Consider the following 131,167-nt stretch of genomic DNA (forward strand, 5'->3'; position numbering starts at 1 on the left):
GCAGCTCCAAACCTGCTGAACATCCCGCTGTCAGGGCGCCGACGATGGTCTCTGACTCCTGGTCAGGCAGAGCATAGGCCTCGGGCCATTTTGTGAAATAGTCCATGGCCGTGAGCACCCAGCGGTTTCCACTGTCTGTGGTGGGAAACGGCCCAACTACATCCACTGCCACCCTCTCCATGGGAGCCCCCACTGGGAACTGTTGGAGCTGAGCATGAGAGCGGCCTAGGGGGCCCTTTCTCGCTGTGCAGTTGTCACAGCGGGAGCAAAAGTCTTCCACATCCCTCTTGTGCTGCCCCCAGGAAAAGCCCTGACGGAGGCGGCGCAGTGTTTTTGTGACCCCAAAGTGTCCAGTCCCCACCCCCCCATGAGTACTCTGGAGCACATCCTCCCGCAATGCTTTTGGGACCACCACCTACCACCTCTCCTCTCCCGTAGCTGACTCCTTCCATGCCCGCTGTAGCACACCATCAGCCAGCCGCAGTCGCTCAAACTTTGACCACAACCCTTTGGTCGCGAGTGAGAGCGCTGTCACCTCTTCCCATGGTGGCCTCACCTGCGCCTCTACCCACTGTAGCACTGGCTGTAGGTCTGTGTCCACTCCCTGCTGCTGCCCCCATTCAGCCACGTCGATAGTCTGCAGCTCACAGCAGGCAGGCCCGCTCGCCCGACACACTGTGGCACAGACGCCCTCCTCTGCACACAGCTCTCTCTCCCGTCCCTCTCTCCGCTCACAGTGGTGGCAGCCGTCAGCAGTACAGGGCCGACGGGACATGGCGTCGGCGTTGGAGTAGCTTGCCCCTGCCCTGTGCACCACTGTGAAGTCATACGGCTGAAGCTCCTCCAACCAGCGTGCCACCTACCCCTCTGGCTCTCTGAAAGATATGAGCCACTGGAGTGCAGAGTTGTCAGTCCTTACAGTAAAGGGCAGGCCACCCAGGTAGTACTTGAAGTGTTTGACGGAAGCCACAACAGCCAAGAGCTCCCACCGGGTGACACAGTAGCGACGCTCATATTTGTCAAATGTTTTGCTGAAGTACGCCACCACTCTCTCCCCCTCTGGCCCCACCTGGGCCAGCCACCACCCATGCCCACATTGCTAGCGTCTGTGTCCAGGATAAAGGGCAAGGTGAGGTCAGGGGTGGCGAGCACGGGGGCCTCGATCAGTGCACGTTTGAGGGTGTTGAAGGCCTCCTCACACTCCACTGTCCAAGTGAAAGCCTTGTCCTTCGGCAGCAGGCGGTTCAGTCACCTTGTCAGTCACCTTGTTCTAGAGCGATTTACACGGTTATCAAAACGTCACACCAGAGTAAGCCTACACTAAACACAGCCCTTATGCGTTTCTAAAATCCGCTATAGGAAAAATGAATGGTGGAAAAACGATTAGAACCATTTCCTTGTTTGACCTCTAGGTTTTATGGGTATTATGACGTATACTATGGTATTCTATCGAGATGGCCTAAGTGGCGCTGCCTGTGCTCTCTCAGACGCCATAATAGGACAGATACAATGATGTGATCAGTGTTGGGGAGTAGTGAACTACATCTAATTCAATGAGTAATTTAACTACATTTTGCAGTAGCTTGGTGGCAGTTGAACTCAATTCAAATCTTGGTAGTGCTGTCAGTAGTTAATTACTTTTTTGCCCTGCAGCGGTGTAGCTAGCTAATGGAACTACACACAATGTTTTTTGCTAAAATAAAATATGGGTGAAATAGGCAAGAATGTCCTTTCTTTTTCAGCATCAGACCTGCCTAATTTTTACTTGAAACATAGTTTTTGTGGATAATAGGCTAAATTACACATTCTGCTAACATCTGACTCCAGAGTTATCTGACCTTGCAATTTGTAGCCTATAACATTTCAGATTTAGATTCGATAATTTATCACAAAGTAGTTTGGATGTGGTGAACTACTTTTTCAAATAAACTTTAATTAAGTAAACTATATGTTTCCCAAGGGCTTTAGTGTAGCTTAACTTTTCCATTGTGAAGGTATTGGTAGTTTGGTAAACTATATTTTCAGAGTAGCTTCCCCAACACTAGATGTGATGTCTATCTAAATCTATGAGAGGAACACACAATGGTAGCGAACATAACACTGTAACGGTCCTGACCTGTTTTATGTTGTTTTTGTATGTGTTTTTGGTCAGGGCGTGTGTTTTGGGTGGGCAGTCTATGTTTTGTATTTCTAGGTTGGTTTTTGTGTTCGGCCTGGTATGATTCTCAATTAGAGACAGGTGTGTATCGTTTGTCTCTAATTGAGAGTCATACTAAGGCAGCCAGGGTTTCACTGGGGTTTTGTGGGTGTTTGTTCCTGTGTCCACACATGGACGGTTGAAGGTTAGTCACGTTTGTTGTTTTGTAGTTTTGTAGTGTCTTGTTTGCTGTTTTCATTAAAAGATGGCTTATTTCCCTCAATCCGCATCTTGGTCCTATCCATGCTCCTCCTCGTTTGAGGAGGAGAACAACATTGACTGCCTTTACAAACACACCCACTTCAAACACTTCAAGTTCAGCCCTCTAATCAACTCCATCAGTTTTTGATGACGCTGATATTGTCACACCCAGATCAGTTTCACCTGTCTTTGTGCTTGTCTCCACCCCGCCCCCCCCCCATGTGTCTCCTACCTTCCCCATTATCCCCTATGTATGTATACCTGTGTTCTCTGTTTGTCTGTTGCCAGTTCAAATAAAATAAAATTGTATTTGCCGCATGCGCCGAATACAACAAGCCATTAACCAACAGCGCAGTTAAGAAAATACCCCCCAAAAAGTAAGAGATAAGAATAACAAATAATTAAAGAGCAGCAGTAAAATAACAATAGCGGGGCTATATACTGTACAAGGGGTACCGGTACAGAGTCAATGTGCGGGGTCACCGATGTCGAGGTAATTGAGGTAATATGTGTATGTAGGTAGAGTTATTAAAGTGACAATGCATAGGTAATAACAGAGAGTAGCAGCAAAGTAGAAGAGGGGGGGCAATGCAAATAGTCTGGGTAGCCATTTGATTAGATGTTCAGGAGTCTTATGGCTTGGGGGTAGAAGCTGTTTAGAAGCCTCTTGGACCTAGACTTGGCACTCCAGTACCACTTGCTGTGTGGTGGCAGAGAGAACAGTCTATGGCTAGGGTGGCTGGAGTCTTTGACAATTTTTAGGGCCTTCCTCTGACACCACCTGCTATAGAGGTCCTGGATGGCAGGAAGCTTGGCCCCGGTGATGTACTGCACCGTACGCACTACCCTCTGTAGTGCCTTGAAGTCGGAGGCCGAGCAGTTGCCATACCAGGCAGTGATGCAACCCATGAGAATGCTCTCGATGGTGCAGCTGTAAATCTTTTGAGGATCTTAGGACCCATGCCAAATCTTTTCAGTCTTCTGAGGGGGAATAGGTTTTGTCGTGCCCTCTTCGCGACTGTCTTGGTGTGCTTGGACCATGTTGGTTTGTTGGTGATGTGGACGCCAAGGAACTTGAAGCTCTCAACCTGCTCCACTACAGCCCCGTCGATCAGAATGGGGGCGTGCTCGATCCTCTTTTCCTGTAGTCCACAATCATCTCCTTGTCCTTGACTTGATCATGTTGAGGGAGAGGTTGTTGTTGCACCACACGGTCAGGTCTCTGACCTCCTCCCTATAGGCTGTCTCATCGTTGTCAGTGATCAGGCCTACCACTGTTGTGTCATCGGCAAACTTAATGATGGTGTTAGAGTCGTGCCTGGCCGTGCAGTCATGAGTGAACAGGAGGGGACTGAGCACACACCCCTGAGGGTCCCCCTTGTTGAGGATCAGCGTGGCGGGTGTGTTGTTACCTACCCTTACCACCTGGGGGCAGCCCGTCAGGAAGTTCAGGATCCAGTTTCAAAGGGAGGTGTTTAGTCCCAGGGTCCTTAGCTTAGTGATGAGCTTTGAAGGCACTATGGTGTTGAACGCTGAGCTGTAGTCAATGAATAGCATTCTCACATAGGTGTTCCTTTTGTCCAGGTGTGAAAAGGCAGTGTGGAGTGCAATAGAAATTGCATCATCTGTGGATCTGTTGGGGCAGTATGCAAATTGGAGTGGGTCTAGGGTTTCTATGATAATGGTGTTGATGTTAGCCATGACCAGCCTTTCAAAGCATTTCTTGGCTACAGACGTGAGTGCTATGGGGCAAATGTCATTTAGGCAGGTTACCTTGTGTTCTTGGGCACAGGGACTATGGTGGTCTGCTTGAAACATGTTGGTATTGCAGACTCAGACAGGGAAAGGTTGAAAATGTCAGTGAAGACACTTGCCACTTGGTCAGTGCATGCTCAGAGTACACGTCCTGGTAATCCATCTGGCACTGCGACCTTGTGAATGTTGATCTGTTTAAAGGTCTAACTCACATCGGCTGTGGAAAGCGTGATCACACAGTCGTCTGGAACAGTTGATGCGCTCATGCATGTTTCAGTGTTATTTTCCTCAAAGTGAGCGTAGAAGTTTTTTAGCTCGTCTGGTAGGCTCGTGTCACTGGGCAGCTGTCGGCTGTGCAACCCTTTGTAGTCTGTAACAGTTTGCAAGCCCTGCCACATCCAACCAGCGTCAGAGCCGGTGTAGTACAATTCGATCATAGTCCTGTATTGACGCTTTGCCTGTCGGATGGTTTGTCTGAGGGCATAGCGGGATTTCTTATCAGCTTCCGGGTTAGAGTCCTGCTCCTTGAAAGCAGCAGCTCTACCCTTTAGCTCAGTGCGAATGTTACCTGTAATCCATGGCTTCTGGTTGGGGTATGTACGTACAGTCACTGTGGGGACGACATCATCGATGCACTTATTGATGAAGCCAGTGACTGATGTGGTGTACTCCTCAATGCCAATCGAAGAATCCCGGAACATATTCTAGTCTGCAAAACAGTCCTGTAGTTTAGGATCTGCTTCATCTGACCACTTTTTTATAGACCGAGTCACTGGTGCTTTCTGATTTTTATTTTTGTTGTGTAAGCAGGAATCAGGAGGATAGAATTATGGTCAGATTTGCCAAATGGAGCGCGAGGGAGAACTTTGTACGCTTCTCTGTGTGTGGAGTGATGGTGGTCTAGTTTTTTTCCCCTCTGGTTGCACATTTACCATGCTGATAGAAATTGGGTAAAAACTGATTTAAGTTTCTCTGCATTAAAGGCCCCGGCCACTAGGAGTGCCACCCCCTAGTATTTTGTCAGGTCTTACTAGCGTGCTTTCCATGTCTTCCTGCTTTCTCAAGTTTCTGTTTCCTAGTTTCCCCGATTACGAATCTCTGCCTGCCCTGACCCCGAGCCTGCCTGCCGTTCTGTACTTTACTGACTCTGCACTGGATTATGGACCTCTGCCTGCCCTTGACCTGTCTTTTGCCTGCCCCCTGTTTGGGTCAATAAACATTTGTGATTCTAGCTGTCTGCATCTGGGTCTTATCCTGACTTCTGATAGATATAATATAATGGAATTTTGGCAAAGTTGGGAATCCCCTGAAAGAAACAGATAAGAAGGCTTTTGTAGCCACTCCCTTAATGTAGCACTCCAGTCTCCTTTTAACCTCATTTATCACTTGATTTACTTAACAAAAGGCACATCTTAATAGGTGGTCCAGGTATGTCATGACATAGCACAAGTTCTCTATTGTTCAAGCAGAGGGAAAGCAGATGACATCGCGGATTCTCATCAGACCAACTCCTTGAAGTTTGCAGTTGTGTCTAAAAAAAACAACATTTTGCTCAAAAAGTATTTTTTTACACTTCAATGTGTGTATTTTAGTGAATTTATACTTAGGATATTGCTTTTCAACAGTAAAAGTTCAAAAATCACTGGAAGACGTCTTTAATTGTACAGTGGCTTGCAAAAGTATTTACCCCCTTGGCATTATTCCTATTTTGTTGCCTTACAACCTGGAATTAAAATAGATTTTTGGGGGGGTTGTATCATTTGATTTACACAACATGCCTACCACTTTGAAGATGCAACATTTTTAATTTTTTGGGGTGAAACACACAAGAAATAAGACAAAAAAACGGAAAACTTGAGCGTGCATAACTATTCACCACCCAAAATAAAAACTTTGTAGAGACATCTTTTGCAGCAATTACAGCTGCAAGTCTCTTGGGGTATGTCTCTATAAGCTTGGCACATCTAGCCACTGGGACTCTTGCCCATTCTTCAAGGCGAAACTGCTCCAGCTCCTTCAAGTTGGATGGGTTCTGCTGGTGTACAACAATATTTAAGTCATACCACAGATTCTCAATTGGATTGAGATCTGGGCATTGACTAGGCCATTCCAAGACATTTAAATGTTTCCCGTTAAACCACTCAAGTGTTGCCTTAGCCGTATGCTTAGGGTCATCGTCCTGCTGGAAGGTGAACCTCTGTCCCAGTCTCAAATCTCTTGAAGAGTAAAACAGGTTTCCCTCAAGAATTTCCCTGTATTTAGCACCATCCATCATTCCTTCAATTCTGACCAGTTTCCCATCCCTGCCAATGAAAAACATCGCCACAGCATGATGCTGCCACCACCATGCTTCACTGTGGGCATGGTGTTCTCAGGGTGATGATAGGTGGTGGGTTTGTGCCAGACATAGCGTTTTCCTTGATAGACAAAAAGCTCAATTTTAGTCTCATCTGACCAGAGTACCTTCTTCCATATGTTTGGGGAGTCTCCCACATGCCTTTTGACGAACACCAAATGTGTTTGCTTATTCTTTTCTTTAAGCAATGGCTTTTTTCACCCCACTCTTCTGTAAAGCCCAACTCCGTGGAGTGTACGGCTTAAAGTGGTCCTATGGACAGATACTCCAATCTCCGCTGTGGAGCTTTGCAGCTCCTTCAGTGTTATCTTTGGTCTCTTTGTTGCCTCTGTGTTTGTTGTGGTGCCATATTCTTTCCATTTTTCTAAAAATATCAAATCAAATAAATTTATATAGCCCTTCTTACAGGAGCTGATATATCAAAGTGCTGTACAGACATCCAGCCTAAAACCCCAAACAGCAAGCAATGCAGGTGTAGAAGCAGATTGGCTAGGAGAAACTCCCTAGAAAGGCCAGAACCTAGGAAGAAACCTAGAGAGGAACCAGGTTATGAGGGGTGGCCAGTCCTCTTCTGGCTGTGCCGGTTTGAGATTATAACAGAAAATGGCCAAGATGTTCATAAATGACCAGCATGGTCAAATAATAATAATCACAGTAGTTGTCGAGGGTGCAACAAGTCAGCACCTCAGGAGTAAATGTCAGTTGGCTTTTCATAGCCGATCATTGTCCCTGACCTAATAATGGATTTAATGGTGCTCCGTGGGATGTGCAAAGTTTCAGATTTTTTTTATAACCCAACCCTGATCTGTACCTCTCCACAACTTTGTCCCTGACCTGTTTGGAGAGCTCCTTGGCCTTCATGGTGCCGCTTGCTTGGTGGTGCCCCTTGCTTAGTGGTGTTGCAGACTCTGGGGCCTTTCAGAACAGGTGTATATCTACTGAGATCATGTGACAGATCATGTGACACGTAAATAAAGTCCACCTGTGTGCAATCTAACTAATTATGTGACTTCTGAAGGTAATTGGTTGCACCAGATCTTATTTAGGGACTTCATAGCAAAGGAGGTGAATACATATGCATGCACCACTTTCAGTTTTTTATAATTTTTTGAAACAAGTTATTGTTTTCATTTCACTTCACCAATTTCGACTATTTTGTGTATGTCCATTACATGAAATCCAAATTAAAATCCATTTAAATGACAGGTTGTAATGCAACAAAATAGGAAAAATGCCAAGGGGGGTGAATACTTTTGCAAGGCACTGTAATTGCTACCACCTCGGATCTGAACACTGAGGCACAGTACCAGTCGAAAGTTTGGACACCTACTCATTCAAGGGTCTTTCTTTATTTTTACTATTTTCTACATTGTAGAATAATAGTGAATACTTCAAAACTATGAAAAAACACATATGGAATCATGTAGTAACCAAAAAAGTGTTAAACAAATAAAAAAATATTTTATATTTGACATTCTTCAAAGTATCCACCCTTTGCCTTGATGACAGCTTTGCACACTCTTGGCATTCTCTTAACCAGCTTCATGAGGTAGTCACCTGGAATGCATTTCAATTAACAGGTGTGCCTTGTTAAAAATTAATTTGTGGAATTTCTTTACTTCTTAATCCGTTTGAGCCGATCAGTTGTGTTGTGACCAGGTAGGGTTGGTATACAGAAGATAGCCCTATTTGGTAAAATACCATATCCATATTATGGCAAGAACAGCTCAAATAAGCAAAGAGAAATAACAGTCCATCATTATTTTAAGACAAGAAGGTCATTCAACACGGAACATTTCAAGAACTTTGAAAGTTTCTTCAAGTGCAGTCGCAAAAACCATCAAGCGCTATGATGAAACTGGTTGTCATGAGGACCGCCACAGGAAAGGCAGAGGATACACTCATTAGAGTTAACTGCACCTCAGATTGCAGCCCAAATAAATGCTTCACAGAGTTCAAGTAACAGACACATCTTAACATCAACTGTTCATAGTGGACTGCGTGAATCAGTCCTTCATGGTTGAAATGCTGCAAAGAAACCACTGGTTCCAACTGCAGAGCAGGTGAAGACGAAGAGTAGATGTAGGTGAACGGATCATCTCCGCATGTGTGGTTCCCACCGTGAAGCATAGAGGAGTAGGTGGTGTGGGGGTGCTTTGCTGGTGACACTGTCTGTGATAAATGTTTTATCCAAGGCACACTTAACCAGCATGGCTACCACAACATTCTGCAGCAATACGCCATCCCATCTGGTTTGCACTTAGTGGGACTATCATTTGCACTTAGTGGGACTATCATATCAGTTTTTCAACAGGGCAATGACCCAAAACACACCTCCAGGCTGTTTAAGGGCTATTTAACCAAGAAGGAGAGTGATGGAGTGCTGCATCAGATGACCTGGCCTGCACAATCACCCAACCTCAACCCAATTGAGATGTTTTGGGATAAGTTGGGCTGCAGAGGGAAGGAAAAGCAGCCACCAATTAATTGCTCAGCATATGTGGGAACTCCTTCAAGACTGTTGGAAAAGTATTCCTCATGAAGCTGGTTGAGAGAATGCCAAGAGTGTGCACAGCTGTCATCAAGGCAAAGGGTGGCTACTTTGAAGAATGTCAAATATAAAATATGTTTTTATTTGTTTAACTTCTTATGGCTGCAAGGGGCAGTATTGAGTAGCCTGATAAAATGTGTCCATTTCAAACGGCCTCGTACTCAATTCTTGCTCGTACAATATGCATATTATTATTACTATTGGATAGCAAACACTCTCTAGTTTCTAAAACCGTTTGAATTATTTCTCTGAGTGAAACAGAACTCATTCTGCAGCACTTTTCCTGACCCGGAAGTTCAAAGTCTGAAATCGATGCTCTCTTCCTCTTCCTGCCTATAAATGGGCACAAGAGCTATTAGTAAACATGCACATCATACACCTTCGTCTGGGTGTCAAGAAGGCTGTGAGAGAAGAAATTAGGTGATTATCTCGATCTGGGATGGAATAAATCCTCTTGGAATGACATGTACCCCATTTCCGGTACTCTGAAGAACGCGATTTGGAAAGTGGAAAGGTTGCCTTTTGTTTTGCTGACGTTATAGGCGACTATTATTTCCGGCTTTGATTTTATTTGATACATGTCACCATATCATCGTAAAGTATGTTTTTTTCAATATAGTTTCATCAGATTATTGACATTTTTTCGTGAGTTTTGCCGTGTTCCGTTCTCTTCCGTTTGTTTACATGGAGAGATCCATGCAACCCGGCTAGCGCGCTTGTTAAATGGAGAGAGAAAGTTGCCATTCTGAATCCAAACAACGACTCATCTGGACAAAGGACACCTTGTTCAACATTCTGATGAAAGATCAGCAAAAGTAAGACCCATTTTAAGATGTTGTTTCATATATCTGTCGTAGTCGCCGGCGCCCAAGTGTTTCTGGCTATTGTGCTAAGCTAATATAACGCTACATTTTGTTTTCGCTGTAAAACACTTAATAAATCGGAAATATTGTCTGGCATCACAAGATGCCTGTCTTTCATTTGCTGTACACTATGTATTTTTCACAAATGTTTTATGATGAGTAATTAGGTATTTGACGTTGGTGTCTGTAAATATTATGGCTGCTTTCGGTGCAATTTCTGAATGTAGCTGCAATGTAAACTATGATTTATACCTGAAATATGCACATTTTTCGAAAAAAACATATGCTATACAATAAATATGTTATCAGACTGTCATCTGATGAGGTTGTTTCTTGGTTAGTGGCTATTTATATCTTTATTTGGCCGAATTTGTGATAGCTACTGATGGAGTCAAAAACTGATGGAGTAATAAAAGTGGAGTCTTTTGCTAACGTGGTTAGCTAATAGATTTACATATTTTGTCTTCCCTGTAAAACATTTTAAAAATCGGACATGTTGGCTGGATTCACGAGATGTGTACCTTTCATATGCTGTATTGGACTTGTTAATGTGTGAAAGTTAAATATTTAAAAAATATATATTTTGAATTTCGCGCCCTGCACTTGAAGTGGCTGTTGTCATAAATGTACCGACGTCGGGCTTGCACGCCAAACAGGTTAACACTTTTTTGGTTACTACATGATTCCATATGTGTTATTTCACAGTTTTGATCTCTTCACTATTATTCTACGATGTAGAAAATAGTAATAATAAAGAAAAACCCTTGCATGAGTAGTTGTGTCCAGGGAGCTGACAGAAGCACAAGGGTGTGTTAAAGATCAACTCTATTAGATTGAAAAACTGCTGAAATGTATAGGCAAAATGTTGTATGATCAATTTATGATTGGTTTCAAGTGCATAACATTACTATCCTGTGCATAGGAATTACGTTTATGTACCATCAATAAATACTTTTGCCTAAGTCTTGTGAGCACTGTCAATAGTCACCAGGTTTAATTGAATTTGCAATAGCTGGACTCGCTAGTTTTTAATCAATACTATTGATTGATAACATCGCAATACATCTAGGCTAAACATGCATTATCTTCTATTCCCTGATGAATCTGAATAACCATATACAGTCGTATGAAAAAGTTTGGTCACCCCTATGAGGCTGCATAATAATTTACTCTGTCGTCACAGAAATTGATCACAGTGGCATGCCATTCATTTTCTAATAAAAGCTGAGTACTGGGGTATTGTCCAGACAAAGATTTTTAGTGTAGCAATATTAAGTTGTATGAAATTAAATCAGATGTGAAAAATAGGCTATGCAAAAATGTGGGCACCCTTGTCATTCTGTTGATTTGAATACCTGTAACTACTTAGCACTGATTAATTGGAACACACAATTGGTTTGGTGAGCTCATTAAGCCTTGAACTTCATAGACAAGTGCATCCAATCATGAGAAAAAGGTATTTAAGGTGGCCAATTGCAAGTTGTTGTTCTCTTTGACTCTCCTCTAGAGCAGGGGTGTCAAAGTCAAATGGACGGAGGGCCAAATAAAAAATTTAGCTACAAGCCGAGGGCCGGACTGTTCGAATGTTCATTGAAAAATTTTTAAATGACGCATATAGTCTAGTGAACCTAATTGAACCTACTGAAAACCTAACAAATATATTCCAATATGATCAGATAAATAAAGCAATATTTTCTTATGGCTCTGTCAGTAATCTTTAATTTTCAACAGACACAAAAGACAAATTTCCTTTATATAAAAATCCCCATAACATGAACATTAAATGAAAGAAACCGGTATTCAAGGCACCATCAGTAGCCTATATTTTCTATTTTAGCAAAAGTGGGCTAAATTTACTTCAAAGAAAAAAACAATAATAGCAATTTTCTATCATCCACTCAACTGAAATATTTTTAAAATATAATTGGATTGAAATACAATAAAATAAAGTGCAAAAATCTATTAATCAAAAACAACACTTTGTTTAAGGAGAAGTAACATGCAGTGAAAACAAATATTAAACTTTAACTTTTAAACTTGAACTGAGTAAAAACTCTAAATATGTGATTGCACAGTAATGTTCACTTGTTTGAGGTTGAGGGTGATACTTGGTGGTGTCCCATCTTTTCCACAAGTTCATCAATGTTCGGGGTAAGGCTCTGAGCTGAGGAAATCCTCAGAATTGAGTGGAGGTGTTTAGCAGTAAGTCGACTTCTGTGTGATGTTTTGTTCAGGTTCATCAAAGAAAACAGTTGTTCACACAGGTATGTGCTGCCAAACATAGACAACGTTTGAGCAGCCTGGATGCGCAGCTGGGGCATTGTGTCGGGGAGGAAACGGGCGAACTCCGCAGCACCCACTGCCGCATATTTTGCCCTCAGTGCATCATTGCATTGGAGGTCAATCAACTCCATTTGGAGGTTTGGTGGTGAGCTTTCCACGTCAACAGCAAATGGGTTACCGAGCAGTTCCAACCTGCTTTTTTGTGCTTCAAAGTCAGCAAATCGGCGTCGAAAGTCAGCGGCAAGCATACCTATTTTATCAGCCAACTGTGCGCTCGGGAACGCACTGGTAGAGAGCTTCTCTTTCATGGTCTGGCAGCTGGGAAAGTGGCTCAAATTTTCTTTCCGCATCTGCGTCTCCCACAGAGTCAGTTTGGTTTTAAATGCCTTCACTGTACTGTACATATCAGAGATGACATGATCCCGACCCTGCAGCTGCAAGTTCATTGCATTCAGATGACTCGTAATGTCACACAGAAAAGCCATTTCACACAGAAACATTTAGTCTCGGAGTTGTGTTGTGTCTTTCCCTTTGCTGTCCAAGAACAGACAAATCTCCTCACGAAGCTCGAAACATCTTTGAAGCACCTTTCCCTGGCTTAGCCATCGCACCTCTGTGTGATAAGGCAAATCACCATGCTCCGTTTCTAACTCCGTCAGAAATGCCTTGAACTGGCGGTGATTCAAACCTTTGGCTCTGATAAAGTTAACTGTGCGCGTGATGATGCTCATTACATGCTCCATTTTCAAGGCTTTACCGCACAACGCTTCCTGGTGTATGATACAATGATAAGCTGTCAGCTCACCTGTCGCGTTTTCCTCTTGCATCTTTTCCCGTATCTTCGCCACCAGTCCGCTCCTGTGTCCACACATCGCAGGTGCTCCGTCGGTTGTCAAACCCACGAGTTTTTCCCAAGGCAGCTCCATCTCATTTACACATCTTGACACCTCTTCATACAAATCATGCCCCGTAGTTGTGCCATGCATAGGACGTAAAGCCAAAAACTCCTCTGTCACGCTTAGGCTGGAGTCCACTCCGCGGATGAAAATTGACAACTGGGCAATGTCAGAAATGTCGGTGCTCTCATCCACAGCCAAGGAATATGCAATGAAATCTTTTCCCTTTTTCACAAGCTGCTCTTTTAGATTGATGGACAACTGGTCTACTCTCTCGGCAATGGTGTTTCTGCTCAGACTCACATTTAAAAAGAGTTGCCTTTTTTCTGGGCAAACTTCGTCACAAACTTTAATCATGCAGTTTTTGATGAAATCCCCCTCCGTAAATGGCCGGGCTGATTTAGCGATCTCTTCTGCCAAAATAAAACTGGCCTTGACAGCAGCCTGGCCTTGTGATTTGGCTTTTTTGAACAGAGCCTGTCGAGATTTGAGGCCTCGTTTTAATTCCTCTGCCTTTTGTAGCCTTTGTTCCATGTCCATATTCTTGTTTTTGTCCGCGTGTTTCGTTTCATAATGTCGTCTCAGATTATACTCTTTCAGTACCGCCACACTTTCTCCACACAGAAGACACACAGGTTTTCCAGCTACCTCCGTGAACATATACTCCGACTCCCACCTTGTTTGAAACCCCCGGTTCTCAGTGTCCACCTTCCGTTTTGCCATTTTTGATGGGTATCTGAAAGTTAATTTTACTGTGATGCTGACGACTGCTGTGCCAATAAATATTGAAATGAAGCAGCCTACTGCTCGGTGCGTCACCGTTGCATTGTGGGAAATGTAGTATTGGTGCGTGTAAAAGATCTGCGGGCTGCCGGCTTGCTGCGGTCTGCGGGCCGGTTCTAATAATAAATCAAGATCATCCCAGGGGCCGTAAAAAACCTTCTCGCGGGCCGGATGTGGCCCGCGGGCCTTGACTCTGACATATGTGCTCTAGAGAGTGGCAACATAGGGTCCTTAAAACAACTCTCAAATGACCTGAAAACAAAGATTGTTCAACATTATGGTTTAGAGGAAGGCTACAAAAAGCTATCGCAGAGATTTAAGCTGTCAGTGTCCACTATGCGAAACATAGTGAGTAAATGGAAGACCACAGGCACAGTTCTTGTTAAGGCCAGAAGTGGCAGGCCAAGTAAAATATCGGAGAGGCAAAGGCGAAGGATGGTGAGAACGGTCAAAAACAGCCCACAGACCACCTCCAAAGACCTACAACATCATCTTGCTGCAGATGGTGTCACTGTGCATCGTTCAACAATTCAGCGCACTTTGCACAAGGAGAAGCTGTATGGGAGAGTGATACGGAAGAAGCCTTTTCTGCACACACGCCACAAACAGAGTCGCTTGAGGTATGCAAACGCACATTTGGACAAGCCAGCTTCATTTTGGAATAAGGTGCTGTGGACTGATGAAACAAAGATTGAGTTATTTGGTCATAACAAGGGACGTTATGCATGGTGGCAAAAGAACACAGCGTTCCAAGAAAAACACTTGCTACCCACAGTAAAATTTGGTGGGGGTTCCATCATGCTGTGGGGCTGTGTGGCCAGTGCCGGTACTGGGAATCTTGTTAAAGTTGAGGGTCGCATGTGTAACGGATGTGAAATGGCTAGCTAGTTAGCGGGTACGCGCTAGTAGCATTTCAATCAGTTACGTCACTTGCTCTGAGACTTAAGTAGTGTTGCCCCTTGCTCTGTAAGGGCCGTGGCCTTTGTGGAGCGATGGGTAACAACGCTTCGTGGGTGTCAGTTGCTGAGGTGTGCAGAAGGTCCCTGGTTTGCGCCCGGGTCGGGGCGAGGGGACGACGTAACGTTTATACTGTTACACATGGAGTCCACTCAATATCAGCAGATTCTTGGGAATAATGTTGAAGAATCAGTCACAAAGTTGAAGTTACGCGGCGCTGGATATTTCAACAAGACAACGACCCAAAACACTGCTCAAAATCTACCCGGGCATTTATGCAGAGGAACAAGTACAATGTTCTGGAATGGCCATCCCAGTCCCCAGACCTGAATATCATTGAGAATCTGTGGGATGATTTGAAGCGGCTGTCCATGCTCGGCAACCATCAAACCTAACTGAACTGGAGATGTTTTGTAAGGAGGAATGGTCCAAAATACCTTCATCCAGACACTCATTAGAGGCTATGGGAAGCGTCTAGAGGCTGTTATTTTAGCAAAAGGAGGCTCTACTAAATATTGATGTGATTTTTCTATTGGGGTGCCCAAATGTATGCACCTGTCTAATTTTGTTTTGATGCATATTGCACATTTTCTGTTAATCCAATAAACCTAATTTCACTAGTGAAATATTACTGTGTCCATCAGTTATTTGATAGATCAAAATGAAATTGCTGATCCAAACACCCAATTATTTATAAATGGAAATCATGGAAATTTTCAGGGGTGCCCAAACTTTTTCATATGACTGTAGTATCACTTTACAGTGCCTTCAGAAATTATTCACACCCCTTGACATTTCCACATTTTGTTGTGTTGCAGACTGAATTTAAAAATGATTAAATGTAGATTATTTTTGTCACTGGCTTACGCAGAAAAACCCATGTCAAAGTGAAATTATGTTTTTTCGAAAATGTTTAAAATGAATTAAAAAATGATCAATAAATATTCAACACCTTTGTTATGGCAAGCCTAAATAAATTCAGGAGTAAAACATTTCTTAACAAATTGCATATTAAATTGCATGGACTCATTCTGTGTTCAATAATAGTGGTTAACATGATTTTTGAATTACTACCTCATCTCTGTACCCTTCACATACAATTATTTGTAAGGTCCCTCAAGTAGTGAATTTCAAGCACAGACTCAACCACAAAGACCAGGGAAGTTGTTCAGTGCCTCGCAAAGAAGTGCACCTACTGGTAGATGTGTAAAATATAGAAAAAGCAGATGCTGAATATCTCTTTGTTATTTATTTGGCTTTGGGTGGTGTATCAATACATCCAGTCACTACAAAGATACAGGTGTCCTTCCAAACTCATTTGCCGCAGAGGGATTTCACCTTCAGCCTCATGGGGATTTTAAAACAGTTACAGAGTTTAATGGTTGTTATAGGAGAAAACTGAGGATGATCAACAACATTGTAGTTACTCCACAGTACTAACCTAATTGACGGAGTGAAAAGAAGGAAACCTGTAAAGTATAAATAAATATATAGTGCTGGAAAAAGTACCCAATTGTCATACTTGAGTAAGTAAAGATAACTTGATAGAAAATGACTCAAGTAAAAGTGAAAGTCACCCAGTAAAATACTACTTGAGTAAAAGTCTAAAAATGTTTGGTTTTAAATATACTTCAGTATCAAAAGTAAATGTAATTGTTAAAATATATATATAACTATCAAAAGTAAATGTATAAATCATTTCAAATTCCTTATATTAAACAAACTAGACAGTATTATTTTCTTGTTATTTGAATTTACGGATAGCAGGGGCATATTCCAACACTCAGGCATAATTTACAAACAAAGCATTTGTGTTCAGGAAGGAAACTGCTCAGGGATTTCACCATGAGGCCAATGGTGACTTTAAAAGAGTTACAGAGTTGAATGGATGTGATAGGAGAAAACTGAGGATGGATCAACAACATTGTAGTTACTCCACAATACTAACCTAATTGACAGAGTGAAAAGAAGGAAGCCTGTACAGAATACAAATATCCCTTAACATGCATCCTGTTTGCAACAAGGCATCATGTTATGGGTTTGCTTGTAACTGGGGAGTTTTTCATGATAAAAAAGAAACGGAATGGCACTAAGCACAGGCAAAATCCTAGAGGAAAACCTTGCTTTCCACTACACACTGGGAGATTAATTCACCTTTCAGCAGGACAATAACCTAAAACATAAGGCCAAATATACTCTGGAGCTGCTTACCAAGAAGACAGTGAATGTTCCTGAGTGGCCGAGATACAGTTTTGACTTCAATCTGCTTGAAAATCTATGGCAAGACCTGAAAATGGTTGTCTAGCAATAATCAACAACCAATTTGACAGAGCTTGTAGAATTTTGAAATGAATAATAGGCAAATGTTGCACAATTTAGTTGTGGAAAGCTCTTAGAGACCCAGAAAGACTTATAGCTGTAATCACTGCCAAACGTGCTTCTACAAAGTATTGACTCAGGGGTGTGAATACTGATTTAAATAAGATATTTCTGTATTTCATGTCTAAAAACATGTTTCTCCTTCATCATTATGGGGTATTGTGTGTAAATGGGTGTGAAAAAAGTTATATTTAATCTACACTGCTCAAAAAAATAAAGGGAACACTTAAACAACACAATGTAACTCCAAGTCAATCACACTTCTGTGAAATCAAACTGTCCACTTAGGAAGCAACACTGATTGACAATAAATTTCACATGCTGTTGTGCAAATGGAATAGACAAAAGGTGGAAATTATAGGAAATTAGCAAGGCACCCCCAATAAAGGAGTGATTCTGCAGGTGGTGACCACAGACCACTTCTCAGTTCCTATGCTTCCTGGCTGATGTTTTGGTCACTTTTGAATGCTGGCGGTGCTCTCACTCTAGTGGTAGCATGAGACGGAGTCAACAACCCACACAGGTGGCTCAGGTAGTGCAGCTCATCCAGGATGGCACATCAATGCGAGCTGTGGCAAGAAGGTTTGCTGTGTCTGTCAGCGTAGTGTCCAGAACATGGAGGGGCTACCAGGAGACAGGCCAGTACATAAGGAGACGTGGAGGAGGCCGTAGGAGGGCAACAACCCAGCAGCAGGAACGCTACCTCCGCCTTTGAGCAGGAGGAGCACTGCCAGAGCCCTGCAAAATGACCTCCAGCAGGCCACAAATGTGCATGTGTCTGCTCAAACGGTCAGAAACAGACTCCATGAGGGTGGTATGAGGGCCCGACGTCCACAGGTGGGGGTTGTGCTTACAGCCCAACACCGTGCAGGACGTTTGGCATTTGCCAGAGAACACCAAGATTGGCAAATTCGCCACTGGCGCCCTGTGCTCTTCACAGATGAAAGCAGGTTCACACGCACATGTGACAGACGTGACAGAGTCTGGAGATGCCGGGGAGAACGTTCTGCTGCCTGCAACATCCTCCAGCATGACCGGTTTGGCAGTGGGTCAGTCATGGTGTGGGGTGGCATTTCTTTGTGGGGCCGCACAGCCCTCCATGTGCTCGCCAGAGGTAGCCTGACTGCCATTAGGTACCGAGATGAGATCCTCAGAGCCCTTATGAGACCATATGCTGACACATGCACATTTGTGGCCTGCTGGAGGTCATTTTGCAGGGCTCTGGCAGTGCTCCTCCTGCTCAAAGGCGGAGGTAGCGGTCCTGCTGCTGGGTTGTTGCCCTCCTACGGCCTCCTCCACGTCTCCTGATGTACTGGCCTGTCTCCTGGTAGCGCCTCCATGCTCTGGACACTACGCTGACAGACACAGCAAACCTTCTTGCCACAGCTCGCATTGATGTGCCATCCTGGACTAGCTGCACTACCTGAGCCACTTGTGTGGGTTGTAGACTCCGTCTCATGCTACCACTAGAGTGAGAGCACCGCCAGCATTCAAAAGTGACCAAAACATCAGCCAGGAAGCATAGGAACTGAGAAGTGGTCTGTGGTCACCACCTGCAGAATCACTCCTTTTTGGGGGGTGTCTTGCTAATTGCCTATAATTTCCACCTTTTGTCTATTCCATTTGCACAACAGCATGTGAAATTTATTGTCAATCAGTGTTGCTTCCTAAGTGGACAGTTTGATTTCACAGAAGTGTGATTGACTTGGAGTTACATTGTGTTGTTTAAGTGTTCCCTTTATTTTTGTTGAGCAGTGTATTTAGAATTTAAGTTGTAACACAACAAAATGTGGAATAAGTCAAGGGGTATGAATACTTTCTGAAAGCACTATACAGGTAGCAGAAACACTCTGATTTATACAGACTAATAGACTTATAAATCATTAGGCCTAGTGGGTTATTGATAAATTGAATGCTAATATTTGGCATCAGTCAGCTGCTGATGAGGTTTCAGCAGTGGGCAATCTGAACAGTCAGCAAAGGATGCCTACATGTACAGTATATAGGCTCTGTTTAGTATTCACCCAGCATTCTTCCTATTATGACCTAGAAAAATGACATGAACAATGATGATTACTGAAAATAAAAAAATGTAAAAGGAGGAAAGAAATGCCTTCCCAAAATGTATTGGAAAAACTGCATTATAGCTAAGCCCACAACGCACTGTAGCCTAAGATATGTAAGATGCTGATGCGGCAACAATTACAGTTCAAGTAGGTTACCATATTTTGCTGACATATTGCCATCATCACCTAGACATTAACATTGCATATCCTCAGACAGCCATGTATGTTCAAATTTATAGAAATGTTAAAAGGGAGAGAAAACTGTAGTGCTGATTATTGCAAAGATTTCTTCCTGTGGATTCTCTGAACATTCATCAGGCATAGTGTGTTGAACTAGAAGTAATTATTGTCTCTGAAGATAAAAAGAGAGTGGGCAATTTTGAAAAATAAACTAGTGATAGAATGACCTTAAATATATTTAACTCCTTTTCCAATAAGACCATTTCATCTCAGCATTTGATAAAGGGATTACTGGATTGCATTATGCAGCACTAGTCGAATCTGGATGTGAAGGTGCCAATTTGATTGAATAATTCTTGTTTCCTTTTTGCAAACCTTGCAATCCTTTTGGAAGCTAAAATTCAGCATAATGCAAGATTTACTTGTGGTCTGGGAAAGCGATGAGGTTCGTCCCTCATGCCATATCCGTTCACTTCAGACGTGGGAAAAAGCTGCAGCCAACACCATTACCAGTCAGAGCTGGTCAGTTCAGAATCCACTATCATCCTAAAACGCAAATGACAGAGCACAATTTGCCTGTCAGTGCATATATTATTTTACACTAGTGGTTGTTTTTTTTTATCTCACAAGCTGAAACCCTGACCCACAATCATTAGGTCTGTCAGGGTTAATCAACAGACTCTTGACTTGCCCAATTTTCTGATGAGACCTTATTGCAGGTATGGGGTAAGTGGGATGGGGTCATGGTGAAGGGACATATGTTGGGGCCTCTGTTTTGTCTGGATGTTTCAGACACATTCAAATGCATTGAATGAATCACTTTTTAAAAAGTGCCCCATTTCTCATGCAAAACATTATCAGTCCACAGACCTCTCTACTACTTCTTTAATATGTACAGGTAGTGAGATCTGAGAGACAACAAAGCCAACAGTTGAAGTAATCTGCATTCATTGAAATCCTTCAGTCACCCACTGAAAACATCTTAGGGGACCATGTATTCCCCCATTATCTGGGAGTTTTTTCTCCTATACACATAGCATACTTAAAGGAAAATACTTTGTCATATTTTTTTGCAGCAAGCAAACATTCAAATGTGTAAACTGACATCCTCCATGAAGATATGTGTGTGATGTATGATGATCAACATAACTGTTATGAACCTGTAATGTAATGAAATCATTACCAACAACATACTACTAGGATAACACACTTTTAATAAGCTGACATTAGCAACTCATCAAAACAGCTCTGCTCTGCTCAACAACAAAAAAGTTTATTCCAAATAATCATTCTATCTTTGACTTATTTAGAACCTATTATTTAATATGTGCTCACAAATGTTGCTATGACAGAATTTGCTATGTGTTTGCCTTTTCAAAACACTTGATGACTTGATGAAGTTGATAGGATCCAATTCTAGTAAACCATTCTAAAATTCACAAAGTACTGTTTCCTAAACTTGGCTAAATATCTGCGTGAGAAAATATCATATTAACATGTAAAGCAGAGTTGAATATGATCAACACTGCTGTTATCAGATCAAAGTCACAGTATCAATACTCTCTTACGAGTAAGTAAGCAAACACATATAACAAGAATCTACATCACATCTATCTTTACTCCAGACTATCTATACATTATTTCACCAACAAATGTAGTAATATGTCTGTTAAAGGTATAAGGAATGACCCCTAGTTATACAATATCACATATTCTTTCTATATAACCTCTTTCCTTTAGATGCAATCACACATCAATTAAATGAACCACTACATAAAGTCTACAACTGAAACTGAACACTACTAAATTAAACGTTGCATAGTATAACGGCTTTGAATATACCCCCTCTCTGCATCACAGACATGGGGAGAATGCACCCAATTCCATAAATGTAAAATAAATGCCCCATGTCCCTGAAGTGCCACATTGTCATGCTTAATCATCTGAGTCTGAATCATAAACAATCTGAGAACTTTTATTGTGTTTCTCTATTTATGCATATCCCTGAAGGTGTTGCCTTTAGATACTTCCTACAAAAAACGGAAACAAATAATTACAAAAACAAAAAAATGAAATACCTTTCAGATGCCCAGAGGAAGGCTGTGGACAGACAGATGATGTGATATATTTCTCCCCCTCATTCTTAGGCAGCTTCCTCTCTCTGCGGCTGAAAGCAAATGCTTTGAGACTCTGTGGCATATTTAATTAGAAGCAAGCTGTTTGCACTATCAGTGTGAGGATCTACCTCTCCAATCTCTCGTGAGTCAATCTTCCCCATCTCTGATTTTCTTTTATATTTATGCTGGAATATTTAATTGTAGACAAAAGGTTACTCTGGCAGCATTCACAGCACAGAGGCAGAATAATCTGCTTTAAAAGGCTTGACATTTCAGGCTTTTCAAAAAGGCTGAAAAAATTATATCCCTGCTTTTGTTAATCAATGAAGTAGAACTCCCCTGAACAAAAGAATTAAATTGCTTGGTTGGTTTAATAAAACCAACAGAAATAGCTGCTTCCTCTGGGCTTTTTGTGTGTAGGCTCACCACATGCACCCAGCACTGTAATTCCATATGATTTTGGGGCAAAACTCTAATTTATCCACACAGTTGGCTTTTTAAATCCTATTGAAACTCCAGCCCTCCAGCCAGTGTGCCTGCCTGATGGAGGACAGATTCATCATTAAACCTGACTTTCACTGACTGCTGCAGGTCCACTACAGTTTGAAATTTCTATACTGCCCTTGCCTTGGAAAACATTGTAATTATGCAAATGATAGGGGCAATAATTAGGACCTTCAACATCTCATTGTGTTGCTCCAGTGTGCTTCATTCCAATGGGAAGAGAGATAACCATGTTCTATTCTATTTTAAATTGCTCAGAGCAGATGTTCGGTTAAAGTCCTGTTCAGTCCTATATTATAGCAATCCTTGGGAACTGACCATGTAAGGTAAGATCAATTATGTTCTTTCTAGTTACACTACATTATCAAAAGTATGTGGACACCTGCTCGTCGAACATCTAATTTAAAAATCATGGGCATTAATATGGAGACCCCCCTTCGCAGCTATAACAGCCTCCACTCTTCTGGAAAGGCTTTCCACTAGATGTTGGAACATTACTGAGGGGACTTGCTTCCATTCAGCCACAAGAGCATTAGTGAGGTCGGGCACTGATGTTGGGTGAATAGGCCTGGCTCGCAGTCGGTGTTCCAACTTATCCCAAAGGTGTTCGATGGGGTTGAGATCAGGGCTTTGTCCAGGCCAGCAAAGGTCTTCCACACCAATATCGACAAACCCTTTCTGTATGGACCTCACTTTGTACACTGGGCATTGTCATGCTGAAACAGGAAAGGCCCTTACCCTGAAAAACATCCCCAGACCATCATTCCTCCTCCACCAAACTGTACAGTTGGCACTATGCATTGGGGCAGGTAGCTTTCTCCTGGCATCTGCCAAACCCAGATTTGTCCGTCGGACTGCCAGATGGTGAAGCATGATTCATCACTCCAGGGAATGCATTTCCACTGCTCCAGAGTCCAATGAACGTGAGCTTAACACAACTCCAACCGAAGCTTGGCATTGCACATGGTGATCTTAGGCTTGTGTGCGGCTGCTCGGCCATGGAAACCCATTTCATTAAGCTCCCGACGAATAGTTATTGTGCTGATGTTGCTTCCAGAGGCATTTTGGTACTCGGTAGTGAGTGTTGCAACTGAGGACAGACGATTTTTACGCGCTATGCACTTCAGCACTCGGCCGTCCTGTTCTATGAGCTTGTGTGGCTTACCACTTTGCAGCTGAGCAATTGTTGCTCCTAGATGTTTCCACTTGACAATAACATCACTTAAAGTTGACTGGGGCAGCTCAAGCAGGGCAGAAATTTGAAGAAACTGACTTGTTGGAAAGGGGGCAGCTTTTTAGTAAGGCCATTCTACTGCCAATGTTTGTCTTTGGAGATTGCATGGCTGTGTGCTCGATTTTATACGCCTGTCAGTATCGGGTGTGGCTGAAATAGCTGAATCGACTAAGTTGAAGGGTTGTCCACATACTTTTGTATATACAGTGCATTCGAAAAGTATTCAGACCCCTAGAATTTTTCCACATTTTGTTGAGCTTCAGCCTTATTCAAAAATGGATTACATCATTTTTTGCCCTCATCAATCTACATACAATACCCCATAATGACAAATCAAAAACAGGTTTCTACAATTTTTTGCAAATGTTTTAAAAATAGAAAACTGAAATATCACATTTACATAAGTAATCAGACCCTTTACTCAGTACTTTGTTGAAGCACCTTTGCCAGCGATTACAGCCTCGAGTCTTCTTGGGTATGACACTACAAGCTTGGCACACCTGTATTTTGGGACTTTCTTCCATTCTTCTCTGTAAATCCTCTCAACCTCTGTCAGGTTAGATGGGGAGCATCGCTGCACAGCTATTTTCAGGTCTCTCCAGATATGTTCGATCAGGTTCAAGTCCGGGCTCTGGCTGGGCCACTCAAGGATATTCAGAGACTTGTCTCGAAGCCACCCTGGCGTTGTCTTGGCTTTCTTAGGGTTGTTGTCCTGCTCGAAGGTGAACCTTTGCCCCAGTCTCAGGTCCTGAGCGCTCTGTAGCAGGTTATCAAGGATCTCTCTGTACTTTGCTCCGTTCATCTTTCCCTTGATCCTGACTAGTCTCCCAGTACCTGCCGCTGAAAAACATCCCCACTGCATGATGCTGCCACCACCATGCTTCACCGTACAGATGGTGCCAGGTTTCCCCCAGACGTGACACTTGAGTTCCATCTTGGTTTCATCAGACTCGAGAATCTTGTTTCACATGGTCTGAGAGTACTTTAGGTGCCTCTTGGCAAACTCCAAGCGGGCTGTCATGTGCCTTTTACTGAGGAGTGGCTTCCGTCTGGCCATTCTACCATAAAGGCCGGGTTGGTGGAGTGCTGCAGAGACGATTGTCCTTCTGGAAGATTCTCCGATCTCCACAGAGGAACTCTGGAGCTCTGTCAGAGTGACCATCGGGTTCTTGGTCACCTCCCTGACCAAGGCCCTTCTCCCCTGATTGCTCAGTTTGGCCAGGCGGCCAGCTCTAGGAAGAGTCTTGGGGGTTCCAAACTTCATCCATTTAAGAATGATGGAGGGCACTGTGTTCTTGTGGAACTTCAATGCTGCAGACATTTTTTGGTACACTTCCGCAGATCTGTTTCTCAACACAATCCTGTCTCGGAGCTCTATGGACAATTCCTTCGACCTAATTGCTTGGTTTTTGCTCTGACATTCACTTTCAACTGTGGGACCAGCTGTGTGCATTTCCAAATCATGTCCAATCAATTAAATTTACCACAGGTGGACTCCAATAAAGTTGTAGATACATCTCAAGGATGATCAATGGAAACTTCGAGTCTCATAGCCAAGGGTCTGAATACTTATGTTAAAAAGGAATTTCTGTTTTTTATTTGCAATAAATTTACTAAAATTTCTTAAAACCATTTTTCGCTTTGTCATTATGGGGTATTGTGTGTAGATTGATGAGGAACCTTTTTAATGTAATCCATTTTAGAATAAGGCTGTAACATAACACAATGTGGAGAAAGGGTCTGAATACTTTCCAAATGTACTGTATAGTGTATGAATGAGTGCATCTTGTAATTTGAGTGACTAACATGTGACTATTTGGCATTACATTCCCACTGCTGTACAATACTGCTTGTTTGTACTGGACATGTATGTATTAGACATGCACCACTGTTCCATTGGATAACAAATATATATATATATATATATATATATATATATATATATATATATATATATATATATATATATAGCAGTTCAAACAAGCAGGTCTCTGGACAAAAAGTATCTAAACAATAGTATTACATCTGGGGAATAGGTAAAAAGGCTGATTTATAAGTATTTTATATCAATTTACTGTAGTTTATACATTACCTTAATAATGTGTTCTGAAAAACACTATATTTGCACAATTCTCTTTTATTAATGCATGAGCATTTTCAGGTCCAGAGATGCTGGACCAGATAGGCAACATATTTTATAGGACACTAAATTACTAGGCAAGAAGTACCTATTGACTAGGCATACATTTCTATAGAATTGGGACCCTTACATTTTGCGACAGTGCTGAGCAATTGACTTTAGTCGTTACGACATGTGCCTTTAATTTCTGTCAGGCCAGAAATATACAACAGAGAAGTCACGGATCAAAACATGAGGGGTCATCTGTGACTTTGTTCATCGTAGACAAGTGTATAAAAAGTTATGTTGCAAGTCTTTGATAGAGGCGGATCTTAGCAATAAAACATGGTGAGTTAGAATTTATTATATCGATGCTACCGTGAAAGGATAGCTTACTGCATTGAAGTGTTTAGACAAGAGCAGAAGTGTTAGCATTTCGTTATTAAAGCTGGCTAGCCAGCCAGTTAGCTAACTAGCAACTGTAGCTAGCTGTAGCAGCATACTAGTGAAAGTGAGCAAGCTGATAGAGTGTGTTTAGCTACGACTAACAGCCATACAGTTGGTGGCTAGCTAACATTACTCACCCTAGACCTCCGAAGCATAAATTGTTAACGTTACAGCTAGAAACAAATAGCAGCATGACTGCTGCAGCGCCATCATGTGGAAACCAGTAAGGTACATAACCTACAGATCACACAGGATTTGAACACATATCTGAGATGTGACCACTGCACTAGCTGACTTTGATTATAAACATGTCTTGTAGGCTTTATATGAAAAGGTTGAGATCTTTTCCTCTACTAATGAACATCCATAATCGATTCACAGGCCAGTTCCATGGTGGCATTGGGGCTCACCCTAGCAGCAGCTGGATTTGTAGGTCAGTTTATCATTAAGGTACAGAATATGCAGAGTTGAAGAAACGATTTGATGGAATTTGTGACACTGAAATGCAGATCCTCCTTGATTCAGGTCGCTATGCCATGCAGGCCATGAAACACATGGAACCCCAAATGAAACAAGCTATGCAGAGTTTTCCCAAATCGGTAAGATTGTATGGGCTTTCACACGTGTTGGCCTCTACAAGACATAATGAATGGCATTAGTCTGACTGAACTCACATTGGTGCTGTGGTGGAACAAGTACCTAATTGTCATAATTTAGTATAAGTAAAGATAACTTAAATAAAAAATGACTCAAGTAAAAGTCACCTAATAAAACATTAGGTTTGAAATGTACTTAAGTATCAAAAGTAGAATTAAATAATTTCAAATTCCTTAATAAGCAAACCATATGGGACCATTTTCTTTTTTTAAATTTACGGATAGCCAATCTCCAACATAATTTACAAATTAAGCATTTGTGTTTAGTGAGTCTGCCAGATCAGAGGCAGAATGGATGACCAGGGTGGTTCTCTTGATAAGTTTTTGAATTGGACCATTTTCCTGTCCTGCTAAGCATTCAAAATGTAAAGAGTACTTTTATATGGAGTAAAAACTACAGTTCTTTAGGAATGTAGTAAATTGAAAGTTGTCAAAAATAAGAGCCAACAAAAACTACTTACACCACTGCATCTGTGATACAATTGTTGCAGGCTTTTGGTGGTGGATACTACAGAGGTGGATTTGATCCCAAAATGAACAAGAGAGAGGCGTCGCTCGTTCTAGGAGTCAGGTACTGTACATTTCACTGTGTGATAAGCAAATGCTTGACTTTATTGCACTAATGTATCATATTGTTGTCCCCAGTCCCACAGCTAACAAGACCAAGATCAGAGAAGCCCACAGAAAACTGATGATTCTTAATCACCCCGATAGAGGTTTGAGGAACTAGTACAATGTGTGGTCATGACATTTCTTTCCAAATAAATATTTGCTTTTATTTAGAGCCATTGAGCTTGTAAAAATTTATTGGATCACACTGTACTCTAAAAATGCACATTTTGTTCTATTGCAGGTGGATCACCATATCTTGCTGCTAAAATAAATGAAGCAAAGGATTTACTTGATGGACAACTAAAGAAATAGATCAAATAATCACATTGCACTTGGTTTTTCTTATTGTGCCCAAATAAATAATGTAAGAGATCAAACTCAGTCTTCCTCTCTACATTACTCATGTTCTCAGGACAAAGGTGGTTTTGGATCTAAATGGAAGATCGGGTTTTATTTAAGAACTACCGGCATACAAAACATATTGCACATCAAACCAGAATGAGCATAAAAAAACAGAATTGTAGTTTACCAAACCAACGTCTCTTTCAGTAGTCCAAATTGTCACCTGCAAGAAAATACGGTTTTCAGCCAGTGTTAGGAATAACAGCTTTTTAAATACTGTACACTTAATAAACCAAATAAAGCTCCTTCATGAGACCAGTTACTGCCACCATCATTCCAGCCTCTGGTGGGTGCATTCCAGCATACAGGTTCACTACTATGTGGAGTGTCATTCAGGATTTTTAAAAAAATTGACAAGAACATTAACAGACCAGTTTCCAGACTAATGTTATTCTTATGGAAAATAAATTACAATTCAGTGCAAAACTTTCTCTTCCAGACTGCATTTCCTCATATGAAGAAGTGGTTGCATATTAAAATGTAACAAAAAGCAGCTAACTCAACAAATATTAGGATAACTGGATTCTTCCTATCTTTGCCATCACTGAAAACATTTACTACAGCCAGGCAACTAACTATGTTGAATCTATTCTCAAGGCACAACATCAGATCATGTACTTGAAACATACTCTTATGTCTCGGTTCAGTGCTAAATCTCTCTGTGTTCCATGTTGAGGGAACTGAAAAGTGCAGTAGAGAATCTGGAAGTCCATGACTATCTTTGGCAAGCTTGTACAATAACTATTGTAAAAATGTATTACAATGAATGAGTTTGAGTGGATTAGGAAACCCCGTTCAGGACAGGCTGCTGGTCACCATTCCCTTGGTAAGCGACTTTGGCAACCCGTTCTGTGGAAGCCCTGCCTGGTTCGTCACCTCTTCCATTGCTGGGGCCGTTGCTTGTATTTGCTTCTGCAGATAGGCTGTGCTCCGCGATACACTCAACCTGCCCCTACAAGACACACAGGTAGAAACAGTTACAGAAGCTTGACCAAAGACATACAATTCTGGGAATTGAAAACCAGCCTGGTCTCTGAACTCACTGGCGGGGTTCCGTACATTACCATGGTTCTTTCTCTGGCCTGGGACCGACCTGTATGTAACAAGTATCTTATAGTAGTAGTGCTGATTTAGGATCAGTTTAACCTTTTAAATCACAATGAGTAATTTTATTTTATTTAACCAGGCAAGTCAGTTAAAAACAAATTCATGATGTCAAACCCTAACGACACTGGGCCAATTGTGCGCTGCCCTATGGGACTCCCAGTTAGTCGGTTGTGATACAGCCTGGAATCGAACCAGGGTCTGTAATGACGTCTATAGCACTGAGAAGCAGCGCCACTCGGGAGCCCCAAGTAAGAACCGGGGGGGTCTGATCCTAGATCCGCACTCCTATTCTGAGACGCTTGATACATACAGGCCCTGAAGTCTGATTTGTAGCATTGTTTTCCACTCACCAGTTCTTTTTTGTTATTTTTCAGTTCCTTTTGGTTAGTCTGTCTGCTTTGTGATTCAGCACGGGATATGTAATCTGCCACAGTAACTGCAAAACAAAGAATGTTAGAACCACTTTTACATTGTTAATTTATTGAACTAGAACTTAAATCGGATGTCATCATTGCTAATTAAATAAAAAACAAAAACAGACTGAATGCAGTTAAAAATAACTAAAAAGGTAGTCTTAGGAGTGCAAGTGAGAAATACAGGCAACTAGTATTACAGCAAGGAAAACTCAATGAATTTTCACAACCTTCAAACGGTTGTCAACCAGTAGCTGACATGTTAGTGAATTGGAGTGGTAACATTAAAAACAAATGGGTCTTCTTGATGACATGCCTTTCCTAAGTTTCTCCCTCAGCTCCAGATAGAGAAATTGAAGAGGCTTCCCAGAGCAAGTCGATGGTTACTGGATGAATCACTTTACTGCTAGCGAGGGAAAGTGTTAAGCACACTCAGTCATGCTGGCTTTGGTAAACAAACAAACAGGCCGTTCACCACCGGTTACCTGGTTGCCTTTCCTCTGGTGGGCGGACACTGCGTCTGCTGCTACGGTTACGCCGTTGTGGTTTATCTTTTGAGTCATCTATGTGGGGGAGAATTTGTGCAGAGCCCTCAGTGAGAGTATTGCATAAGGATAGACTTGGGATTGGTGTCCATTTGTGATTCTATCCTTTTTTGGTCTGTCACGGAGGTAATTGCCTCCCATCTTCTGTAACATGAAATTATTGTATTTTCTAATGCTTATGAGTGTTTGTTGTTGAATCCCATTGGCTCCCAGGGCTTGTTTATTTTACGAAGGGACTTACCAAGGCCATTCTCACTGAGGGAAGTGTTATCAGATTCACTCATGCCATCAATCACTGTTGTGTCCTCATCAGTTCGGCGGCGGCGGGAGCGGCGGCGACGGTTTGTGTTGAGGTTGGAGTCACTTGCATCAGTGTCGGCCGTCTGGTCTGTCTCTGTGTTGTCAAGCACACTGTATGGGTTGCCATAAGGATCCTTCAGAGCTACAGAGTAAGCAAAATGGCTTAATATTTAATACCTATAGTTTGAGGAACAATTCAAACCTTCATGTGATCATTCATGATAAACATAAGGGATAACAAATTATTTGTCTGATGTCATCAGCATGTGTATGACCCATCAATTGTGTCTGCAGCTGTACCGGTGTTGGGGGCTCCTCTCCCTGCTCCACGGCCCCTAGGCCCTCTACCCCTCCCTGGACCAGCTCTCCTCCTGCTGTCTCTCTGTGGTCGAGTCCCCCTCTCCGGTTCTTCTCCCGCCAGGGACCAGTCACTCAGCTCATCCTTCCGCTCAGAGTCAGTCTCAGAGGCATTGGATTGCTCAGAGTTTGTGCCTGAAAGTCAAACATAGCTTTTTAATACCACATGGCTGATGACTTTTCTATCACTTTCTGTTGAGCTATAGCATTATATCCCAATATCAATATTCCCCTCTCTAGACTGCCTTAACTTTCGATTGACCACCTGATAGGTGTGGAAGAGTGGCTTGTAATGGGAGAATCTACAAAATGTCTTCAGTATCATTGTAAACATGACACTCACCATAGCCGGAGGTGTAGTTGGGGCCCCTGCGTCCGCGGCCTCTGCCGGTGTAGGAGCGGCTGGTGTGCACGGCGGTAGCAGCCACACTGTCGTCTGTGGTGTAGCCCTTGTCTGCTGGGCGGCCAGATGAAGGCCTGTGGCCCATCCCAATCTGCCTCAGCTGCTCGTCTATCTGCAGTCTCTCCATACGCAGCTGCTCGACTTCCTGCAGTTGACGACAGGCAAACATGTCACGAAAAAAACTCTTCCTACAGCTTCTGTAGCTCTGACTCAAACCAATAGGAATTTGTTACTGTAGATCACTGCTTACGTTCAGGTAGGCAATGTGGTACTCCAGGAGTACCTGGACATTCCCAATATTCTCCTTAGTGCCGACAAATGTAAACGGGACCATTCCCTGTGTCAGCGCATCACAAATAAATTATGTTATTATGGGTGAAGAGTGTTTCTATGACAATATTGATCTCTTCCGTCTACTAAATGAGCTAGAAAGTAGCACAAAACTAAGGGCTTACTTCTTGACGTGGCTGTGTGCCATCCTTGTCCCCTTCAATCCTAACTCTCACCACTCCAGACTTGTCAACGATCTCCTGAATGACTTTCCCATTCTTGCCAATTACCTTGCCTGAAAAAGCCACAAAGAACTTGTGTGAACTGCCACAAAGAACACACCATCACAGATGTCTTGAATTTTATAATGATCAAATCCATCTCCATACATACCGACCAAGGTCCTGGGGATCTGAACAGAATCTTCAAGAAACTCCAGATAATTCCTTGCCTTCTTAACTGCCTCCTCATTCTTGAAGAATACAAAAGGTTGTTTTTCTTAAAAAGGTCCTGGTGGTAAATACCCGTCTATAGTTCACTCACATACACCATCCGTAGCTCACCCGCACGCACACACGCGTCCGTAGCTCACCCGCACGCACACACGCGTCTGTAGCTCACCCGCACGTAGCTCGCCCGCACGCGTCCGTAGCTCGCCCGCACGCGTCCGTAGCTCGCACGCACGCGTCCGTAGCTCGCACGCACGCGTCCGTAGCTCACCCGCACGCGTCCGTAGCTCGCTCACACGCACGCGTCCGTAGCTCGCACGCACGCACGCACACACGCGTCCGTAGCTCGCACGCACGCACGCACACACGCGTCCGTAGCTCGCACGCACGCACGCACACACGCGTCCGTAGCTCGCACGCACGCACGCACACACGCGTCCGTAGCTCGCACGCACGCACACACACACGCGTCCGTAGCTCGCACGCACGCACACACACACACACGCGTCCGTAGCTCACACGCACGCACACACGCGTCCGTAGCTCACACGCACGCACACACGCGTCCGTAGCTCACACGCACGCACACACACGTCCGTAGCTCACACGCACGCACACACGCGTCCGTAGCTCACACGCACGCACACACGCGTCCGTAGCTCACACGCACGCACGCGTCCGTAGCTCACACGCACGCACGCGTCCGTAGCTCATTTTTTACACCTTTATTTAATCTTTATTTAACTAGGCAAGTCAGTTAAGAACACATTCTTATTTTCAATGACGGCCTAGGAACGTTCTGCCTTCAGGGGCAGAACGACAGATTTTTAACCTTGTCAGCTCGGGGGATCCAATCTTGCAACCTTACAGTTAACTTCTTTGGGCTGCAGGGGCAGTATTGAGTAGCTTGGATGAAAGGTGCCCATTTCAAACGGCCTCGTATACTCAATTCTTGCTCGTACAATATGCATATTATTATTACTATTGGATAGAAAACACTCTCTAGTTTCTAAAACAGTTTGAATTATATCTGTGAGTAAAACATAACTCATTTTGCAGCAAACTTCCTGACAGGAAGTGGAAAATCTGAAATCGATGCTCTGTTCCAGGGCAACCCTATTAATTTGCTTGATATGTATTAGTATACATGCACTTCATACGCCTTCCACTAGATGTCAACAGGCAGTGAGGGAAGAAATGGAGTGTATAGCTTGATCTGAGGTCGAATAAGAGCTCTTGGCATGACGTGACACCAATTTCCTGTTTTCTGGAAGGCGCGAGAAGGAACCGGGGATTGCCTTCTGAAAAGCTGTCGTTATAGACGGCTACTATCTCCAGCTTTGATTTTATTTGATAAATGTGTCAATATCACCGTAAAGTATGTTTTTTCAATATACACTGCTCAAAAAAATAAAGGGAACACTTAAACAACACAATGTAACTCCAAGTCAATCACACTTCTGTGAAATCAAACTGTCCTCTTAGGAAGCAACACTGATTGACAATAAATTTCACATGCTGTTGTGCAAATGGAATAGACAAAAGGTGGAATTATAGGCAATTAGCAAGACACCCCCAATAAAGGAGTGATTCTGCAGGTGGTGACCACAGACCACTTCTCAGTTCCTATGCTTCCTGGCTGATGTTTTGGTCACTTTTGAATGCTGCCGGTGCTTACACTCTAGTGGTAGCATGAGACGGAGTCTACAACCCACACAAGTGGCTCAGGTAGTGCAGCTCATCCAGGATGGCACATCAATGCGAGCTGTGGCAAGAAGGTTTGCTGTGTCTGTCAGCGTAGTGTCCAGAGCATTGATTGATTGTTTTTTATAATTATATATTGCTAGCTAGCATTAAACTTATCTTATAAAAAACAATCAATCAATGACTGTCATTGCTCCAATGTGTACTTAACCATAAACATCAATACACAAGTATATATTTTTAAACCTGCATATTTAGCTAAATGAAATCCAGGTTAGCAGGCAATATTAACCAGGTGAAATTGTGTAATTTCTCTTGCGTTCATTGCACGCAGAGTCAGGGTATATGCAACAGTTTGGGCCGCCTGGCTCTTTGCGAACTAATTTGCCAGAATTTTACGTAATTATGACAGCATTGAAGGTTGTGCAATGTAACAGGAATATTTAGACTCATTGTTGCCACCCGTTAGATAAAATACGGAACGGAATAAACGTTTTGTTTTCGAGGTGATAGTTTCCGGATTAGTCAAAGGTATATGGTTTAGAGAGAAATAGTCGACGCGTTATAATTCCTGTAATAACTTGCGGCTGAATTTGAAAGGGGTTCCTTCGTTATTTTACCGTTCATGTCTTCCATAGAGAATGTCTTGATCTACTTCAAATAAGGTCTGTGTTTCGTGCAGGCTTAAACCGCCTCAACGTTTTGATACCCGTGTAAATCTTACTAGGATAAGGTAACGTTTGTCAACATATTTTCATAAATCCACTCTACAAAAATGCTCATATTTAGCCAATATTGATCAGAGTTACCATGTCCTATGGATATCTACACAGTTATAAAATTGGCACAGTGATGTAAGCCTACACGAAACACAGACCTTATTTTAAGTGAATGTAAAAATATCCTATGGAATAAATGAAGGAACCGCTTTTCAGATTTTGCTAGGTGTCATGGGAATTATGACTCGCACTTTGGGTTTTCAATTCTTACCATGCCCATTATTAAAATAGGATTTCCTGCATATAGAAATGAAAGTTTTTGGTTTCAACATTCATCACAGGTAACTTAAACTCTATTTTTATTCAAACAGTTGAGAGTATTTGTCTCCTAAGCAGACTCTTCAGTATCATTGTCACTTCAGAGCTGTGTGTGTGTATTTATGTATTATATTAAGTTAAAATAAAAGTGTTCATTGTTCATTCAGTATTGTTGCAATTGTCATTATTACAAAAATGTGTGTGTGTGTATGATATATATATGTATATTTTTTTTAAATTATAAATCGTCCGATTAATCCGTATCGGCTTTTTTGTCCTCCAATAATCGGTATCGGCGTTGAAAAATCATAATCAGTCGACCTCTACTTAGAAATGTCCTTGTTTTTGAAAGAAAAGCTAATTTTTTTGTACATTAAAATAACATCAAATTGATCAGAAATACAGTGTAGACAATGTTGTAAATTAATATTGTAGCTGGAAACGGCTGATTTTTTACTGAAATATCTACATCGGCCCATTATCAGCCACCATCACGCCTGTGTTCCAATGGCACATGGTGTTAGCTAATCCAAGTTGATCATTTTAAAAAGGATAATTGATCATTAGAAAACCCTTTTGCAATTATGTTAGCACAGCTGAAAAATGTGTTCCTGATTAAAGAAGCAATAAACTGGCCCAATTTAGACTAGTTAGGTATCTGGATCATCAGCATTTGTGGGTTTGATTACAGACTCAAAATGGCCAGAAACAAAGAACTTTCTTCTGAAACTCGTCAGTCTATTCTTGCTCTAAGAAATTAAGGCTATTCCGTGCGAGAAATTGCCAAGAAACTGAAGATCTCGTACAACGCTGTGTACTACTCCCTTCACAGAACAGTGCAAATGGTCTCTAACCAGAATAGAAAGAGGAGTGGGAGGCCCGGTGCACAACTTAGCAAGAGGACAAGTACATTAGTCTACATCTAGTTTGAGAAACAGACGCCTTAGAAGTCCTCAACTGGCAGCGTCATTAAATAGTACCCGCAAAACACCAGTCTCAACGTCAATAGTGAAGAGGCGACTCCGGGATGCTGGCCTTCTAGGCAGAGTTCCTCTGTCCAGTGTCTGTGTTCTTTTGCCCATCTTAATCTTTTATTTTTATTGGCCAGTCTGAGATATGGATTTGCCTAGAAGGCCAGCATCCCAAAGTCGCCTCTTCAATATTGACGTTGAGACTGGTGTTTTGCGGGTACTATTTAATGACGCTGCCAGTTGAGGACTTGTAAGGCGTCTGTTTCTCAAACTAGAGGGGCATTTTTCTGTATCTTTTCTTTCAAAAACAAGGACATTTCTAAGTGACTCCAAACTTTTGAACGGTAGTGTACATGTCTATAGTTCACTCATAAGGTCTTGAAGCAGCAAAAGCATTAGCACACCTCTCCGTAAATTCTGAACGTCCCGCTCCCCTCATCCAGCTCAATAGCAGTGACTCCAGGCACTTTTCTGGCTTGTTGAATGTTGCTTCCATGGCTTCCAATGGCAAGGCCCATGAGGTCCACCCTGACTGTAAACTCCTCTTGGAAACCAGACGCCAGTTGCTTTGTACTCTTGAGAGGAGATCATTTTGAGTGAAACATCTTACATTCAGAGATGCCATTCATTTGACTATTATCCAATTTAATTCTGTCATGCGCATGGATTCATGTGTTTTTATGCCAGGATGCAATAATGAAAATCGCCCTTACCTCCAGATGTTTAGTGGCCTCCTCATTTCGGGACATGAGCATGAGCTTAGTACGAATGCTCCTCAGGTGCATGTCACTGAGCAAAGACACTCGCTTAACTGTGGCTTCATTTATGGACTGCAAGGAAACAAGAATATAAATGTAAATAAATGGTCAAAACACATTAAATGAAAGGGATTGTTTTTTTATAGTTACATATTGGGATATTATTTTTGACGATATATTGTATCGTTTTGACAATATCACAATATTATTTTGGCGCTAGTTGGCTGTGCCTGCACCAAAACTCCTGTATTTTTCTTTCATAGATTGTTCTCCATCTTCTTTTTAAATAGGGACCCAATTTGTTTTCAGGACTTATTTCCATAACTGATCCAAACTAGTTCTCTCATCCCTCTGCAGCAGACATACAGTTGAAGTCGGAAGTTTACATACACTTGGGTTGGAGTCAATAAAACTCGTCAACCACTCCACAAACGTCTTGTTAACAAACTATAGTTTTGACAAGTAATTTTTCCAACAATTGTTTACAGACAGATTAATTCACTATCACAATTCCAGTGGGTCATAAGTTTAAAAAAAACTAAATTGACTGTGCCTTTAAACAGCTCGGAAAATTTCAGAAAATGTCATGGCTTTAGAAGCTTCTGATAAATGATGTCAATTAGCCTGAGTCAATTGGAGGTGTACCTGTGGATGTATTTCAAGGCCTACCTTCAAACTCAATGCCTCTTTGCTTGACATCATGGGAAAATCAAAAGAAATCAGCCAAGACCTCAGAAAAACAATTGTAGACCTCCACAAGTCTGGTTCATCCTTGGGAGCAATTTCCAAACGCCTGAAGGTACCACATTCATCTGTACAAACAATAGTACGCAAGTATAAACACCATGGGACCACGCAGACGTCATACCGCTCAGGTTGGAGACGCGTTCTGTCTCCTAGAGATGAACGTACTTTGGTGCGAAAAGTTTAAATCAATCACAGAACAACAGCAAAGGACCTTGTGAAGATGCTGGAGGAAACAGGTACAAAAGTATCTATATCCACAGTAAAACGAGTCCAATATCGACATATCGCTCAGCAAGGAAGAAGCCACTGCTCCAAAACCGCCATAAAAAGACAGACTATGGTTTGCAACTGCACATTGGAACAAAGATCTTACTTTTTGGAGAAATGTACTCTGGTCTGATGAAACAAAAATAGAACTGTTCGGCCATAATGACCATCGTTACGTTTGGAGGAAAAAGGGGGAGGCTTGCAAGCCGAAGAACACCATCCCAACCATGAAGCGTGGGGGTGCTTTGCTGCAGGAGGGACTGGTGCACTTCACAAAATAGATGGCTTCATGAGGGAGGAAAATGATACTCACTGGACCCTATGATCACTCGGCTACACATGCCTCTCCCTAATGTCAATATGCCTTGTCTATTGCTGTTTTGGTTAGTAATCTGTCTTATTTCACTGTAGAGCCTCCAGCCCTGCTTAATATGCCTTAGCTAGCCCTTATGGTCCACCCCAGAATGCGGTGACTGCACCTGGCTTAAATGGTGCCTCTAGAGACAAAACCTCTCATTGTCACTCAATACCTAGGCTTACTTCCACTGTACTCACATCCTACCATACCCTTGTCTGTACATCATGCCTTGAATCTATTCTTCTGCGCCCAGAAACCTGCTCCTTTTACTCTCTGTTCCGAACGCACTAGATGACCAGTTCTTTTAGCCTTCAGCCGTACTCTTATCCTACTCCTCCTTTGTTCCTCTGGTGATGTAGAGATTAACCCAGGCCCTGCAGCCCCCAGCATCACTCCCATTCCCCAGGCGATCTCATTTGTTGACTTCTGTAACTGTAAAAGGCTTGGTTTCATGCATGTTAACATTAGAAGCCTCCTCCCTAAGTTTGTTTTATTCACTGCTTTAGCACACTCCGCCAACCCGGATGTCCTAGCCGTGTCTGAATCCTGGCTTAGGAAGGCCACCAAAATTCCAGAAATATCCATCCCTAACAATAACATTTTCCGACAAGACAGAACTGCCAAAAGGGGCGGAGTTGCAATCTTCTGCAGAGATAGCCTGCAGAGTTCTGTCATATTATCAAGGTTTGTGCCCAAACAATTCGAGCTTCTACTTTTAAAAATCCACCTTTCCAGAAACAAGTATGTCACCGTTGCCGCTTGTTATAGACCCCCCTCCGTCCCCAGTTGTGCCCTGGACACCATATGTGAATTGATCACCCCTCCATCAATCTTCAGAGTTTGTACTGTTAGGTGACCAAACTGGGACATGCTTAACTTCATTGGGATAGGGGGCAGTATTGTTTCTCAGGCCCAGAAGCTAGGATATGCATATAATTGGTAGATTTAGATAGAAACTTTAGTGTTTTCTAAAACTGTTAAAATTATGTCTGTGAGTATAAGAGAACTTATTTGTCAGGCGAAACCCAGAGGACAAACAATCCAGATTTTTTTTGTTGTTGAGGTCACTGTGTTTTCAATTGTTTTTCTATGGGAAACTATATTTATGAGGAAGCTGGTTGCAGTTCCTATGGCTTCCACTAGATGTCAACAGTCTTTAGAAATTGGTTGATGTTTTTCTTTTGAGAAATGAAGAAGTAGGGCTGTTCATTGTGAGTGTCAAGCCAAGTGGACTGTGTGGCAAGCGTAAACTGGAGCTCGCTCCACGTTGTTTTTATCCGCTATTGAACACAGTATATTCCGTCTTAAATTTTATCTATTATTTACATTTTAGGATATCTAAGGTTGGATTAGGAAAGTTGTTTGAAATGTTTGGACCAAGTTTACAGGTAACTTATTAGATACTTTGTAGGCGAGTTGGAACCGGTGTATTTCTGAATCAAACACGCCAAATAAATTGACATTTTGGGGATATAAAGAATAAATTTATCGAACAAAATGACCATTTGTGATGTTTCTGGGACATTTTGGAATGCCAACAGACGAAGATCTTCAAATGTAAGGCATGAATTATATAGTTATTTCTGACTTTTGTGTCGCACCTGCATGGTTGAAATATGTTTTTCATGTGTTGGTATGCGGGGCGCTGTCCTCAGATAATCGCATGGTTTGCTTTCGCCGTAAAGCCTTTTTGAAATCTGACACGGTGGCTGGATTAACTTCTCTAGGGTAGGGGGGAGCATTCAGAATTTTGGATGAACTGCCTGCTTCTCGGGCCCATTAGATATGATATGCATATAACTGGTAGATTTGGATAGAAAACACTCGAAAGTTTCCAAAACTGTTAAAATAGTGTCTGTGAGTATAACAGAACTGATTTAGCGAAAACCTGAGAAAACTACAAAACCATCCTGAATGGATTTTTCTATTCAATGCCACTACAGTATCCATTGACTCAGGACTCAAATTGCAGTTCCTATGCCTTCCACTAGATGGCAACAGTCTTTAGAAATTGTTTCAGGCTTGTATTCTGAAAAATGAGGGAGTAAGAGCAGTCTGAATGAGTGGACCCTGCCGTGTCACAGAGCTTTTTCATGCGCACGACCGAGAGACTGCCTTTCATGTTTACCTTTTATATTGACGACGTTATTGTCTGGTTGAAATATTATCGATTATTTAGGCTAAAAACAACCTGAGGATTGAATATAAACATCATTTGACATGTTTCTATGAACCTTACAGATACAATGTGAATTTTTTGTCTGCGGATTACCGAAGAAAACGCACGAACAAAACTGAGGTTTTTGGATATAAAGAGACTTTATCGAACAAAAGGAACATTTATTGAGTAAATGAATGTCTTCTGAGTGCAATTATATGAAGATCATCAAAGGTAAAGGATTAATTTTATCTCTCTTTCTGACTTGTGTAACTCTTCTACTTGGCTGGTTACTGTTTGTAATGATTTGTCTGCTGGGCTATGTACTCAAATAATTGTAAGGTATGCTTTCGCCGTAAAGCATTTTTTAAATCTGACACAGTGGTTTGATTCACAAGAAGTTCATCTTTAAACCTATGTAAAATATGTTTTGTTTTCTGAATTTCTATAATGAGTATTTCTGTATTTGAATTTGGCGCCCTGCAGTTTTACTGGCTGTTGAAGAGGTGATCCAAAAGAAGTTAAGCTGTGGCCAATGGGAGTTGACCTGGTTAACGGGAGGTCTGGGAAAGGAAAAAATGAGAGGGAGAGACGTTGAGAAAAGGATGGATTTTTACATTAGGACCGTTGGTGAAGAAAATTAAAAGAAGACAACAAAACTAGAACAAAAACCCATACCTACTAAGACATGAAGGGAAATACCGATTTTATTTTATAAGAGAGTTATAATTTTGTTAAGACTTAGTAAAGACTGAAGCTACCGTCTCATCGTGGAGGTATTTGCCAGCCTTGAGGTTAGCCTAGCATCGTGTAACACCGAGAGAGAATTGCTTGGGAAAGCTTAACGAGTTCATGTTCCCATGGGATATTGGTTACGGCTAAGGAGTACTGTCTGCATTGATAGCGGTGCTTGCTGTGGATCTTGTGAGGAAACCTGCAAGGAACTGCCATACTTCGCTGAAGGAATATCTACAAGTAGTGAGTAACCACAACGTGAGGTGTTTCTGGACTTTGTGTGGCGCCATTTTATTTTTAGATCCAACGCGAGCCAACGGGTTATTAAGCAAGCTTTAAGTAATTTGGACATTGTGCACGACTCATTGGGGTTTCTTTTTATTTCTTTTTATTTTGTGCTATGAAAATGTAATACACATATTGAACCTTATATATGTTGCCATTTACTGTTTCAATTTAATTTAATGCATGGGATAGCCTATCCTGATACAATAACAGAAACCTATAATCAGTTAATCTGAAGTTAATACCCTATTGTCATCACCCTAGACAGTTTACAATATGAATTATTATTGGAGATGTCCTTCTCACCGAACATACCATGCTGTTGAGATACTCTACGTAAGTTAATATCGTGAGAGTCAAATTCGAGCCTGGTGAGAGGGTTACAACTGTAAACTCTACTTCCAGACTCACATTAAGCATCTCCAATCCAAAATTAAATCTAGAATTGGCTTCCTATTTTCCAACAAAGCCTCTTTCACTCATGCCGCCAAACATACCCTCGTAAAACTGACAATCCTACCGATCCTTGACTTCGGCGATGTCATTTACAAAACAGCCCCCAACACTCTGCTCAGCAAAATGGATGTAGTCTATCACAGTGCCATCCGTTTTATCACCAAAGCCCCATATACTACCCACCACTGCGACCTGTATGCTCTCGTTGGCTGGCCCTCACTACATATCCGTCACCAAACCCAGCAGGTATATTGCACTGGTCATCCCCAAAGCCAACACTCCCTTTGGCCGCCTTTTCTTCCAGTTCTCTGCTGCCAATGACTGGAACAAATTGCAAAAATCTCTGAAGCTGGAGTCTTATATCTCCCTCTCTTCCTTTAAGCATCAGCTGTCTGAGTAGCTTACCGATCACTGTACCTGTACACAGCCAATCTCTAAATAGCACACCCGACTATCTCCTCCACATATTATTACTTACCCTCTTGCTCCCCAGTATCTCTACTTGCACATCATCATCTGCACATCTATCACTCCTGTATTAATGCTAAAGTGTAATTATTTTTCCGCTTCTAGGGCCTATTTATTGCCTACCTCCCTACTCTTCTACATTTGCACACAATGTACAAAGATTTTTCTTTTCTTTTGTGTTATTGACTGTACGTTTGTTTATGTATAACTCTGTGTTGTTTTTGTCGCACAGCTTTGCTTTATCTTGGCTAGGTCGCAGTTGTAAATGAAAACTTGTTCTCAACTGGCCTAACTGGTTAAATAAAAATATATAAAATGGGTCTTCCTAATGGACAATGACCCCAAACATACATACAAAGTTGTGGCAAAATGGCTTAAGGACAACAAAGTCAAGGTATTGGAGTGGCCATCACAAAGCCCTGACCTCAACCCTATAGAAAATGTGTGGGCAGAACTGAAAAAGCATGTGCGAGCAAGGAGGCCACACCTGTCTCAGTTACACCAGCTCTGTCAGGAGGAATAGGCCAAAATTCACCCAACTTATTGTGGGAAGCTTGTGGAAGGTTACCCGAAACATTTGACACAAATTAAACAATTTAAAGGCAATGCTACCAAATACTAGTTGAGTGTATGTAAACTTCTGACCCACTGGGAATGTGATGAAAGAAATAAAAGCTGAAATAATTAATTCTCTCCACTATTATTCTGACATTTCACATTCTTTAAATAAAGTGGTGATCCTAACTGACCTAAGACAGGGAATTCTTACTAGGATTAAATGTCTGGAATTGTGAAAAACTGAGTTGAAATGTATTTGGCTAAGGCGTATGTAAACTTCCGACTTCAACTGTACAGTGAGCAATATGTTTGGAGCATCAAATCGCAATAAAATCACAGTATCGAAATGCATATAGAATTGTGAGAATCCCAATACATATCGTATCGGCACCTAAGTATCATGATATCATATCGTGAGGTCCCTCGCAATTCCCAGCCCTATTTCATTGGTATACTCAAATCTGCTGGAACTGAAGAAAGAGTGTCAGAAAGATGTATACATACTTACCAGTACAACCAAGCTACTTGTTTCTGTACAGTAGACAATCCGACAAGCTCCCACTGCCTTTTTGAAATCTTTATGCGCTTGTTCACTTTCGCACCTGAAGTAGAAGGAACTATAATCAGATTCTAAATTATAATGCATGTAAATAACATCCAACAAAAAACCAGTCTATCACAATCAAAAACTACTTTTAAACAAGGTACATACGCTGCTTTCAGATCATCAGGAACTGGGACTGTGCACTTGAAGAAGGAGCTCTTTGACACCGCCTTGTTGATATTTACAGGCCGAAGACGTTCAAATGTGACTATTTCATTGTATGTGGCATCACAGGCAGCATACTCGATCACATAGAACTACATAGTAAACACAATACAGGTTACATATTGACTTGAATGAAAGTGACAAACATAACATATCAGGATGAGGAAACCAGAGGACAAACATCAAATAAACATCTCCTTGATGAAACCACTCTCAAATTACATTGTGGGACCAGTGAAATTGTAACCACAGTTAACTACTCACATCTCCCTTCATCATGCGCACTTTGGCAAGCCACCAGCCACATGGCTCCTGCTCATTGGCCCGGGAGAAGATCTGGTACAGAGAGAAACAAGGGGAGATAATTCAAAATAAGACATCCTAAGGAAACTGTGTCTGTTAAATTTCTATGAAGATAGAGAGCCAGTTCTCACCTCCACCTCTTCTCCCTCCCCGATGTCCTGTTTACCATCAGCTGGAGGTGGCATCCGAACATCACTAAAGGGAACTTGTCTCTCTGGTTGCCAACTTTATTAACAACAAGCATTTAGATCAGTATCAAAGTTATGCCCAAACTAATACCACTATCACTCCAACATAGATATGACAAACTACAACCCGACAAGAACTGATGAATACCACACTTACTTGTTCTCAAAGGCAATAGCGAGTGAATCGTCATGGACATCTTTGACAAATCCCTAGAGAAAGGACAGCAGTACTTTAAATTCAGAAGTGCTCCCCTAGCCCTAGATTATATATACAGTGCCGTGAAAAAGTATTTGCCCCCTTTCTAATTTGATCTACTTTTGCATATTTTGATACTGAATGTTTTCAGATCTTTTCAGAACCAAAACAGCCGTCCAAAAAGGTATACTTTTGACTCATCTGTCCATAGAACATTCTTCCAAGAGTCTTGATGATAATCCAGGTGCTTTTTGGGCAAACTTCAGTAATCTTTTGGGATGAGATGGGTCCCATTATGCCTGGTGAAAATCAAATACTATATTCCACAGGAAGAACCTAATACCAAAGGTCAAGCATTGTGGTGATAGTGTGATGGTTTGGGGATGCTTTGCTGCCTCAGGACCTGGATGATTTGCCTTAATAAAAGGAACCATGAATTCTGCTCTGTATCAGAATTTTACAGGAGAACGTCAGGCCATCCATCTGTGAGATGAAGCGCAGCTGGGTCATGCAACAACACAATGATCCAAAACACACAATGAAATCTACATGAAATTGGCTAAAAAGCAATAAATTGGAATGGCCTAGTCAAAGTCCAGACCTAATCCCAATTGAGATGTGGCAGGATTTGAAACAAGCAGTTCATGCTTGAAAACCCACAAATGTCACCGAGTTAAAGCAGTTCTGCATGCAAGAGTGGGCCACAATTCCTCTACAGCGATGTGAGAGACTGATCAACAACTACAGGAAGCATTTGGTTGCAATCATTGCAGCTAAAGGTGGCACAACCAGTTACTGAGTAAGGGGGCAACTACTTTTTCACGCAGGGGAATTGGGTGTTGCACAACTTTGTTAATTACATTTATTTTACCTTTGTTTAACTAGGCAAGTCAGTTAAGAACAAATTCTTATTTTCAATGACGGCCTAGGAACAGTGGGTTAACTGTCTTGTTCAGGGGCAGAAAGACAGATTTGTACCTTAGCTGGAGGATTCGAACTTGCAACCTTTCGGTTACTAGCCCAATGCTTTAACCACTAGACTAACCTGTATCAATTTGTTGTGTTATTTGTAAACTCAGGTTCCCTTGATCTAATATTAGGTTTTGGTTGAAGATCTGATTACATACAGTATAAAAATAAGCTAAAATCCAAAAATCAGAAAGGGGGCAAATACTTTTCACAGCACTGTAGCTTGTTGGCTTAGCTAGGGTATGTTTAGGTCTATTCTAGTCAAGAACTCAATCAGTTTCAAGAATTCAAGAGCTCGACCAGGGCACTGTGATATCCCTTCACTATGTGGATCTTTGATTCAGTGAATACAAAAATAGACCTGGTGCCTAAAGTATCTGCTGAATCTGACGACAGCTGAGGACAGAGCAGCTGACGGCATAGATCAGTGGGCCTGAGACTGGGCATTCATGGAATAACTTCAGGATAATGTGTTGTTCACATATCCAACTTCTTGCAATAGTCTAACAACATCCACAACGAGTGCAAACATTTTCACCAAATGTGTGTTCTTAAACGGGCAAGTCCCTCTATACACAACATTTCAGCTAGCTATAAGTTTCCATATTCAGACTTCAATGAGGAGCAAATGAAAACAGTGAGCTGGCTATGATTAAAATATGAATTTAACAAACGTTTTACTTTAAAATTGTTTTATGATTAACACATATGGTTAGCACATACACTTTTAGATAGTCTAGCAGGTCATAAAGTTACCCAGATCAATTCTGATTCAAGACGAGCAAAGTCAAAAGACAAATCGAACCCGTTAGTTCAGCTAGCCAAGTTAACTAGCTAGTACCTAGCTAGCTGGTTGATGCTAACAATAGACAACCCGCCTGACTAGCTGTTAATTAAGTTAGAAACATTCCTCAGCGTTTCGTCCAAGAAAACTAATATCGTAATCATGTAACGTTAAGACAAACTGGACGTGAATAAACGTTGTTGCAACAACAAAAAAGGACAAGAGGCCAAATAGCTATAATATTTGGCCATCAAGATAGCGTATCTAGCTAACGTTTCGTAATAGCTAGCTAACTACCAACGTCAGACATGGTGAAAACACATATCTAGCTTCGTGTATGTAGCTAGCTTACGTTTGTTGACAATAGTTGGGGAACAGATGTGTGAGTCATGTTTTATAAAACATGATTATGGTCAGTTTACATGAATGTTAAGAATTGATTTACCTTATAATATGCTCCGTTGGAGCCACGGACCTCCACCGTCAGTTCATCCATGTTGGGCATGCAATGCATGCTGGGGAGGAGTTCTAGAAGTTTACAAATGGTACAGGTTTAGAAGTGCACTTGCAAATTGATAGGCCAAATTCAATGTGCACATAATCCATACTCCAGGAATACAACATTGCTGTCCATAACATAGGCCTACATTTAACAGATTTAGTTAGCTAAATGAAAACATGGGGTAAATAATGTGACACTTCACAGTGTTGCACAACATATAATCTATGATTTAGGTTGGCTACATTGTAAAATGGGGAAATCAAAAAGGCCTATCATTGATTTTTGCACACTGTAAATCACCTGAGCGAGTGCATTTTAGAAATATGGCAAATATCAATAAGCAACTTGACAGAGCTTGAAGAATTTTTCAAAGAATAATGTGCAAATATTGTACAATACAGGTGTGCAAAGCTCTTAGAGATTTACCCAGAATGACTCACAGCTGTAATAGCAGTCCAGGGTGATTCTAACATGTATTGACTCAGGGGTGTGAATACGCATGTAAATGAGATACAGTCTATTTATCTATTACATTTTCAACAAATTTGCCAACATTTCTATAAACATCTTTTCACTTTGTCATTATGGGGTATTGTGCGTAGATGGGTGACAAGAAAATCGATTTGCTGGTTTTAAGCATTAAACTTTCAAATAGCTCTTTGTTGACTGTTGCTGGTTGTTATTGTCCCCAATCAGCACCCTAAATGCCCTAAACTCTCTCCTGGCCCCTTACACTAAATCTGTATTTGTCCTGCTACGTGACCTAAATTGGGACATGCATAAACCACCTGACCAAGACCTAAAGCAATGGGACTCCCTAAATCTCACTCAGATTATTACCAATCACACAAGGTATGACTCCAAACACCCAGAAAAGGCTACTCTCCTTGATGTTAGCCTCACAAACAGTCCTGATAGGTATCAATCTGGTGTTTTCTGTAATGACCTTAGTGATCACTGTTTAACAGCCTGTGTTCGCAATGGCTGCTCAGTGAAACGACCTGTCCTGATTTGTCACGCTTGCTAAAAAACTTTAATGAGCAAGCCTTCCTTCATGAACTGGCCTCTGTAAATTGATATAGAATTAGCTTGATCCCCTCTGTCGAAGACGCTTGGACCTTATTTTTTAATATTTTCAGTGGTATTGTAAACAAACACTCCCCCATAAAGAAAAATAGAATTAAAAACAGGTTCAGCCCCTGGTTCGACCGTGATCTGGCAAAGTTACTCCACCTCAAGAATTCCATTTGGCGAAAGGCTCGGCACACGCATACTCAGGCTAACTGGCTCTCGTTCAGGCAAATGAGAAGTAAGTGCACTCAGGCTATCCGGAAGGCCAAAGTTAGTTACTTTAAGGAGTAGTTCTCTCTCTCTGTGGGTCTAACCCCAAGAAGTTCTGGAAAACGGTTAAAGACCTGGAGAAGAAACCCTCCTTCTCACAGCTGCCCATGTTCCTTAATGTTGATTACGTGGTTGTTACTGACAAGGAGCACATGGCTGAGCTCTTTAGTCACCACTTCATTAAGTTAGGATTCCTATTTGACTCAGCCATGCCTCCTTGCCCATCCAACATTTCCTCATCTCCCACCCCTCCTAATGCGACTAGCCCCGATGCTCCTCCCTCTTTTTCCCCTACCGCGCTACAAAGTTTCTCCCCGCAGGCGGTCACTGAGTCCGAAGTGCTAAAGGAGCTCCTTAAACTTGACCCCAAAAAACCATCTGAGTCTGATGGTTTAGACCCTTTCTACTTTAAGGTTGCTGCCGCTATCATCGCCAAGCCGATCTCTTACATTTTTAACCTGTTTCTCCTCTCTGCGGAGGTACCCATTGCTTGGAAGGCAGCCACGGTGCGTCCTTTATTTAAAGGCGTTGATCAAGCTGGTCCTAACTATTATAGGCAAATTTCTATTTTGCCCTGTTTATCAAAAGTGTTGGAAAAACTTGTCAGTAATCAACTGACCGGCTTTCTTGATGTCTATAGTATTCTCTCTGGTATGCAATCTGGTTCCGCTCAGGTTATGGATGTGTCACTGCAACTTTAAAGGTCCTAAATGATGTCTCTATTGCCTTTGATTCTAAGCAATGTTGTGCTGCTATTTTTATTGACTTGGAAAAAGCCTTTGATACGGTAGACAATTCTTTGAGGGGTCTTTGGCTGGTTTTCTAATTACCTCTCTCAAAGAGTGCAAATCAAATTTCAAATCAAATTTATTTATATAGCCCTTCGTACATCAGCTGATATCTCAAAGTGCTGTACAGAAACCCAGCCTAAAACCCCAAACAGCAAGCAATGCCGGTGTAGAAGCACGGTGGCTAGGAAAAACTCCCTAGAAAGGCCAAAACCTAGGAAGAAACCTAGAGAGGAACCAGGCTATGAGGGGGGGCCAGTCCTCTCTGGCTGTGCCGGGTGGAGATTATAACAGAACATGGCCAAGATGTTCAAATGTTCATAAATGACCAGCATGGTCAAATAATAATAATCACAGTAGTTGTCGAGGGTGCAGCACCTCAGGAGTAAATGTCAGTTGGCTTTTCATAGCCGATCATTAAGAGTATCTCTACCGCTCCTGCGGTCTCCAAGAGAGTTGAAAACAGCAGGTCTTGGACAGGTAGCACGTCCGGTGAACAGGTCAGGGTTCCATAGCCGCAGTGAGAACAGTTGAAACTGGAGCAGCAGCACGGCCAGGTGGACTGGGGACAGCAAGGAGTCATCATGTCAGGTCGTCCTGAGACATGGTCCTAGGGCTCAAGTCCTCCGAGAGAGAGAGAAAAAAGAGAGAAATAGAGAATTAGAGAGAGCATACTTAAATTCACACAGGACACCGGATAAGACAGGAGAAGTACTCCAGATATAACCAACTGACCCTAGCCCCCCGACACATAAACTAATGCAGCATAAATATTAGAGGCTGAGACAGGAGAGGTCAGGAGACACTGTGGACCCATCCAATGATACCCCCGGACAGGGCCAAACAGGAAGGATATACACCACCCACTTTGCCAAGGCACAGCCCCACACCACTAGAGGGATATCTTCAACCATCAACTTACAATCCTGAGACAAGGCCGAGTATAGCCCACAAAGATCTCCGCCACGGCACAACCCAAGGGGGGGCGCCAACCCAGACAGGAAGATCCCGTCAGTGACTCAACCCACTCAAGTGATGCACCCCTCCTAGGGACGGCATGAAAGAGCACCAGTAAGCCAGTGACTCAGCCCCTGTAATAGGGTTAGAGGCAGAGAATCCCAGTGGAGAGAGGGGAACCAGCCAGGCAGAGACAGCAAGGGCGGTTCGTTGCTCCAGTGCCTTTCCGTTCACCTTCACACTCCTAGGCCAGACTACACTCAATCATAGGACCTACTGAAGAGATGAGTCTTCAATAAAGACTTAAAGGTTGAGACTGAGTCTGCGTCTCTCACATGGGTAGGCAGACCATTCCATAAAAATGCAGATCTATAGGAGAAAGCCCTGCCTCCAGCTGTTTGCTTAGAAATTCTAGGGACAATTAGGAGGCCTGCGTCTTGTGACCATAGCGTACGTGTAGGTATGTACGGCAGGACCAACTTGGAAAGATAGGTAGGAGCAAGTCCATGTAACGCTTTGTAGGTTAACAGTAAAACCTTGAAATCAGCCCTTGCCTTAACAGGAAGCCAGTGTAGGGAGGCTAGCACTGGAGTAATATGATCAAATTTTGGGGTTCTAGTCAGGATTCTAGCAGCCGTATTTAGCACTAACTGAAGTTTATTTGGTGCTTTATCCGGGTAGCCGGAAAGTAGAGCATTGCAGTAGTCTAACCTAGAAGTAACAAAAGCATGGATACATTTTTCTGCATCATTTTTGGACAGAAAATGTCTGATTTTTGCAATGTTACGTAGATGGAAAAAAGTTATCCTTGAAACAGTCTTGATATGTTCGTCAAAAGAGAGATCAGGGTCCAGAGTAACGCCGAGGTCCTTCACAGTTTTATTTGAGACGACGTTACAACCATCAAGATTAATTGTCAGATTTAAAAGAAAGATCTCTTTGTTTCTTGGGACCTAGAACAAGCATCTCTGTTTTGTCCGAGTTTAAAAGTTGAAAGTTTTCAGCCATCCACTTCCTTATGTCTGAAACACAGGCTTCTAGCGAGTGCAATTTTGGGGCTTCACCATGTTTCATTGAAATGTACAGCTGTGTGTCATCCGCATAGCAGTTAACATTATGTTTTCGAATGACATCCCCAAGAGGTAAAATATATAGTGAAAACAATAGTGGTCCTAAAACGGAACCTTGAGGAACACCGAAATGTACAGTTGATTTGTCAGAGGACAAACCATTCACAGAGACAAACTGATATCTTTCCGACAGATAAGATCTAAACCAGGCCAGAACTTGTCCGTGTAGACCAATTTGGGTTTCCAATCTCTCCAAAAGAATGTGGTGATCGATGGTATCAAAGGCAGCACTAAGGTCTAGTAGCACGAGGACAGATGCAAAGCCTCGGTCTGACGCCATTAAAATGTCATTTACCACCTTCACAAGTGCAGTCTCAGTGCTATGATGGGGTCTAAAACCAGACTGAAGCATTTCGTATACATTGTTTGTCTTCAGGAAGGCAGTAATTTGCTGCGCAACAGCTTTTTCTACAATTTTTGAGAGGAATGGAAGATTCGATAGTTTTTTATATTTTCTGGGTCAAGGTTTGGCTTTTTCAAGAGAGGCTTTATTACTGCCACTTTTAGTGAGTTTGGTACACATCCAGTGGATAGAGAGCCGTTTATTATGTTCAACATAGGAGGGCCAAGCACATGAAGCAGCTCTTTAAGTAGTTTAGTTGGAATAGGGTCCAGTATGCAGCTTGAAGGTTTAGAGGCCATGGTTATTTTCATCATTGTGTCAAGAGATATAGTACTAAAACACTTAAGTGTCTCTCTTGATCCTAGGTCCTGGCAGAGTTGTGCAGACTCAGGACAACTGAGCTTTGGAGGAATACGCAGATTTAAAGAGGAGTCCGTAATTTGCTTTCTAATGATCATGATCTTTTCCTCAAAGAAGTTCATGAATTTATTACTGCTGAAGTGAAAGCCATCCTCACTTGGGGAATGCTGATTTTTAGTTAGCTTTGCAACAGTATTAAAAATAAATTTTGGATTGTTCTTTAATTTTCCTCAATGAAGTTGGAAAAATAGGATGATCGAGCAGCAGTGAGGGCTCTTCGATACTGCACGTCACTGTCTTTCCAAGCTAGTCGGAAGACTTCTAGTTTGGTGTGGCGCCATTTACGTTCCAATTTTCAGGAAGCTTCCTTCAGAGCTCGGGTATTTTCTGTATACCAGGGAGCTAGTTTCTAATGACAAATATTTTTAGTTTTTAGGGGTGCAACTGCATCTAGGGTATTGTGCAAGGTTAAATTGAGTTCCTCAGTTAGGTGGTTAAATGATTTTTGTCCTCTGACATCCTTGGGTAGGCAGAAGGAGTCTGGAAGGGCATCAAGGAATCTTTGTGTTGTCTGAGAATTTATAGCATGACTTTTGATGCTCCTTGGTTGGGGTCTGAGCAGATTATTTGTTGCGATTGCAAACGTAATAAAATGGTGGTCCGATAGTCCAGGATTATGAGGAAAAACATTAAGATCTACAACATTTATTCCATGGGACAAAACTAGGTCCAGAGTATGACTGTGGCAGTGAGTAGGTCCAGAGACATGTTGGACAAAACCCACTGAGTCGGTGATGGCTCCGAAAGCCTTTTGGAGTGGGTCTGTGGACTTTTCCATGTGAATATTAAAATCACCAAAAATTTGAATATTATCTGCTATGACTACAAGGTCCGATAGGAATTCAGGGAACTCAGTGAGGAACGCTGTATATGGCCCAGGAGGCCTGTAAACAGTAGCTATAAAAGGGAATTGAGTAGGCTGCATATATTTCATGACTAGAAGCTCAAAAGACGAAAACTTCATTTTTTTTTTGTAAATTGAAATTTGCTATCGTAAATGTTAGCAACACCTCCGCCTTTGCGGGATGCACGGGGGATATGGTCACTAGTGTAACCAGGAGGTGAGGCCTCATTTAACACAGTAAATTCATCAGGCTTAAGCCATGTTTCAGTCAGGCCAATCACATCAAGATTATGATCAGTGATTAGTTAATTGACTATAACTGCCTTTGAAGTGAGGGATCTAACATTAAGTAGCCCTATTTTGAGATGTGAGGTATCACGATCTCTTTCAATAATGGCAGGAATGGAGGAGGTCTTTATCCTAGTGAGATTGCTAAGGCGAACACCGCCATGTTTAGTTTTGCCCAACCTAGGTCGAGGCACAGACACAGTCTCAATGGGGATAGCTGAGCTGACTACACTGACTATGCTAGTGGCAGACTCCACTAAGCTGGCAGGCTGGCTAACAGCCTGCTGCCTGGCCTGCACCCTATTTCATTGTGGAGCTAGAGGAGTTAGAGCCCTGTCTATGTTGGTAGATAAGATGAGAGCACCCCTCCAACTAGGATGGAGTCCGTCACTCCTCAGCAGACCAGGCTTGGTCCTGTTTGTGGGTGAGTCCCAGAAAGAGGGCCAATTATCTACAAATTCTATCTTTTGGGAGGGGCAGAAACCCGTTTTCAACCAGCGATTGAGTTGTGAGACTCTGCCGTAGAGCTCATCACTCCCCCTAACTGGGAGGGGGCCAGAGACAATTACTCGATGCCGACACATCTTTCTAGCTGATTTACACGCTGAAGCTATGTTGCGCTTGGTGACCTCTGACTGTTTCATCCTAACATCGTTGGTGCAGACGTGGATAACAATATCTCTATACTCTCTACACTCGCCCGTTTTAGCTTTAGCCAGCACCATTGCAGTGTATAAAGTCAGAACATCTGCTGTCTCAGCCACTGCCTGTCACCAAGGGAGTACCCCAAGGCTTAATCCTAGGCCCCACGCTCTTCTCAATTTACACAAACAACATAACTCAGGCAGTAGGAAGCTCTCTCATCCATTTATATGCAGATGATACAGTTTTAAACTCAGCTGGCCCCTCCCCGGATTTTGTGTTAAACTCTCTACAACAAAGCTTTCTTAGTGTCCAACAAGTTTTCTCTGCTGTTAACCTTGTTCTGAACACCTCCAAAATGGGGTTTGGTAAGAAGAATGCCCCTCTCCCCACCGGTGTGATTACAACATCTGAGGGTTTTTTGCAGGGGTGTCAAACTCATTCCACGGAGGGCCTAGTGTCTGCAGGTTTTTGGTTTTTCCTTTCAATAAAGCCCTAGACAACCAGGTGTGGGGAGTTCCTAACTAATTAGTGATGTTAATTCATCAATCAAGTACAAGGGAGGAGCGAAAACCCGCAGACACTCGGCCCTCCGTGGAATGAGTTTGACACCTGTGGTTTAGAGCTTGAGGTAGTCACCTCATACAAGTACTTGGGAGTATGGCTAGATAGATGGTTCACTGTCCTTCTCTCAGCACATATCAAAGCTGCATGCTAAGATTAAATCTAGACTTGGTTTCTTCTACCGTAATCGTTCCTCTTTAACCCCAGCTGCCAAACTAAGCTTGATTCAGATGACCATCCTATCCATGCTAGATTACGGAGTCATATTTCATAGATCATCAGGTAAGGGTGCAGATTTCCCACCAATGCTCCTTATAGGACACATCACTGCACTCTATACTCCTCTGTAAACTGCCCATCTCTGTATACCTGTCACAAGACCCATTGGTTGATGCTTATTTATAAAACCCTATTAGGCCTCACTTCCCCCTATCTGAGATACCTACTTCAGCCCTCATTCTCCACATACGACACCCGTTCTGCTAGTCACATTCTGTTAAAGGTCCCCAAAGCACACACATCCCTGGGTCGCTCCTCTTTTCAGTTCGCTGCAGCTAGCAACTGGAACGAGCTGCAAAAAACACTCAAACTGGACAGTTTTATCTCCGTCTCTTCATTCAAAGACTCAATCACAGACACTCTTACTGACATTTGTGGCTGCTTCGCGTGATGTATTGTTGTCTCTACCCTCTTGCCCTTTGTGCTGTTGTCTGTGCCCAGTAATGGTTGTACTATGTTTTGTGTTGCTACCATGTTGTGCTGCTGCCCTGTTGTGTTGCTACCATGCTGTGTTGTCATGTGTTGCTGCCATGCTATTTTGTTGTCTTAGGTCCCTTTATGTAGTCTTGTACATTTACATTTACATTTAAGTCATTTAGCAGACGCTCTTATCCAGAGCGACTTACAAGTACATACATTCATACTTTATTTTTTTTATTTTTTTATTTTTTTTTGTATTGGCCCCCCGTGGGAATTGTGGTGTCTCTCTTGTCGTGATGTGTATTTTGTCCTATATATATGTTTTATATTTTTAATCCCGTCCCCGCAGGAGACCTTATGACTTTTGGTAGGCCGTCATTGTAAATAAGAACTGACTTGCCAAGCTAAATAAACGTTCAATAAAAAATAGATAAATATAAATGTGGCTTGGGGCCAATGTCGTGGCTGGGACTGTTGTGAATCAATCTGTGGAGTAAACTGAAGCATGCAAACACCCAAAATTTGCTGTGCAAATAGGCCTATTTTACTTTATTTGAATGGAAGTGTTTCCCTCCCAGTGCATAAACAATGTGCTTTTCCATCGTGAATGTTTCACGGTGTGGATGTATTGAATCTGATCCTTTCATTTTAAACTATTTTGTGACATCTAGTGGCCGATATAAAATATTTTTTTATTACCAGTCTGCTCCCATATACCTGCCAGGAACATCATTGTCCTTCCACACAGACAGTATTTTAATGGATTCTAATTGTACACAGACTGTTTCTGAAATAAATAATACAGGAGAATGCATACTGCATTTTTCTGAAAATAAATTCTGTAGAAAATATTGAGTGATACATAAACACTTGATTTGATATTTACAGTTATAGCCAGACATGTTTTAATTGCAGTGCCTTCAGAAAGTATTCATACCCCTTGACTTTTCCACATTTTGTTGTGTTACGGTGTTACAACCTACATTTAAAATGGATTAAATCTGGGCAGTTTTCTCACCCATCTACACATAATACCCCATAACGACAAAGTGAAAACATGTGCTAATTTATTGAAAATGAAATACAGAAATATCTCCATTACATAAGTAGTAACACCCCGAGTCAATACTTTGTAGAAGCACCTTTTTTCCAAGAGCTTTCCACATCTGGATTGTGCAACATTTGCCCATTATTATTTTCAAATTCTTTAAGCTCTGTCAAATTGGTTGTTGATCATTGCTACACAACCATTTTCAGGTCTTGCCATAGAAAACTGTAACTCAGCCACTCAACATTCAGTGTCTTCTTGGAAAGCAACTCCAATGTAGATTTGGAGTTGTGTTTTAGGTTATTGTCCTGCTGAAAGGTGAATTAATCTCCCAGTGTCTGGTGGAAAGCAGACTGAACCAGGTTTTCCTACAGGCTTACTTCTTTTCACTCTCAATTAGGTTAGTAGTGGAGTAACTACAATGTTGTTGATCCATCCTCAGTTTTCTCCTATCACAGCCATTAAACTCTGTAACTGTTTTAAAGTCACCATTGGCCTCATTTAGAAATCCCAGAGTGTTTTCCTTCCTCTCCGGCAACTGAGTTAGGAAGGAAGCCTGTAACTTTTTAGGTACTGGGTGTATTGGTACACCATCCAAAGTGTAATTAATAACTTCCCCATGCTCAAAGGGATATTCAATGTCTTTTAGAAAAAGAAAAATAAATCTTATTTTTTTTACCCATCTACCAGTAGGTGCCCTTTGCGAGGCATTGAAAACCTCACTGGTCTTTGTTGAATCTTGTGTTTGAAATTCACTGCTTGACTGAGGGACCTTACAGTATGTGTGGGGTACAGAGATGAGGTAGTCATTCAAAAATGTTAAACACTATTATTGCATACAGATGCGTCCATGCAACTTATTATATGACTTGTTAAGCACATTTTTACTCCTGAACTTAAATAGGCATAACAGGGGTTGGATACTTATTGACTTTCATTCAGCTTTTCATTTTTAATTCATTTGTAAACAATTGGAAAACATAATTCCACTGTGACATTATGGGGTATTGTGTGTAGGCCAGTGACACGATCATCTCAATTTAATCCATCTTAAATTCAGGCTGTAACAAAACAATGTGGAAAAGGTCAAGGTGTGTGAATAGGCACTGTAATTATTGCAGAATTTGCAAACAACCCTAAATGAGTATCCTATTTGTGAAAACAACCTTGTTTTTCAAGTTATTCTGAGTCCTCTGTTTGTTTCCACAATAAAATGTAGTGAGAAAAACATAATAGTATAAAGACATGTAACTTTCCAGCAAAATAAGTATTACAGACATGAATTATGACTAATCATATTCAGTATTTATGTTGGTGCACCTATGTCCCTGTGACACTGTCCCAATAAGAAGAAAAAAAATCTAATCAATAAGACATATGCTTGTGAAAATATTCCACTGGGCTCAAGAGCTATTACCATATAACCATTTAGGGCCCAGCTGATAGTCTGTCCTCACTTTCAGATTTAAACCAGTTTACGAATTCCATTATGCTAAGCCTGAACACTAGTGGAAATGATGAATGATTACGAAATACATAATCTCCGGTGGTACCATCATTGCAATATGACAGCCAAATTTCATTCATCCTATAAAATCTTTACGTATTTAAGAAAAAAAATGACTGGCCCAGTAATCAGATATACAGCAGGGCTGTCTCCAGGAGTTAAGCCAACTTCCATTAGGCTTTTAACCTCTCTCACATTTTAGTAAAATGCATGCACATAGAGATACAAGTGTGTTCCCCATGTCTGACCATTCGTAGTTTTGACATCCCTTTTGCTTGAATCACTCTCATTTGGTCAAAATATTTAGTAAAATATAATCTTCCAGTAATGGTTGTTTGAAACAGTGTTGTCTTATAAGTGGTTTATATAGCTGCATGCTACTTTCCTTGAAACCACATTGTATAAAACCATATCTGGCTAAAGAAAAATTGGTAATGCTATGAAAGATAAGATTTGTTTTCAACTGATAAATTAGTGACCTATCTTAATAGGATTTTTGGGTCATTAATAACCACTCAGACATTCAACATAAAGTCAAAGAGACATCATTTTGGCACCAACCTTAATTCACCAGCCATGAGATAAATATAAAATCATCAGTCTCTCATTTATCGATCAAAATGAGCATTTTTATTTCTCTCTTGAGATGTTCCTCTCCTGTTACATAAACATCAACAGGAGGTGAGAGAAACAGAGAGGGCTTAACATCTATTACTGTTTGTTCTCAATGCATGTCCAATGTTCTTCCAATCTTTGATGCATTATAGGTATAATTGAAAATTAGTAGTACATATTTTTTGGGGAGGGTAATTTATCATGGTTCATTGTTCCACGCTGACACTTTAGCCCTGGCTCTAACAAGGCGTTGGTAGCTCGAGGGTTTAGCCATGGAGAGCAATTATGCTGTAGTGATGCATTTTCACTGCTTTGTTGCTAATTGTGGCCTCCCTTCTATTGAATTGTGAGTCGAGTAAAAGAGCTTGTTGGCTCGATGCAGGAGAGCTGCCTGGGCCGCTCTCGCCATTATCAAAGATACTCTTGATCTTTTCAAAAGCAGGAAATAGATTTTCTCCCTGTTCAACAGCAAAAAAAGTAATTTGCAATGCGTCCATTAGTTCTTCATTAAAGCAAGATTAAATTGCACTGCAAATCACATCTGCCTTTCAATGATTAAAGGGTGGCATTTTTGGGGCCAAAACGAATTACTAGTCAAAATGAATGAGAATGAAAAAACAGGCATGTTTTTACATTAGATAGTGTGGCCTGTAATTAGATTCAGGCTAATTCCACTATTTCTGCTTCTTTAATGAGATGAGACTGTCCTCATCTTTTTGTCTCTTTTTGTAGGCCATGCTAACAGCTCCAAATGTATAATTTTGATAACACAGCGTTTACATAAATTCATTTTTCTAGTTACCTGCCACAAGTGCCAAATCTGTGAGGGACGGAATTCTTATTCAATGAGGGGGAGGGGGGGGGGATTTGGGGGATGAAATGGGAACCCAATACAGAATGGTTACAGCTGCTGTATTTCTGTTGTTATTTTATAAAAACCTGCCAATTATTTATTGAGAAGAGCGTGTAGTTGCACTGATTTGTTGTCAGCTGACATTTGGAGCTGGGATATCAGTTGGTCTTCCACTACTTCAACTCTCTAGTCTCTACTCCTAAAAATGACACATTTATAACATGAAAGCTGTTCAATAGTGAAGGCTGTACACCTTTACTGTTTGTCCAATTCAGACCATCTCTCACTCCGTGGTCTTAAATGTTACACATTAGCTTGCTCTTCTAAATGAAGAAAATGCCATTGGGGCAAGGATTGTCAGATTAATGTAAGACCCCAGAGCAACCCAGGGACACAAACAGGATTTATTATGTTCAAGAGAAGGACACCTCCCCGGCCTGTAATGCATCATAGAAAAATGATGAGGATGTAAGCATAACATGCTTATGTCAGATATGCCAGATTTTTGTGAGACTTAAAGTACAGAGTACACATCAAATTAACATGTATGCATTTGTTAAACATCTTGCAATCAGAGATGAGTCAATAATGATCTCAACTTTAGCTTTTACTTATAGTATGAACCTAGTATTTCACAATACATTTAGTAAGTTCTCAACTGATTACTCCTCTGAAAAATGTTTGCTCCCCAACATTTCTACATGCAATGCGTTTTCACAAGACCAGACCTCCTTTCCTTGCAAAAAATATATGCAGTAGCACTAATTTTTAAGCACAGGAATCGTTCTATTTCTGCTGAAGTGAGATTTTGCTCCACAGCCCGTAGTCGTTCCAGAAATTCAAACCTCATAACATTTCAGCCAAAGCTTATACTAAGCTTGTTAGTATTTCTGATGCAGTAGGTGATATGGCCGCTGCATTACCATAAATCAGCAGAATTAACTATGATCTTCAACAGCATGTTTAAAACTGTCTGACAGAAGTTTGCAATATGCTGCACAGAATATTATGATAACAAGCCATAATAAATGTTTATAATCTACTTTGGGCCAGGGTTCAAATACATTCTATATTATTGCTTTTTCTCCCCCTCCCCCCAAAAAACTGTTCCACAATCATGACCAAGTGACAGATGGACACTTAACTATTAATATAAGAAAATGGTTTGGGTCAAACAACTCTCCAAGAACATAGAAATATTCTTCATACCATTTTCTTCACATAGTGAAATGAATTAATCAACTGTAACAATTAAGGAAGTTCCTCTTTTATACCTTATACCTACAGAGCAGTGTTAACATCACTACTACTGTGCGGCTGCATACCAGGAAAGTATTCAAGCTTTGAAAAATATTCAAGTTATGTCTCTCGAGGCAACTTTAGACACGAGGAAATGAATATGTTATACTATCAGAAAATACCAAGGTCATTCTTTGAAAGGGTTACCAGCTTTATAGGATTCCTTTGTTGACACATACAGTACATATCATATTGGGATTAGCATTCCATTTGCTGGGACAAAGGTCTCTTTGAAACCCCAGAATCTATAGTGGAGGTGCCCAGCCAGAAAATAACATACTTAAACACCAATGGTTTCATAAGTACCTTACCAAGGATCAGTGCAGACAGTCTGAAACACATGACTAAACAATGCATGTAAAATATATTTATGGGTAAGGTTAGGTATGCTGTTTGCTGGGGCAAACAGAAACAACATAATGGTTTAGTATCTGAATAATGACTGGTGTGAATAGGAGATCACATCATATGATCTTCTGTAACCTTACCATTTCCTCTAAGACTGCAGACAGAACACAAAAGTGTATGCACGCATGACTATGAGTTGCTTTGGATAAAAACATCTGCTAAATGGCAGATATTATTATTATTATTATAAGTGGTTGGATGGTAGAGTGACTGAGTAATGGTTGCACTTTGATTTATAATGAGTAAATAGCAGCATTATTCAGTGCATTGTTTTGCGCAAGCAGTCATAACAAAAGATTCAGTAAGCAACAACTGTAATATTACTCTGGTGTTGTGGAGCACCAAGACTGTGTTTATATTACACTACAAGTCAAAAGTTTTAGAACACCAACTAATTCAAGGGCTTTTCTTTATTTTTACTAATTTCTACATTGCAAAATAATAGTGAAGACATCAAACTATGAAATTACACATATGGAATCATTTAGTAACCAAAAAAGTGTTAAACAAACCAAATATATTTTATATTTGAGATTCTTCAAATAGCCACCCTTTGCCTTGATGACCATTGTGCACACTTGGCATTCTCTCAACCAGCTTCACCTGGAATGCTTTTCTAACAGTCTTGAAGGAGTTCCCACATATGCTGAGCACTTGTTGAAGCTTTTCCTTCACTCTGCGGTCCAACTCATCCCAAACCATCTAAATGTGGTTGAGGTCAGGGGATTGAGGAGGCCAGGTCATCCGATGTAGCACTCCATCACTCTCCTTGGTAAAATAGCCCTTACACAGCCTGGAGGTGTGTTGCGTCATTGTCCTGGTGAAAAATAAATGATAGTCTCACTAAGCCCAAACCAGATTGGATGGCGTATCGCTGCAAAATGCTGTGGTAGCCATGCTGGTTAAATGTGCCTTGAATTCTAAATAAATCATAGAAAGTGTCACCAGCAAAGCACCCCCACACCATAACACCTCCTCCTCCATGCTTTATGGTGGGAAATACACATGCGGAGATCATCCGTTCACCCACACCGCGTCTCACAGTGTTTGGAACCAAAAATCTCACATTTCCACCGGTCTAATGTCCATTGCTTGTGTTTCTTGGCACAAGCAAGTCTCTTCCTCTTATTGTTGTCCTTTAGTAGTGGATTCTTTGCAGAAATTTGACCATGAAGGCCTGAATTACACAGTCTCCTCTGAACAGTTGATGTTGAGATGTGTCTGTTACTTGTACTCTGTGAAGCATTTATTTGGCCTGCAATTTCTGAGGCTGGTAACACTATTGAACTTATTCTCTGCAGCAGAGGTAACTCTAGGTCTTCCTTTCCTGTGGTGGTCTTCGTGAGAGCCAGTTTCATCATAGCGCTTGATGGTTTTTGCGACTACACTTGAAGAAACTTTCAAAGTTCTTGAATTTTCCATATTGACTGACCTTCATGTCATTTCTCTTTGCGACAGTTAATAACTAATCCAATCTCTGAACTGTGTTAAAATGAAATACAATGCCTTCAGAAAGTATTCATACCCCTTGACTTATTCCACATTTTGTTGTGTTACAGCCTGAATTAAAAATGTATTAAATTGATATTTTCTGACCTAACTACACACAACACTCAATAATGACAAAGTGAAAACATGTTTCTAAACATTTTTGCACATTTCTTGAAAATGAAATACAGAAATATCTCATTCACATAACTATTCACACCCGAGTCACTACTTTGTAGAACCACCCTTGGGCGACGATTACTGCTGTTTCTTTTTGGGTCTCTAAGAGCTTTTATTCTTAACATAATCTATTCAAGCTCTGTCAAGTTGATTGTTGATCATTGCTAGACAGCCATTTTCAAGTCTGCCATAGATTTAAGTCAAAACTATAACTATGCCACTCAGGAACATTCAATGTGGTCTTGGTAAGCAACTCCAGTGTAGATTTGGCCTTGTGTTCTAGGTTATTGTCCGGCTGAAAGGAGATTTCTTCTCTCCGTATCGGTTGGAAAGCAGACTGAAGCAGACTCTAGGATTTTGCATGTTTATAGCTGTATTCTGTTTTTTAATTTTTTTTAAACCTTCCCTAGTCCTTGCCGATGACAAATGCCCATAACGTGATGCAGCACCGCCATGCTTGAAAATATCAAGGGTGGTCCTCAGTGATGTGTTGTGTTGATTTGCCCCAAACATAATGCTTTGTATTCAGGACCAAAAGTTCATTTCTTTGCCACATTTTTTGCAGTAAGTGAGTTGTTGCAAACAGGATGCATGTTTTGGAATATTTTAATCTGTTCAGGCTTCCATCTTTTCACTCTGCCGTCATTTAGGTTAGTCTTTGAGGAGTAAATAAAATGTTGTTGATCCATCCTCCGTTCTCATATCACAACCATTAAACTCTGTAACTGTTTGAAAATCACCATTGGCCTCATGGTGAAATCACTGAGCAGTTTCCTTCCTCTCCGGCAACTGAGTTAGGAAGGACGCCTGTATCTTTGTAGTGACTGGGTGTGTTGATACACCATCCAAAGTGTAATTAATAACTTCACCATGCTCGAAAGTATATTCAGCGTCTGCTTTTTTTTTTTTTTACAGATCTACCTTTCGTTTCCCTCTTTGCTAGATATTGAAAAACCTCCCTGGTCATTGTGGTTGAATCTATGCTTTACATTCACTACTCTATTGAGGGACCTTACAGATAATTGTATATGTGTGGTACAGAGATGGGGTAGTTATTCAAAAATCATGTTAACCACTATTAATAAACACGGAACGAGTCCAAGGAACTTATGTGATTTGTAAAGTAAAGTTTTACTCCTGACCTTATTTAGGCTTGCCATAACAAAGGGGTTGAATACTTATTGACTCAAGACATTTCAGCTGTTAATTTAAAAAAAAATCTACAAACAAAATTCCCCTGTCATTATGAGGTATTGTATGTAGATCAGTGACACATAATCTAAATTCAGTACATTTTAAATTCTGGCTATAACAACAAAATGTGGAAAAAGTAAAGGGGTGTGAATACTTTCTGAAGACACTGTACATGTAAGATAACTTATTGCTTGGGTTGGTGTTTCTACACAGTGTTATCTTTTAATATGAAATATTCAAGCTATACCATAGGACAAATTAATAGAAATTGTTTTATGTCTGTAATTAGAGAAATTAAGTGGGGGGAGGGGCAGGACTAATGATTAAACAGAAAGCAAAGCATCTCATGAAATGTGTGAGAAATTATCCTAATGTGACATATATCCGACTTTAATGCAAACCAAATTTGGCTCTGTTGTTTAAAAAAAAAACATTTTTATTTAACTAGGCAAGTCAGTTAAGAACAAATTCTTATTTACAATGACGGCCTAGGAACAGTGGGTTAAATGCCTTGTTCAGGGGCAGAACGAAAGATTTTTACCTTGTCAGCTCGGGGATTCGATCTTACAAACTTTCGATTACTAGTCCAACGCTCTAACCACTAGGCTACCTGTAATAAGAAGTTTCCCAGAATTAGTTTACGTTTGCAGAAAATTGCAAAAGGCTAGTACTTTTATCTAGCTGAATTTCATTTGAGCGTAAGCAAAAACCCCTCATACATTATTGGATACGTTCCATCACTAGGAGAAATAGCATAATGCACTGCAAATTCTATACATGTTAATAATACATAGACATCCACCTGCTTTCAGATAAAATTAGTTTAATTTTCTGTTGCCCAGTGCCTGGTTGCCTTTCATAAATTACTTATGCACAGCCATTATTAAAATAGAGGGAAAGCAAATTAGAAAGTCTTCCTATCTCCACTGGATTTAGCCAAGGCAGGGCTGTAGCTAACACAGTCAGCATTTCTCTCTGAAATTCTGCTCTCCTGAAAATCCTCCCCTCATCTCTGCATTTCAATTTTGTTGTAGGAGCAGTGACCCTGTGTTTACTAAATTTACCTAAATCGTTTTACGATCACAAGTGTAATGGAATTTTCAGACTTCTTCAATGTGTGTATTAGAATGTATTTGTTGCTGGACTCAAACTTATTTTTGCTGTACAACGTGTCCTCTGTTGTTGCAAGAGACAATAGCAAAAGCGCAATGGTTGAAAGATATCAATCTGAAATGGAACCTGGAACGCTTGTAGCTCTGCAGAGGATAATAATAACTTGTTAGAAAAATAATAAGTGTTGGAATGGGGTCAGATTCAGAGTGCTTTACAAGCATTACATTGAAATATGATTATTTTAGAAAAACTCCTCTGTAGTCAAGTTAACATTGGGTGGTACGAGTTGTACATTTCCTTTGGTTACAGTTAAAGGCCTAAACAGTGAAGGCCTGTTGGAGTGCGGGTTTGATTGAACAACTGCCTGGAGGTAGATATGCTGGGGTTAAAAAGCTTTCAATTCATAATTATCGAAGAACTTAAAGGCACTTCCATTTACTTTTCATTTTCAACCTCATCCATATTGTCATGCTCTAGGAATTCAATGTAATACTTTTATTTTAAACTGAAATACTTTTTTTGGACATTAATTTAAAACGTGTCATCTCTGCATGTTCAACTGTCTGATTGCCCCATGACAAAATGACTTCATAGAAATGGAAGTTCCGTTTTGAAAAGGACCACTGGTTTTTCCATCTATGAGTCAAAGAAAAGGAATGAATGATTCTCAAATGCAAAAAATCTGCAGTTTCATCAAAAGCAGTCAGGTCTGCCTTTAAGCCAGAGCCTAGTGTCATCACTGAGGCCTTTTCTTAATTGGATTTGCTGAACTCCTGCGATTTCTCTCCTCCACCCTCTCTAACCTTCTTTTGAAAAAGGTCAAAGGTAATCGAGGAGAGGCAGTGAGGAGAGGGAACATGGACGAAAATGTGCTTGCATAGAATGAGACTCCTTCTCCACTCACACGTCATGGTTTGACTTAATGACGCCAGTGTCAGAAGTGACTTCGAAGCAGGTTAGGAGAATTTACGCAGCAAGTTAAGAGAATTAACATAACATAGCAGGTTAGGACAATTAGATTAAGGTTAGGAAAAGGGTTAAGCTGATGATACACTAGCAATTTGTCAGGCAATATTGCCGAGCAATGTTGCTGGCAACGGAGTGGGGTATGAGACACTGAAGCAATGATCAGCAATGAGTACCATGGACATGAATAATAGGGCAAAATACAGTAACTTAAAACTCAATTTCCCTATTTATTTAATCATCACTTCCAGCACGTTGGGCTCCTGAGTGGCGGTCTAAGGCACTGCATCTCAGTGCAAGAGGTGTCACTACAGTCCTAGTTCGAATCCAGACTGTATCACATCCAACCGTGTTTGGGAGTTCCATAGGGCGGCGAACATTTGGCCCAGCGTCGTCCAGGTTTGGCCGGGGTAGGCCGTCATTGTAAATAAGAATTTGTTCTTGACTGACTTGCCTAGTTAAATAAATAAAATACATGTTGATGCCTGTTGATTGTTGTACTGGAAATTATCAGCAAACAAGCAACAATGAGGTGTTGCCCCTGTGCCCCCTTGCCCCTGCCCTGTGCATTCACTCAACCTACTGCCAGTCAAGTCAATGCAGACATAATTAGATTTAGCAAACATTTTACTTCACAATTCTAAGCTAGAAAGTGTAAATGATATTCATTCAGCTAGCCAGCTAGTATAAAATAACAAAACGAAAAATGAAATGGAAAATCTACATGGCTAGCTAGCAAATTAGCTTGTTTGTCCCATTGATTTAGTATGGTTTCGATTAGCATGGGTTAATTGATTAGCCTACACCCCAGTGTGGATATTTTCATCAGTTATTGAGCACAGTATGTATGTGTTAACGTATCCTGATCAAATACTGCAGTGCGGAAACATTTGAGACGTGAATGGCCAATATTTCACTCCAAAACAGGAGTTGATTTTCTCAAAAACTTTTCTCAAAGATTTTCTCAAAAATCTCAAAAGATTTCAGCTCAAAAACCTAAGCCATGTTTTCACAAATATATTCAAAATGGCAGACTGATCACATTACCAATATCTGCGCTCTGTAAAATGTGTATGTAAAATGTATATGTATAATGTATATTTATAATGTATATGTATAATGTATATAATGTATGTATATGTAGCAGAAAAGCTGAAAAAAAGAAGAAGATATCTGTCCTCCGAAGAAGGGGGGTGGTGGATAGGTTAATAAAAATAAATATATATATATACACTACCATTCAAAAGTTTGGGGTCACTTAGAAATGTCCTTGTTTTTGAAAGAAAGGCACATTTTCTGTCCATTAAAATAACATCAACTTGATCAGAAATACAATACATTGTTAATGTTGTAAATAACTATTGTAGCTGGAAACGGCTGATTTTTTATGCAATATCTACATAGGCGTACAGAGGCCCATTATCAGCAACCATCACTACTGTGTTCCAATGGCACACTGTGTTAGCTAATCCAAGTTTATAATTTTAAAAGGCTAATTGATCATTAAAAAAAACTTTTTAAATTATGTTAGCACAGCTGAAAACTATTGTTCTGATTAAAGAAGCAATAAACTGGCCTTCTTTAGACTAGTTGAGTATCTGGAGCATCAGCATTTGTGGGTTCAATTACAGGCTCAAAATGGCAAGAAACAAAGAACTTTCTTCTGAAACTCGTCAGTCTATTCTTGTTCTGAGAAATTAAGGTTATTCCATGCAAGAAATTGCCAAGAAACTGAAGATATCGTACAACTCTGTGTACTACTCCCTTCACAGAACAGCACAAACTGGCACTAACCAGAGTAGAAAGATGAGTGGGAGGCCCCGGTGCACAACTGAGCAAGAGGACAAGTACATTAGTGACTAGTTTGACATACAGACGCCTCATAAGTCCTCAACTGGCATCTCATTAAATTGTACCGCAAAACACTAGTCTCAACGTCAATCAATCAAATTTATTTATAAAGCCCTTCGTACATCAGCTGATGTCACAAAGTGCTGTACAGAAACCCAGCCTAAAACCCCAAACAGCAAGCAATGCAGGTGTAGAAGCACAGTGGCTAGGAAAAACTCCCTAGAAAGGCCAGAACCTAGGAAGAAACCTAGAGAGGAACCAGGCTATGAGGTGTGGCCAGTCCTCTTCTGGCTGTGCTGGGTGGAGATTATAACAGAACATGGCCAAGATGTTCAAATGTTCATAGATGACCAGCAGGGTTGAGTGTCTCCCTTGATCCTAGGTCCTATCAGAGTTGTGCAGACTCAGCACAACTGAGCTTTGGATGAATACCCAGATTTAAAGAGGAGTCCATAATTTGCCTTCTAATGATCATGATATTTTCCTCAAAGAAGTTCATTAATTTATCACTGAAGTGAAAGCCATCCTCTCTTGAGTAATGCTGCTTTTTAGTTAGCTTTGCGACAGTATCAAAAATACATTTAGGATTGTTCTTATTTTCAATTCAGTTGGAAAAATAGTCAACAGTGACAAGGTGATTCCAGGATGCTGGCCAGTGTCTGTGTTCTTTTGCCCATCTTAATCTTTTCTTTTTATTGGCCAGTCTGAAATATGGCTTTTTCTTTGCAACTCTGCCTAGAAGGCCAGCATCCCGGAGTCGCCTCTTCACTGTTCACTTTTGCTGTGCACAGTAGTACACAGAAAAACTATCAGTTTCTCTGGTTTTACTATTTATAGGTATGTGTTTGGGTAAAATTTGAATTTTTGTTTTATTCTATAAACTACTGACAACCTTTCTCCCAAATTCCAAATAAAAATAGTAATTTAGAGCATTTATTTGCAGAAAATGACAACTGGTCAATAACGCAAGCAAATAAAAAAGTTCATTTTCCTTTTTAAACAACACAATACTAATGTTTTAAATAAGGAAGAGTTCAGAAATCAATATTTGGTGGAATAACCCTGATTTTTAATCACAGCTTTCCTGCGTCTTGGCATGCTTTCCACGAGTCTTTCACATTGATGTTGGGTGACTTTATGCCACTCCTGGGGCAAAAATTCAAGCAGCTCGGCTTTGTTTGATTACTTGTGACCATCCAACTTCCTCTTGATCACATTCCAGAGGTTTTCAATGGGGTTCAGGCTTGGAGATTGGGCTGGCCATGACAGGGTCTTGATCTGGTGGTCCTCCATCCACACATTGATTGACCTGGCTGTGTGGCATGAAGCATTGTCCCGCTGGAAAAACCAATCCTCAGAGTTGGGGAACATTGTCAGAGCAGAAGGAAGCAAGTTTTCTTCCAGGACAACCTTGTATGTGGCTTGATTCATGCGTCCTTCACAAAGACAAATCTGCCTGATTCCAGCCTTGCTGAAGCCCCCCTAGATCATCACCGATCCGCCACCAAATTTCACAGTGGGTGCGAGACACTGTGGCTTGTAGGCCTCTCCAGCCATGCATACACCCCAGTAAAATAACGATTTAATCAATTTTAGAATATGGCTGTAATGTAACAAAATGTGGAATTTTTTGCAGAATGCACTGTGTATATACAGTATATACAAAAGTATGTGGACACCCCTTTAAATTAGTGGATTTGGCAATTTCAGCCACACCCGTTGCTGTCAGGTGTATAAAATCGAGCATACAGTCATGCAATCTCCATAAATAAACATTGGTAATAGAATGAAGAGCTCAGTCACTTTCAAGTGGCACCGTCATAGGATGCCACATTTCCAAGCTGTTATTGTGAAGTCGAAACGTCTAGGAGCAACAACGGCTCAGCCACGAAGTGGTAGGCCACACAAGCTCACAGAATGGGACCACCGAGTGCTGAAGCGCATAACGTGCAAACAAAGTCTATGCTTGGTGGCAAGGATTACTCATGTAATTACACTGTAATAAGGACCCCGTGAAATGAAGTGTTTAACAACTCTTCGGCGAAGGACTCAGGTAGGATACACATAGCCACCTTTCATCGAGGATAGTTAACGAGGAGGGGTGGACACTTCCGTTTGCCTACTAATGAATTGACATCTCCTCGACCACTTATTAGTTTCCGGGTCACAGCTTAGAGAGGGTGGAGAACGCCCTTACAAAAAAAGATTGCAGTCGACAGTGGTATTTTGAATGAAGTAATTGCAGAAAAACTGCAGTTGAACTTCAGTTATACTGCACTCTAGTAAGACAAAAAATAATAATTGGACGCAGTATTTGCAGCATACTGCAGTTATATTGCACTCTAACTGCAGTGTAATGGAGATATACGGCACTTTTTTCTTAAGGGCGGACTTTTACCCAAATGAGAAAAGGCCTTAGACTCATCCAAGGACTTAAGGTCCTTCAGACAAAAAGGCTTAACCTGTTTATTCCCAAGGGAAACAGAGAAAAATGCTTAGTAAATCAAATGACCTGAGAGGAACAATGAATAAATGCAAAATAGAAGCATGTCCAAGCCCAATGAAGAAACGTCAGCTGACTGTCTATCAAACTAATTAGCCCCAAAACCTTTGTCGTTTTTGTCAGTTGATGCAAGACAAGACGGGCCTTTACTCTTCGGCTGTGCAAACAGTACACATTTGGAGAGCGGTGGGGGAAATGCATTACCGCCATGGACCGTGGCACTACATTAGCAGAGAGCCTATGAATGTGTTCACTAACGTGATGCAACGAAAAGGTCTTTGTGAGTTTCTGTGGGGAGATGAACCAGAGTTCATTGTCATGCATACACTACAAACTGGTCTCAGAGCGTTTCGTATTATTCTGAACGGAAATCCAAGACACTCCATCAGGGCCAGTCCTTGCCGTTCTGCCTCCATAGGCTCTCATTAAGCAAGATTACGGAGAAAATACAGTCCATGCTTACTGAGGTGTAGCCTACAGTGTTGTCTGAAATTTAATTTTATGAATGACAATTTATGTGGTAAGCCTACCGTTTGTAAAACACAAATAAAAGACGTTGGCTCGTGCTTACTGTGGTGTTGCCTACCACGTCGGCCTGCAATGAAATTTTATGAATGCACATACATGTGGTAGGCCCACCGTTTGTGAAAAAAAAGGGCCATTGCATTGGCTTTAATAGTCCTGATTCCTGTGAATAATCAATGTGGCTATTTAAGCTCTGAATATTAGCTAGCCAACTTTACCAGGAGTTATCGCAAGCCTATTTGCAATGTGTTTACACAGTAGGAAATGCAGAAGTATTTTCTTTTTCACTATGATCAGCCTGACAAAAATGTAGGATACAAACTTGAAACCACTGATCATGACAGTGGGGTGAAACTCCTGGACAACAGTTGTTATTGTCCATTCCATATTGTTATTGTCCATTCCATATATTTTTAGGATATGTTGTTTGTTAACATGACAGATCATTTTGTATTTTAATGAGTGCTATTTAGGTAATGCTATTTGATCGGAAAAACCTGCATGATGTAAAAAGTGTCAGTCTCATTACATTGTCATACCGTTTATTTCCAGCCTGTAGGCTACAGAAAAGGCCACATACTCTTTCCACCATATCCTATATCTGCGACATGATTTATGTTGGGGTTTTTTACGCAACGTTGGTGGAGCACTGCAGAGATGCGTCTCTCCAACAGAACCCTGGAGAGGTGTGCTGGGAATGGACACGCAAAATATTTTGAGCACCAGCCTTTGACAAAGTGGGCACTTCTTACCGAAGGGCGGCATCAGTGCTCAACTAAAAAGCTCATATGCCACTGGTTGAAAGAAATTGTCATTGTTTTGGGCATAATTATGTGAGGTTTTATGTGTTGTTGTTGGTGGTCTTGGTCAGCTTAAATCAGAAAATGCTGCTCTCGTCAATCTAGTGCCATGCACTCTATTTAGTATGAGATTGTTTCGGATTGTATGTATTAATTTGTGGATGTCCATCAACCATTTCGTATGGCACATTACGAATTTGCAAAACGTATGATATGTTACGAATTTCAAATTTGTTGTGGCTAACGTTAGCTAGGCCAGTGTTAAGGTTAGGAGTTAGTTTAAAGGGTTAAGGTTAGGGTTAGCTAATATGCTAAGTAGTTGCAAAGTAGCTAAAAAGTAGTAAGTAGTTGCAAAGTCGCTAATTAGGTAGAATGTTAAAGTTGTCTGTGATGAGATTCGGAAAAAGGCAACCTTTCGGTTGCTCGACGTTTGCGAAATACGCCCACCAGTGGAGGCTCCTCAGAAGAGGAAGGGGAGGATCATCCTCCTTAGTGAATTTCATAAAAATAAAAATTGGAAAACATTTTTTAAATCTTACTTTTTAGATAACACTATACTAAATATATTTGCATGTCACCAAATAATTGATTAAAACACTGTTTTGCAATGAAGATTTACAGTAGCCTCAACAGCACTCTGTATGGTAGCACCATGGTGTTGCCGGAGGACAGCTAGCTTCCGTCCTCCTCTGGGTACATTGACTTCAATACAAAACCTAGGAGGCTCATGGTTCTCACCCCCTTTCATAGACTTACACAGTAATTATAACAACTCCCGAAGGACGTCCTCCAACCTGTCAGAGCTTTTGCAGCATGAACTGACATGTTGTCCACCCAATCAAAGGATCAGAGAATTAATCTAGTACTGAAAGCATAAGCCACAGCTAGCTAGCACTGCAGTGCATAAAATGTGCTGAGTAGTTGACTCAAATAGAGAGAAAGACAATAGTTGGACAGTTTTGAACCAATTAATTGATTCAAAAATGAAGGAAAAGCAAGAGAGAGAGTAATTTTTTCCCCCTTTCAGTTTCACTTACTTCTATGAATGTGAACTGTTTACACGTGATCAGGGGTGTATTCATTTAGCTGATTCTTTGAAAACCATTTATTAAACGGAACGAAACAGGGATAAACATATCTGATTTTGGCCAATAGAAACTTGTTTGCAACTGTTGGACTAATGAGTACACACTAGATATGCTAGATGAAGGCAAGAGTGTGCAAACCTACTATGTTGTAAATTTTCATTCATAGGCATAGGGAAAATTCAAGTATCATGTAGTAGCCTAAACCTATCGATTTTACGTTGAATAGGGTAAATGGAATATGAATGACAGTCATCCAATATGCTGTAATAGAAATAAGGCCATGCACATGAAAAAAAAATTTGTCCTCTCTCTTCATAAACTGCACCGGCCGCTAGACAGACATGCTTTTATCTTCCCACTGACGCCCACCCATCCAACCTCCTTCCGTTTTTGCCTTAAGAAACCTTCTGTCTTATGTAACCATACCAAATGTAACATATAATGCTAATCTGAGTGTCCCGGATATACATTTACTATGTTACGTCTAGTCTATGAGAACAGGCTGTGCATGCACATCTCCAGCATCTTAAATGCCGCTAGAGACATGCTTTTACCTAACCCCCACTGAGACTGGAACAATGGAGTGCTAGGTGGAATTTCATTTTAATTTGAACATAGCCCATTGATTGGCACAATGCCCACTCCTCACACTATGATGTCTCCCCCTACCTCAATCTCTTTGCTTAGAATGCAATATTGCCATTGTGGGACCCAGAGAATGAGTTGACAGTGTACAATCAAGGTTACTGCTGTCAAAAGGTTAATGACTATTATGACTTTATAAGACCCCGATGTGACCCAGTGTTTTCAGATAACATTTGTTAAGTGAATTAAGTGGTTAAAATATTACGTTCTCTGATGAATTGAGATGGAGAAAAGCTTACCTTTGTCATCACTAGAAGACACATATTACTCTCATAAAATCTCATTTTCAATCTATTTTTACTATTAAGGTTAGACAAGTGTAGCGTGAAGTAAATATAAATGTCATAACTGTGGAGGACAGAGGAAAAATTATACTAAAATAATTGGGCGGACTATCTAGTTGTTTCACTATTTTTATAATTGGCCACACAGTACTTCAAAAAACTGTGTGCAGAGCTAGTGTTGTACTGCCCTCCAGTGGAAAGTATCAAAAGTGCATGTTTTCAGTTGAGCTCGCCACTGGGTCATATTACACTGAACAAAAATATAAACGAAACATGCAACAATTTCAAAGATTTTACTGAGTTACAGTTCATATAAGGAAATCAGTCAATTGAAATTAATTAATTAGGTCCTAATATATGGATTTCACATGACTGGGACTACAGATACGCATCTGTTGGGGCTCCCGAATGGAGCAGCAATCTAAGGCACTGCATCTCAGTGCACGAGGCGTCACTACAGAACCTGGTTCAATTCCAGGCTGTATCACAACCGGCCGTGATTGGGAGTCCCATAGGGCGGTGCACAATTGGTCCAGCGTCGTCTGGGTTAGGCCGTCATTGTAAATAAGAATTTGTTCTTAACTGACTTGCCTAGTTTAATAAACGTAAAATAAAAATACCTTTAAAAAAGTAGGATGTGGATCAGAAAACCAGTCAGTATCTGGTGTGACCACCATTTGCCTCATGCAGAGTGAGAAATCTATTTCATATAGAGTTGATCAGGCTGTTGATTGTGGCCTGTGGAATGTTGTCCCACTCTTCAATGAGCAACGTTGCTGGATATTGGTGGGAACTGGAACACGGGGTCATAGACGTCAATCCAGAGCATTCCAAACATGCTCAATGGGTGACATGTCTGGTGAGTATGCAGGTCATGGAAGAACTGGGACATTTTCAGCTTCCAGGAATTGTGTACAGACCCTTGCAACATGGGGCCATGCATTATCATGCTGAAACATGAAGTGATGGTGGCAAATTAATTGCACAATGGGCCTCAGGATCTCATCAAGGTCTCTCTTTGTATTCAAATTGCCATCAATAAAATGCAATTGTGTTCTTTATCCGTAGCGTGTGCCTGATCATTCCATAACCCCACCACGAGGCACTCTGTTGACAACATTTACATCAGCAAACCGCTAGCCCACATGACACGATAAACGCCCGGTACAGTTGAAACCAGAATTCATCCATGAAGAACACACTTCTCCAGCTTGCCAGGGGCCATCGAAGGTGAGCATTTGCTCAGTGATGTTGGTTATGACGCCAAACTGCAGTCAGGTCAAGACCCTGATGAGGACGACGAGCACGCAGATCACGCAGATGAACTTCCCGGAGACGGTTTCTGACAGTTTGTGCAGAAATTCTTTGGTTGTGAAAACCCACAATTTCATCAGCTGTCCAGGTGGCTGGTCTCAGACGATCCAGTAGGTGAAGAAGACAGACGTGGAGGTCCTGGGCTAGCATGGTAACATGTGGTCTGCAGTTGTATGTACCGCCAAATTCCCCAAAACAACGTGAAGGCGGTTTATGGTTGAGAAATTTACATTCAATTATTTTGCAAAAGCTCTGGTGGACATTCCTGCAGTCAGCATACCAATTGCACACTCCCTCAAAACTTGAGACATCTGTGGCATTGGGTTGTGTGACAAAACTGCACATTTTAGAAGGGCCTTTTATTGTTCACAGCACAAGATGCACCTTTGTAATGATTATGCTGTTAAATCAGCTTCATGATATGCCACACCTGTCAGGTGGATGGATTATCTTGGAAAAGGAAAAATGCTCACTAACAGAGATGCAAACAATACATTTGAGAGAAATAAGCTTTTTGTGCATGTGGAACATTTCTGGGATCTTTTATTTCAGCTCATGAAACAAGACCAACACTTCACATGTTGCGTTTATATTTTTGTTCAGTATACATCTGTATTTCATAACATCAGGTAAAAACATGCAAACGGTCATGTGAGATGAAAGGTTTTCAAATGTAGGATTAATAGCACACTGCATACATAAAATGTGATTCCAATAAAGAAGTGCACTTAAGGCAAAAATAAGTAAATTAATGGAAAGACATGACCACCACAGAGTAAACAGTGCATAACATGATTAGAGTTAAAGGGATCAGTTTATTAAAACATTAGTACATTTAAGGGTGATAGATTTGACGGACTAAAGAGCTGTGCCTGTGAATTAGTGAGTAATCCCTTGTAACAAGATGAACTAAAAACATGTCTAACTGATGTGCAGTATAGTGATTGAAGACGTTGAAGTTAAGCTGTAAATAAGCCACTTTGGCTGTTGACATGAAAGTTGTGCTCTTTGCAAGGATGCTGTGTCCAGTTATTAAATCATGCAATTTTACATAAATTAGCTTACCAATATGCCATTGGGTTTAAGTTAGTCTCAACACTGAAGCGAGATACAAGAAATGTAACAGTAAGATCCATACAAAGCTATAGAACCCTTTCTACGTTTGCAAACATTGCCGCACATGTGCGATGCATGCAAGTTGGTGGAAGACCAAGGGGGAACGTAAACAAAAAGAAAATCGCTATTTACATGTAGTTTATTACGTTTACATTTAAGTCATTTAGCAGACGCTCTTATCCAGAGCGACTTACAAATTGGTGCATTCACCTTATGATATCCAGTGGAACAACCACTTTACAATAGTGCATCTAACTCTTTTAAGGGGGGAGGGGGGTTAGAAGGATTACTTTATCCTATCCTAGGTATTCCTTAAAGAGGTGGGGTTTCAGGTGTCTCCGGAAGGTGGTGATTGACTCCGCTGACCTGGCGTCGTGAGGGAGTTTGTTCCACCATTGGGGTGCCAGAGCAGCGAACAGTTTTGACTGGGCTGAGCGGGAACTGTACTTCCTCAGAGGTAGGGAGGCGAGCAGGCCAGAGGTGGATGAACGCAGTGCCCTTGTTTGGGTGTAGGGCCTGATCAGAGCCTGAAGGTACGGAGGTGCCGTTCCCCTCACAGCTCCGTAGGCAAGCACCATGGTCTTGTAGCGGATGCAAGCTTCAACTGGAAGCCAGTGGAGAGAGCGGAGGAGCGGGGTGACGTGAGAGAACTTGGGAAAGTTGAACACCAGACGGGCTGCAGCGTTCTGGATGAGTTGTAGGGGTTTAATGGCACAGGCAGGGAGCCCAGCCAACAGCGAGTTGCAGTAATCCAGACGGGAGATGACAAGTGCCTGGATTAGGACCTGCGCCGCTTCCTGCGTGAGGCAGGGTCGTACTCTGCGAATGTTGTAGAGCATGAACCTACAGGAACGGGTCACCGCCTTTTTTATGAGTGCATTTCACACTACTTTAGTATTATCATTGGATTAAGGCTCGTATGAATGTCCTGCTTAATATGTTTGTGTCATCGCAAATCAACTGCATTTTACTTTTAAAAAAGCACTTCAACCAGTAAAATGGCTCTTTGGCTAGCTTTTGCTACAACTGGAATCAATGAGCGTTAGCATTCTAGCTAACAAACTGCTGCATCCAAAATTATTTTTCAAAGATCACAGCCAAATATAATCATAGCCACTATTTAAGCAAGAATCAAAACATAATTGTAAGGGTATGAGAACCCACAAGTTATTTTGTTTAGAAGTAATAAAAACAAAGCTAGGCTGTTGAACGGGCACAGACAGCGATGGCTTTCTTACTGCCGCCAAGAGTTGCGAATATCTGTGCATTACGTCAGTGTGTCATGTACTGAAAAAGGGTCTATAGAACAGCATTAGCACACATTCTTATAAGCAAATATCTGGTTCGAAGTTGGATTTACACAAAATATCCACATTAATGCTTAAACCAAACAAATCAGGCTGGGAAATTCTGGCCAAAGCTCACAGACGATTTATTGAAAAGGATTCATATTGAAATTTGATATTTCAGTCATTGAATAACATCTTCTAATCTACTACCAGCAAATAGAAAGAAAAAAAATGCTCAATATATCTAATTTGTGAGTTTCCTGATACTAATACAGAGTTTATTGTACTTAGGAGGAAAATGAGTTAATGAGTTAAAGGTAGACTATCGCAATATCTACGGTGCTGCTCCTAACAATGTAATTTCACAGAGTCTACCTTTAATTGAAGCAAAATCATTTTCAAACTGCATGCCGACAGCAAATATCTTAACAGATCTTTCATTTGCTTTCTGGCACGTAAAAAGCATGTCCTTTCACAGAAAATACAATCTGATATGATATTAAGGCAGTGTAATTATCACAAAAACAGTAAACATTTCAGAGCACATTTTTTGATATCACCAATGCAAAATTGACAGCATTGGACACTAGAAATTTGTCCAACACTATAATAGCAATAGTTGATTTGTTCATTGTTATGAAATGAGATGGTTAAAGCATCTCGAAAAAGCTGAATTCACTTTTTCAGCTTGGAAGTATTTCTCCTTCTCAAACTGAGCTATTTGGCTGAAGATATCTAGGAGATTAGTTGACAGCTCTTTATTTCCTCCTGCAGATCCCTTACCATTCAGAGAGGCATCAGTGGAATACCTGTTATCCCTGCCATCAGACCTTCGGGTGGCCTTGTTTTTTACATCTCCTTGTTCTGTGCTACCATACCTCCCACTATCTGATCGTCTGTAACTCGATATGTGGGACTGTGACGTGAGGTCGTTGGCGTACCAGTCAGATTTGCAGGAATGCTCTGAGCTGGCAGATGACGACATTCTTCTGTGTTTGGCTTTCTCCAATGAGCTGAGAACTTCTTGTGGGATACTTTGATCCGCCTGGCCCTGGCTCTTCCAATGCCCCCTGGAGGCTTCCCTCTCATTCACCTCCTCATCACTGGTCTTGTCATCACGGACACCTTTCCCCTTGCTGCTCTCAGCTCGCTGAGGAGAGCTGTCAACAGGGTCATCTTCAAACCTACCTCTGCTGTTGTCCGGAGCATCTGTGGACACTAATGATAAAGAGTGATGTGAGCGGTGCCTGCCTTTGCTGTGGGGCTGACTATGCTCTTCAGTCCTCTCTGGCCCCTCAAACAGCCTGACCAAGCTACATTTCTGATCCAGGAAGGAGGTGGTGGTGTTGGGTGGGGCAGGGTACCATTCCTCAGACACACTCCTGTCGTCCCTGGATAAAACCTTCCGCTTGCGTTTCTCCCCTTGAGATGACCGTCTGTGTTTCCTCTTTTTTGTCTTTGACTTCCTGCACCATGAGGAGGAGTGGTCGGACGAAGAGGTGGAAGACAATGACGTTGATGAAGATATTGTCCGTTTCTTTTTCATTCTAGAGGGAGTTATAGCAAAAAAACTATGTAACTACAGAATCAAACTTAATGAAAATTAGCGACTTAAACGATGATTGATATTTAGCCAAATTAAATTACGTGTATGCATTTTGTTTTACAAGGCAACCGATGAGCTGACAGTTTACCTTCCTGATGTTGGATTGGTATGGATTTACCTTTTTTCTTCTTTTAAGATCTTACGCAATTTTTCTGCACTCATCTCCACATTCTTAACTTTTTCCGCTTCCTTTGCTGCTGCCTCTTCTCTCAGTTTGAGGGATTTCTTTAAAGAAGTCAGTTTTCATAGTAAAATTGCACCATATTTCAAAAATTCAAACATGGGAGGAAACCAGGAATGTGAAAAACGGCATGATCCAGAAATCATAATTAGAGGTAGAGAACAAATGGCAATTTTCCAGGTGAACAAAAAAAGTTTACATTTACCGCATTGAGACCAGGTCCAGCGTACCAACCATTTTCATTCCAGTAAGGTTGTTTGTTTCACCAATAGACACGCGACAATCAAGGCAGTCAGGCAGAGTCAAAGGGCAGGGTCCCAGATTGCAGACACGCACACAACAAAACACTTCATCAGTATTACAAAGGCTCCCTGTGTGTTACGCCAAACACACAAAAATGAGTGAACTTAACTGGCCCCTTTTCAAATATGTCAAGTAAACAGATAAAGTATCAGTTATATGAGGGTGTTAAAACAGTCAGAAGCAGACTTGCCAACCGAAGCATAGCTTCTTAAAATGGGAGACAAGTGGAATAGTTGGCATAACCCATGGAATGTACCAGCTCACCTGGATAAGTAGCTCTATTTTTCTCAATGCTTCCTTGGCATCTGGGAAGGAGTCTTTTAAGGCCAGAGCTTTTCTGTAGAGGCCCTCAGCTGTAACTAACTTTTGTTCCTTCTCCAGTCTAACAGAAGGAAACAAGTATTTTAGAGGAGTGGTTGTCACTTAGAAACACAGGATAATAAAGGAAGAGGGAAAACATTCCTACTTACTGGCCACCTCGCTCCACCAGGGTCTGGCATAGGTATTTCTTAGCATTTCTGTGGGTTGGGCAGCTTTCCAATGCCAGCTCAAAGTCTGTTATTGCCTTTAGCAAACTCCCTTTGTTGGCATAACTGGGAGAAGTCAACTGGCAGGTTTATATTAACTGCATGTAGGACAACTACATTTTATGTTAGAATTAAAAGCATTTAAAAAACCTGTGTTTAAACAGAAATAACTAGCAGAGTTGAGGCTGGGAGTGCTGACTACTACACGACATCATTATCAATAAAATTAGATGGATACTCACAGTGCACCACAAGGGCTTCCACATTGTTAGTGTCAATATTTAAGGCCTTATTATATTCATTCATTGCTTCAACGTGGCAACCAGATTTGAAGTGGTCCACACCAACCCTCACACTGTAACCCAGACATAACGTATATTGACAAAAACAAAGCACGATCAGTTCATGCATTCTGTAAATAGATTAGCACAGATCTAATCACCAGCTCCTCTGTTTTTCTCCAATATGCAATGGGAGTTAAAATGTCAGGCATACCATTTAAGAGCCCAGGACGCAGACTGCTTCTTTCGGATAATTGTGGCAAAGTCCTCCTCAAGGAAATGTTTGCTGTAAAGGAGCCCCAAAATACAGTCAAGTGCTGATAAAAGGGGGCTAGGGGTATCATTTTCTGGCAAGCGTGTCTGCTGAAGAGTGACAAAACAACAAGTTTGTCTTCTTACCTCTGTAGCCCTCTCATGAGTGAGGGAGGCTGTGTGTCACTGATCCCAATCTTCCCCAGGAGATACTCCACATTAGATGGGTTGGAGTATCCAATAGTATCCTCTAAAACCCTCTCATAGGTTTCAGTGTTGTCAATGGCAACCCTCACACTGCGACTGGGTAAAACAGTACAATGAACAAAGACAGCCTAAGTTCAAGCTGAACTATTTTTTACCATGTTTTCTGCCAACTAGAATATATCCGTCTTACCTGTATTGAAGTGGAAGATAATCTCTACTAAATCTCTACTAAACACTCCGAGCTTTAGGCTCATCAGGTTTAGGGCACGGGAGGTGGGCTGAAGTGAAATGGTTATCTTCTCATGGTATCGGTCAATATCCTTCACTCCAGCTAGAGCACAGCACATGGTATATGGGTCAGTTTGTTGACTTATCACAAAACTGCATTGTGAGCATGTTTACATTTCCAACACAGTTCGCTAGTGCAGTGTGCATTCACCTCTTATTAAATCGTTAATCTGATAGTACGATAGCGGATCGTCATGATTGCCATTAGAAGGTACATCTCTAAGGGGACACAGGGCCTGAGGAGAGAAAGAAAGCAGAGAGAGGTTAACATGTGCTCCTATTTCTTCAATAAAAAACACTGACCACCAGGCCAAAGCCACAAGCCTTACCGTGAGCTCCAGATCCTCTATGTCTCTCTCTAGTCCACCTGCCATGCAGATCAGTGTTACAAAGAAGCCAAAATCCCTGATGGAGTTGATTCTGCCTATCACAATATCCCCTCGCTCCATGTCCCTGTACAACAGATTCCTCTGCTCCTCAAATGACACTTCCATGAACTGCTCCAGAGGGGGCATGATGGCATAAGACTCTAGGAAAAGGATATTAGGCCAAACTCAGTACAATATGTTAATTTACCTCAATTTGAACTGCTCCACTAAAGCACTGTCCTCCCCTTCATATTTTCTGTAAAACATGGATATTAATGATCATGTACACATTTTCTGGAAATTTGCCATTGACAGTGTTGCCAACTTGGTGTTCCATTAGCTAAATCACTGTACTGTTCATTTAAAATTACATTTGATAGCTGGCCTTAGACAAGTCCAGTTCAATATCTTTGAAATCTGGATTTTCACTTTGTTCACATGAGAGATGGGTAAACGGGCTTTGTCCATGGTGAGACAAAGTCTGCCTCAGTAAATCTCTATCCATTTTCAGTTATTGGCATCAGAATTCAGCCCGATTAGCTAGTATGAACAACATCCTGTAACAGAAGAAAAACATGGCATAATAGCTTGCTACAGTAGCAGCTAGCCAAATAATGGACTAAAGGAGCCTAGCATTTCTCCATAGATTCCAAGGACCAGACATGTTCTGTTTAAATAAAAGGTGAGATGGCTCTGGATGCCAAAACAGCCAAATCAGGGATGGGCAACTCCAGTCCTCTGGGGCTGGAGTGGTGTCACACTTTCCCCCCTAGCAAACACAGCCGATTAAACAAATTGCATTCTAAACTGAAAATCATATGTTAATTATTGGGGTCAGGTGTGTTAGCTGTGGCTGGGCCAAAAGTGTGACACCAATCAGGTTGGTTGCCCGTTCCGGCGCCAAATACTCCAGCTAAACGTGAAACGATTCTCAATTGTGGTACGGTTCTATAAACATACACCGCTATACTTTCATATCGCATCAAAATAAACCACTCAGTATTCCGTCTGGGTAAACAAGCGCTGTAACATGGACATATGGCCGTGGGAACCCTAACCTATAAAAGGTGTGTATCAATTTAACTTTGTTTTTGAAAATGATTTCTCACTGATATGAAATAAGGTCCTTATGCTTCCAAAACCGTACCGTACGCAAGCGATGCGTGTTTATGTTCAGTCGGGGCTATTAACAAAACTCCTCAGTACAGAAGACGCCTTCATCCAACAATGACATGTGTAATGTTACAGTAATGATCAAAGCCTAACTAGTAGTTAGCCAAGAATCACAAATACTATTAAAATGTAGCATAGCCAGCAACGTACGAGAGGAACATGCATACAGTAGTTAATTAAGTTAGCCAGCTGTAAATATGTCATGGACAAAGACAAGTTTCGAAACTGTTAATACGGCTCTTACGCTAGCTGACGACGTTCGTTGCAGCTGCTGTACTCGACACCCGGTGGTTCATTCCCATGCAGATGTACATTACATTTACGCCAATTATTAAAATAGCAGTTAGCTGTCTGACAGAAGCGTGCTAAAGAAAAATGTCGGAACTTCTTCTTCGGTGGGATTTTTCGGCGGAATACATGCAACAATTGTGTATTGCCCCACCCTACTGGATGGGGTCAAAACTAAACTGAACAAAAATATAAACGAAAAAGTTAGATTTTACTGAGTTAGTTTATATAAGGAAATCCGTTACTGGACGAAAATATAAACGCAATATGCAACAATTTCAAAGATTTTACTGAGTTATAGTTCATAAAAGGAAATCAGTCAATTGAAATAAATTCATTAGGCCCTAATCTATGGATTTCACTTGACTGGGAAAACAGAGATGCATCTGTTGGTTAAAGATGCCTTTTAAAAAAAAGTAGGGGCGTGGATCAGAAACTAGTCAGTATCGCCGCGCTCATGCAGCGCAGCATCTCCTTCGCATTGAGTTGATCAGGCTGTTGATTGTGGGCTTTGGAACGTTGTCCCCAGCACAAAGTGCACCTGTGTAATGATCATGCTGTTTAATCAGCTTGTTGATATGCCACACCTGTCATGTGGATGGATTATCTTGACAAAGGAGAAACACTCACTGACAAGGATGTAAATAAATGTGAGGAAAAATAAGCTTTTTGTGAGTATGGAACATTTCAGGGATCTTTCATTTCAGCTCATTAAATTAAACATGGGACCAAGACTTTACATATTGCTTTTATTTTTTTGCTCAGTAGCAAGATGACGAAGAAACAATTGAATTCACTCTCCATAACCCCATACTACCAGTGCCAGCCCATAGCCAAATGTTTATCTAGCTAGTTAACGTTAGCACAACATAGCTAGCCTGCTAAGGACACTACACTGTCTAATGGAAACTAATCCATTGTGATTTCATTATAATGTTTACACCAGCTACAGGTTAGCTAGTTTAGATTAAGTATTTAGTGTTGTGTGCATTGCATCTGTGCAGTTAGCTAGCTACCTTCTGATAGCCTACATTGAATATGAAGTGTGACTGGCTGAGATTTAAAAGGAGAAATTCACCCTGGGGGAATCTGGGCTTGTTTTCATCATGTCTGAGGCATTTATAAATCAGTGAGATTACATAATTGCCCAGGAGATACACCCTATGTGGATTAATTGCTACATTTACAAACTGACACATTTTTTCCAGTCTCTGAAAGACTACAACTCATGTGTGGCAGTGCTTTGTGCTCTGGCCCCATCCCTCCCCAAGGCAGGCTTTTTTGAAAGGGAGGTGGACACTAACACAATCCTTTGGGCAAAACTGAAAGAACTAACCAGACTGGGATGGCTTTAAGTGATTCCTCTCATCAACACAAATTTTGGATGTTCTATTAGCTACATGGTGACATTCAACCATGCATGTTTCAACAGGCTCTAGCAAAGAGGATTCGAAACAAAGTTGGATTTAGCTAGAAGCTCAGTTACAGCCGATGCCAGTACGAAGAGGGCAGAAGACAAACATGGTGGCTAGCTAAGTTATTTTTCCTGCAATCCAGCTACCTAACTTTAGTTGATCTACTGAAACCCAATTTTGTATTGCTGGCTAACATACTACTGTGTTAAGATGGGGGGGAATCAAATGCTTTTTCTGTTTGCTAATTTAGGTAGGTAGTTGGCTAAATTAGCTAGTCTAGCTAGCTTAACAACTATTGTTAGGGTTGCGAAAGTTCAACTGAGATAGGAACAATAGTACACCTGAACTTGGTTAAAATAATTGTTTAATTCAAAAGTTAATAAATGGCAAATACAATTTCCGTATATACGGGTTCAATGTTTCATCACGCAGGATAAGACAGAGAACTGATTTGTTTCTGACAAAGATATTATATTATACTCTGACAGAGGTTAGTTCCCACTTCCGAGCCGGCCTGTCAGAGTAGAGACTGGGCGTGGTTTAGACTCACCCAGCCTATCGTTGATGTTGGCGCCTTAAGCCAGTCCTGGCCCCTTAGCGCATATGATGTCCCGACGCTGTTGCTGTGTAGATTACGCTCCTTCACCCCAAAGACTGGGGTCAGACAGTTTTATAACATTGTCTGAGATATCTGCACCTGTATATGTTGTCCACTGTTCTCGCTCAAGGCTAACTACAGCTTCCCAGCTCCTTATCTGAGCTAACCGTTACTTCCAGCACACACACACAGACATCCAGGTGCCCAAACAGTTTGTTATAGTATTCAATCACATATAATATAGTTGCTGATCACGTTTATAGTATTCAATCACATATAATATAGTTGCTGATCACGTTTATAGTATTGGGTTATAGTGCATGACTCAGAACCTCACATGTTTTTCGTGTGTATAGTTTATCTGTTATTGTCTATTCAGCAGTCTCCTGATTCATCCCCCTCCTGTGTCTCTCTAAGATTAGCACAGTCCCGGCCACACAGTACAGCGCCCACACTACTGATACATTTGTTGCATACACACACATATTTCATACACACACACATTTCAGACTGCTTGTTCATGGTTAGGCCCTGAGCACTGGTAAAAGTGAGAACAATGGAAAATGCAGGTTCACAAGAGTCAGCAATTCAAACTTTAATGCATAAGAAGCCCTACTAGCTTATAGTTAGTTAAGCATGTCAAAAAACCTTATAAAACCCCCACACTACATATAGCCATATTTATGACAAAATAGAAGAGGTTTTACAATCAGATATCTATTATCTTGACTGTTAAACCTCTTCTCTTTTTAGTCGTAGATATGGCTACTTAACAGAAAGCTACAGCGTTACAACCAGCCACCTAAAGCTAGTTTTACCAGAAAACATTAGCACGTCATGACAGGAGTTGGCTAGCAAGTTAGTCTGGCGCCTGCCTACTTGTTAGCAAACATGTAACATCACCAATGTAAATCATTTTACTAACTAGCCATGTAACATAATTGACAAGGGTTGGCATCCATGGTCATAATCCTAACCAATCTCACAAAATTATAGGCATGTTGCAAGATAGGATTCCAAACAAATGTAAATAATTATTGGCTAGCTAGCTAAGTTCATTAGCTAACAGTGAGGAGAAACAATAATGCAACAATTTACTGTTGTAAATCTCAAACCGATAAGCTGGTTTTAATATAAAACATATTTGCCTAAGTATGTCTGATAGACATGGCTGTAGGTAGATACTGTCTGCCTACTTACCTGGGTACATTTGCACGGTCTGGTTGTTGTGCAAAGGTTGAGGGTTTTGCCATTTTTATTTATATTAGGCTAGATAGTTCTAAATGTAATCCCTTTGCGGATGTATGCATGTTCAACTAGTCTACCCTAATGTTGATGTTATGCTGGCATAGTTGAAATGTTGTACACACTGTACAATGGAGTATAATGTATTTGTTTTTGTCTTATAGACAATACAGAGTGGTGCCTGGGCTTCTTCCTGGAGTGGAATCTAGATGGAGAGAAACAGAATTCCTTTGCCTGTGTGTGTCATTGTAGCAGAGCTGTATCCCATGAACTGTATCGCTCTCGATGGATTGGACATTATGCTGGATTTCAAGCAGAAGATGACTCAAGAAGAGCTGAATGGCAGTTTGATCATGACAATACTCCTCCCACAGCTGTACAAGTATGGCTCCAAAGTGACGTAGTGCTCTAAGACACTTCATCTCGGTGCAAGAGGCGTCACTGCAGTACCTGGTTAGAATCCAGGCTGCATCACATCCGGCCATGATTGGGAGTCCCATAGGGCGGCACGTTGGCTGTGTCAGGCCTTCATTGTAAATAAGAATTTGTTCTTAACTGACTTGCCTAGTTAAATAAAGGTTTAAAAATCCCTGAACTTTACTTCACTGATCATACTGTATTTTCTTACTGTATATTTCTTTGGGAACAGCAATTTCATCATGACTACCTCTCCCATCATCTGCTGATCACCAGTTCTCTTAGCTACAGATTGTTAAACCAGATAATGTGATTTAACCATTACTGGGGGTTACAGAATATGTACTGTTTGGTGTAGCACAGAGAATTTTCAACCAAACTTAGCGATGCTGTCTTCGGCCTTGATTTGTGGAAACAGGACTCTCATAAAATGTCTGTGTTCAGTTGCAGGGGGTCAGTTTGAATTGAGAAAATGCTCCATTATTAAAAATGAATACTTTTTCTGCTTCATGAAGTAATACAACAATATATATATGCCACCATCTTGTCTTTTTCAAGTCTTCTCTCATTGATCTAGACAAGTCTGTCATCATGACATGTGGTACTTTGGGGTGGACACCCATCTGTCTCGATCAATGAGGGTGAACTTGAAATATAAAACATGGCGGGGTTGTACAATTATTCTGGGTTATACTTGTAAAACCATTGCAGTAAAATGTTAAGACCTTCGCTTCAAACAGTTACACATTTCATTTATGGATTCTGGCAATGACATTTCAGCTGGAGCTTTTGTCGTGAGTGGCATGTCAATGACAGATCGGTATCTCAATGCATTACTTACTAGTCTAAAGTACTATACATTTCGCAGTGTGCAGACCACAATCAACCTCATACTAATAAACAATTTTGGATAAGCCTATTAATTACGGGCACGGTTGACCATCCCCCCTCCCTCCCGGCCCTCATTCTTCTGGCGTTTCTTCATGTTCTTCTTCAGATAGTGTTTCGGTTCGTCCTCCAAATGGCTCATGTTCAAAGTGGATGGCCCTTGATAATGTCCTTTACAGACCATTATATCCTACCAGTACACCAGCAGCATGAGAGAAGTTTGGACGGGATCTCTCTCTATGCTCACTCCACGTGGACTCATGTCGCACTCAGAGAAAAGGCAGTTGATAGCTTTGAATGGATGCTGTGTACAGGTTGCTAGCTCGGACTCAGGTCTCACGGTAGAAGTGGTGAAGGACCATAGTGAACGTCATTACTTCAGCCGGTTAGAGGGGGTGAGGTTCACACTGTTCTCGGCCAAATTATCCCTTCCATGCATCTAGATACCATCTGTGGTCACCTTCGCCATAACCTCGAGAGAGGACAGACCAGAACAACAGTTTAGTTTAGGGCATTTCTGATTCAGGAAATCCATTCAAATTATTCACTGTATGACAAATTATTACTACTACCAATATTCTTAATACAGATTTCCAGAACAAATGTCAATAACAACACACAGTTTAAACAAATTTTCCCCCTTCTCCACATTGGCTTATACTCCCCTATCATCTTGACGATCTTACTGCAGAGTTACGGGGTCAGGGAGTTAGAGGGCTAATCCTTAACTTCTTGCCGCACGGATCCCTTTAGCGGGATCATTTTCGTAAACAACCGCTGAATTGCAGAGCGCCAAATAAAAAATATTTATAATCATGAAATCACAAGTGAAATATACCAAAACACAGCTTAGCTTGTTGTTAATCCACCTATCGTGTCAGATTTTGAAAATATGCTTTACAGCGAAAGCAATCCAAGCGTTTGTGAGTTTATCAATCACTAGACAAAACAGTAAGAACAGCTAGCCTCAAATTAGCTTGGTCACGAAAGTCAGAAAAGCAATAAAATTAATCACTTACCTTTGATAATCTTTGGATGTTTGCACTCACGAGACTCCCAGTTACACAATAAATGTTATTTTTGTTCGATAAAGATTTGTTTTATAACCAAAAACCGCCATTTGGTTTGCGCGTTATGTTCAGAAAACCACAGGATTGTTCCGGTCCTGAAAGGCAGATGAAAATTCCAAAAAGTATCCGTAATGTTCGTAGAAACATTTCAAACGTTTTTTATAATCAATCCTCAGGTTGTTTTTAACACATAATCGATAATATTTCAACCGGACGGTAACCTATTCAATACTACAGATGTAGTATCTGGAATCTACATCTGTTTATATTAGTTACTATGCTGTTACTAAGCAGTGATGTATTACGACAGTGTACGTTACCTCACCTAATAGGAAATGCACATGCGCACGAGTGTGCCCGGGAAAAACTGTAGAGCACGAGAGGTTTTGACTAAACGAAAACTAACTGTACTCCCGTCTCCTGCCTGGTCATTTCTCCACAACACAAATATTACAGTGGCGACGAGGTGATTAAACTTCTTTAACGGACATTGCTTGAAGGGAAGAATGTTGCGTGAGTAATGAAACTCAAAATAATTACGTAATTCGTCAGTTATTTTTTATTTTCTTTCGCCAGTAAAAAAAAGGCTAAGCACTGCTAGCAGGTACAGTGTTCAGGAGCTGCCAAGTAGCAAGACTATTGGAGTCCAGAATAGCGACACTGCCCTCTGGTGGTTAAATACATTTTTTTGTCATTGAACCCATTGAAATTAGGCGATCTCAGTGGAGAAATATTATCAAGAAAGAAAAAAAAGGAAGAAGGAACGTAACACGGTGTGTACATTATTACAAATGAGTGCAGTGAACTAAGTAATTGCAGAAACTTCTGGAGTGAAGAATTAGAGGACAATTAAGGAATATAAGGAAACTGAACAATTAACTGTGAAAATGGCAACCATTGGTCGAGTACCAGAGTTTGAGGCTACAAAAGAGGATTTTGGTTCCTATTTGGAGCGTTTTGAGCGTTGGCTGGCTACAAATGAAATCAAGGATGAAAAGAAAGCAGATGTATTTCTCATTGTTTTGGGTCCAACTGAGTATGGATTGCTGAAAGGTCTCATTGAACCAATAAAAGCAGTGGAGTTGAACTATGCAGAACTGACTGAAACTCTTTCAAAGCATTTCAAGCCTAAGCCAATTCTCATTGCAGAACGTTTCAGATTTTTACCAACGTCACCAGAGTCAAGGGGAAACCGTGGCTGACTACTTCCTTGCTTTGAAAAGGCTGGCAAGTACATGTGTGTTTGCACAATTTCTTGATGATGCTCTTCGAGACAAGTTTGTATGTGGTCTCACAGGTGAAACATATCACAGAAGGCTTCTGTCAGAGAAGGACCTGACCTTTCGGAAAGCCTGTGATATCGCACTTGGACTCGAGCTTGCCCACAGGGATACTATTGAGCTATCGGGATATGCAGAACGTCAGAAAGGTGTTCACAAGGTCAGTGATGCACGTGGTGAAAAAGGCTCACAAAAGTCACACTTTTCTCAGTCCCGTCCTCAAGGTTACACAAGAACAAAGCAGCCCACATCTCAAAGGTCTAAGCCAAGTTGCTACAGATGTGGGGGAGATAATCATCAGCACAGTGAATGTCCATTCCAAAATGTAAAGTGCCACAATTGTGGAAAGGTTGGACATTTACAGAAAGTGTGTAAAGCCTCAAAACGCACAGCAAGAGCGCACAAAGTGTCAGACGCAGCACAAGAAGAGGAAGGTACTACTGAAACAGTATCGGAACTGTCCACAGTGTACACAGCTCAACAACAAAAAGATGGAATATATCTCAACATGAAGTTAGCGGGAAAACCGGTAAAAATGCAGCTGGACACCGGAGCGTCTGTATCTCTGGTTCCAGAGAGACTCTACAAAGAAAAACTGAAAGAGTGCCCTCTTCAGCCAGCGTCCATCCGCCTTTCTTCATACACTGGTGACACTATTCCTGTGTTAGGGCAGATCCAGGTACCAGTCCGGTATGAGGGAAAGGAGTGGTCGCTACCGCTTGTCATTGTGGAGAAAAATCAGCCTTGCTAGGCAGAAACTGGCTACAAAAGATCAAGTTGAACTGGGGAGAAATCTTCAGTCTGAGAAAGGACAAACCAGTGAGTCAGGCTACACTCACTAACATGCTGGAGAAGCACAAAGAACTTTTCAAAGATGGCTACGGCGAAATACAAGACTTCACAGCAAAAGTCAGAGTGCAAGAAGGAACCAAGCCCATCTTTCACAAACCACGCCCAGTTCCCTATGCTCTTAAGGAAGCAGTAGAGAAGGAACTGGACCGCCTACAGAAGAATAACATAATCACGAAAGTAGCGAGGAGCGAGGAGCGACTGGGCCGCTCCGATTGTTGTAGTCCCAAAGAAAGACAAGACCGTCAGAATGTGCGGTGACTACAAGGTCACAGTAATTCGCTGCATACTACCAGAGGAATATCCACTACCAAACGCTGAAGATCTGTTTGCCACTCTAGCTGGTGGGAAGGTTTTCAGTAAGCTGGACCTGGCATTCGCTTATCAGCAACTGAAGCTGGATCCGGAGTCAGAACAGTATCTGACCATCAATACACACAAGGGGCTATTCAGATTCAATCGCTTGGCCTATGGAATCTCGACAGCTCCAGCGATATTCCAACACACAATGGATCAGATCTTGGACGGTATAGACAACGTTGTGTGCTTCATGGACGACATCCTCGTGTCAGCACCAACCATTGGAGAGCACCTTGTAGTGCTGGACAAAGTGATGTCAAGACTGGAGAAATACGGAGTGAGAATGAAACACAGCAAGTGTGAGTTTCTCCAGGACTCAGTGGAGTATCTCGGATACAAGATTGATGCACAAGGCCTGCACCCAACCAACAGCAAGGTGGAAGCAATCGTAAACGCACCAGCACCCACAAATATCTCAGAGCTGAGGTCATTTTTGGGGCTCCTGAACTATTACGGAAAGTTTGTAGCAAACTTGTCCACATTGTTGCATCCGCTTCACCAACTGCTGCAGGCCGATACAAAGTGGAATTGGTCCCCACAATGCGAAGAAGCATTCAAGACTTGCAAACAGCGTCTGCTAAAGAGCAAGTGGCTTGCCCACTACAACACAGAGATGAAGCTGAGACTCGCGTGTGATGCATCTCCATACGGAGTAGCCGTCATCTCACATGTTCTATCGTCAGGTGAAGAACACCCTATTGCATTTGCATCACGGACTCTGTCACCAAGTGAGAAAAAGTATGCTCAAATTGAGAAGGAAGCCCTGAGCATAATATTCGGAGTGAAGAGGTTTCACAAATACCTGTACGGAAGGAAGTTCCAACTGCTGACAGATCACAAGCCTCTGTTGGCCATCCTTGGACCAAAATCAGCTATACCAACCCTTGCAGCACTTCGAATGCAATGTTGGGCTCTGATATTGTTAGCCTACGACTACGAGATTGAGTACAGACGATCCAGTGATCACGCAAATGCAGATGCACTATCAAGACTACCATGCAATAGTGACTCCGACAGTGAAGATGATAGAGCAGTCTTCCAGATCTCTCTCATTGACGAACTGCCCATATCTGCTTCAGACATAGCAGAGGAAACAAGGAAAGATCCAGTGCTTTCCAAAGTCTTGGACTTAACATTAGGAGGTTGGCTAAACTTCGTAAATGACGATAACCTTCGTCCATTCATCGACAAGAAAGACCAGTTGTCCACTGATCAAGGATGTGTTCTGTGGGGATCAAGGGTGGTGGTACCTCAAAAATTCCAGAGGAGACTGCTATCTGACCTGCATGAGGGACATCCAGGGATCACTCGAATGAAAGCACTCGCTCGCAGTTATCTGTGGTGGCCTGGACTGGATCAGGACATTCAACAGCATGTAGGCCACTGCTCACCTTGTGAAGCTGTTCGCAACAAGCCTGCTGCTGCACCTCTTCATCCATGGTCCTGGGCTGCGACACCTTGGGAACGCATCCATGTGGATTACGCCGAGATTGACAAGCAACATTTCCTTGTTGTCGTCGATGTCCATTCCAAGTGGATGGAAGTGTTCCCTACTCAACTGACCACAGCTGAGAAGACCATCAATCTTCTCAGACACCTTTTCGCATCCTTTGGACTAGTCAAGGAGCTCGTATCGGACAATGGCCCTCCTTTCACGTCAAACGATTTTGAAATGTTTCTCAAGAACAATGGGGTAAGGCACATCCGGTCACCACCTTACCATCCGGCATCAAACGGAGCAGCGGAGAGAGCCGTGCAAACCTTTAAGAAGGCCTGGACTAGACTCGAGGTTCAGTCTGTGCCCACCCACCAAAGGCTTCCCCGGTTCCTGTTTACTTACCGTAACACACCACACACAGTAACGGAATGTACACCAGCTGAACTGTTTCTGAGACGCCAACCACGTACCCGCCTGACATTGTTGAACCCAGACTTGTCAAGCACTGTGGCAAAGCACCAGCTACAGCAGAAGAAAGCTCATGACAGACACTCAAAGACTGTCAGAGAATTCAAAGAGGGAGAGAGGGTGATGGTACGTGATTTCAGACACCCCAAGAGCCTGTGGAACTCAGGTGTGATCTTGCAACGCAAAGGACCTTTGACTTACCAAGTCCAAATTGGTCATCACCAGGTCAACGTTCATGTGGATCATCTGCTACGGTCCAACGCCCCAGAGAGACACGCCGAGAGAACATTAACGACCCCCAGGACTATTCTCCTGACTGTGGACGTACGGGAGAGACAGATCCTGACCTTCCACCCGAACCTGGCCCACTACCGGAAGCCCAGGAGGAGCGGAGATATCCTATTCGACAGCGAAGGGCACCTCAAAAGCTTGACCTGTGAGTTGAGCTGTTTAAGGTAACAGACAGTAAAACAAACAAACACTTTAATATTTCCTAGATAAAAGGAAAGAAAACGGACATTACCTGGGTTAGTTATTAGGACACAAACTCCATCTTCGGGGCAGAATAATCCCCTGGATTTGTGCTGGGCTCTGAAAGGTCTGCTTCAACCCAGTAGTTGAAAAATGTTAAGAATGCATTGTTCAGATATTGCATTAGTAGTTCCGTAACATATTTACCTTGTTCTCTGGGAGTTAAACACTATGGGGGAGGAGTGTAGTATCTGGGATCTACATCTGTTTATATTAGTTACTATGCTGTTACTAAGCAGTGATGTATTACGACAGTGTACGTTACCTCACCTAATAGGAAATGCACATGCGCACGAGTGTGCCCGGGAAAAACTGTAGAGCACGAGAGGTTTTGACTAAACGAAAACTAACTGCCTGGTCATTTCTCCACAACACAATTTCTCCACAACACAAATATTACAACAGAGAAAGAAAATGGAGAGCTACATCTCTCGCACACAGGAACTAATCAAAGGACACCTGACTCGTTTTGAAAAATCTCGCTCATTTTTCAAAATAAAAGCTTGAAACTATGTCTAAAGCCTGGTCACAGCCTGAGGAAGCCATTGGAAAAGGAATCTGGTTGATACCCCTTTAAATGGAGGAGGGGCAGGCAACGGAACAGGGATTTTTCCAAATAAAAGGCACTTCCGGTTTGGATTTCCTCAGGTTTTCGCCTGCAAAATCAGTTCTGTTATACTCACAGACAATATTTTGACAGTTTTGGAAACTTTAGAGTGTTTTCTATCCTAATCTGTCAGTTATATGCATATTCTAGCATCTGGATCTGAGAAATAGTCTGTTTACCTTGGGAACGTTATTTTTCCAAACATAAAAATTCTGCCCCCTAGCTGAAAGAAGTTAAGGAGAAATCCCAGCCATCCAGCAGACCCAATCTGGTGAGATTTGTTATTGAAGCGAGACAAATCTGAAAGCCAATTACCATTCACTTTGTTACTTCACACTTATCAAAAGGAACCGAAATACTCTTAAACCATGAGAAACAAGATTCTCTGGTCTGATGAAACCAAGTTTGAACTTTGGCCTGAATGTCAAGTGTCACTTCTGGAGGAAACCTGGCACGATCCCTATGGTGAATTGTGGTGGTGGCAGAATAATACTGTGGGGATGTTTTTCAGCGGCAGGGACTGGGAGACATTTCAGGATCAAGTCAAATATGAACGGAGCAAAGTACAGAGAGCTCCTTGATGAAAACCTGCTCAAGAGTGCCCAGGACCTCAGACTTGTGCGAAGGTTCACCTTCCAACAGGACAACGAGCATAAGCACACAGCCAAAACAACGCAGGAGTGGCTTTGGGACAAGTCTCTGAATGTCCTTGAGTGGCCCAGCCAGAGCCCGGACTTAAACCCGATCGAACATCTCTGGAGAGACCTGAACATAGCTGTGCAGCAACGCTCCCCATCCAACCTGACAGAGCTTGAGAGGATCTGCAGAAAAGAATGGGAGAAACTCTCCAAATACAGGTGTGTCAAGCTTGTAGCGTCATACCCAAGAAGAATCGAGGCTGTAATAGCTGCCAAAGGTGCTTCAACAGAGTACTGAGTAAATGGTCTGAATAGTTATTTACATGTTATTTCAGTTTTTTATTTTGAATAAATTAGCAAAAAAATTGGAATATCCTGTTTTTGCTTTGTCGTTATGGGGTGTTGTGTGTAGATTGAGAAAAAAAAGAATAAAGCTGTAACATAACAAAATGTGGGAAAAATCAAGGGGTTTGAATACTTTCCGAAGGCAATGTATTTCAAAATATATTACTATGGTGGAGGAAAGTGTATGTAGTTTTATTGGTTGGGGGTTAGTCAAGTCCCGTACAATGCTATAATCTTCATGAAATTATCTGTAACGGTCCTGACCTGTTTTATGTTGTTTTTGTATGTGTTTAGGTCAGGGCATGTGTTTTGGGTGGGCAGTCTATGTTATCTGTTTCTATGTTGGTTTTGGTTGCCTGGTATGGCTCTTAATTAGAGGCAGGTGTTTTGCGTTCTCCTCTAATTAAGAGTCATATTTAGGTAGGGTGTTCTCACTGTTTGTTTGTGGGTGATTGTCTTCCGTGTTTGTGTTATGTTTGCACCATACGGAACTGTATACGGTTTGTTCGGTTTATGTAGTCTGTTTCCTATTCGTGCGTTCTTCTTGTTTCATGTAAGTTCGTCGTCTAGGTCTGTCTTCACCGTTTTGTTGTTTTGTTAGTTTATTCAAGTTCGTGTTTTTTCGTTAATAAATATGTGTTCAAACTTCGCTGCGCCTTGGTTCAATCAATACTCCTCCTCTTCTTATGAAGAGAGAGAGGAACGCCGTAACAGATTCACCCACCATTCCAGAGCCAAGCAGCGGAGTAAATGGAGTAAGGGACAGGAAAAGAAGGAGCATGGACATGGGACGATATATTGGACGGAAAGGGTTGCTACACATGGGAGGAGATCCTGGCTGGTAGGGATCACCTCCCATGGGAACAGCTGGAGGCACTGAGGAGAGCAGAGGCTACCGGAGAGAGGAACCGGAGCTATGAGGGAACGCGTCTGGCACGGAAGCCCAAAAAGCCCGTAAGTAACACCCAAAAATTTCTTGGGGGGGGGGCTAAGAGGTAGTGGGCCTAGGGCAGGTAGGAGACCTGCGCCCACTTCCCAGGCTTACCGTGGAGAGCGGGAGTACGGGCAGGCGCCGTGTTACGCAGTAGAGCGCACGGTGTCTCCTGTACGAGTGCATAGCCCAGTGCGGGTTATTCCACCTCCCCGCACTGGTAGGGCTAGATTGGGTATTGAGCCAGGTGTCATGAGGCCGGCTCAACGCGTCTGGTCTCAAGTGCGTCTCCTCGGGCCGGCATACATGGCACCTGCCTTACGCATGGTTTCCCCGGTTCGCCTACATAGGCCGGTGCGGGTTATTCCACCTCCCCGCACTGGTCGGGTGACTGGGAGCATTCAACCAGGTAAGGTTGGGCAGGCTCAATGCTCAAGAGTGCCAGTACGCCTCCACGGTCCGGTATTTCCGGCGCCACCTCCCCGCCCCAGCCTAGTACCTACAGTGCCTACACTACGCACTAGGCTACCAGTGCGTCTCCTGAGCCCAGTTCCTCCTCCACGCACTCTCTCTGTAGTGCGTGTATCCAGTTCGGTGCCTCCAGTTCCGGCACCACGCACAAAGTCTCCTGTGCGTCTCCAGAGCCCTGAACACACTGTATCTTCTCCCCCTACTAATCCTGATGTGCTTGTCCTCAGCCCGGTGTCACCAGTGCCGGTACCTCGCATCAGGTATAGAGTAGGCTTTGAGAATACAGTGTACCCTGTTCCTGCTCCCCGCACTAGTAGGAAGGTGCTTATCCTTAGCCCGGTGCCTCCAGTTCCGGCACCACGCACCAGGTCTACAGTGCGCCGTATCCGGCCAGAGCCATCCGTCTCCCCAGCGCCATCTGAGCCATCCGTCTCCCCAGCGCCATCTGAGCCATCCGTCTCCCCAGCGCCGTCTGAGCCATCCGTCTGCCATGAGCCTGCAAAGCCGCCCGTCTGCCATGAGCCTGCAAAGCCGCCCGTCTGCCATGAGCCTACAGAGCCGTCCGCCAGACAGGAGCCGCTAGAGCCGTCCGCCAGACAGGAGCCGCTAGAGCCGCCCGCCAGACAGGATCTGCCAGAGCCGCCAACCAGACAGGATCTGCCAGAGCCGCCAACCAGACAGGATCTGCCAGAGCCGCCAACCAGACAGGATCTGCCAGAACCGCCAACCAGACAGGATCTGCCAGAGCCGCCAGCGAGCCATGAGCAGCCAGAGCCGTCAGAGAGCCATGAGCGTCGAGAGCCGTCAGCCCGCCATGAGCGTCGAGAGCCGTCAGCCTGCCATGAGCGTCGAGAGCCGTCAGCCTGCCATGAGCGTCGAGAGCCGTCAGCCTGCCATGAGCGTCGAGAGCCGTCAGCCTGCCATGAGCGTCGAGAGCCGTCAGCCTGCATAGACCTGCCAGAGTCCCTCAGCCAGGATCTGCCAGAGTATTTCAGCCGGGACCTGCCCCTTGTCCCGGTGTTGCCCCTTGTCCCGGTGTTGCCCCTTGTCCCGGTGTTGCCCCTTGTCCCGGTGCTGCCCCTTATCCCGGTGCTGGTCTTTATCCTGGTGCTGCCCTTTGTCCCGGTGCTGCCCTTTGTCCCGGTGCTGCCCCTTGTCCCGGTGCTGCCCTTTGTCCCGGTGCTGCCCCTTGTCCCGGTGCTGCCCCTTGTCCCGGTGCTGCCCCTTCTCCTGGTGCTGGCCGTTTATTTAGGGGATGTGAGTTTTAGGGTGGTCATTGGGAGGGGAAGACAGAAACGGGGAGTGACTATGGTGGTGTGGGGACAGCGTCCAGAGCCGGAGCCACCACCGTGGTCAACTGCCCACCCAGACCCTCCCCTGGACTTTGTGCTGGTGCGCCCGGCGTTCGCACCTTGAGGGGGGGGGTTCTGTAACGGTCCTGACCTGTTTTATGTTGTTTTTGTATGTGTTTAGGTCAGGGCATGTGTTTTGGGTGGGCAGTCTATGTTATCTGTTTCTATGTTGGTTTTGGTTGCCTGGTATGGCTCTTAATTAGAGGCAGGTGTTTTGCGTTCTCCTCTAATTAAGAGTCATATTTAGGTAGGGTGTTCTCACTGTTTGTTTGTGGGTGATTGTCTTCCGTGTTTGTGTTATGTTTGCACCATACGGAACTGTATACGGTTTGTTCGGTTTATGTAGTCTGTTTCCTATTCGTGCGTTCTTCTTGTTTCATGTAAGTTCGTCGTCTAGGTCTGTCTTCACCGTTTTGTTGTTTTGTTAGTTTATTCAAGTTCGTGTTTTTTCGTTAATAAATATGTGTTCAAACTTCGCTGCGCCTTGGTTCAATCAATACTCCTCCTCTTCTTATGAAGAGAGAGAGGAACGCCGTAACATTATCCATAAAGGGACCACTCAACATTTCTTAAATCACTTTTTACACCACTTACGTACTTCTATGTGTGAGTGTACATGTTGTATATTAATAAAAAAATATATGTTACTTCATCATATCTCTAGTAACCCATTATACTCAATATTATGTTACTTTATCTCTAGTAACCCATTATACATTTGTGTTACATCACACATTCCTCCTTTACACCAGTGTTCTACTCATACAGGCGTTTAAATATTCACTCTAGTGTTCTATTTAATAGCATATTTGGGAATAGTACTTTCTCCTTTCATATCTCCATACAGAATCCCTATATAATATTGTAAATCTTAAGTTATTCATGTCTACTCCATTTTTATGTTTAGTTTTATTGGTTTTACTATTACTTTTTATTTTATACAAATTCATTTCAATTGACTTACTGAAATCAATTGCTGTGTCCCTCAATTGTTCGCGGATGATGTCTCCTCCTGGGCAGCTCACAGTAAGGGTCTGGGGCGGGTCTTGTCTCTTTTGGTCAGACAGGAATTTCCCTCACGCTTCATAAATAGCCTAGTAAAATAAAGGTTAAGTAAAAAGCGGTACCAGTTTTCCTCGCAGACCCCCACTTGAAAGCTTTGCATGCAGAATCAATCATCCTGTACGTTGATGCCAAATTGTTGTGGAAATTCTACACAGGGACACTAAAAGTCAACCTTAAATTAATCATTTTTTGGGCCTCCCGGGTGGCGCAGTGGTCTAGAGCACTGCATCGCAGTGCTAACTGCGCCACCAGAGTCTCTGGGTTCGCCCCCAGGCTCTGTCGCAGCCGGCCGCGACCGGGAGGTCCGTGGGGCGACGCACAATTGGGCTAGCGTCGTCCGGGTAAGGGAGGGTTTGGCCGGTAGGGATTTCCTTGTCTCATCGCGCTCCAGCGACTCCTGTGGCGGGCTGGGCGCAGTGCGTGCTAACCAAGGGGGCCAGGTGCACGGTGTTTCCTCCGACGCATTGGTGCGGCTGGCTTCCGGGTTGGAGGCGCGCTGTGTTAAAAGAAGCAGTGCGGCTTGGTTGGGTTGTGCTTCGGAGGACGCATGACTTTCGACCTTCGTCTCTCCCGAGCCCGTACGGGAGTTGTAGCGATGAGACAAGATAGTAATTACTAGCGATTGGATACCACGAAAATTGGGGAGAAAAGGGGATAAAAAAAAATATATATATATATATATATATATATATACATTTTATCATTTTTTATTATCAACACGCTGGAGAGGTTCCAACTAACTCAATGCACAAAATAAACATGTCGACCAGGAGCTCCGCCAGGGCAGTCCCGTTAGTTCTCTTATATAGAGACAAGTTATATTTGCATGATTTAGCTTATTCATCATTCATAATAAATTAATCATTAACGTTTGCTTAATTCATGTGACCGACCAATACTGGGTGATGCATGTGACAGACCAATACCTCACAAGTCTTCTTCTCTCTAAGATGAGACCTTGAAACTGACATATCCCTTTCTCAAAACAAGGTTCTGGGCATACTGCCAAATTGCAGATACTGATAGTGAGGATTTGTTCAATCAGTCACTTGCATGAACACAGAAATTAGTTATTAGAAAAGCACATAAATACAACACAGAAATTGGTTATTAGACAAGCATAATGTTAGCTAGCATGTGTTAGGTAATGTTAGTCAAATACAGAACAAACAAACATGTTTACTCTGCTGAAGGTACCAGTCGAGCAGTGACTTCCAAGGCATAGGCAAAATTGATTGACAGTGTGTATCCAGAAGCTAGCTAGCAATGTGATTTATCTGATGGCTTTCAGAATTCAATACAGGACTGTAAAGTTAGCTAGCTAACTTACCTTGTCCAGCTAGGCTAGCATCCTAGCTAACATTACTTCTAATCAAGAATCTTCCATTTTGTTGTGATGGGAAAAAACGATGGTATCGTATCACTTCTCAGCTGTTGTCGAAATGGATTCCCCATCAGTTCAGCCTGAAAATCCCTCCGATAATGAGCTGATTGACTCTCTGCAAGACACTAATAAAATAACCATAATATCTGGCCCTGTGCCCTCTCTGAATCGTGGCATTGAACGCTTTAACCTCTCTTGGGTATGTGGGACGTTAGCGTCCCACCTCTTCAACAGCCAGTGAAACTGCTGAGCGCCAAATTCAAATACAGAAATACTCATTATAAAAATTCAGAAAACAAAACATATTTTACATAGGTTTAAAGATGAACTTTTTGTGAACCCAACCACGGCGTCAGATTTAAAAAATGCTTTACGGCGAAAGCATACCTTGCGATTATTTGAGAACATAGCCCACTAGACAATTCATTACAAACAGTAACCAGCCAAGTAGAACAGAGTCAGAGTCAGAAATAGAGATAAAATTAATCCCTTACCTTTGATGATCTTCATATGGTTGCACTCAGCAGACATTCATTTACTCAATAAATGTTTATTTTGTTCGATAAAGTCTCTTTATATACAAAAACCTCAGTTTTGTTCACGCGTTTTCTTCAGTAATCCACAGGCTCAAACGCAGTCAAAACAGGAAGGAACAAATCCAAATTGTATCCGTAAAGTTCATAGAAACATGTCAAACGATGTTTATATTCAATCATCAGGTTGTTTTTAGCCTAAATAAGCGATAATATTTCAACCGGACAATAACGTTGTCAATTTAAAATGTAAACAAGAATTGCTATCTTCTGTCGCGCGCATGAAAAAGCTCTGCAACACTTTAGCGTCTAGTCATTCCCGAATGCTCTTATTCCCTCATTTTTCAGAATACAAGCATGAAACTATTTCTAAAGACTGTTGACATCTAGTGGAAGGCATAGGAACTGCAATTTGAGTCCTAAGTCAATGGATTCTGTAATGGCATTGAATAGAAAACTACAAAACCCCCCCAAAAACTACTTCGTGAATGGATTTTTCTCAGCTTTTCGCCTGCCAAATCAGTTCTGTTATACTCACAGACACTATTTTAACAGTTTTGGAAACTTTCGAGTATTTTCTATCCAAATCTACCAGTTATATGAATATCATATCTTCTTGGCCCGAGAAGCAGGCAGTTTAATTCGGGCATGTATTTCATCCAAAATTCCGAATGCTGCCCCCTACCCTAGTGAAGTTAACAGGATTCTTTCTCTTCACAACTGGCTGTGTGATTATTGCAGCTCAATGGATGTAACTTTTGTTGACGATTTCGATACCTTTTGGAAACAAAACACGTTTTTTAAATAAGGAGGATGGGATCCTTTCACAGGCTGCATTGAGACAATGACTTATAAATGAACCAATCCCAGCTCAGTTTATCTCTACCATTGTGTTGCTGAGTTGTCATAATGCTTTAGCAAATGTACATTATACCAGGAGCGTTGGTAGACACAATGGAAGTGAGATAATTGTATGTCCCTCTAACTGCCCTGAACGTCTCTGCTGATGCTACAGTTATTGTATGCAGCAATCATGTGCCTATGAACCAGATTTATGCTGTTAGCACTGAGGCAGTGTGCCCTAGTAGGAAGTCCACTGTCTGCAGCTCACCCTGGACTAACGTACATAACATGAGAATATCTAATTCTGCTAAGCTTCCCAGTAAAGCAGTAAAAACAAGCAAGCATCTCAGAAAAGTGATTGAAATAGCCAACGTTAACACATGTAGCTTAAGAGACAAGGTTCATGAAATTAATAACTTGCTAGTAACAGATTACATTCATATTCTGACTATATCTGAAACTCACTTAGATAATACCTTTGATACAGTGGTAGCAATACAAGGTTATAACATTTACAGACAATACAGAAATGCCAATGGTGGAGGTGTTGCTGTTTATATTCGGAACCATATTCCTGTAAAGCTTAGAGGATCTGATGTTAAATACTGTTGAAGTAATATGGCTACAGGTTAATCTGCCTCACCTAATGCCCATTTTGGTGCGAAGCTGCTATAGACCACCAAGTGCTAACAGTCTCTGGATAATGTGTGAAATGCTTGATATGTATGTGATATCAACAGAGAGGTATATTTTCAGGGTGATTTAAATATTGACTGGGTTTCATCAAGCTGCCCACTCAAGAAAATGCTTCAAACTGTAACCAACCAGTGCCTGTAACCTGGTTCAGGTTATCAGTCAACCTACCAGGGAAGTTACAAAAAGCACAGGAATGAAATCCCAAAAACATCCAGTGATTTTGCATAGCCACATCGATTCAACAGAAATACTCATCATAAATATAGATGATAATACAAGTTATACACATGGAATTATAGATATACCTCTCCTTAATGCAACCGCTGTGTCAGATTTAAAAAAAACTTTACGGAAAAAGCAAACCATGCAATAATCTGAGACGGCGCTCAGAACAATAGTCAAATTAGCCGCCATGTTGGAGTCAACAGAGACCAGAAATTACATGATAAATGTTCCCTTACCTTTGATGATCTCCATCAGAATGCACTCCCAGGAATCCCAGGTCCACAATAAATGCTTGATTTGTTTGATAATGTTTGTTATTTATGTCCAATTAGCTACTTTTGTTAGCGCGTTTGGTAAACAATTCCAAAGTCACGAAGCGCGTTCCCTAAAAGCTGACGATATGTCCAAAAGTTCAGTAACAGTCAGTAGAAACATGTCAAACGATGTATTGAATCAATCTTTAGAATGTTGTTAACATAAATCTTGAATAACGTTCCAACCGGAGAATTACATTGACTTCAGATGAGCGATGGAACAGAGCTCCCTCTTATGTGAACGCGCATGGTCAAAGAATGGTCAGGTCATGGCAGACCTGACTAATTCCTCTCTCAGTCGGCCCCCCTTCACAGTAAAGGCATCAGACAAAGTTCTACAGACTGTTGACATCTAGTGGAAGCCGTAGGATGTGAAAACTCATTCATATCTCGCTGAGATTTTAATGGGATCTTGGTTGAAAATCCACCAGCCTCAGAATTTTCACTTCCTGTTTGGATTTTTTCTCAGGTTTTTGCCTGCCATATGAGCTCTGTTATACTCACAGACATAATTTAAACAGTTTTAGAAACTTCAGAGTGTTTTCTATACAATACTAATAATATGCATATATTAGTAACTATGACTGAGGAGCAGGCCATTTACTCTGGGCACCTCTGTGCACCTTTCATCCAAGCTACTCAATACTGCCCTTGCAGCCACAAGAAGTTACGAACAAATTCTTATTTACAATGACGGCCTACCCTGACCAAACCCGGATGACACTGGGCCAATTGTGCGTCTCCCTATGGGACTCCCAATCATGGCCGGATGTGATACAGCCTGGATTAGATCCAGGGACTGTAGTGACACCGCTTGCACAGATGCAGTGCCTTAGATCGCTGTGTCCATGTGTGTGTGTGTTAACTATTTAACTGTACTAGAATGCTTGAAAGGCCACTAAAATTTTAAATATCGGTTATCGGCATCTGGGTTTTTTTGGGCATGGAAAATATTGGATAACGGTATCGGTCAAAAATGTAATATCGGTGGATCACTAATACTGTAGGCACGACATGCCAGCAACAAAGGCTGATAATACACATCCAAGTATATTTGACAAAATTAAGAAAGACAAGCGTTGTAATTTTGTATTCTGTAATGTGATTGTGGAATAGGTGAAACATTTTGTCTATCAACAATGACAAGCCACCGGGATCTGACAACTTGGATGGAAAATTACTGAGGATAATAGCGAACGATATTGCCACTCCTATTTTCCATATCTTCAATTTAAGCCTACTAGAAAGTGTGTGCCCATGCAAAAATCATTCCGCTACCTAAGTATAGTAAAGCCCCCTTTACGAGCTCAAATAGCCAACTAATCAGCCTGTAACCAACCCTTTGTAAAGTTTTGGAAAAAATTGTGTTAGACCAGATAAAATTCTATTTTACAGTAAACAAATTGACAACAGGATTTCAGCACGCTTATAGGGGACATTCAACAAACTGATGCTAAAAAGATTGTGGGGCTGTTTTTTTAGACTTCAGTGTGGCTTTTGACATTATCGATCAAAATCAAATCAAATATTATTGTTCATATACACATGGTTAGCAGATGTTAATGCGAGTGTAGCAAAATGCTTGTGCTTCTAGTTCCGACAGTGCAGTAATATCTAACAAGTAATTTAACAATTCTCCAACAACTACCTAATACACACAAAACTAAAGGGGTGAATGAGAATATGTACATATAAGTATATGGATGAGCAATGGCCGAGCGGCAGAGGCAACGTGCAATAGATGGTGTAAAATACACATGTGATATGAGTAATGTAAGATATGTAAACATGATTAAAGTTGCATTATTTAAAGTGACTAGTGATCCATTTATTAAAGTGGCCAGTGATTGGGTCTCAATGTAGGCAGCAGTCTCTCTGAGTTAGTGATTGCTGTTTAGCAGTCTGATGGCCTTTCAATCTCTCGGTCCCAGCTTTGATGCACCTGTACTTACCTCGCCTTCTGGACTTACCTCGCCTTCTGGTAGCGGTGTGAACAGGCAGTGGCTCGGGTGGTTGTTGTCCTTGATGATCTTTTTGGCCTTCCTGTGATTGGATGCTGTAGGTGTCATGGAGGGGTAGGTAGTTTTTCCCCGGTGATGAGTTGTGCAGACCACAGCACCCTCTGGAGAGCCTTGCGGTTGAGGGCGGTGCAGTTGCATCTGTAAAAGTTTGTAAGGGTTTTAGGTGCAAAGCCAAATTTCTTCAGCCTCCTGAGGTTGAATCGGCGCTGTTGCACTTTCTTCACCAAACTGTCCTTGTGGGTTTACCATTTCAATGTGATGTGTACGCCGAGGAACTTGAAACTTTCCACCTTCTTCACTGCTGTCCCGTCGATGTGGATAGGGGGGTGCTCCCTCTGCTGTTTCCTGAAGTCCACAATCAGCTCCTTTGTTTTGTTGACGTTGGGTGAGAGGTTATTTTCCTGGCACCACACTCCCTGTGCCCTCACCTCCTCCCTACTTTATGACTCTTCAGCTCTGAGTGGTTGGTCTTGGGAAGAGTGTCTTTTTGCATGAAAAAGAGACAAGACAAGCATTGCTTTCACCCATCATCTTCTCCTAAATTGAATCCATTCTCATTGATCTTTCGAAAAACCTTTCAAAAATTTCAAAATGACCTTTGTGCTCTGGTCTGATTGATCAATGTTTACATGTCATCCTATCATAGAGCTCGTTCAGCTTCAGACATGTCTGAAAGCAAGGAAAGGAAACTTTGACTCAACATGTCCAGTTGAAAATGAGCCCAAGCCTTTATATTCTGACATTTAGCATAAACAATCCAATTCAGAGCAACAGTAGGCCTACAAATGCCTACCTCTCGTAAATGGTGTGGGTGTTCTATTAAATTCTGTGAGGGAACTCCTCTCCTGAATAATCAGCAGGACTATTAAAACAGCAATTACTCAAATTTAATAATGATTTCAGATGAGCACTCAAGCCAATCCACACCCAGACAGCCAATAATGCACAATTCAGAACTACAAAAACAAGGTTAGTGTTCCAAGGGATTCCAGTGTATCCGTTGCAAAAGACGATAGGCATATCGTAATATTGACAGAATCATATAACGCTATACATATAGCGCTTTAATAGCGCTATACCTGAGTCCATGTGCACATCTCCTTGCCTCTCCTCACTGCTGGTGGCGTGCTTTGCGTTGGCCCTAAAAATTGATCTGAATCAAACACGTCCCTTGATGAAATCCAAACCTCTAGGGCTGAGTCTACACAGGCAGCCTAACTCTGATATTATTTTCACTAATTGGTCTTTTGACCAATCCAGATCTGAAAAAGATCTGATGTGAAAAGATCTGATATGATTGGTCAAAAAACAATAAGTGAAAAAAATATCAGAATTGGGCTGGCTGTGTGAACACAGCCTAATAAACGCTGCCATTGGTAGCCTATTCCTATTTTTCTCTTTGCACTTCTGGCATACAGGTGCATTTACTGGACCATGCTTACTTTCTGTTAAGTTGCCATTCAGTATGGGGCAGATCAATGAAACCCACACTGCAGAAAAACACTTCACTTTTGTATTCTTGCATTGACATCAAAACCAGTTTTCATGCAACTGTGTCTAATTTATATTATTTCATGACACGCTTTGGGCCTCCATTATTTCCATGCATTGGTTTAATTCAATACATGGATAATATATGGATAAATTTGCACAAATTACCAATTTAGACAAAAGGAGTAGAAATTAGTTTCATCTGAAACAGCAACAGAGAGAGAGACAACAGTAACCGTATTTATTTGGACATGGAATAGAACATTCAGTTGAAGTCGGAAGTTAACATACACCTTAGCCAAATACATTTAAACTCAGTTTTTCACATTTCCTGACATTTAAATTCCCTGTCTTAGGTCAGTTAGGATCACCACTTTATTTTAAGAATGTGAAATTTCTGAATAATAGTAGAATAGCGAATTATTTATTTCAGCTTTTATTTCTTTCATCACATCCCCAGTGGGTCAGAAGTTTACATACACTCAATTAGTAGCATTGCCTTTAAATTGTTTAACTTGGGTCAAATGTTTTGGGTAGCCTTCCACAAGCTTCCCACAATAAGTTGGGTGAATCTCGGCCCATTCCTCCTGACAGAGCTGGTGTAACTGAGTCAGGTTTATAAGCCTCCTTGCTTGCACATGCTTTTTCAGTTCTGCCAACACATTTTCTATAGGATTGAGGTCAGGGCTTTGTGATGGCCACTCCAATACTTTGACTTTGTTGTCCTTAAGCCATTTTGCCACAACTTTGGAAGTATGCTTGGGGTCATTGTCCATTTGAAAGACTCATTTGCGACCAAGCTTTAATTTCCTGACTGATGTCTTGAGATGTTGCTTCAATATATCCACATAATTTTCCTGCCTCATGATGCCATCTATTTTGTCAAGTGCACCAGTCCCTCCTGCAGCAAAGCAACCCCACAACATGATGCTGCCACCCCCGTGCTTCACAGTTGGGATATTGTTCTTTGGCTGGCAAGCCTCCCCCTTTTTCCTCCGAACATAACGATGTTCATTATGGCCTAAGGTCTATTTTTGTTTCATCAAACCAGAGGACATTTCTCCAAAAAGTACGATGTTTGTCCCCATGTGCAGTTGCAAACTGTAGTCTGGCTTTTTATGGCGGTTTTGGAGCAGTGGCTTCTTCCTTGCTGAGCAGCCTTTCAGGTTATGTTGATATAGGACTCGTTTTACTGTGGATATAGATACTTTTGTACCTGTTTCCTCCAGCATCTTCACAAGGTCCTTTGCTGTTGTTCTGGGATTGATTTGCACTTTTCGCACCAAAGTATGTTCATCTCTAGGAGACAAAATGCGTCTCTTTCCTGAGTGGTATGATGGCTGCGTGATCCCATGGTGTTTATACTTGCGTACTCTTGTTTGTACAGATTAACGTGGTACCTTCAGGTGTTTGGAAATTGCTCCCAAGGATGAACCAGACTTTTTTTCTGAGGTCTTGGCTGATTCATCTTGATTTTCCCATGATGTCAAGCAAAGAGGCAATGAGTTTCGAAGGTAGGCCTTGCAATATATCCACAGGTACACCTCTAATTGACTCGAATGATGTCTATTAGCCTATCAGAAGCTTCTAAAGCCATGACATCCTTTTCTGGAATTTTCCACGCTGTTTAAAGGCACAGTCAACTTAGTGTATGTAAACTTCTGACCCACTGGAATTGTGATACAGTGAATTATAAGTGAAATAATCTGTAAACAATTGTTGAAAAAACTACTTGTGTCATGCACAAAGTAGATGTCCTCACCGACTTGCCAAAACTATAGTTTGTTAACAAGAAATTTGTGGAGTGGTTGAAAAACAAGTTTTAATGACTCCAACCTAAAATGTATGTAAACTTCCGACTTCAACTGTATGTCTACCTCCTCATGCCTTTTGCACACATTGTATATAGATTCTCTTTTTTTCTACCATGTTATTGACTTGTTTATTGTTTACTCCATGTGTAACTGTGTTGTTGTCTGTTCACACTGCTATGCTTTATCTTGGCCAGGTCGCAGTTGCAAATGAGAACTTGTTCTCAACTAGCCTACCTGGTTAAATAAAGGTGAAAAAAAAAAAAATGTCAATACAAACCACAAATAAATCATTTTCAAATAAAAGTATTCAAAATATCTGAAATTAAACTAAAAGCTTGAAATGCACTTTTACAGTGACAATCTGGGTAGGACAATACAGTGTTTTAATTCTAGACTGTATTGCTTTTATCACTGCTCCGCCTCAAACACACCAATGTCCAGCATGCAATGGGATACCAGACTCTTTCCCTGTAACCTACAGCTGTTGGGGGAAGCTTGAGCTGGGGTCCACTGCACTTCCTCTTTCAAACAAATACTTTTCAACATCTGAATGGCAAAAACACAGTTTGAATGAAAGCTAATATTGTTGTGGATTTGGTAGTTCCTGGTAGAATTTCAGAAAATAGTCCCAACTGAGTGCCATACAGCAATGCACTGCAAATATGTATGCAGCATATGTCACACACCAAAACCTACTGTAATCTTGTGCTGGACCACAGACATTTTACCAGATTCCATTGAAACCAATACATATGCTGAGGTATACTGCAAACACAGTAAGCTAAATGCTATTGACACACTTGATCATGAGAAAAACACACACATTGAATCACATTAGGTTTACCTTGTTTGGTCAACTAAAAAACATGTTGAGGTACAAGCGACAAAAATACTTTCATAAAGCTAAGCCCTACAGTACTTTCATATATTTCAAAAATTATTATTTTAAAGTTAAAGGAGATGACTGATTTATGGTACTGCCTGCAAATGTAATACATCTCCTTATCTTCAGTTCATTCATGTGTGCATATAGTCACCAACATAAGGAAATTAACAGAACTTGAAGGAGAGAGAGCCTGTTTAACTGACTGTATACCGTTGTTTGATTGATGAAATCTTTGGAAGTAACTTGCTGTAGGATGGAGGGATCCGGGTTGGTCAGCAGTATTCTGCCACAAAGTACTCCTTTCTTATAGACTTATGATGCACCTTCCTCTTACATTTCTAAACCTCTCAGAGTCCAACCAGGTGAGCCTGTTTAGGCCCCTATTACAGTTTACTTTATATAAACAGCAGAAGTGTCACAATAAGGGTCTCTCCACCACACATTACTCAGTCCACTGTAATGGTTCTCCATACTTACTATAGTAGCTACAGTATATGTTCAAGCTGGACAAAGGACTAATTTTCTCATATCACAGTAAGGTACAGTACAGTGAGGGTTTTGGTTGGGGAGGCATGTCTCCTGCCATGTCTTTATATCATACTGCTGCGCAAACTTGTCACTCTGGAGCCAGAGCAATCAGGATTTATGATTCATCTGAACCCTCATTGTAGTCTGGAGGTGTTGTCACCAAGTGACATTAAGCACTCTGGACTAGCTCATTGTGAACGTCGTCCTAGGGGCCTTCAGCAGTGGATCTCATATGCAATTTGTGAGTCGAGGAACAAGCCTGTGTGATTCAGAAACAAGCCCTCCGACTCGGCTGTCACCGGCTCTGCCTCCCCGCCCTCCCCTGCCATCCTTCTCATTGTCCGTATATCCGGCTCTATCTGGGGCTTTGTGGGAGACAGCGCTTCCTGCTGTTGGTACCCCAGGGTGGTGGTAGTGGCTGTTGTGGAAGGTGGGAGGACGGGTTTAGCCCGGTTCAGAACATACATCTCGTGCCCGCGCTCATCCCGATACTCCTCCAGCTGGGCAAAGGTTGTTGGTCCGTCCGAGTAATCATTGACATACAGGATGCTTTCCTCCTTGTCATCTGTGTCCTTCTGCCGATGGTGTTGTCGGCTGTAGATCATGGCCACCAGGAGAAGAGCTGTGAGGGCCAGCAGGGAGATCCCTATGGCGATGGCAGTCTGAGTAGCAGCTCCCAGTGCGCTGAAGGCCATGCTGCCAAGGGCGTACAAGGGCTCTCGACTCACGTCTGACGACGTCGGCCGATTAGAGCGCAGACGAGGCCAGGATGGAGCGTAGGAGGCAGGGGACCAACTGGACGAGGACGAAGAGTTGATTGCGAGCTGAAAGGTCACACGGGCCACCCCTCCAGCGTTCCAAGCTTCGCACTCATACAGCCCGGCGTGAGCCACTGTCACGTTGCTAAGGAACAGCATCCCACTGCCCGTGTCTGGATCGAAGCGCTCCCCATCCTCCTTCTGGAGTCTCACCCGTCCTGCAGCTGGATGTATTGCATCCTCAGCCCCCACAGTCCCTACACCGCCCAGGTCCTGCACCAGCCCCCGGGGGGAGAGCTGCACCTTACCCTGGGAAGCCTTCTTCCAGGTGACCTGCGGCCGGGGGTAACCAGATGCATGGCAGGAGACGCGCAGGCTCTCCCCCAGGCGCACGGCCAGGCGGCGGGGTTCCAGCTGCACCAGAGGGGGGATGCACACCAGGCTGTTAAGAGGCACCTGCACCAGGCTGAGGTGGGAGAGGCGGGGTGGCTCAGAACAGACAAGGCGCCGCTCGGCCGAGCTCAGCAGGCGCTGGCCCTCCTCATCGATCCAGCTGCGTAGCCAGTGCAGGGCACAGTCGCAACGCCACGGATTGTCTACAGTAGGAAATTATAATTTGAGGGGGTAGGTGTGGCAAAGTCAACAAAGGGTAATGGAAAGGATGCAACACAACATTGAGACAATTAAGACAAAACATTTGAAAGAGGTAATTCTATTTGAAGAACAAGGTCAATATATTTACTGTAGGCTTCTTTTTTGGTCCCACAGCCCTAGCCCAAATCCTGTCCTTTGGCCCTCACCTGTGACACGCAGCACCTGCAGGCTGACGAGGGGCCGCAGGGTGGCAGGGCCGATGGTGTGCAGGTTATTCCGGCTGAGGTCAAGCAGGGCCAGAGAGGACAGACCAACTAGAGCTTGGTCTCCCAGCATCTCAATGCTATTCTGCTGCAGGTGAAGCTCTTGAAGACGCTATGGAAGCAGGGATTGTAATCATTATTAGTAATGAATATAATGTAGAGGAAGTGGTTTAAGTTGAAGTGTTGATTGTTGTGGTGGAACTCTAGATAATTACCAGGACAAACTGTTTACAAGGGAGGAGGGGAACACTAGCATTGGTTTGACAAAACATTAACTGAGTTACTGATAATATGGGGACTGACCTGTAGGCCTCTGAAGGTATAGTCCTGTAGGCGAGTGATGTCATTTCCTGCCAGGTAGAGGATGCGGAGGTGATCCAGGCCCCTGAACATGTCTGCTGTGACCAGGTGGATGCGGTTCCCGTTGAGGGCCAGCTCCAGAAGCTGACCCTGGCTCTGGAAGGCCCCGGGCTCCAGTGCTGAGATACTGTTGTTCTGCAGATACAGGTAGTGCAGACGGCCCAGCTGGGAGAGGTCTGACAGACGGATCTGCCCGATAGCATTGTCCTGAAGGAAGATGGTCTAAATGGAATAGATGAGCATAAGTAACAATGGGCATAACTCCTTATGTAAACTCTAAGAAGAGTAGGTACGTCTGAGTGAGTGTATGGATGATTCAAGCATGGCTATATTGTGGGTGGTATCTGGGAAACAGACATATAGACATATTGAGTCAATGCTAACCTGTGTAGAAGCTGGGACATGTGAGGGGATGTCCCGGAGGCCTGTAGAGCCACACTCCACAGTCAGGCTGTAGCAGCGACATCCCACTGGACAGCCAACGGATGGGAGAGCGTGGAGAGATAATATCACGATAGCCAGAAGAGAGAAGGCCATCGCACCAATAGGACAGAGATCCTAGAAAGAGAGACAGACAGATTGAGGAAAGAGAAATGGAGGTTTAAGCAGTGTTTCCCAACTCCAGTCCTCCAGTATCCCTAACAGTACACATTTTTGTTAAAGCCACAGACAAACACACCTGATTCAACTCATAAAGGGCTTGATGATAAGTTGACAAGTTGATTCAGGTGTGTTTGTCCAGGGCTTCAATAAAAATTGGTACTGTTGGGGGACTGGAGTTAGGACATTGGTTTAGAGAGGGCAGGGTAAAACTGGTTAAAGTAACAAAGAAATATATAATTTTGTTGACAATATCCCAATCTGGTCATTTGTATATGTTATTGTGAACTCAAAGGGGCCATACTTGCGAACATAAGCAACCATTTAAATGTAAACAGTTTCTCCGACTCAAAATATGTATCAGCCAATTAAAATCGTTGATTTACTTGCACGTGGCAGAATGCGAAACTGTAGCCAGTCCAGTCAGATAAAATGGCACGTTAGCCCTATGCTATGTGGTTACACTTACATTTAGCCTTACAACATTTTATAGGCTATGCATTATGATAATCATCCACTTTGTCACATGCGTTCTGAATTGAGCATCAAGGACCGGCAGTAAAAAAAAAGAATCCTCAACAAAAAAGCTTGATGCGAGGGGGGCCTCAAACCCATGGTTAAAGTGCACTATTGATTTAGAGTCAAAAAAATGTGTGCCACCTAAAAGCGATGTTGATAATAGTAGCCAACATGACTACTATTTGACAAATACATAAGGCTCTTCGTTTTTTTTAACGTTATATGATAAACTTACATAAAAGTGTTTATATTTTTTTACATAAAAGCACATGTTCTTTTGCTCCCCAGTATCTCTACCTGCACATCATCATCTGCACACCTATCACTCCAGTATTAATGCTAAATTGTAATTATTTCGCCTCTAGGGCCTATTTATTGCCTACCTCCCTACTCTTCTACATTTGCACACACTGTACATAGATTTTTCTATTTTTCTTTTCTATTGTGTTATTGACTGTACGTTTGTTTATGTGTAACTCTGTGTTGTTGTTTTTGTCGCACTGCTTTGCTTTATCTTGGCCAGGTCACAGTTGTAAATGAGAACTTGTTCTCAACTGGCCTACCTGGTTAAATAAAGGTTAAATAAAAAATAAAATAAATAAATAAACATGGATGTGTGTGAAACAGATAAACGAAAACGTTGGATTTTGTCATATATAAAAATGTTGTATAATGCTAGTAGTAGTTAGTAGCCTAGTCAAGGATGCATCAATGCAATATTTGCATACAACATTTTGTTACAGACCAATGGAACAAGAGTAATCCTTGAATTTGTTAGCTTAAAATGTCCCTCTAGTGGCCCGGGTTGACCTATTTTAAGAAATGCCATTGGTTGGTGGATATAAAGTCTAAGATCTTTGATAGGCTGATGGAGAATTTGTTCCAGGATATAATCACTGCCACCCGGTGAGGTTAGCAAAGGGCTAACTTGTGCCATGTTATCTGATGGGACCAGCTACAATTTAGTGTTCCGTCACATGCAAGTAAATCAACGATTTCAATTAGCTGATACGCATTTTGAGCGGAAAAACTGGGCCCCAAAATGTTCTGCCCTAGCGCATAAACAAAATGCAAGTGTCAGTACTCATGTTACATGCTGACAGAATACAGTGTCACGTAGAATCAGATCAGAAAAAAGGGCAGTTTATTACATGGCTGTTGCTTTCTATGATATTAATCCAGGTTGCTTCTGGGCTGACTTCACCAGACTGTCAAAAATAATAGTTGGTCTTTTTTAAATGACTACTCTATCAATTAATGTATTTTCTCTGCATCTTACATGTAAGGCATGCTATACTTGTATGTGGCTTCGGATGATGACTGTAAAAAAAAATGTCACAGAAACAAATTGGATGGAAATTAACTTTGTCTCACTTCAGTAGGCTAATGAAGGGCCACTTAATTTTCACAAACTGATTAGGAACGCTAAAACAATATTGAGGAGTCTTTATTAGGAAGATTCCATTGCCTGCCCTCCAAACATAAGCTGCTGCTGCAGGCAGCTGTGGAAGTACAGGCTTGTGTTGACAGATAAGCACAACATTTCCTTGGAGAAGATGAAGTCAATTCCAGACAGTGAGCATCTTCCTCTAATAAGCCTGACACCTAGCAAGGGCCTGGAGGCATTCAGCTGCGATGTAGCTCCAGGGGAATAGGCTATGCAGCATCCATGGTGGTATTGATATGTTTTGTAAAAGAAGCCTATCATGGCCATGCCTCTAAGATCTGATGCTCCTGACTTCATAGCACTGATTGCATATGAGAGGCCTTTTGGGGTTTGTAGCCTATTGTAACTGCAATAAGTCAGAGGATGAGAATATGCCAAAAATGAATCATAGCAAATATTCAGCAGATGATAATTATTTATATCTAGGCCTAGACAGATGGCTACACAACCACCGCTTACAACTAATTTATGAAAATATGAACACTAATAATGTTATTACTTGGCCTACTACTAATAAGTAATAACATATAATGAATAATAGTCATGCGTTGTTATATCATAATTACTCACACGATTCCTCTTATTTATATTGTGTAGGCTGATAATGTAGCCTACAACAATACGCTACCACAATAAATCAATATCTGATACAACCTACACTGTGATAAAAACGACTAAACATTAGAATACACACTGCCCAGTCCACAATATATCACCGTTTTTTAAAGAAAAAGAGGCACCATCGATGGGCACATACCAGATAAGGATGTAGAGATGCGCTATACAATTACAATCGCCCAGATTTCGAATGGATCCGCACGGAAGAGCGCGTTATTATTTTGATGGGAATCACATATATATCGTATATATTGGTACGTTAAAATCATATTCTAACGGGATCTCCTCGGTAAAAGACACATCCGACGTTTTGAACACATTGTCCAAGGCTACTGTCGAGCCATTATTATGTCAGAGGGCCCCGCAAATAAATAGGCTAAAGAATAATAACCGATACGTGAAGGCTACAGTATACGGCCACACTCCAAAATAGAAGCTTCAAGCCGATAGACTAGTAATCCAAAAAATGCAAAATTATTTTGATGAATCAGGATTTCTCCTTTTTCTTTAACATCCTATGTTATCTTGTCAACCTTCTTGCGCTCGTACGGTGTCATCCAATTCACTACGTTCCTCGTCTCTAGCCCCTCCCTTTCTCTCTCAAATGGATCACATAACAGCGTTACAGTTGAATTGTTACACTTGCTTTGTTTCCTTCTTGCCTTTTGTTTTCTGTGATCTATTCCAGACTTTCCTATCAAATAAATAGCTTGGATACCACTTTCTATGCCTTGTTTCTAAATCACATACAAACGCGCGCAGGCATACAGCGTTTCTCAAACTCAGTACTCAGGACCCCCAAGGGGTGCAGGTTTTTTTTTCTTCCCTAACACTACACAGCTGATTCAAATGATCAAAGACTGATGATTAGTTGATTATTTCAATCAGCTGTGTAGTGCTAGGGCAAAAACCAAAACGTGCACCCCTTGGGGTCCCGAGGACGGAGTTTGGGAAACCCTGCACCATCCTTTCCCTTAGTCCTATGTTTCTTTCATTATGGTAACAGTGTCTTCATCACTAAAAGCTTAATCCACATTATTGCAACATAATAACAATATTACTATCTAATCCATTTTAATGAGGAGGGGAAGGAGGAGAAGGAGGATTGTAACCATTAGGATTTAGGATAGTAGGTGGTAATCCATGACTGGATCCTTATATTCCTTCATGAGAGACAAATACAATGAGTGAGTAATGTGATCAGTGATATTAACTAGTTTAAATGCATGAGGTGTTTCTCAATATATGCCCATTTTGGGCCACAATGGGCTTATGTGACAAACACTGTGAGTTGGGATAAACACAACACAAATATCCCTGGATCCAAAGGCAAATTAGGTGGTGTCTTAGAGTTTCAGGATATTGAGACAAAAAGCAATTTTTAGGCATCCGAAAAATGTCCACTACTGTATAGGGGACTGGGGTCGCCTGCTGGTAAGACTGAGGAAGCTACCCAGATCAATAAAGGTGGTTGTGTTCTCGACAGGAGCGGAGCAACATGCAATGGAACACTGTGTTACTAGGACCTCTGCTGGCAGCTTCTTGCTTGTTCAGGGATGAACACTATTATATGATTTATAGTATATAATGTTCAATGTTTAATCCTAAAATTTTGGCAAATTATTTGAGAAATCACATTAAAGATACACATCTCGTCCATGAGTGTGCAAAGCTGTCCTCAAGGCAAATGGTGGCTACTTTGAAGAATCTCAAATATAAAATATGTTTAGATTTTTTAACACTTTTTTGGTTACTACATGATTCCATATGTGTTATTTCACAGTTTTGAAGTCTTCATTATTATTCTACAATGTAGAAAATAATAGAAATAAAGAAAAACGCTTGAATGAGTAGGTGTGTACAAACTTTTGACTGGTACTGTATATCGGAAGCGTCTATTACAAGTGGCGTATGTAATATAATCAATACAATGTAATATAATTAATATTAATTAATTAATTATTTGGTTGAAATGATGTGGAAATAATTTTGATTCAACCAGTTTTTGCCCAGTGGGATAGGTCTGCTGCCGTATAGCAGCCTGAGATGGAGGAGGTAGAGGAATGCGTTGTTGATAGGGAGATGGACAAAGTGAAAAGTGAGAGAAAAATAAAACCTAAATACATATTTCTGAAGTGTTTGAGAAGATTCACAAATCAAGTCTTTCCAGTCTTCTTTGACTGATTCCGATCTATGTCACCCGTGTGTAACTAGTGCATTTTTTGTTATTTCAAATTAAGGATTGAGATAGGCAAAGAGAAAACAGATGCACTTACATTCTGAATTGCCACTTCAAGAAATGCATCAGTTGAATGGGATGGAGCAAGAATGGATACCTTCAAACTACCAATCAAAGTCTGAATATCTAAAAGATATGCCATAAGTAGCTTTGCACGAGCGAACTGGAAAAGCTCAGAGGATCATGAGCCTATCACCTGTTTCTGTAGAGTGAGGCAGGCAGCTTGATGTACAAATACACCACCTGGACAGGACGCTAGTCTATCACAGGGCCTTACCTCCAATCTATCTCCTTAATGTTGAGTGTCAAGCATCAGGTCCCATTTTTACAGTCTTTAGTATGATTTGGTCGATTATCAAACCCAGTTTCCAACCTTCCAATCGCAGGGTGGGCACTCTAATCCCAAGGCCACTGAGTTGGTATGACATACTTTGAGTTAATGGCAGACATTTTTTTCTATTTCACCCACTCCGCTTTGATGTTGGTGTCCTGTGATTTTAAGACACTTGACATTGAAACTCAGGCGTTTTTGGTGTTACCCAAGATAGGTATAAAACAAAATACTATGAATCACGTCATGTACACTGTAACTGTAATCAATGATTTCAAAAATAGGTATCAAGGGTTCTGACCTTCTGTGCAGGTATCTGCATAGTCGGGACAGCAGTCATTTTGAGTCTGACAAGACTCGTCACAGAAGCACCCTTTGAAGCAGTTCACGTTAGTGCCTTTACAGCACAGGGCCGGCTGCGCAGAACAATTTCCTTTAGGGAGATTGGAAAAACACATTTTATTGGAACAGGAAGGTTAAATGTAAAGCCTTGATGAAATGTAGAAAAAGGAGGAAGGGAAATGCTGTTAAGGTACACAATAGTAGATTTTGGTAGACAGAAGCTGCTCTTGGTAAAAGGGGTAAATCGGTCATCAAAAAGAAAGGAGGACCAAGACACTTCATATAATTAATTAAAATGTATTTATTTGTATGGCATGTTCAATGGAAACAAAGTTTAAAAACTCTGACGTGTTTCGGTTGCATGGCCTTCGTCAGGGAGTACAAAGAAATTATAATACAATGTCCTCATTAGAACAGCTTTTTCCAATCATCCCTGATTTGAAGAGGGAGTGGTTACAGCATTAATTTGACAACACCTAGTAAGCAATACTATACACATTAAAAAGTTAAATACAGTAAATATGTCATAAAAAATGCAACTCCGAGCTCGAGGCATCAGAACCCCTAGAAAGATAGTTCCAACCTTGAATATAACTGGGCAAAGTGCCAAGAATCAGAGAGCCATCTATAACATAGTACCCTAAAGCACAGCAAACATGTACAACAAGTCTAAACATAGCTGAGGGGAATAGAGCAAAAATGGCCACTAGGTGACAGCAAATGGACCTATCACGACACTACAAGAAAGGTGAGAAATTCATATCTTAATTTAAACCAGGGTACTTAGTGCCCTGTAGTTTGTAAATCCATATCTTCATTTAAACCAGGGTACTTAGTGGCCTGTAGTTTGTAAATCCCCAAACTTTCCCTTTGGTTTAGCTGTTTAAAAGACGGTCCCCTTTTCTAATTGAGGCCGGAACATGATCAATACCCATAGCTTGTAGGGAGGCAGGGTTGCCATGGTGTTAGGACTTGTAGTGCCTTGCCATGGGGTAGTGTTCATTGCCTACCCATATTGCGTACTTGTGTTCTACTAAGCGGTCTTGAAGGCGTCTCTTTGTCCGTCCAATGTAGAACACCTTGCACTGTGGACATTCCAATCTGTAGATGACATGAGTGGTTTTACAGTTAATGAAATTCTTGATGTGATACTCCATTTTAGAAGCAGTGATAACAAAAAACATTTTCTGTGCAATATTTCTGCAATGGTTGCATTTAAAAGAACCCTTGGGTTTGTGGTCTAGCCAAATTCTTTGAGAGTCACCAGGAAGATAGCTGTGAACTAATTTGTCATTTAGGGTAGGACATCTCTTATAGCGTATGACTGGTGGCTCTGGGAAGACTTGGCGTAGTAGCGTATCACTTTTGATTATTCCCCAATTCTTTTTAATGATTCTTTTAATGTTCTCTGCTTCAGTGCTATATTTTGTAACAAAGTACACTCTCTCTGATGCACCACGTGGCATTCCCCTTTGCAACAAGTTCTCTCTCTCAAGTCATCCGGCTCTTATATACCTGCATCTTTCAGGACCTGAGCACTGTAGCCCCGATTCAAGAAGCAATTTTCCAATTCAGCAGATTTGACACTGTAATCTGTTTCCTGATTGCAAATTCTGCAGACTTTGGAATTGGCCATATGGAATGTTCTCTTTAAGCCTTTTGGGGTGAAAACTGTCTTCCCTCAGAATGGTATTCCCATCTGTAGGCTTCCTAAAGATTAATGTGTGCAAACTACCTTTGACATCAGTAAAAATGACAATGTCCAAAAAATGTATGTTATCATTTCTGTACTCCATAGTTAGTTTGATGTTAGGGTTAATGCTGTTAAGGTATTGGTGGAAGGAAATACGTTCATCTTCTGAGCCGGACCAAAACAGGCAAACATCATCAATATAGCGTCCTCACCATATAATCCAGTCAAAGATCTGGGTTTTAGAAGGATCCAAAATGAAGTAATTTTCCCATTTACCTAAGTACAAACCAGCATAGGAAGGGCTTGTAGCAAGCTTCCATGGCACATCCTTCGACTTGTTTAAATATACAGTCCTGACAAAGATGTTAATATTAAGAGTCTATTCAGTCAGCGAGTCAATGAATTCTGTGGGAGGCATCTCACTCTCAGGCCAGGTACTCAAGAAATGGTGCATAGCTGCCAATCCTTCCTCAAGTTCAATGGTGGTGTATAGAGACTCCACATCCATGGTGACCAAAAAAGAAGCTGTACCTATATTGTTGAATTCCTTATTTTTGTTCAACACATCTGTGGTATCCCCAAGACGGCGTAGCAGTGTAGACGTCTTTGTCCTGTCGTGTCCCGTGTCCCTTGTATATATCTTTTTACATCTTTTTCTTCGCATATCTTTTAAAAATTCTTTCTTAAACCTCAACTTCTAAATACTCTCCTGCAACCCGCCTCACCCAATGTGGCGTGGATCTGCTTTTTTCTAAAGTATTTCTATTTACTTCTGATCTGGAATCCATCTACTGAAGATAGCCAGCTAACTGCCTACTAGCTATCAGTTAGCAAACCATTGCTAGCGGTCATCAGCTAACCTTTAGCTCGGAAAGCTCTCGCTAGTTCGAACAACGTGACTAAAACCAGAGCATAACGGACCTATTTCTCTCCATATCCCCGGATTCCTACCGCAAACTCTGAACATTTTCATCTGGATCTTCGTAACTAGCTAACCACAATCCCGGGTGACCACTCCTGGCTAGCGTTTCCATCCCGGAGCAGGCACCGGAGCAGGCACCAATTAGCCTGAAGCTAATTGGCTAGGGCTCCTGTGCTACCACTGAAGTCCACTCCTGGGCTACAAGACCCGGACCCATTTACTGCCGGTACAAAGCACGGAACCCCGCCTATCCTCTATGACTGGAATACCGACATAATCTGCCCGGGGACTCCAACAGGCCCCTCAGGCGTGACGCCCGCTGAAGGCCCATTCTGCTAACCTACTAGGCCTGTTAGCTACCTAGAGCTACCTGGAACCCTGCTAATTCCACGACTGGTCTATCGACGTCACCGCACGAAGAGGCAAAAACAGACTTCCCCCCCATCGCGACGTCCCCCAAAGGCTAACTTGCCTGCCCCGGTCTGCTAACTGCTAGCTTATCTTGCAGCTAGCGCAGCCAGGAAGCTAGCACCAGTTAGCAAACACAATTCTACAATTCACAACCTCTCGCCATCGCTATCCGGCTTGGATTCTCTGTCGACACGACCACGTCTGGTTTGCAGACGTGCCCTCAACCGGTGCCCTCAACCGGCCTCCGTCTGAGCAGACCCCCTCCGTCTGAGCAGACCACCCCCCCGGGCTACTAACTTTAAACGCGTGCTAGCTTAGTGGAGGCCTCACTACTCCATCTACGGCTGCCCCCTGGACACTATGATCAATTGGCTACATAGCTGATGCCTGCTTGACTGTCCATTAATTCACGGTACTCCATTCTGTTTATTTGTGTTTTATCTGTCGGCTCTGTGCCTTAACTCAGGATCTGTGTGTAGTTAATCCGACCCTCTCTGCCCAGTCGTCGCCATTTTTACCTTCTGTTGCTGTGTTAGCTGACTAGCTGCTGTTATCTCACCTGCTGTTTTAGCTAGCTCTCCCAATCATGACCTGCAATCACTTTATGCCTTATTGTATGTCTCTCTCAAATATCAATATGCCTTGCATACTGTTGTTCAGGCTAGTTATCATTGTTTTGGTTTGCAATGGACCCCGTAGTTCCACTCTCCGTACCTCTGATACCTCCTTTGTCCCAACCCCCACACATGCGGTGACCTCACCCATTGAGACCAGCATGTCCAGAGATACAACCTCTCTTATCATCACCCAGTGCCTGGGCTTGCCTCCGCTGTACCCGTGCCCCACCATACCCTGGTCTGCACATTATGCCCAGAATCTATTCTACCACGCCCATAAATCTGCTCCTTTTATTCCTTGTCCCCAACGCTCTAGGCGACCAGTTTTGATAGCCTTTATCCGCACCCTCATCCTACTACTACTCTGTTCCTCGGGTGATGTGGAGGTAAACCCAGGCCCTGCATGTCCCCAGTCACCCTCATTTGTTGACTTCTGTGATCGAAAAAGCCTTGGCCTCATGCATGTCAACATCAGAAGCCTCCTCCCTAAGTTTGCCTTACTCACCGCTTTAGCACACTCTGCCAACCCTGATGTCCTTGCCGTGTCTGAATCCTGGCTTAGGAAGGCCACCAAAAACTCTGAGATTTCCATACCCTACTATAACACTTTCCGTCAAGATAGAACTGCCAAAGGGGGAGGAGTTGCAATCTACTGCAGAGATAGCCTGCAAAGTTCTGTCATACTTTCCAAGTCTATGCCCAAACAGTTCGAACTTCTAATTTTAAAAATTAATCTCTCCAGAAATAAGTCTCTCACTGTTGCCGCCTGCTACCGACCCCCCTCAGCTCCCAGCTGTGCCCTGGACACCATCTGTGATCATCTGTGACCTTCTGTTAGGTGACCTAAACTGGGATATGCTTAACACCCCGGCAGTCCTACAATCTAAGCTTGATGCCCTCAATCTCACACAAATCATCAAGGAACCCACCAGGTACAACCCTAAATCCGTAAACATGGGCACCCTAATAGACATTATCCTGACCAACTTGCCCTCCAAATACACCTCTGCTGTCTTCAATCAAGATCTCAGCGATCACTGCCTCATTGCCTGTATCCGCCACGGGTCCACGGTCAAACGACCACCCCTCATCACTGTCAAACGCTCCCTGAAACACTTCTGCGAGCAGGCCTTTCTAATCGACCTGGCCCGGGTACCCTGGAAGGATATTGACCTCATCCCGTCAGTTGAGGATGCCTGGTCATTCTTTAAAAGTTACTTCCTCACCATATTAGACAAGCATGCTCCGTTCAAAAAATGCAGAACCAAGAACAGATATAGCCCTTGGTTCACTCCAGACCTGACTGCCCTCGACCAGCACAAAAACATCCTGTGGCGAACTGCAATAGCATCGAAGAGCCCCCGTGATATGCAACTGTTCAGGGAAGTCAGGAACCAATACACGCAGTCAGTCAGGAAAGCAAAGGCCAGCTTTTTCAAGCAGAAATTTGCATCCTGTAGCTCTAACTCCAAAAAGTTCTGGGATACTGTAAAGTCCATGGAAAACAAGAGCACCTCCTCCCAGCTGCCCACTGCACTGAGGCTAGATAACACGGTCACCACTGATAAGTCCGTGATAATCGAAAACTTCAACAAACATTTCTCAATGGCTGGCCATGCCCTCCACCTGGCGACTCCAACCTTGGCCAACAGCCCCGCCCCCCCCCGCTGCTACTCGCCCAAGCCTCCCCAGCTTCTCCTTTACCCATATCCAGATAGCAGATGTTCTGAAAGAGCTGGAAAACCTGGACCCATACAAATCAGCTGGGCTTGACAATCTGGACCCCCTATTTCTGAAACTGTCCGCCGCCATTGTCGCACCCCCTATTACCAGCCTGTTCAACCTCTCCTTCTTATCATCTGAGATCCCCAAGGATTGGAAAGCTGCCGCTGTCATCCCCCTCTTCAAAGGGGGAGACACCCTGGACCCAAACTGTTACAGACCTATATCCATCCTGCCCTGCCTAGCTAAGGTCTTCGAAAGCCAAGTCAACAAACAGATCACTGACCATCTCGAATCCCACCGTACCTTCTCCGCTGTGCAATCCGGTTTCCGAGCCGGTCACGGGTGCACCTCAGCCACGCTCAAGGTACTAAACGATATCATAACCGCCATCGATAAAAGACATTACTGTGCAGCCGTCTTCATCGACCTGGCCAAGGCTTTCGACTCTGTCAATCACCATATTCTTATCGGCAGACTCAATAGCCTCGGTTTTTCTAATGACTGCCTTGCCTGGTTCACCAACTACTTTGCAGACAGAGTTCAGTGTGTCAAATCGGAGGGCATGTTGTCCGGTCCTCTGGCAGTCTCTATGGGGGTACCACAGGGTTCAATTCTCGGGCCGACTCTTTTCTCTGTATACATCAATGATGTTGCTCTTGCTGCGGGCGATTCCCTGATCCACCTCTACGCAGACGACACCATTCTGTATACTTCCGGCCCTTCCCTGGACACTGTGATATCTAACCTCCAAACGAGCTTCAATGCCATACGACACTCCTTCCGTGGCCTCCAACTGCTCTTAAATGCTAGTAAAACCAAATGCATGCTTTTCAACCGTTCGCTGCCTGCACCCGCAAGCCCGACTAGCATCACCACCCTGGACGGTTCCGACCTAGAATATGTGGACATCTATAAGTACCTAGGTGTCTGGCTAGACTGCAAACTCTCCTTCCAGACTCATATCAAACATCTCCAATCCAAAATCAAATCTAGAGTCGGCTTTCTATTCCGGAACAAAGCCTCCTTCACTCACGCCGCCAAACTTACCCTAGTAAAACTGACTATCCTACCGATCCTCGACTTCGGCGATGTCATCTACAAAATAGCTTCCAATACTCTACTCAGCAAACTGGATGCAGTTTATCACAGTGCCATCCGTTTTGTTACTAAAGCACCTTATACGACCCACCACTGCGACCTGTATGCCCTAGTCGGCTGGCCCTCGCTACATGTTCGTCGTCAGACCCACTGGCTCCAGGTCATCTACAAGGCTAGGGTAGGTAAAGTGCCGCCTTATCTCAGTTCACTGGTCACGATGGCTACACCCACCCGTAGCACGCGCTCCAGCAGGTGTATCTCACTGATCATCCCTAAAGCCAAAACCTCATTTGGACGCCTTTCCTTCCAGTTCTCTGCTGCCTGCGACTGGAACGAATTGCAAAAATCTCTGAAGTTGGAGACTTTTATCTCCCTCAACAACTTTAAAAATCTGCTATCCGAGCAGCTAACCGATCGCTGCAGCTGTACATAGTCCATCTGTAAACTACCCACCCAATTTACCTACCTCACCCCCATACTGCTTTTATTTATTTACTTTTCTGCTCTTTTGCACACCAGTATCTCTTCTTGCACATGATCATCTGATGATTTATCACTCCAGTGTAAATCTGCTAAATTGTAATTATTCGATTTATTGCCTACCTCATGCCTTTTGCACACATTGTATATAGATTCTCTTTTTCCTACCATGTTATTGACTTGTTTATTGTTTACTCCATGTGTAACTCTGTGTTGTTGTCTGTTCACACTGCTATGCTTTATCTTGGCCAGGTCGCAGTTGCAAATGAGAACTTGTTCTCAACTAGCCTACCTGGTTAAATAAAGGTGAAATAAAAAAAATAAAAAAATATCTTGAAGATAGATTGGGAGTGACTGCAAAAAAGGCTTAATAAAGTAAAAGATGGGTTCTGTTAGACTTTCATTACCACTAATGACTGGTCTGCCTGGGGGATTTTCAAGATTTTTGTGGACTTTTGGAAGAAGGTAAAAAGAAGCCATACGCAGACTGTCATTGAAAAGAAATGTTAACTCATTGTCTGAAATGTAATCATTCTCCTTAGTTTCTGTGAGGATCCCTTTTAATTCAGTTTTTAGGTCCTCTGTAGGGTTGAAGGTAAGAGATTGGTAGAATTCATCATTGTCTAATTGACGGTAGGCTTCTGTCACATATTTGTCTTTACTCCACACTACTGTAGCGCCACCTTTGTCTGCTTTTGTAACCACAATCCGTTCATTTTTGGACAACGATTCAACTGCATCCCTCTCTGTCTTAGAAAGTTACGTTGTGTTTGGTTAGAGTCAATTTTACCCTTAAACAGATTCTCCATATCAAAATTCACCTTGACAAGTGTATTTAGTGTGGCATTCTGGACAATGGGACAAAAGGTAGACTTGGGCATAGAAGGTGTTTTTGAGGGCACAGAAACTGCCTGACATGAAACACTGGTTTCTGTAGTTGGAGAGATGTTTTGCATGTACCAAGCCTTCAGATGTAGATTCCTTTAGAAACTCAATAGGTCAATCTTTGTGTTGAGTATGTGGGGGCAAAGGACAGTCCTTTAGACAAGACCCTTACACAATCATCAGAAAGGGGTTCTCCATAAATGTTGATCACAGCCTTGTTCTGGTCCTGCTCCATGTGGTTGGAGAGTCTTGATTTCTACCTCTCCCTTCCGCGTTGGCCTCTTCCGCGTCCTTTCCATCTCCTATTGGGGAACCTGCATGGCTCCTTTTCCTGGTCTAAAAATTATTGGGAGGAGCCTGCCTCTGACTGTCTGGGGTGACCCTCATTGTCACTGCTCGTAAAGTTGAAAGAAACTCTGACGCGTTTCGGCTGCTTGGCCTTCGTCGGGGAGTACAAAGAAATGATAATACAATGTCCTCTTTTGAACAGCTTTTTCCAATCATCCCTGATTAGAAGAGGGAGTGGTTACAGTATTCATTGGACAACATCTAGTAACCAATACTATACACATTAAAAAGTTAAATACAGTAAATATGTTATAAAAAATGCAACTCCAAGCTTGATGAAATGTGTTTAAAAAGTTAGCTTTCCGATGCACAGGGACTATGGTGATCAGCTAGAAACGTAGGCATTACAGATTCAGTCAGGAAGAGGTTGAAAATGTGAGTGAAGACACTTGCCAGTTGGTCCGCGCATGCTCTGAGTACACATCCTGGTAATCCGTCTGGCCCCGCGGCCTTGTGAATATTGACCTGTTTAAAGGTCTTGCTTACATCGGCTACGGAGAGCGTGCTCAAACAGTCATCTGGAACAGCTGGTGCTCTCATGCATACTTCAGTGTTACTTGCCTCGAAGTTAGCATTAAAGGTATTTAGGCCGTCTGGTAGGCTCGCATCACTAGGCAGCTCGCGGCTGGGTGTCCCTTTGTAGTTTGCAAGCCCTGCCACATCCGACGAGTGTCAGAGCCGTTGTAGTAGGATTCAATCTTAGTCCTGTATTGACGCGTTGCCTGTTTGACGGTTCGTCTGAGGGCATAGCGGGATTTCTTATAACTGTCTGGATTAGTGTCCCCAGCTCTTGCCTTTAGCTTGGTGAGGATGTTGCCTGTAATCCATGGCTTCTGGTTGAGATATGTACGTACGGTCACTGTGGGGACGACGTCGTTGATGCACTTATTGATGAAGCCAGGGACTGAGGTGGTATACTCCTCAATGCCATTGGATGAATCCCGGAACATATTCCAGTCTGTGCTAGCAAAACAGTCCTGTAGCATGGCATCTGCATCATCTGACCAGTTCCGATGCAGCCGACCACCCTGCATCATTACATCAATTTAAATCACTTCACTGCAACGTTAAGTCACATTTATCCAGCTCGACTGCTTCACGGCACAGACAAGGCAAAGAAATTGCAAAACTTTTCTAGAGCAGGTGGATCTAAATACATAACTTTCATAGTTCTATGATAAATAATGCGACCTACACACTTACTTAAATCTAAAATAAGTAAAGAAGTAATTTTGTGTGGAAGTCAAACATTTGTTTTAGGTCGGAGGCAGACACATTGCATATGCTCAGAATTACAAAATCGAGCCCTTACATAGACAACCCTTCTCCCCTTGTCTATAGGAGGGACGCATGCTGTTTAAATGTCACAAATGTTGATTTAAACATTCACAAATTTAACAGATTTGGACTATTTCTAATGTCATGATATCTTTGGTAAAGTAGTAAAGAAGGTGAAATATTTTGGGTAGATGTTCCTAAAAAGATGATAACTGCAGTATATTATAAAATATGAAAAGGCTTATTCATTCCATTTCATTTAAAAAAAAATATATCATCATATTTGTATATGTTTTATTATACTTTTATTGTGTACTAGATCATATGGGTTGAAAAGTGAAAAAAATTCTCAGACATATTCCAGGTTTTTCTCAGACATATTCCAGGTTTAAGCCAAAGTCCATAGTTTTCCAGGGGGGGTGACACTACCATCTCAATAAAATATTGCCCTCTTGCTAGATTGATTACTAAAGCCTTAGTGAAACAGTGCAAAACGGCTGTCAGCTCCACTTTAATATTATAATTTTTTTAAAGATTATGTAAAAAAGACGATAAACATTTATCTTTTCGTTAGTTTATCATACTGCCATCATCAAAATGTAATGAATTGTAAACACTTTTAAAATGGACATACATCTATAAATGATTCACACATAATTTAAAAGACCATTTCATAGAACAGTCGTTCCCAACCTTTTTCGGTTACTGTACCCCCAACTGAATTTTGCTCTGTCCAGAGTACCCCTGAAGTGCCCCCTCATGTACATTTTACCAGTAGGCCTATGATCTCATGAGTCTTCTCAAGTACCCCCTGTGGATAGGCCAAGTACACCCAGGGGTCCTAGTACCCCTGGCTGGGAACCACTGTCATAGAGAATGTTACAAACTGGACTATATGTAGTAACCTCCTTTGAAGAGATGGTGATTGGGTCTAAATAGGTGTTTGGCGTTTGGTAGTCTGAATTCAGTGTCCTTGTCTTTAAAACTTCTTGACACTAGGGGTCAGATTTTTAAAAATGTTTTAAAATAACGTTCCCAAGGTAAAAATACTATTTCTCAGGTCCAGATCGTAGAATATGCATATAATTTACAGATTAGGATAGAAAATACTCCAAAGTTTCCAAATCTGTCAAAATATTGTCTGTGAGTATAACAAAACTTATTTTGCAGGCGAAAACCTGAGGAAATCTAACCCGGAAGTGATTTAAAAATAAATAAATCTGTGTTTCAGTTCCCGTCTTTCTTCCATTTAAAGGGGTATCAACCAGATTCCTTTTCCAATTGCTTCCTCAGGCTGTGACCAGGCTTTAGACATAGTGTCAGGCTTTTATTTTGAAAAATGAGCGAGATTTTTCAAAACTAGTCAGGTGTCCTTTGATTAGTTCCTGCGCGCGAGAGGGGTAGCTCTCCATTTTCTTTCTCTCTTTTATTGAATAGGTTACGGTCCGGTTGAAATATTATCGATTATGTATGTTAAAAACAACCTGAGGATTGATTATCAAAAACATTTGACATGTTTCTACGAACATTACGGATACTTTTTGGAATTTTCGTCGAACGGAACGAGGCTGTAGTTTTCTGAACATAACGCGCAACCCAAATGGCGTTTTTTTGTTATAAAAGTAATATTTATCGAACAAAAATAACATTTATTGTGTAACTGGGAGTCGCGTGAGTGCAAACATTGCGAAGATTATCAAAGGTAAGCGATTAATTTTATTGCTTTTCTGACTTTCGTGACCATGCTAATTTGGAGCTAGCTGTTCTAGCATTGATTGATACACTCACAAAAGCTTGGATTGCTTTCGCTGTAAAGCATATTTTCAAAATCTGACACGATAGGTCGATTAACAACAAGCTAAGCTGTGTTATGGTATATTTCACTTGTGATTGCATGATTATAAATATTTGTAGTAATATTTTTGAATCTGATACGTTTGGGAATTTTCTTCTGCCTTTCAGGACCGGAACGAGGCTGTGGTTTTCTGAACATAACGCACAACCCAAATGGCGTTTTTTTGTTATAAAAGTAATATTTATCGAACAAAAAGAACATTTATTGTGTAACTGGGAGTCTCGTGAGTGCAAACATCTGAAGATTATCAAAGGTAAGCGATTCATTTTATTGCTTTTCTGACTTTCGTGACCATGCTAATTTGGGGCTAGCTGTTGTAGCATTGATTGATACACTCACAAAAGCTTGGATTGCTTTCGCTGTAAAGCATATTTTCAAAATCTGACACGATAGGTGGATTAACAACAAGCTAAACTGTGTTTTGGTATATTTCACTTGTGATTGCATGATTATAAATATTTGTAGTAATATTTTGCGCCCTGCAATTCAGAGGTTAACTGGCATTTCCCACACGCCAACTCATTTTCTCAGCCTTAGAAGCATCTGCATTCACCAAATGTTGTGGGGTTATCTTTAGACATATTCTTCATACTTATACATAGGGAATTGTTGATATGTTGTCAAATTTTTCTTGATGACATGTTCTTCAAAAGAATTCACCAAAAATGCATTTTTACTTTCTTTAGTATTTTACAGATAGAAAGATGAAAAAAAGTATTAATCTACAATTGGCTATGTGTAAATCTGGTCCTGGAGTGTTTTACAACTAAATATTTAGGCTGACTTCATCCAGTGTCCAGAAAAATATGTGCATATTAATGAAACATCAAATAATTTTTTGTGATATGATTAAGGGGAAAAAATACCCCATGTCACACCCTGATCTTTTTCACCAGTCTTGTACTTGTCTCCACCCCCCTCCATGTGTCGCCCATTTTCCCATTATCCCATGTGCATTTATACCTGTGTTTTCTGTTTGTATGTTGCCAGTTTGTCTTATCTCCTCAAGCCTACCAGTGTTTTCCCCCCTGTACTCCTGTTCTCTCTATTCCCTGTTTTATAGTTCTTCCGGTTTTGACCATTCTGCCTGCCCTGACCCTGAGCCTGCCTGCCGTTCTGTACCTTTCTGACTCTGGCCTAGATTACTGACCTCTGCCTGCCCTTGACCTGCCTTTTGCCTGCCCCCTGTTTGGTCAATAAACATCCATGATTCGAACGGTCTGCATCTGGGTTTTATCCTGAGTCGTGATAGCATGAACTGGCTCTGACTGACCCAGCAGACTCGGAACAGCTCCATAACGTTGTCTCCTCCCAAGGAGCCACCATTGGGAGACACGAGGAGTTTCTTCAAGGTTTCCTGGAAGGATTCCAGAACTTGGCGGAATGCCACGACCATGCTTTCCATACATTACTGGAGCAAGTCCATTAGAACGCCAACCACTACCGTAACCTCCCAGCCTCTCAGCAACCCAGCTGTCAGCAGCAAATCCCCCAGCCCATCCCGGCTTCCCGAGATCCCCGCTTACCTCCTCCGGAATGCTTCCCTGGAGATTCAGGGACCTGTCGGACGTTTTTCTCCAAGTGCTCCCTCATCTTTGAGCTACAGTCCTCTTCTTTCCCTCGAACCACTCGAAGTTAGCATACCTTATAACACTGATGTCCGAGAGGGCTCTTGCCTAGGCTACAGTAGTGTGGGAGCAACAAGCCACCTTGTGTTTCAATCTGGAGGAGTTCATGGGGAGTGTTTGATTCTCTGTTGTCAGAGAGAGACTGCTCGGAAGCTACTCCCGCTACGCCAAGACTCCCGTAGTGTGGCAGACTATGCAGTCAATTTCGGCACGTTGGCAGCCGAGAGTGCCAGGAACCCGGAAGCCTTGTTCGACACATTCCTTCACGGGTTATCAGAAGAGGTGAAAGATGAGCTCGCAGCCTGGAGCTGCCCATTGATCTTGACTCTTTCATCGCCTTGACCGTTTAGATCGTTGGGCAACTACGGGAACGTTGGAGGGAGAGGAGGTCTGTTCTCACTCCCCCTTGCTCGTCAATGGATCCCACCTCGCCTCCGAGGAATCCTGGAAGTGCTTGGCATCTACATTGACGAGAGAATCCGAGATTACCCGAGTTCCCCCGGGAATCACAGAGGTCTGCCGACTCGCCCACTACGGAGCCTATGCAACTTGGCAGAGGTAGATTGTCTCCTGCCGAACAGTTACACAGACTGAACACCAAGAGCTGTCTGTATTGTGGGACTGCAGGTCACTACATTTCAATCAAGTTCAATCAATCAAGTTCATTTTATATAGCCCTTCGTACATCAGCTAATATCTCGAAGTGCTGTACAAAGACCCAGCCTAAAACCCCAAACAGCTAGAATGCAGGTGTAGAAGCACGGTGGCTAGGAAAAACTCCCTAGAAAGGCCAAAATCTAGGAAGAAACCTAGAGAGGAACCAGGCTATGAGGGGTGGCCAGTCCTCTTCTGGCTGTGCCGGGTGGAGATTATAACAGAACTATGCCAAGATGTTCAAAAATGTTCATAAGTGACAAGCATGGTCAAATAATAATCATGGATAATTTTCAGTTGGCTTTTCATAGCCGATCATTAAGAGTTGAAAAACAACAGGTCTGGTACAGGTGGCGGTTCCATAACCGCAGGCAGAACAGCTGAAACCGGAACAGCAGCAAGGCCAGGCGGACTGGGGACATTTCTACCTGTCCTGTAAAAAGACCCGGCTCATCAGGAAGTGTGAGTATGCTGATGGGCATTACGAATGTCCAGTCTCCCCTTATTCGTACCTCACTCCATGCCATCCTGCTGTGGGGATACGGATACCAAAAGGGGATGAGTGGAAGACTGCCTTTAGCACGGCTAGCGGGCACTACCAATACCTGGTGATGCCATTCGAACTGACCAACACTCCTGCTGTGTTCCAGGCCCTGGTTAACGACGTTCTCCGTGACATGTTGAGCCGGTTTAAGAACTTGTCCTAAATGTCTGACAAGCCCTCCAGCTTCTTCTGGAGAACCAGCTGTTTGTCAAAGCAGAGAAATGCGCATTTCATCACTCCACCATCTCCTTCTTTGGATACATCATAGCTGTAGGCAACATACAGATGGATCCTGGAAAGGTGAGAGCAGCGGTGGATTGTCCACAACCCACCTCCTGATTGCAGCTATAAAGCTTCCTGGGGTTTCCAGCTGTAAAGCTTCCTGGACTTCGTCACTGGTCTCCCTCCATCTGAAGGCAACACCACTATCCTTACGGTGGTGGACAGGTTTTCCAAACCCGCCCATTTCATTCCCCTCCCCAAGCTACTCTCATCCCAGCTCGTGGCGCAGCACGTCTTCCGGATCCATGGACTTCCGGTGGACATGGTCTCTGACCGTGGTCCTCAGTTTTCGTCCTGGTTCTGGAAGGCGTTCTGCACACTCATTGGGTCGTCGGTCAGTCTGTCCTCCAGGTTTCACCCCCAGTCTATTGGCCAGTCAGAGCGAACCAATCAGGACCTGGAGACAACTCTTCGCTGCCTCGTCTCTGCCAACCCTACCACATGGAGCCAGCAACTCGTGTGGGTGGAATACGCCAGCAACAGCCTCCCCTGCTCAACCACTGGTCTCTCCCCTTTCGAGTGTTCGATGGATTATCAGCCCCTGCTCTTTCCTGAGCAAGAGGTTAGCATCCCCCTGCCCAGATGCCGCTGTCGCCGTATCTGGAAGAGAGCCCGGTCTGCTCTTCTCAATACCACCTCCAGGTAGCAATGACAGTCGGCTCACCACCGGACCCCGGCTCCCCATTATCGTCTCGGGCAGAGGGTATGGCTGTCCACTCGGGATCTGCCCCTCCTGGTAGAGGCCCGCAAACTTTCCCCCCGTTTTATCGGACCTTTCCCCA

General features: G+C 42.1%; 5 protein-coding genes and 1 long non-coding RNA gene across 9 annotated transcripts; 2 read left to right on the plus strand and 4 right to left on the minus strand.

The window, feature by feature from the left end:
- The first annotated feature begins 25,631 nt into the window (after nucleotides 1–25,631).
- dnajc19 (DnaJ (Hsp40) homolog, subfamily C, member 19) lies at nucleotides 25,632–27,533 on the plus strand. Of its 2 annotated transcripts, none has more exons than XM_055861286.1 (6): nucleotides 25,632–25,789; nucleotides 26,270–26,317; nucleotides 26,414–26,487; nucleotides 27,036–27,115; nucleotides 27,190–27,260; nucleotides 27,398–27,533. In XM_055861286.1, exons 3-6 carry the CDS (start codon nucleotides 26,425–26,427, stop codon nucleotides 27,466–27,468), a joined length of 285 nt encoding a protein of 94 aa, XP_055717261.1. In that variant the 5' UTR covers nucleotides 25,632–25,789; nucleotides 26,270–26,317; nucleotides 26,414–26,424; the 3' UTR covers nucleotides 27,469–27,533. The 2 variants fall into 2 exon arrangements, with proteins under 2 accessions (XP_055717261.1, XP_055717260.1); XM_055861285.1 differs by having other exon boundaries at nucleotides 25,633–25,789; nucleotides 26,270–26,321.
- A 43-nt stretch (nucleotides 27,534–27,576) lies between these two features.
- fxr1 (FMR1 autosomal homolog 1) lies at nucleotides 27,577–81,304 on the minus strand. Of its 3 annotated transcripts, none has more exons than XM_055861281.1 (24): nucleotides 81,148–81,304; nucleotides 79,692–79,891; nucleotides 79,514–79,598; nucleotides 79,265–79,405; nucleotides 79,015–79,170; nucleotides 78,830–78,901; nucleotides 78,072–78,689; nucleotides 45,559–45,641; nucleotides 43,322–43,374; nucleotides 43,108–43,201; nucleotides 42,938–43,009; nucleotides 42,617–42,765; nucleotides 42,413–42,506; nucleotides 35,828–35,944; nucleotides 35,519–35,689; nucleotides 31,347–31,425; nucleotides 31,139–31,248; nucleotides 30,934–31,020; nucleotides 30,624–30,828; nucleotides 30,224–30,415; nucleotides 29,865–30,065; nucleotides 29,564–29,641; nucleotides 29,016–29,101; nucleotides 27,577–28,510 (listed from the first exon to the last, which is right to left on the minus strand). In XM_055861281.1, exons 8-24 carry the CDS (start codon nucleotides 45,625–45,627, stop codon nucleotides 28,340–28,342), a joined length of 2,028 nt encoding a protein of 675 aa, XP_055717256.1. In that variant the 5' UTR covers nucleotides 45,628–45,641; nucleotides 78,072–78,689; nucleotides 78,830–78,901; nucleotides 79,015–79,170; nucleotides 79,265–79,405; nucleotides 79,514–79,598; nucleotides 79,692–79,891; nucleotides 81,148–81,304; the 3' UTR covers nucleotides 27,577–28,339. The 3 variants fall into 3 exon arrangements, with proteins under 3 accessions (XP_055717256.1, XP_055717255.1, XP_055717257.1); XM_055861280.1 differs by having other exon boundaries at nucleotides 30,934–31,026; nucleotides 81,148–81,303; XM_055861282.1 differs by lacking the exon at nucleotides 29,564–29,641 and having other exon boundaries at nucleotides 81,148–81,303.
- On the minus strand, nucleotides 76,352–79,877 carry LOC129869308 (tetratricopeptide repeat protein 14-like). Its single transcript, XM_055943657.1, has 8 exons — nucleotides 79,692–79,877; nucleotides 79,543–79,598; nucleotides 79,015–79,170; nucleotides 78,830–78,901; nucleotides 78,278–78,400; nucleotides 78,072–78,189; nucleotides 77,442–77,548; nucleotides 76,352–77,264 (listed from the first exon to the last, which is right to left on the minus strand). Exons 1-8 carry the CDS (start codon nucleotides 79,875–79,877, stop codon nucleotides 76,352–76,354), a joined length of 1,731 nt encoding a protein of 576 aa, XP_055799632.1.
- On the plus strand, nucleotides 80,623–85,038 carry LOC129810603 (uncharacterized). The gene is made up of 2 exons (XR_008752752.1): nucleotides 80,623–80,797; nucleotides 84,614–85,038. It is a non-coding gene; the product is annotated as an uncharacterized LOC129810603 (long non-coding RNA).
- On the minus strand, nucleotides 82,954–97,049 carry LOC129810600 (uncharacterized PE-PGRS family protein PE_PGRS54-like). The gene is made up of 2 exons (XM_055861284.1): nucleotides 91,421–97,049; nucleotides 82,954–86,226 (listed from the first exon to the last, which is right to left on the minus strand). Exon 1 carries the CDS (start codon nucleotides 95,690–95,692, stop codon nucleotides 94,697–94,699), a length of 996 nt encoding a protein of 331 aa, XP_055717259.1. The 5' UTR covers nucleotides 95,693–97,049; the 3' UTR covers nucleotides 82,954–86,226; nucleotides 91,421–94,696.
- Nucleotides 97,050–104,040: 6,991 nt separating this feature from the next.
- LOC129810599 (leucine-rich repeat-containing protein 24-like) lies at nucleotides 104,041–113,714 on the minus strand. Its single transcript, XM_055861283.1, has 5 exons — nucleotides 113,193–113,714; nucleotides 110,254–110,427; nucleotides 109,813–110,091; nucleotides 109,453–109,621; nucleotides 104,041–109,248 (listed from the first exon to the last, which is right to left on the minus strand). Exons 2-5 carry the CDS (start codon nucleotides 110,404–110,406, stop codon nucleotides 108,110–108,112), a joined length of 1,740 nt encoding a protein of 579 aa, XP_055717258.1. The 5' UTR covers nucleotides 110,407–110,427; nucleotides 113,193–113,714; the 3' UTR covers nucleotides 104,041–108,109.
- Nucleotides 113,715–131,167: the final 17,453 nt, after the last annotated feature.

The sequence above is a fragment of the Salvelinus fontinalis genome, chromosome 14, assembly GCF_029448725.1.
Source record: "Salvelinus fontinalis isolate EN_2023a chromosome 14, ASM2944872v1, whole genome shotgun sequence".
Lineage (NCBI taxonomy): Eukaryota > Metazoa > Chordata > Actinopteri > Salmoniformes > Salmonidae > Salvelinus > Salvelinus fontinalis.

Coding starts and splice junctions, on each gene's coding strand:
- dnajc19 (XM_055861285.1), top strand. Junction 26,488..27,035: donor TGCAGAGTTTTCCCAAATCG/GTAAGATTGTAT, acceptor CAATTGTTGCAG/GCTTTTGGTGGTGGATACTA. Junction 27,116..27,189: donor TCGCTCGTTCTAGGAGTCAG/GTACTGTACATT, acceptor TGTTGTCCCCAG/TCCCACAGCTAACAAGACCA.
- LOC129810600 (XM_055861284.1), bottom strand. CDS start 95,692: ATGCAGGCTGACGGCTCTCGACGCTCATGGCAGGCTGACGGCTCTCGA.
- LOC129869308 (XM_055943657.1), bottom strand. CDS start 79,877: ATGCCCCCTCTGGAGCAGTTCATGGAAGTGTCATTTGAGGAGCAGAGG. Junction 78,401..78,829: donor GCGTCCTGGGCTCTTAAATG/GTATGCCTGACA, acceptor GACTTCTCCCAG/TTATGCCAACAAAGGGAGTT. Junction 78,190..78,277: donor CTGGTGGAGCGAGGTGGCCA/GTAAGTAGGAAT, acceptor TCCTTCTGTTAG/ACTGGAGAAGGAACAAAAGT.
- fxr1 (XM_055861280.1), bottom strand. CDS start 45,627: ATGCATTGCATGCCCAACATGGATGAACTGACGGTGGAGGTCCGTGGC. Junction 43,375..45,558: donor CCAACGGAGCATATTATAAG/GTAAATCAATTC, acceptor TCCTTTCTCTAG/GGATTTGTCAAAGATGTCCA. Junction 42,507..42,616: donor CCTGATGATCTGAAAGCAGC/GTATGTACCTTG, acceptor CTTCTACTTCAG/GTGCGAAAGTGAACAAGCGC.
- LOC129810599 (XM_055861283.1), bottom strand. CDS start 110,406: ATGGCCTTCTCTCTTCTGGCTATCGTGATATTATCTCTCCACGCTCTC. Junction 110,092..110,253: donor ATGTCCCAGCTTCTACACAG/GTTAGCATTGAC, acceptor TATTCCATTTAG/ACCATCTTCCTTCAGGACAA. Junction 109,249..109,452: donor GCAGGTGCTGCGTGTCACAG/GTGAGGGCCAAA, acceptor TTCCTACTGTAG/ACAATCCGTGGCGTTGCGAC.